Genomic DNA, 144,179 nt, shown 5'->3' with positions numbered 1-144,179 from the left:
GTTTCAGGAGCACAGGCTTCCTCTTTACCAGTGATTACATACTTGTGGTGGTTTAAAAGGAAATGCCCCCCAAAGGGAGTGACACAATTGGTAGGTGTGGCTTTGTTGGAGTAGGTGTACCCTTGTTGGAGGAAAAGGAGGGGGCAGGTTTTGAGGTCTCTTTTGCTCAGGCTTCCCTAAGTGTGACACTGAGATGATTTCCTGATGCCTAAAAGATGTAGGACTCTGAGCTACTTCGACAGCACCATGTCTGCCTGCATGCCGCCATGCTCCCAGTCATGATGATAATGGGCTGAACCTGTGAACTGTAAGCCAGGCCCAATTAAATGTTTTCTTTTATAAGAGTTGCTGTGGTCCTGGTGGTGTCTCTTCACAGCAATAGAAACCTCAACTAAGACAACCCTGAAATCATTGTCTCTCCCACCCGTCAGTGACCATTAGCTGCACAGAGAATATCATGGAGGGTTAACCTCATGAGCTCCTTCCACCTAGACACCATTATTTGCCTTGATGGAGGGTGAGGATTTGAGCTACTCTTCTATGACAAGATATTGACAGGCCCAATTTTCTACAGGTCTTGTACCAGTAATCACAACTGTGAGATTAAGAGCTCAACAACAATGTTGTGTTTTGAATACTGAGTTCTAACTTTATTCCAGGCTTTCTTTCAGCTCTTACATTCTTGCACTTTGTCTTCTGCACTGTTCCTTGAGCCTCTGAGAGAGTGATAAAGAAGTTCCATTTATGGCTGAACATTCAATACTTCCATACTGCTGTTCACTGCCCAAGCAGCCTTTTCTGGCCAAAACTGATAGTAGCATTAATTTATGGGTATAAGCATAATTAGTTAAATGGAAATTTGATTGACACATCATGTCTACTTAGCAAAACAATCATGGCCGGTTTCCTACTAGGGACTATGAGTGTCCCAGCCACAGGCTTTGGACCAGATTTACAGTATCAGACATGGTAAGAGTAGTTGGCTACCTCCACTACTGACTGACTGACCAAGGGCCACTTCCTCACTGGCCAGACAGTAGAATAGCATGCAGGGTATAAAACTGAGTAAATATTGACAATAATTCTCCCCCTGCAGTCTGCATAGTATCTTCTAGCACTACAAGAGCTAGCCAGCAAGTAAAGGGTTTCTGTGTCAGTTCCAGCTGATTTCATTAAGTTTTGTTACCACAGCATGTAGTGTCTTCAGCAATAGAGTCTTATCATTTAGTTCTAGTGGACAACAGCCCTTGCAATTACCTTCTTGTTTAGAGGGGTGTGGTTTGAATGAGAATGGCCCCTGTAGGATCAAATATTTGAATACTCTGTCCCCATTTGGTAAAACTGTTTGGGAAGGATTAGGAAGTGTGGCTTTGTTGGAATAGCTGTGTCATTAGAAACAGGCTTTGACATTTCAAAAAGGCACACCATTTCCAGTCAGCTCACACTGGTAGATCAAGATGTAAGCTCTCAGCCATTACTTCAGCACCATGCCTGCCTGCCTGCTTCTGTACTCCCTACCACAATGGGTCATAGACCCTAGCCCTCTGGAACTATAAGCCTAAAATTAAATGCTTTCTTTTATAAATTGCCTTGTCCATCTTATCACTACAGTAGAAACCCTAATTAAGTGGCTCCCCCCCCCAACCAACAACTTATAGGAAGGAAGCCTACTCCATCCCCTGCAAATCCATTAGGGTTTTTACTTAACAGCCCCTAATCTTCACAATTCTTTATGGCTAGTACTAAAATGTGATTTGTTTGTTTGTTTGTTTTATGGATGTTCTATAATTTATTGATCAATCTTCTGGTTTGAATTTTGTTGATTTTTCCCCCTTTTGTGTTGCCATTGTCTTGTTTTGAAACAAGATTTTGCTCAAACTGTCCAGGTACTTACTGTGTAGTCAACGCTGCTCTCAAATTGGATTATGCTCCTACCTCAGCCTCCCAAATACTGGAATTTCAAATGTATGCCACCATACCAACTGATCAATCTCCTGTTGATTAACACTTAAGTTATTTCCAATTTTTACAATGAATATTCTTTACACTGAATATTATATTTACAATGAATATTTTTACATCTGGTACATTATTACTTAATAAATTGAATTGTTATGTACTATTCTAGAGGATGTCTGTAGCCTCAGCCATGGACTAGGATTGTGCACACCTGTAATCCTAGTGCTCAGAAGGCTGAAGCAAGAGGATCAGGAATTCAAGACTGTCCTGGACCACACAGAAAAACTATGTTTCATAACACCAAAGGGGGGGAGGTCGGGAGGGATGGAGGAAAGGAGGGAGGAAGGGAGAGAGGAAGGGAGGGAGGGAGGAAGAGAAAAAAAGGATAAGGATAGATAGGGAAAAGAGTAGGAGGGGAAAGAAACAGAAATGCTACTTCTGTTTTAAAATTAAAATATGTATTATTTCCAGAGTATTATAAAAAAAAATCATAGGACCAGTGAAATGACTTAACAGTCATGTTAAAGGTCCCTACCACCAAGCTTTGAGACCTGAGTTTGGTGGAAGAAGAGGACCAATTCCCAAAAGTTGTCTTCACTCTCCACACACATGCCATGGCACACATACACCCATTGCACCCTTGCCTTAACATGCACGGTAATATAAATAAACGTAACACAATTTTTGAAGATGATAGTAATTTTACTCTCAATTATTTCCTATATAATTGGTAATATATTTTAAAATTCTTTTAAATTCTAAATGAGAAATGATATTTCATTTACTTTTAATTTCTAGAAGTTTATTACTAATGAAGTTTACCAAGTCTTCATATTAAGACCCACCATGGCTTTCTACATTTGGGAAGTAGCTCTTCTATCTTACTCTACTGATTCCTTTGGAGTATATATTTTGTTATTAGCCTCTAGGCATTCCTTAAAAGGGAAAAAAAGTCAATTTTATTTGTGACATGTACCTTCCAGAATGTCTTTAGCTTTTATTACTTGATATGCCTGTTTTGTCATACAAAGTCTTTAACGTAATCAAAATTATGAGGTTTCTATGTTCAATGTCCTTTATACCATCTTCAGAAAAGCATTTCTAAAGGAAGGTTGGTCAGAAAAAGATTATTTATTTTAAATATATTTATGCTGTCACATTTTCATTATACCTTTAATCTGTTTAGATTTCTCTTTTAAAGTATAAGTTAGAGATTCAACCATATTCCTCCTTCCCCCAATTTGCTAGTTAATATTCCCGAGCCATTTCTGAACACTCCCTATTTTTTCTGCTACCTTCTTGGCTACTCAAGCTTCCTGGTTTTTATTTCCTGTCTCACATCTTTTTAGCCATGTGACCCTGGCGCTTTATTCAAGTCTCACTTCAGTGATAATGCTAAACAAAAACTACCAAGATTGGATCAGCTCACAGCAGCAAACGTTTATTCCTGTGGTATGGTCAACTGAGAGACTTCAGTGTTCAGGTAGAAAAATGGAACTTCCCTTTCAGCTCCAGGACAGTGTTAGGACTACTTCTCCTCTTTTCTCAGGCTGACAGCCACTTCTATATCTTCTGTTGGATATCAGAATAGAAGGATGGGCGAGACTAGATGACTCTCCCCATACCTCTCCCTCCCCTTCCCTCCCTCCTTCCCCTCCTCCTCTTTCCATCCCTCTTTCTCTTCTTTTAGTTTTTTGATGCATGATCTCACATTGTAGCCTAGGCTAGTTAGGAACTCATGGCAATCTTCCTACTGCCCCCAATACAAAGTATTTTCATCACCCTTCCTCCCCACCTCCAATTTGGTGCACTTCTTAAGCCTCAACTGAACACATACCCCTTGTTTCCACATTATATTGGTTTGAGAAAATCATGTGCCCAACCCTAAATTAATGAGAATGGAAAATTCATTTATACCGCATGTACAGGCTGGGTTTTTTTGTTTTGGTTTTGGTTTTTGTTGTTGTTTTGTTGTTGTTTTTTTGGTTTTGGTTTTGGTTTTTTTGTTTTTGTTTTTGTTTTTTGTCAACTTGACATAAGCTAGAGTTATCTCAAAGGAGGGAACCTTAATTGAGAAACTGCCTCCATAACTGTAAGTAACGCATAACTGCTATAAGGCATTGTTTAAATTAGTTATTGGTGGGGGGAGGGCCCATCCCATTGTGGGTGGGGCCAACCCTGGGCTGGTGGTCCTGGGTTGAATATGAAAGCAAGCTGAGCAAGCCATGGAAAGCAAATCAGTAAGCAGCACCTCTCAATGGCCTCTGCATCAGCTCCTGCCTCCAGGTTCCAGCCCTGCTTGAGTTGCTATCCTGGCTTCTTCCAGTGCTCAACTATGATCTGGAATTGTAAGCTAAATTAGTCCTTTCCTCCCCAACTTTATTTTTGGTCATGGTGCTTCATTGCAGAAATTGAAACCCTAACTAAAACACACACACACACACACACACACACACACACACACACACACACACACACACACACACAGCACAGAAGACATGTCAAGGACTTAGAACAGAAAACTAAATAGATAATCCTATCTACCACACTGAACTGGTTATGTTTCCCAAACCTCAGGATCCTATGTGTCAAGATGATATGACTGTGGAATTTCAGTACCATAGATAACAAATGCCAAATGCATTGCACTTGGCCTTTAGTAATTTAGAAATGTATTTCTGCTTCCTAACGAAGCCACATTACTATAGTTTGCAATATATTGCTATGTGAAAAGGCAGATTCACTCCTACCCCCTTCCTGTGTAAACAGCTTTCCTATTCGATACCATTTTTCTGCAGATGACTTTTGAATATTTAACAAATCTGGTTTTATTATGTAACATGTATGCACCTCTTTATTAACTGAGGAAAATACCATCTAGTCATATTTTCAGACAGATGAGTAACTTGATCCACATCCTTCTGTGAGGAGGCCGAGAAATGACTCTTAGAAACCATAATAAATAATCAACGTGTATTCTGTAAGCTATACTATCTTAATTTTCAAATTTTATAAATGTAGTTGAAGTGGTTAATATCCTAGAAATAGACTAATATTACATAAAAACAATGCTTGCCAGGGTGGAAGTGACATGTGAAGTTACCCAGTGCAATACAGATGTTCCCCAGCTCATAGTGGCTTCACCTGTATTTTTTATTTACACATTCAGTAGAAACTACTTTGAATTTTGAATTTTAATGCTTTTTCTGTCTAGCAATAAGTAGCATGATTGCTGCTTACAGTGTTGGGCAGCAGCTGCCAGCTGTAGCTCTTGTTAGTTTCATGATCATGAAGAAAGAGAACTGAAGTTCTAGTGTGCTGTGTGGGTAAGCTGTGTCTGGTAGGCTAGACGCATGGGTGCACTTTCAGCTTACTGTATCATTATCTCACAGTGGGTAAACTGAGACATAACTCTATTGTAAGCTGAGAAACATCATGTGGGATGCACAATACGGAAGCAAAAAGATCAGAAGAAAATGGCTTGAGGGATCAACTTGAGGCTGGGTGGGCATAGTGGCCATGCCTTTAATCCCAGTACTGGGGAGGCAGATGCAGGGTGGATCTCTGCATCTTACATAAGGACAGAGAGGGCTACACAGAAAAACCCTGTCTTGAAAAACAAGAAAAAACAACAACAACAGAAATGGCTTGAGGAAGATAGGCAGAATAGCATGTGCCTGTATTCTCAGTGCTAGAGGTGATGAAACAGGGATATGAGTTCAAGTCCACAAAGACCTAGAAGGAGGAGAGGAACAGGGGGCAGGGGCATTTGAGGGTCTATCAAGCAGTCATTGTATTCTTAAAATGAATAATTTTTTATTAATTTGTAAGTAACCTTAAGTAGGAAAGGGGTGATTTCTTTTTTCATTTATTATTTACATATTCATTTGAAAATTATTTCTTGTAAACATTTTTAAAGGATGGGAAAAATCTGTGATAGTTAAAAGAATAAAAAAGTAACTAAAATACCTAGACCCCTGAAGCAAGTTAATCAAATTCTGTATTATTCGATTTTAAAAGCTAAAATGTGCGTCATGGGGGCAGGGGTTTAAAAGATAATGTCTATTTTCAAAGACATAACACCATGCGTCAACAAAACTGACTAATTTGTACTGTTCTGGTAGAAATAAAGAATGATGTAATGTGGCTTTGTTCTTATTCAATCACTTGCCTCTGGTTCAGTAAAATGTTTGTATATATGTGGCAAGTTTACCAAAATTAACCTTTTCCAAACTCCTAGTCTACCAGGTAACTTCTGTGTAAGAAAGTGGTGTGTGTATCTGCTGCATCAGTCCACAGTCCTGCCAGCAGTAAGTGCTTCCCTTTAGATGCATCTCCACTAGTATGTGCCACCATTTGTATATTGATTTTGGCCATTCTGACCGGGGCAAGATGAAACCTCAAAGTAGTTTTGGTTTGCATTTCCCTGATGGCTAAGGATGCTGAAGATTTGTTGAAGTGTTTCTCCGTCATTAGTATTGCATCATTTGAGAACTTCATGTTTAGTTCTCTACCTCATTTTAAAGGAATTATTTGTTTTCATGATGTTCTGTTTTTTAACCTTCTTTGTGTGCTCAAGATACTAGGCCTCTATTATATGCAAAACTGGTACAGATGGTTCCCCCACTCCGTAGGCTGCCACTTTGCTGGGATGATGATGTACATTGCTGTAAGAAGCTTTAATGCGTTATGAAATCCAGGTTATTAATCGTTGGTTTTGAGGCTTGTGCTATTTGTGTCCTGTTCAGAAAACCTTTTCTCGTGTCTATGAGTTCAAACTATCCCCTACTTTCTCTCTAGCATATTTAGAATACTTGTTCTTACATAAGGTTTTGGATCCATTTGAAGTTGTTTTCTGTAGGGTGGTAGATGTGTATCTATTTTCATTCTTCTACATGTAGGTATCCAGTTTGATTAGGACTCTATGTTGAAGATGCTCTCTTTTCTCTAGTATGTATTTCTGGCTTCCTTGTCAAAACTCAAGTAGATGTAAGTATGTGGAATTATGCCAGGGTCTTCAATTCTAATCATTGGTCAATGTCTCTGTTTCTATTCTAATACCATGTTTTTTATTACTATACTTCTATAATACAACTTGAAATTTGTGTTTGTAATAACTCCTACATACTTTCTTTTTTATTTAGGGTTTTAGCTATCCTGCGGTATATTTTTGCTTGTTGCCATATGAAGTTGAATTTTGCCCATTTCTATGAACATGTGTGTTGGAATTTTCCTGGGGGGTATACATTGAATCTATAGCTAACTTTTAGCAAGATAACGATTTTCACACTATTGATCCTAACTACCCAGGTTCATGAGAGATCATTTTCTCTTCTGATGTCTTTGTTGATTGCTTTCTTTGATATTTTTAAGTTTTATTATAAAAGTATTTCACTTATTCCCTTAAAGAGTTATCCCCTTAAAGTTTTTGAGGCTCTTGTGAAAAGTGCAGCTTTTCTGAATACTTTCTCAGTATGCTCGTCATTTTTATATTGGGAAGTTTCTGCCGTTAATTTTGTATTGCCGAACGTGTTTCTCAGCTGCAGGCATTTCCTTGTGGAGTCTTTAGAGTCTTTTTACATATAATAGCATATCATCTGGAAATAAATATGTTTTGGCTTCTTCCATTTCTATTTGTTTTCTCTTAATGTCCTTCAGTTGTATCATTTCTCTCGCTAAGATTTCAAGTACTAAACTGAATAGGTATGGAATAAGGGGAAAGCCTTGTCTTGTTCTTGGTTTTAGCAGAAATCTTTTGAGTTTCTCTCCATTTGGAATAGTATTGGCTGAAATCTTGCTGTAAATTGTCTTTATTCTGTTGAGATATGTTTTTGTATCTGTAGAATCTATGGGAATTTTATAATGGAGGGGTTTCATAGTTCATCTAAGGCTTTTCTCTATCTAATGAGATAATTGTGGGTTTTTTTAATCTTCCAGTGTGTTATGTAGTGGGCTACATTTACTGCTTATTTATGCTGAACTATTTATCTGGGGGATGAAGTCACTTAATCATGGTTTATAATCTTTTTGATGTGTTCTTGAATTCAGTTCTAAAGTATTTTATTGAGAAATTTTTTCATATATGCTCATGAAGGATATTGGTCCTCTATAATTTTCTTTCTCTTTCTTTGTTGGATCTCTGTGTGGTTTTGGTATCAAGATAATGGTAGTAGCATCATAATAAAAAGAATCAGGAAATGTTTACACTTTGAGGAGTATTGGGGCTAACTCTTCTTTGAAGGTCTGATAGAATTCTATGCTGATTCCATCAGACTCTGACTTCTTTGTTTGTTTGATTGTTTGTTGAGGGGTTTTCAATTAAAATTTCTATTTCACTAGGGGAAAAAAAGCAAGTGGTATATTTGTAGATTAGTAACAGATCAATTCATCCTGTCAGGGTTTTTTAAAGTGACCTTCCTGAACTGCATGTGCTATTTGCTCTGGTTCTGCATCTGATCAAGGAAAAGCCAGCTGCAAAACCAGCTTTACTCATCTCTACCTGAGTAAGTGGCTTTCTCAGCTTTAAAGACTTCCAGTAGATTCCTCGTTTGAATTTTTATTGTGTTATTGTGACGACTGGCAATTGCATTGTCACAAGAATATAATAATTACTAAGCTTCCAGATATATCAGACCATTTCTGCCAAAAAGGATAAGCTAGAATAGCTCTCAGGTAGGTGGTGGTGGTGCTTGCTTTTAATCCTAACACTGGTAGGCAGAGGCAGGTGGATCTCTTGAGTTCAAGGCCTGCCTGGTCCACAAAGCGAGTTCCAGGACATCCAGGACTACCGAGAGAAACCTTGTGTCAAAACAACAACAACCATAACAAAAAAGTAGTTCTCAAATGCTTTCAAACTGATAGATGCATCTCATGTTAGCATTTTGTCTAACTGTTTTATGCTGAAAACTATATGGCTGAGTTAATATTTTTCTTTATGTGCATACAAATCTCAGGAGATATTAATAAATGTAGGCTCAGACTCCTCTTCTACTTGTCCTCCTCCTCCTCCTCCTCCTCTTCCTCCCTCAATGTTCCAGATCATATCTCGGGCCTCATGCTTGCTGGGTGATCACTCTATCATTAAACTAGACACTTAGCCCTATTACAACCCCTCCAGAGAATCACCATGAAGATCCAGCTGATCTGAAACTCAGTATGTAATCCAGATTGGCTTTGAACTCAGAGATCCGCCTGCTTCTGCCTCCTAATTGCTGGGATAAAAGGAAGCACCACCATATACCTGGCCCTGTTTCTCATTTGGTATCTGCTTACTTCACTGAGACTAAATCTCGTTCATATTTTTAATTCTAGTATGAGAACTACAAGTGACATTGCTAGCATCTTCCCATGCTCTGCTTTCATGTATACTTGTCTACAGAGTACAATTTAGCTATATTATTTCTTACCTGTATTTTATTGTGGGAAATACTTTAAATTATGAAGGAGAAATAACAGTATGTCAAGAGAAATTGCCTTCCAAACAAAGAAAACCATCACAGTGTTGTACCGGCTTAAACTTGCTTGTTCCTCATAAACCCTCATTGTATTTCAGATACTGTTTTGATCATTCTGAAAACCTAAGATAAAGTCCACTATGATTTTCTCTGAAGCTCAGCCTACTCTTAACAGAGATCTTCCTTTGAAGAGAATGCTACTCTGTTCTTGTTAAGTATTTTGTATGACTGAGTAATTCAAGGCTGGTTCAAAAGATTTGGGGAAAGGGAGGACAGCTTGACAGTTGGGGATCACCAGTTGGGGACCAGATAGAGCCATGGGTGGTGTCAATTGGCGTATACCGAGTACAAGTATAAAGTAACATACTTTCTGTCCAAATAATGTATACTGTTCAAGGCCAACAAAATGGCTCAAAGAGTAGGAATGCTTACTGCCAAACATAAGGACCTGCGGAAGCTGTATCAGGGAAAGAGGGAGCTGACTCCCTCCCACAAGTCATCCTCACAAAACAGTACTTGTGTCCTGACTCTCGAATGCATGGGCAGACCCCACCCAACACACACACACACACACACACACACACACACACACACACACACACACACACACACACACACACACACACACACAGACACACACACACACAGGTATGTGTGTGTGTGTGTACATATATATATATATATATACATATATATATGTATGTACATACATATATATATGTGTACATACATATATATGTACACACATATATATATATGTACACACACACACACATATATATATAACTACTAGTATATATTTTAAAGACCATTTTAAGCAGACTTCTATTTTTTGTTTTGTTTTGTTTTGTTTTGGGGTGGTCTGAGGATGGAACCCAGGGCACTGAGCTTCAACCCTTCTGTTGAGTTAAATATCCAACTCACTTAGCTGACTTCTAATGAAGACTACAAAGAAGAAAAGCTAGGCATTGCTTGTACTGTATTGCTGCCACTCAAACTGAAGTTCTCAACAGAAGAAGTGCAATTAATCAATTCATAAAGCAAATATCTATGTTCTAAATGAAAAAAGTAACTAGTAATGTAGAATAACACCTAATGATAGCTCTGATTATTCAAACTCAGAGATAGCCATTCATTTCCCCCACAGAGAAGTTTTCTGGGGATGGAGAAATGGTTCTGTGATTGAGAGTACTTTTTTGTTTGTTTGTTTGTTTGTGTTTTTCAAGACAGGGTTTCTCTGTGTAGCTTTGGAGCCTATCCTGGCACTTGCTCTGGAGACCAGGCTGGTCTCGAACTCACAGAGATCCGCCTGCCTCTGCCTCCCGAGTGCTGGGATTAAAGACATGCGCCACCAATGCCTGGCTGAGAGTACTTCTTGATAGTACAGTAGACACAAGTTCAGGTCCCACCACCAGCATTAGGTGGCTTACAACTGCCTATAACTCATGACATCCTTATCTGGTCTTCCCAGGCACTGTTCTCCTCTCCTTTGTCTTTTCTCTTCCGCTCTCCCCTCCCCTCTTCTTTCCTCTCCCTGATCTCAAAGGCTCTCTCTACATAGCCCTGGCTGTCCTAAAACTCACTCTGTAAACCAGGCTGGTCTCAAACTCACAGAGATCTGCCTGACACTGTCTCCTGAGTGCTGGGATTAAAGGTGTGCACCACCACTCCACCATGTCAGTCTCAACTATTTTCTCTCTCTCTCTCTCTCTCTCTCTCTCTCTCTCTCTCTCTCTCTCTCTCTGTGTGTGTGTGTGTGTGTGTGTGTGTGTGTGTGTGTGTGTGTGTGTGTGTGTACGAAAAGAAAGCATTGAATCCCCTGGAGATGGAGGCAGAAGCACTTGTGAGCTGCTGCTGGCAGGTACTGGGAAAGGAACTCAGATTCTCTGCAAGAGCAGCTAGGCCTACTAACCGCTGAGCTATCTCTCAAGACCAAATCTTCTTTATAAGACATTTTGGGGCCTTGGAGAAATAGCTCAGTAGCTAAGAGCCCTGGCTACTCCTACAGAGGACCTGGGTTTGAGTTGAGACACTCACTTGGTAGTTCACAACCATCCTTTAATTCCAGTCCCAAGGGATCTGCCACCCTCTTCTGGTCTCCTCAAGCAATTCACACACATGATACACAGACACACATGCAGGCAAAACACCCATACACAGACCTTGTATATCTTTTTATTTAAAAAGATATCTTATAATAAAACACATAGAAAATAAGACCAGATTTCACTCATTTACGTATAAAAACTTCCAAGGAAAATACTAGGTAGATAAAAATCTTAAAGCAGAAAAACACCAGAATCGAGTGAGGAGTTTTAAAAAAATGTTTAAATTTAATTTTATGCATGTAAGTGTTTGCCTGCATGTATGTATATGCACAATGTTCATGCTTGATGCTGGCAGAGGTCTGAAGACCAGGATCCAATGCAACTGCAGATAGTGATGTTTGTGAGGTATCATTTGGGAAAGATAACGAGCAGCAAGTGATCTTTTTTAATTTAAAAAAATATTAATTTTCACTTTATATACCAACCCCAGCTCCCCCTCCCTCCCTTTCTTCCACCCCCTCATCTCCCCCCTTCCCATCCCCCATTCACTCCTCAAAGGGGGTAAGGCCTTCCTTGGGGAGTCAACAAAGTCTGGCATACCAAGTTGAGGCAGGACCAAGCCCCTCCCCGCTGTATCAAAGTCGAAAGGTATCTAATCATCGGGAATGGGCTCCAAAAAGCCAGTTCAGCAGCCAGTGATCTTAACTGCTGAGTCATCTCTCCAGCCCCAGGTTGCTTTGTTTTTACTCATTCATGTTATTTTTTTATTCTTTAAACTTAATTCCCTTTTTATTCTTAAAGAAAAAAGTTACATTTCAGTAATCAGTGGAAAACAGAGATACTGTTACAGACCAAATAGTTAAAAATTTCAGCATATGAAAGTTGAAAATTCTGACTTAGGTCTTAACATTCCTTTGGAACATCATCCTCTCCTTATTTTTTTTTTTTTCTTTGTCATCTCTCACCACCTCCATGTTGTCAGGCTGCCATCTTTATCAAGTACCAACAAGGAAAGTGATGTTGTCAGAACTACAACTTTCATTTAAATGTAATTAAGAATTCTAAACATAGCTTTGAAATGACCTCACTTAAACTAATATGGATTATTTGGTTACCTTAGTATTTATTTGTATGTTTTCCTCAATGTATGGATGGATATGTATCTATTATATTAGAACCTAAGAATATGTATACATGATTGGGAGGAATTTGTCAGCTGTTGAATATAACTTGTTAAGCAGAGATGGCTAATCAGAGGAAGTATATGGCTGGAAATTCCATAGTTATAGATAGCTCTAGGATTAGAACCGACTAAAAGGCCCCCTGAACTTTTTAGAACACATGGACTTCATGAAATCTCAGTGTTGTCACAAGAGGCATGGGTACTCTCCATGAGACAAATACAGTAAATGTATCCATTTCTGACACCTCCATTTGTCTTTCTAAAGTTTAAAAAATAGTATACCTTTTCAAAAACTAACTGAATAAAAACTATATTTACTTGCACTTACCTGGATGGAGATCTGAGACTATGAAGTCAATTATCTGTATTTGATAGCAGTCCTTTGTTCTTGCAGGAATTGGTCCCCATTAAATCTGTACCAATGATTCAATTCTTGTGTTTGGTAGATAGGTTGTGGCACCATTTCTGACACTGTTTCCACTAAAGATGCTCCCCACTCTGCTTCAAAATTCAAGTTACATCCCTTGAAGACTTCATCTAGCACAACTTGGTTAAGGATACATTATGTACCTGTGACTAAATGATGCAGATTATCATTTTTTAAACAGACAAGGAGAAAACATATTCTGTGTTCCATTTGAACCTTGGCCTGCGTTTCTTTCTTTGGGGTATGATAGTTTTATAGAACAAGCCACCAAAGTGGGTTTCCCTCAAGATGAGACACCCTTTAAAGACTGTGGGTTATTTTATTCACGACTTTTTATTATGACCAACTCATGGTTATATTCTAAACTAGTAAGCTACATGTCTTTTATCATCTGATTTTTCAGGTTGCGAGGGCAGATGCTTCTGCCTCATTCCAAGAAGGCAAATCTCTTATGTAGTCCTCCTAATTATTTAAGATGGATCTTCATTTCTTTAAAATAGCTGTTATTCAAGTTTGAAAAGCAGCTACTGTGTAAGCAGCCTGACTTAAACTGACAAAAGCAAGGAAATTCTGGATCCATAATTCACCTTCCACCCCTTGACCTCACAAACCGCCATATTAGCGTGATCACACCAAAATACCAGCTTGTGTTTACAGTTGCAATCCTCCTGATGGCGGACGGGCGCGTGTACACGAGCACTCGCTGTGTGTGCACTCAATAGGATCACGATCCGGAGAGCTGAAAATGTAAACACAAGCTGGTATTATGGTGTGACTGGCGGTTTGTGGTTCTTTGTTTGAATACTTAAAAAATGGGCACCCTGGCAAGAACAAAAGAGACAGAAAGCAGAACTGCTCTTAAATGGCTTCTTTCATCTTTGTCCCTACTCAGGTAGACCCAAAGTAACATATCTATTTCACGGGGTCCCGGGAACCATGTGTTTTAGACTAGTTGGCTACACTTCAATGCAACAGTTTTGTTTTCAAATGCAGGCCGTTAGTACTGTTCGGTTGGTAGCTTTAAGTGATGCTCTGAGTACCCTCCAGCATTGTACCTCTCTGATTATTATTTACATCAGAATCTTCCATGCTCTGAATTCATTCCGATGTTTGATGTTTAATCAAGAACTCAAACACCTCATTTGTTTTTTAAAAAATTTCTTGCTAGTTACTAGCGGTTGGTTCTTTTGCCCTCAAAGAGTGTTGACACCAACATAACCACATATCTACCCATCATAGTTCTTGCTTAGTCTATTTCAGTGTTGATTTTGAAGTGTTGAAGTTGACCACAAAAGAAATACAAAGAATTAAAAAACCAAACCATAAGCTTTATTTTACCACAGTATGTGGTTGCCTAGTTGGCCCATCTGTTTCTTAAGTAGTTTTTGCTATTTCTTAACCTTAACACTAAATAAGCTTGATCGTTGGCCTCACCACGGTGGACTTTGATTCTGAAACTGATTTATGCTATGTTGAAGTGATGACCAAATCATTTCAGGGAAAAATTAAGACATAAAGAAAGAAGTTTAAAGAAATATTTTCTGAAAAATGTCAACAAAACACAATATGTTTGACTTGGTGGTAAATGACATTGTCGTGCTTTTTTAAGAACAAAAATTTCCCTTTGGAATTAAGTATACCATTGGTTCCAAAAGTCAGTAACTAAAGGAACAGTGGGTAGTTTGGCAGATCTCTTTTCTTAAATAAAAGTTACAAATTGATTTTACACCTATTGAAACAACCATTCGCCACTGTAAACCTATTTCTGACAACTGTTCCTCTTAGAATTGAATAAGTAATTGAAAAATAAAAGTGATTTTCTCAATACAATTGAAAAGTAGTTAATGTAAAGACATAAATACAATCAAGCTGTGGTCATGGTCATAGACAGTTTTTATGGAAACTTAATAAAAGAATAAGAGATCTTAGCTTGGGATGTTTTAATGAAATGCCACTCAACCTGAAACAAGTGATTCAGAAGTGTTGTCAGTCACTTTAGACTGAAAAGAAATAACCAGAAATAGCTTTTAAGATATCAAATAATTTGCACTAAAATGCTACATTTGAACACCTCACCTTTGAACAGGCTGACAATTTCCTTTGTTTGTTTAAAATGGACTATACTTGATCACTTTACTAACCCACACAACCTGGCCATCTTGTATCTTGGTTCTCTCTTCCCATGTGAGATCTCTTGCCAAGACAGCTTATGAGCACTTCACAAACTATAATAAAGGAGCCACCTCCATGTACATCAATACTGACAGATTCTGATCTTCTCATTTTCACCTGAGATATGCTCAGGCCCAATTGGAAAGTAAATTAAAGAATGAATCGATTTCCTGAAAGAAAAGTTTGGCTTTATTTTACACATATGTTATGAGAACAGACATATGAAAGCTGTTTCAGAAACTCAATATCTATGGTAATGTTTGGCTACACAAATAATTAACATACAAAGAATTGACATTTTCACAAGTTTCAGCCCCTAGTATCATCTAAACTCATCTCCATGTTCTATTTCACTTTCTTCAGCACAGTTTTGAGGTTGCAGGAATTCATAGCTGTAAGCACTGGCTTTTAGTTTTAAAGGTTGTTTTAGAGGTACTTTTTTGTCAGTACACAACTGTAACTTTACAAATGCTGTGGAATATCCATGAGTCTACACACATCCTATGCAACCTTAGAATTTTCTTTGCTTAACTGTTTTCTAATTTCATCACTTTTCTTAACTACATCTTCCTATGTTTTTTTGTTGGTAGCAGATAGATATAAAGTTGGCCTTTTAAAACTCAAAGGCCTTTGACATTTTTTTTTTCCTGGAAAGCACCTAAGAAAAGCAGAGTGGAAATAGTATTTTTTTATTTTATGTTACATATTTTTTTAGACAGGGACTTACGATGTAGTCCTGGCTATCCTGGAACTTGCTATGTGGATCAGGATGGCCTTGAACTCACCAGAGATCAGCCTGCTTGTGCCTCCTGAGTACCAACGCTAAAGGTGTGTGGAAGTTTTAAAAGTTGCAGCAATGGCCCAATTCTACATATCTAAAAGTAAGGGGGTGTTTGAAAAGTCTACATTTGGTTGGTTATAGAGAATGGACAATACTAAAAATAGATAAAATAATAAATCTTGTAAGCAATGTATATTTTACCACAATAAATATAAAGATTCGTTTAAATAAGAAATCTGGGACCTGATTTGAGACACTACCTAACCCCACAATGAAAGCATGCTTAGCACAGAAAGGGTGCAAGTATGTATGGTTGAGCAAGCAGGAAAACCAAGCAAGCTTCCAAATTCCTTGAAGCAAATGCTTAGGTGTTAACTTGCTGCTGGTATTTATTCAAGCACCAATTATCAAAGGAAGTCACCAAAGACAATAGTAAAGTTAGATATAATCAACTTTATAGCTGTTCCTTCCCATCCCACCACAGCTTTCTTCCTCTCTCTTTCTTTCTTTCTTTCTTTCTTTCTTTCTTTCTTTCTTCCTTCCTTCCTTCCTTCCTTCCTTTCCTCCTTTCTTTCTTTCTTTCTTTCTTTCTTCCTTCCTTCCTTTCTTTCTTCCTTTCTTTCTTTCTTTCTTTCTTTCTTTCTTTCTTTCTTTCTTTCCTCTAATCAAGCTCTGTTTCTCCAGGTTGCATTTTTTAAGTACATATGCATGAGCATGTGATTTATCTGTATGAGTATTGGTAAAAATGGGAATGAAAAAGAAGTGAAAACAACAGTGACTTGAACAGTAATGAATTTTAAGCAGTTGGATTTTAAAAAGTAAACTCTAAGTCATACTTTGGGGCCTACTTTCCCACTTTTTAATAGCTTTCTAAAAAAACTCCAACCTTGAAATGCATGCAATTAGAAACATGCAACAGTGAGGCTAGGCTTAGTCACAGAACTATTTCAATGCAAGCTGCTTCTATTTTTGGTGTCCTACAGAGAAATAGAATCAGAATGTTCTAACCTCTGCTCATTCTGTAGGTGAGAATATTAAACTAACTGTTTGAAAAAAACCTGGGAAAGTCAGCTCTTTAGCGTGTTTTAGTTACTAGGTGATTATTCTACTATGATGCAGACATTGTGGAACAGTAAGGATGTACAATTAATTTTACACTCATAATTGCATCCACATCTCCCTCTACAGAGTGACATGGAGGTGGCCCACCTGTATTGTCAGGACATGGCTTCCACACATTGTCACCTCTGCTTATGTACTGGCTTTGTGACCCATTTTTCTGAGTCTTAAGGCTCTCCATTATCTGCTACAGCAGTGTTGGACAAAGTGAAGAAATATCAGAACTAAGTGAGTTTTGAGTTCAAACACCCATCTGATGCCTGAATTCTTTTAAGAACAAATGCATCCTCAATGTCAATCATCATTGTGGTTATTGCTAGAGCATAGGTAGTTAGGAATAAGCAAACTAATAAGCCAGGAATAAATTACTACTTCTTTATCTGTGAAAGACTCATAGAAGTAGAGATTAAATAAATTAGCCTATAGAAACATGCCTAGGAAGGTGCTAGAAAAAGAAAGAGCACTCAAAATTGTTATATTCAAATCATTTGCATCACACTCTCAAGTATCTGGTCCTATTTTCTGTCACAGGATTTTTGGTTCTTCATTGTCATTAGGTTAAAGATGGGGTTGCTGAAGTGCTATTGGTATATATTATCATGTAGAACTTCTTAAATGAAGGAAAAATGGTGCTACTTCTTTCATATACTAGATTACTATGATGATAGGGTTTTGGCTATATCAAGATGAATTTGCATAAATATTCACCTGATCTTTTCATTCCCACTCACTCTGTTGCTCAATACTCAGTCCCAATCTACAAACATAACAAGAAATTCTAGGTAGGCGGTGGTGGCGCACGCCTTTAATCCCAGCACTTGGGAGGCAGAGGCAGGCGGATCTCTGTGAGCTCAAGACCAGCCTGGTCTACAAGAGCTAGTTCCAGGACAGGTTCCAAAGCTACAAAGAAACCGTGTCTTGAAAAAAAATAAAAAAACAAACAAAAAAGAAATTCTAGAAATTACCTTTACAAATTCGAGTTTCTTTAATTGCACTCATGCATTTTGACTGACTAGACACTGAGGAGAAGGAAACACTGTAAACATTGACATCTAAATTATCCCACGTGTCTATTTCATAATTTCATATGTAGATAGAAAAACTCCACTTTTCTCTGGTAAAGTTTCATTCTATTAGATACTGCAACCTTTGGGGCTATGATTGTAAAAGTTCTTAAAAATTCCTCATTCTATGGTTATGATTATCATTAAAGAAATCTGGCTATAGGCAGTCTTGTTGAAGATAAATTAATTCAGTTTACGAATACGTGACCTAAAAATTTTAAAAGTAATTAGCAGCTCTGGTTTACCTGAAAGATACAGTTATCGGGAGTGGGTAACTTAATATCAGCACATTTCTAATATCGATGTTATTTAAAGCCATATATTAAGAGTCATAAGCATCTGTAGTGACAGAAGAGGCATGCAGCAAAGTACTGAAAAACTGGAATAGAATTAATTGGTTTTGGTCTACCCACTTCAAATTAGAAATAGCAACAGAAAAAAAAATCAAACACTAAATGTATTCGTTAGGCAGGATCAGCAATCATGCTGCCCACACATGATCTGCAAGTAATTTGTAAATAAGAAAATTCATCACCTGGAGAATAATAAACTCTAGTTTTATGGCCCCAAAGACTAGACAAGTAAAAACCACTAATGAATGCACTGCATAAACACGGGGGCAAAAATGTGCATTGGTGAGCAAGTGAGGATAACAAGGAGGCTCTTTTTTGTTATTATTAAAGTAGACTAAAAGATGCATAGCATGCATCTGCAGATTTTCCTGACTTGTTATCACTGCTCAAAAAAGGGCACCTAAAAGGCAAGGCAAAATGTTACTACCAGGCATGGAGGGCAAAAGTCAATATTTAGAAAGAGCATTTTACCAAAGGAATGATGAAAAAAAAAAGCTGCCTTCAATAACCTCCTTGATTTTAATAAATTTTTGTAGTTGTATATTAGAAAACCTTCTAATAAATGGTAATCTGAAGCAATTTTAGTTTATCACCCTCAAAAGATAGGATTTGGTCTATGAAGAGATTGCCCAACACATTATTTTTTGAGAAAGTAAATTTTAAATGGTACTTTAAGTATTGCTCTACTTTGGAAAGATCTTTGATGTGGAAGACTACATTTTCTCTTGTAAACTGTGGTTATGTAACACACTTTAATTCTGAACTCAAGTTAATGCACTCAATTCTACTCCACTCAATTGAGAATTTCTTTTATAGTGCCAGCTAAGAGTTCAGAAGTAAAAGGTTAAATTCTGTTGGTCTGTTTATTTAAAATACAGAGGTTCATTTGCCTAGTTTAAGAAGGGGAAATTATATAGCCCATTTACAAAGAGTTTAAAGAACTAATAACTCTTTAAGTTTTTATATTTGACTGTGCATATGGGGTGCACTTGTGAGTGTAGTTGCCTGAGGAGTTCAGAAGACAGCATTAGAGCCTCTGGAGCTGGAGGTACAGGTAATGAGCTGCCAGGCTTGGGCTCTGGAGACAAATCCCAGTCCTCTGAAAAAGGGGAGTGCACTTTTAGCTCTTGAGCCATCTGATCTGCCTGCCTCTGCCTCTTGAGTGCTGGGATTAAAGGAGTGTGTCACCATAGCCAAGCAAAACATCTTAAAAATTTATAGAATACTCATATTTCTGCAATTGGCAAATATTTATTCAATTTCTGACACTGCTGACTCAAATGCAAATACATTCTTTCCAGAGTTAAATAGGAAGTCTTCTTGCATCAGACATCATTGTAGATGTACATGAGTCAGGTGAGCTTTGGGTTGAAGCCCAGTTTTGCCAACTTTTAGTTTTGAGAGTGTCTGAAAACTCTCTGACCCACAACCTTATACACTATAAAGAACACATGATGTCAGCTGTGTGAAACCACACAGTGCACTGTATGGCTGTAGTAGGTGTTTTCTTAGCTTTAGTTCCTTCGTCTTTAGACCCCTTCACCAGCTCAAAAAAAAAGCTAGTTTTTAAAAAAAATCACCACTTGAGGCAAATATCTTAGATGGAATATGATTAGACAAGGGAGGATTTAAAATGTTTTGAACAAGATCGAAGAGGAGAGTGACAGATATAAAATGACAAAGAGAAAGCAAGGAGGCATACTAGCTAGGAGCATGAAACTGGAATTAGCATGCAATATTGATGTAGAAGTCAAGGTAGAGAGAAAGAAAAAAAATAACATGAGAATGGCATTAAGGTTATGTAAGAAATCATCTCTAAAAGGTGTATTTTATCCGATAGACAATAGGGAACCACAGAATTTTCTTGAGGAAAAAAAAGAACTACCCAGGAAAGTTAGTTTCCTACCTAGTTTTGTCATTAAACTGACTTTTAAATGCAGTGACATGAATCTTTCCAGGGAAGAAAATAAAAAGTTAAAGGCTTAAGTTCTTTGTGTATATGACCAGAGAACCTGAAGGAGAAACTAAAGGTTTTTTTTTTTTTTTTTTCTCTAGACACATGGCTCAATATATGTTCACAGTGTTTTTCTTCTTTCCATTCATTCCTTCTAATTAAAATTTCTATATAAAATGATACACATCTCCAAATTCATTTATCATTTTACCTGAATATGGCACTAACATAGAGAAATAACAAAACAGAAGAGAAAAACCTAATTTTTTTTTTTTTTAGAAAACCCTATTTTTGAATAAGATTTTTGTAACTTGAAGGCTTCCTGTTAGCAGGGAGTGTTTCTTACCTTGTTGAATTGCCTTAAGTTTTCCCACACATCTTAACAAAGTCCTCATTAAATTGTCTTCTAATGGTATCTTTTGAATATGTGTGTTTCCTGCTAGGATTCTAACTGATACAAGGCCCTTAGTCAGAGTTCTAGGAAGAATTTTATAAAAAAGGAAGCTATCCTAAATAAATGAGAGTAAGTATATTAATAATGCAAAATTATATGTTATATATTTTACTTTTCACAACTTTGAAATGTTCAAATTTCTGTATTTGAAATGAAAATAAATTTATTTATAGCTATTATTTTCTTGAAACAAGATTTCCCCATGTTGATCAAGATGGCCTCAAACACCTATACTCAAATGATCCTGTTGTCTCAACTTCCTCATAACTGGGACTCTAGGCCTGTTTATAGCTACTTTTATTATAGTTTCTTATAAAATTGTTCTGCTGATGACATACTATTGAAGTGAATAAAAATCTTCCTTTCCCTTTGCCTCTCTCCTCACCTATAATGTAAAATTATAAAAGTTTCTAATTAAAAATTAGATTGAATGCAAAGCTATGCTTGAAGAGGAAGGTGGAAAAAAATCTTGAGATGTTAGAAGAGGGAATTTGCAGCCATAGCGGTAAGACTGTAAGGTCAAGGTCTTCCTCCCTTCCAGAAGGAGTCCATGCCCTAATCCCAAGAATCTGAACAAATTACTTCTTATTGCAAATGGGACTTTTCAGCCATGATTGAGTCTGGGTTCTTGAGATGATAATATCCTGGATTATGTGGAAGGAAGGAGACTGGAGAGAATGCAATGTGACAAAGAAGCATACAGGAGTGATATAGCCATAGCCAAAGTTTCTGCCTACCTCGGGGGATAAAGCAGTTAAAGAATAGTCCGTCTCTGGGGGCATCCAGGGAGAATTAATTCTTCAAATATCTTGATTTTAATCAAAAGAACTCATTTTTGATGTTTTTGATCTGATTAAGAGAATAAACGTTTGAGGCTTTTAGTCACTGTTTGTGGAAATTTATTAAAACAGCAATGAGAAACTAATACAGATGCCAAGGCAAGAATGTAAACCAAATCAGACAGGAAATAGAGTTCTAACTCCCCTGTGGAAATAAGAGACCTGAACCAAACTCTTCCAAAGACAGGAGCAGAAACTGAAGCCGTGCCTTAAGACAGTGAATCTGAAATGCATGCATATTTATACAATATGAATTTTCACAAGTAAAATGGAGCAGACACCATGAAGAAAAAGAACTTGCAGAAATGTAAGATTAGAATCCAAAGAGAGAATTGGTGAACCAAACATAGTTATGATAAAATTAAAAATTTTAGGGTCTGGAGAGATGGCTCAGTGATTAACCATACTAGCTGCTCTTCCAGAGGACCTGGGTTTAGTTCCCACCACTCACATGATAGTTTACAACTATCTGTAATTTCAGCTCCAGAAGATCCACCACTCTCTTCAGGCACTGCAAGTAAACATCCATATACATAAAAATAAATAAAATACTTTAAAAGATTTTAAAGAATTTAAAATTTAGAATTAGAAGGATGAAACATGGAAATCCAAAAAGGAGATTAAGAAGTTGCTACAGAGCCTTCATGAGTCTGCAGGGGGTCCTGGAGCTGAAAGGAGAAGTGGACACATGGCCCCATCCCTAACACAGATGCCAGCTCCAGGTGGTAACCACTTGCAAATGAAAATTTAGTTTCCTCCAAAGACTCACTGGGAAACAAACTATTCTTAAGGGTGGGCTACATGCCCACCAGTAGATGGCCAAAGTAAATAACCTCAATGACATCTTTGGACATTCCTTGTCTCATAATGTGTCAGGGCTTTTTGTTTGTTTTGTTTTGGATTTTTTGTCTAATTTTATTTATTTTTTATTTATATACTTTAGCACAATGTATTGATTCCATATAAATTCCAAAGTATCTTTTCATATGAGAGAAAAGTAATTTCACAGTATATATTGTTACTAACACACACACACACACACACACACACACACACACACACACCATGATTAGCATTAAAATGCCAGCAAGACCTCTGTATTCTCATTTCATAAGCTTATTTCATAGCCAGGCATGGTGGCGTACACCTTTAATTCCAGCATTCAGGAAACAGAGACAGGTATTTTCATGCATTGGAAGCTAGCCTAGTCTATAAAGTGAGTTCTAGGACAGCCAGGTCTAAAAAGACAAATCCTAACAAAAAAAAAATTCATGCAAATATGCATGTTTCATTTTGAGTTGTATATTAGCACTATTTTTAAAAATTTAGTTAGAATGATAAACAGCATAATTGATCTTGTTAAGCTTTAATGACTCAATTGCTTTAAAACATAAAATAAAAAGTTATCTGTAAGAAAAAGTGATCTTTCCTTCATTAAGTTCTTTGTTGATTGTTTTTGTAGTCTCAGAATTACTACTTTCAAACCATTTCAGTGAATTGCTGACATTTAAGAGTTACCATCAATCTGTAATAGATTTTTGTCATTTCTGTGAGCAAAAATTAACTTCTCTTCAGAAATGAGCCCACGTTCACCAAACTCTTAGGACATCTATATGTAACACTAATATTTTAAAATGCTAAGTGTTGCAAAATATTGGTACACAGGGTTAAGATTTGTAGCTATAATTGGTGTAATAAAAAGTTGAATGGCCAATAACTAGGCAGGAGAGATAGGTGGAACTTCCAGGCAGAGGGAGGAAAAAGAGGAGGACTCTAGGCAGGCAAATTACATCATCAAGACGCCGATGAGCCACAGAGGCAGCCAGACATGAAGACAAAGGAAAGGTAAAAAGGTAATCATGATGAAATGTAGATTAATAGAAACAGGTTAATTTAAATTATGAGAGTTAGTGGGACAAGCCTACGCTAAGGCTGCGCTTCCATTATTAATAAGTCTCCGTGTCATTATTTGGGATCTGGCTGGCAGGACAGATAAAGACTTGTTACAGTTAAGGTTGCTGCTTTGTTTATTAAATTCATGACAATTTAAAAACACAAATAGAGGAAACTAATGTAAAGATTAGAAAAGATTTATGTTGAACTAGTCTAAATATCAAAGAAGTAGAAGCAACTGTACTCTCATTTTTAGACCCAATTAATATTACCTAACAGAGACAATTTTGTTTAAAATACCTCGTTAAAGGCTAAGAATGCCTTTGGAGTTTTGCTAGAGCACCGTTTTCAGACACTTAGCACATTGTTATGTAACTCTCATGCTGATAAGTTGTAATCAAATTCTCCTTTGTGGGACCACCAGCCTGCAAATAATGACGTGAAGACTTATTATTAATTATGAAAGGTTGGCCTTAGCTTAGACTCTTTCTCAATTAGCTCTTAAAACTTAAGTTAACCTGTTTTTATTAATCTACATTTTGCCATGTGGCTACCTCTCCCCCATACTGACTTCTTGGATGTCTCTCATGTGCCTATATTCATCCTGAGTTCCTCCCTCTGTCCTGAAGTCCTGCTTATTCTCTCCTGCCTAGCTATTGGCCATTCAGCTCTTTATTAAACCAATCACAGTGACACATTTTCACACAGTGTGAACAAATATTCTACACAATAAGTAGATCAAGGTTACCTTATAAAAGTTCTGAATCTTTATAGAAGTCCTGCCTAGTGGACCATTAATGGGTTTTACTATTTGGATAAGAACTGAATTTCAGTTTGAGGATTTTGTGAAATAAAGAAAAGGACATTCCTATTTCAATTGTTAAGAAGGTAAGGTTTATGTGAGCAGTTCTTTGCATATTGAGACAAAAAAAAGAAAGGGACAAGAAGGGGAAATGGGATTGAATAATATTAAAGTATGCTCTGCACATATATAAAAAGATCATATCAAACCCATTATTTCATACAAGTTACATATGGAAATAAAAATGAGAAGAAACAAAGAAAAAGATATATCAATACCATATTTTTTGAATTCTGGAGTAAAAATCAGTTCATGGTCAGCAAGATGAGTGATTCAGTGGATAAGAGCACCTGCCATGCAGGCCTGACAGCCTGAGTTCAGTCTTCTGAATATACAAGGTGGAGGAGGGGCAACTCCCAAAAATTGTCCTCTGACTTCCACATACATGCCATCGTGTACACACACACACACAATGATAATGAATTTTAAAAAGCAAGATATGGATATTATGGCACACATCTATAATCCTAGCACTTGTGAAGCAGAGCAGACAGATCTCTTTGAGTTCTACACAACAGTTCTGGGCAGTCAGATAGTAAATGATGAAAAACAACTCTCGTCAAGTAGTCCTCAGACACCCCCCCCCCAAACACACACACACACATGCACACACACACAACACAGAGCAAATACTTACGCCTTGAATTTTGGGTTATTAGGAGCAAACTTAATTTTTCTCACTATGTAGCCATGACTGTGCTTACAGAGATCTGCCTGCCTCTGCCTAGATCTACCTCTGGAGTATTGGGATTAAAGGCAAGCACAACTATGCCCCGCATTAAACTTTTAAGTTTTGAATCAGTTGGACCCACCACCTCCTCAGTTACTCACACTTTTCAAGCTGAATACACCTAATTCTACTGCTCTATAAAAAAATCCTTACAAACTGTTTATAAATAAATATGTACAGTGTTCTAGAGCCTAAGGCAAAAAGGCAGAGTATTTGGGGACAGAAGAGGAGGCACTCTGTACTAAAATATTGTGACCTGGGTTTACTGAACTCATTCCCATCATTTGAAATGTTTTTGACTTTTAGGTAATATTAGTGTTCCTTTGTTGTGTATGTAACTTATCTCCTGTTGGCTCTGCTTGAGGTAATGAAGCCTCAGCTTCCCTTTAAGGCCCAAGAATTTGATAACTGGGGCTGGGGTGAAGAACTGCTAAAACTGTTACTCCAGTTCTGGAAGATCCAATGCCCTCTTCTAGCCTCTGTGGGAACTGCACACACACTATGCACTTACATAGACACACACACACACACACACACACACACACACACACACACACACACACACGAAGCACTTAATATGCACATACAAACATGATGCACTTACATACTTATATAGGCACACATGCATGATGCTCTTATAAAGGTACATGCACATGATACACTTGCATAGGCACATACAATGCTTTTATATAGGCACATACATGGTGTACTTCCATGGGCTTACACACATTGCACTTACATAGGCACACACTCATACACATAAAACAAAATATGTTTTCTTTTACATCGTTAAAATTTGCTCATTGCCAGGTGTGGTGGCACATGCCTTTAGTTCCAGCACTTGGGAGGCAGAACTAGCACAGATCCCTGTGATTTCTAGTCTAGCCTGGTCTACAGAGTGAGTTTCAGGACTGCCAAGGCTACATAGAGAAACCCTACCTCAAAAACAAAAACAAAAACAAAAACAAATGTGATCATCATGAAAATGATGCATTCCCTAACTTTCAGAGCCTGTATTTAGTGAAGGATAAAATTTGATATTTATCTACCAGTGTCATGCTAAATGCTTCTTCCTACATGACTCTATATAGTCACATATACCTATGTTGCTAATTTTATTATTTCAATTTCAGACATAAAACAACATGTTTTTCCGTTTGTGGTAGTTTGAATGAGAATGGACCCCGTAGGCTCATATATTCAAACTTGGTGGAACTGTTTGAAAAGGATTAGGAGGTGTGGCCTTATTGGAGGAGGTGTGGTTCCAAAGCCCACTATGGGTGGGTTTTGAGGCTTCAAAAGCCTCCCACCATTTCCAATGTGCCCTCTCCACTTTGTGATTGTGGATCAGGAGCTCTCAGCTCATCTGCTGTGATGCCTTTGCCTGGTCATCATGTACTCTAACCCTCTGAAACCATAAGCCCAATTAAATGTTTTCTTCTATAAGTTACCTTGAGCATGGTATTTTGTCCAAAAATAGAGAAGTAACTAAGACAGGCCCCAAAGGTGACAGATTGGGATCTGATTCAGGAACTGTCCAGTACCATAGTTTTGATCATTGTTTTATGAAGTTTGAAGTCAGGCAGTATAAATGTATTTTTTTGGTTGATTTAGTTATTCTAAATACTTTGCATTTCCATTTGATTCAGCTTGCAGGGAACTGATATCCTAGCACTGAGGCTGGCTCAGCTTTTTGGAAACAAATCCTTTCATGTCTTTCTTCTTAACTTATTAAGCAGGACAGGATTGTGTTTAATCTAGTGCTAATTATTCCTCACTCTTGAAACATATACGCTCCTTGGTGTTCTACCTGATGCTACCCAGATAAGTCTTACTCCAAGCTTATGTAGGGGCATCCTCTCCTCCCCAAAGCCTTTCCTGGACATCTTTCCCCTTTAGCCACACCCTTGCACTATTGATCATTTATCTGTGTATTTGAGGGATCTCTCTGTGCATCCTAAAATACCTTCTGTGAGGCTCTCTCTTCTTTCTGTGCAATGCTCTGTATAATTCTGCCCTGCAGCCTTGCCTGCCCTGGGTTCCTACCATCACTTCAACTCAGGTAGAACTCTGATTTTTTCCTTCCCATGCTGAAGCATGGAAACTGTTCCTAGACAGTAATCTGGGACTAAATACTAGTGTTGAGGGCAACTGTGAACCTGATATCCAGTCACACTGTGAACCTGAGTTAGCATTTGTATTCATTAAATAAAATTAACCTTGGATCTGGAGGCTGAGTTAGCAACTGGTTAACAGAAAAGTAACCATAGACCATCACAGGGCATCTGGAAAAGATAGAGAGATGCACTGGAAGTAGTAGGGAGTGATTTTGAGTGGCATGGCTTTTGTTTTGTTTTGTTTTGTTTTGTTTTTGGAGCAAAAGAATGTATTTTGGGGGAGATGCCAGCAAGGAGAGAAAGTTAGCTAGTTGTTATTCAACCTCTCTGAGATAGCATGTTTTCAACTCGGCCTTTGAATCTCAAGTCTTGTTTATAAATAGAACAATAGAGATTTAGTTAAAGCTACACTTAGTGGCAGTGCCACCAGAACTGGTACCTGCAGGAACAGAATTCCCACCAGCCTGCAGCCTGAGTGGCCTGGCCACTTTCAGAGAAGCAGGTTAGTAACTGTGGAGTCCCAGTTGCTGGCTGAAAGAGCAGTAGATTAAGGTGCAGTCACAACATACAAGGAAAAGTAGGACTCTGGCAATTTGTTTTCTGCCTTGCAGGGACCTTTGTTGTTTGCTTGCTATCCAGTGTCTTCAATTCTTATTTTATTGCTTCCTATTAGAGAAATTCTCCTGCAATTAGCCACGAAAGTGCAAACAGAAATGACGGGTGTAAGCTCCAGACCATGCTTTAATACATCATCTTTTCCCCCTTTTCACATTCTATAGTGTTAGAAGATGAAAGAATTATGTCACCCTGGTCCTCATCACCTTGAACTTTAGATTTTTATATGTGAAAGGTAGAAATGTTGGTCTTTGCTAAAACAAAGTTTAATAAAGCAACTAATGTACAAAATAGTTCAGCTAAGCAAGTAACTTGCTCAAAATCACATGAATTGGCAGTGATGGAGTCAATTTATGAAATCTGATCTGTCTACACTCAAAATCATTAATCAGTATTTCCTAAATTTTGTTATGTGTGTACCATTACCACATTTTTAAAAACATCTTTAACTGTAAACAGGTGTTTTTGTGTCCTGCAGCTGCTCTCAAATAATCACTCAGAGGCTCAACATTGATTACAAATGCTCAATCGATAGCTCAGACCCATTACTAACTAGCTCTTACATTTAAGTTAACCCATATTCCTTATTTATGCTCTGCCACATGGTGGTACCTTTATTAGCATGACACACTCGTCTCCTGCTCCCTCTGCATCTGGCTGGCCACTCCTGACTCTGCTCTCCTTCTTCCCATCATTCTCAGTTTGGCTTGCACATCTAACTTCCTGCCCAACTACCGACCTGTTAGCACTTTATTAACCAATGAGAGTAATACATATTCATAGTGTAGAAAAGGATTATTCCACAACATTGAACTCCCTGTATCATTGCTTACTTTAAAATTGGATGCTTTTAAAACTAATCCAGCACTGCCTTTGATAATGGCCATGAAATCAAAGGTCTTATATGTTATTTATATATTTTCTAATATATACATAAATAAATAAACTCAGTATAAATTTGATATATCTACTAAAATATATATTATTATATATTATTAATATATAATGGTATACTGTCTTAGTTTGGCTTTCTATATCTTTGAAGAAAAGCTATGACCATGGCAGCTTTTTATAAAGGAAAACATTTAATTGGGGCTGGCGTACAGTTTCAGAGGTTTAGTTCATTATCATCATGGCAGGAAGCATGGAAGTATTCAGGCAGACATGCTACTGGAAAAGAAGCTGGGACTTCCACATTTTGATCTACAGGCAGCAGGAAGAGAAACTGAGCCAGCTTGAGCTTCTAAGACATCAAAAATAGCCTTCCAGTGACATACTTCCTCCAACAAGGCCACACCTGCCCCAACAATGTCACACCTCCTAATAGTGCCACTGCCTATGGGCCTATGGGAGCCATTTTTATTCAAACCACCCCAAATATATATTATAACATAATATACATAGCAATCTATCAGTTTTACTTGTAGGTGTATATTCATGAGATCTTTTGGTGAGATGCAACAGAGGACACTTAGAATATTCATAAAAATTCATAGTAGCAAGTAACAGTAAATTACTCAACATTCATCAACTGAAAAATAGATAGTGATTGAGCCATAAAGCAATGAAAATTCCTGGAGAATCTGTCTATCTATCTATATATCTATATCTATCTCCCCAAGGAAACTTTCCATAAAGCCCTATGGGATGAGAAGAGACAGGGAGAAAGGGTGATAGGGGAAGAAGGCCTATCAAGCTCCTTTTTGGAAAAAGCAGAGGAAATAAAGGCCTGGAGAATGTTTGTTTTAATGATTACCTAGTACCAGGTACCAAATACTGCTTCATGTAGGTTAAGTGCTATTTTCCTTGCCACCCATAATGCCTTTTTCATTAAAAGACCTTTTTTATAAATTGGAAAATTGTTTTGTAATATAATAATCACTTTAAAAAATAATCTTTAGACTATCCTGTGTTCCTCCATGTAAGGCAAGAAAATAGGAATCATTTGAGTTACTCTGTGCATTGTGTTCATTTTCTTATGACACAAGAAATAAAGTTCTAGAGGCTCTTGCAAGAAGTAACTTGTAACTTGAATATATATTGTGGATTCCAAATTGTCACCTAAAGAATGTCTTTTTTGTTTATAAGATGGGAAGACAATTCTTCGTTGAATTATTTGCTCAAATAGTTGAAGATAACTAAAAAAAAATTTCTTGGAAAGATTAAATTTAATTGACATCAAGAATACTTATACCACATCATCAAAAATCATGGCAATATCAGTAAGTGCCTTTTAAATTAAGTGACAAATTGGAAGTGTTTAACAACATATGGTCGCTTTTCCTTGACATATATGATTAAGAATATATCTTTTTATCAAAATGTAAAATACCATCTGGCAAAAGTAACAATTATTCTATTGGCTTTATACATTAAATTAATTCACTGTACTTTAAAATGTAAATATTTTCCTATTTTTTCCTTTTCCTTGTGCTGGATCTATATTTATTTATAATACAAACTGCATAATTCAAAAACTATAATTAGGTATAACAATTAAAACCAATTTTGAATTTTGAACAGAAAGTATTCCTTAAATTATTCCCAAACATTTCTTTAAAATTAAATGGCAACAGACCTTTTTTTAACATTCATAATTGTAAAGCTGGGTTAATGAAAATTTTACTAGTATAACTTATTAGGCATACCATCAGACCTTGCATTTGATAGCAGTTGTCTGTTGAGCTCTTTAGAAATAGGAAGGGATTTTTATTATGAAGGCAGTGTGTTGGTGCATTTTAAGGCTTTGAACATGCATATAGTGTGTTGTTAATATCCTAGGCATGCATTCATTCAATAGACAGGCTAAGTTCACAGAAAAGCATATAAGCAAAATACTCCCTCCCAAGAAAACACAGTGTACACCACACATTTAGTGATGTGAAGTTTTGGCAACTTATAAGTTTTAGGAAGCATATTAAATACAATTCTTTATGCAACAGCATTCTTAAACCCGAATCGGACATAACCTAAAAGATGAATGTGCTAATGTGAGTGTGTTAAATTCCTATCAGATACATAGCAATATAGGTTTTGTTGCTTGCTTTTAAGGAATTTATTTTTTCAAGAGGAATTTTGTCTTGATTTTAAGTGTTCTTAATCTTTTCAAGATTTCTTTGTAGTAGGACAGAGTATTCAGATAAATATATTCAGTGTTTGAAGTTAACTTTCAGTATCTACTATGGTCTGAGCAGCTTCTCTGCTTTTAAAAAACTTAAAGTTTAGGTGAAATGTAGATAAGTAAATCAAGCCTTATCAATAGGGCTATAGGATAGGATTACACAAGTTGGTATCGACTGACCACTCCCCATTCCAAAAGGTAGTATACAGTGTGGGGGTAGAAATGAAAGCCAGAACAAGAGATAAGAAGAGCTATACATTTCAAGATCCTAAAGGCATAAAAATCCCATGATTTAAATAAGCTGAACCCATTTTCAGTGTACAGTCTGATGAGTCTTGACAAACCACTGTCACAAGAAATGTATAGAACACTATTAACAACTCAAAAAAGTTCTGTTATGCTCCTGCACAGTGAATTCTACCTAAATTCACTCTGAACCACCAAGAAAACTGATCTTCTGTCAGTATAATGCATGTGTACAACTATGTGTGCATGTGTGGTTTGTTTCAGAATTTAAAATGGCGTTTTATGGTATGTACTCCTCACTATGATATTTTAGAAATTTATCCATTTTGCTGTATAAGATTTTCTTTTCATTGGCCTTGAACTCATGATCCTCTTTCCTCTGCCTCCTGAGCAGGATTATAGGTATCTTGCCACCCTGGCAAAATAATTGTATTTTCAGTTTTTTTTTTTTTTTTTTTTTTTTTTATGCTGGCACAAGCCAAATGTGGTAGCATGTACTTGTAATCTCAGTGCTCAGGAGCTGAAGCAGGAAAATTCTGGGCTTGAGGCCAGTCTGAACTACTCACCAAGTTCAAGGCCAGCTTAGACTACATGGTGAGACACTCTCTAAATAAGAAAAATAAAGAAAAAAAAAAGGGCTAAAAGAATCGTTGTGGCCGTTCATTGGTGGAGCACACCTTTAATGCCAGCAATCGGGAGGCAGAGGCAGGCGGATCTCTGTGAGTTCGAGGCCAGTCTGGTCTCCAGAGCCAGTGCCAGGATAGGCTCCAAAGCTACACAAAGAAACCCTGTCTCGAGGCAGTACATTGAGCTCCATAGAGACAGCGCCGGGGCAAGTGCAAGCAGGACGGGCACTGGGGGACTCTGTGCCTCGGGGACGAAAATCAACTAAACATGGGCAAAAGAGATCCTAAGAAGCCGAGAGGCAAAATGTCCTCATATGCATTCTTTCTGCAAACTTGCCGAGAGGAACACAAGAAGAAGCACCCGGATGCTTCTGTCAACTTCTCAGAGTTCTCGAAGAAGTGCTCAGAAACGTGGAAGACCATGTCTGCTAAAGCAAAGGGGAAATTTGAAGACATGGCAAAGGCTGACAAGGCTCGTTGTAAAGAGAAATGAAAACCTACATCCCCCCAAAGGGGAGACCAAAAAGAAATTCAAGGACCCCAATGCACCCAAGAGGCCTCCTTCAGCCTTCTTCTTGTTCTGTTCTGAGTATCGCCCAAAATTCAAAGGAGAACACCCAGGCTTGTCCATTGGTGATGTTGCAAAGAAACTGGGAGAGATGTGGAACAACACTGCTGCAGATGACAAGCAGCCCTACAAAAAGAAGGCTGCCAAGCTGAAGGAGAAGCACGAAAAGGATATTGCTGCTTACAGAGCTAAAGGAAAACCTGATGCAGCAAAAAATGGGGTGGTTAAGGCAGAAAAGATCAAGAAAAAGAAGGAAGAGGAAGATGAGGAGGAGGAGAATGAAGAGGATGAGGAAGAGGAGGAAGAAGAGGAAGACGAAGATGAAGAAGATGATGATGAATAAGTTGGTTCTAGCACAGTTATTTTTGTCTATAAAGCATTTAACCCCCCTGTACACGGCTCACTCCTTTTAAAGAAAAAAATTGAAATGTAAGGCTGTGTAAGATTTGTGTTTAAACTGTACAGTGTCTTTTTTTGTATAGTTAACACACTACTGATGAAAGACCCCTGCCCCTTAGCCCTTTCTTTCTCAAGTTTGTCTCCTCTTCTTCCTGTCGGCGGCTTCCCCGATCCCCCCCCCCCCCCCCCCCCGGCCTTCACTTCCCCCGCCACCCGCCGCACGCCCGGCCCGAGAACGAGCACCAGGTGGGCCGGCACGAGAACGAACACCAAGTGAGCCGGCCTGGAGCCCTGCCCCTGAGCCCCCGCCCGATGAGAAACACTCCGTCCCAAGGTCTCCGCCCCCAAGGTCAGCCATCTGGACGCGGAGGGGGGGAGGGGGAATTGAGTCTGTTGTACCAGACACCAGACCTTGAGAATATGCTGATCTGGAATGGCTCTGTGTCTCATTTGAACCATCCAATAGAAATGATTCTGTATTTTGCCTCATTTGAAAGACTCTGTGTTTCACCTCATTTGAATAACTCTGTACTTCGCCTCATTTGAATAACCCTGTATAGCGCCTCATTTACATTGACCAATGGGAATAGCTCTGTACAATGCCTCATTAGAATTATCCAATAGAATCCCTGCTTCTAGCTTGTGCCTTTTTCCCTATATAAGGACCCCTTTCCCTTGGCTCGGGGCGCTTGGCCTCACAGAAGCTAAGTCGTCTGGGTACCCGTATCTCCAATAAAGCCTCTTGCAGTTTGCATCCAAGTTCGTGGTCTTGCTGATTCCTGGGTGCGGGTCTCCCTCTACGAAAGTACCTCTTCGGGGGTCTTTCACTGAATGTGTCTTTAGATAGCCCTGTCCTGGTGGTATTTTCAATAGCCACTAACCTTTCCTGGTACAGTCTGGGGTTTGTAAATTGGCATGGAAATTTAAAGCAGGTTCTTTAACACAAATTAGTTATATATGGGAACGGTAGGTATTTTTTCTGTTTTGTTTGTTTGTTTGTTTGGGTTTTTTTTTCTTTTCCATCTTCAGTTGTCTTTGTGCAGCTTATACGAAGATAATTGTTCTGTTAACTGAATACCACTCTGTAATTGCAAAAAAAAAAAAAAATGCAGCTGTTTTGTTGACATTCTGAATGCTTCTAAGTAAATACCATTTTTTATTAAAAAAAGAATCTTTGTGCCTTTAAAAATACTGTTTGCCTGACATAATTTCAATCATTTTTGTTTTTCAATATAAAATTTAACTCTTACGGATGGAACTTGTTTGGAACATTTTAAAATGTCCATTTTGCCAATTTCTGCTTTATAACTGAATCTTTCTTTCATTTGCACTCATTTTACATTTAATGTAGGTACCAATAGGCAGAATTTACATTTGTTATTTTGCTATGTCCCTCTTTTCCCTCCCTCTCTCCCTTCACACCCCCATCCACTCCTCAGAAAGAGTAAGGCCTCCCATGAGGAGTCAATGAAGCCTGGCACATCAAGTTCAGGCAGGACCAAGCCCCTCCCCCTGCATCAATGTTGAGTAAAGAAGGTATCCCACCATAGGGAATAGACTCCAAAAAGCCAGTTCATGCACCAGGGATAGATCCTGGTCTCCAGGTGACAGAGATCTGCCTGTCTCTGCCTCCCTAGTGCTGGGATTAAAGGCTTGCACCACCACTGCCCCACTCTATCCCTTGTATTATTATTCTTAGCTTTGGTCTTTTCACAGTGTCCCTGATCTCCTGGAAGTTTTGTATTATGGCTTTATTGGATTTAACATTTTCTTTGACTGATGAATCTATTAACTCTCATATCTTCAATGCCTCTTCTGCCTTCCTAATTTTTAATAAGTCCTTAATACATATATTTTTGCCAACAGACAAGAAACTTTAAAGAGAGTCACTTTAAAATTTTAGAGTTTTTTTTATGTGTATAGTTGTTTGCCTGCATATATGTCTGTGGTCCACATGTGTGCCTAGTGCTCAAGGAGGCTAAAAGAGTGCATCAGACTCTCTGTGTAACTGGAGACACAGATGATTGGGAACCATCATATGGGTGTTGGGTCCTCTGAAACTTCAGTCAGTGCTCTTAATAATTGAGCCATTAAATAGAACATTTCAAAAAATATCCTCTTATGGTTTATGCAGCAAATCCAGTTAGGGAAGACAGGATCTCCATTTCAGCCTTGGTAGAGGTAAGAAAGAACTGCTGGCTGACTGCTTTGCTCATCTGATCTTCAGCTTGAACCCAAATATCTGTCTCTGGATTTTATTAATCATGTTACATCTAGTCAGAGGGAAAGGGATCTACTAAAGCTCTAAAACTGTCATGAAAGTGAATAAAGGAGGAAGAGTAACTATGTGAAGGCCATTACACAACCAGGGAAAGGGCAGATCCAAAGGGACTTGTAAAAGCCCAGATAGCAAAGATTCCATCCCCAGCATCCCCAAGGCAGCTACTTGTTTCATAGTAATCTTTGTTTTTCTATTACTTCATTACTGCTAGCTCTAGTGTTATCCCCCGCCTATGCTTTTCCCTCTCTAGTTTTGAAAAAAATGTCTTATACTGTAGCCCTGGCTGGTCTAGAGCTTTCTATGTAGACTAGGTCAATAACAAAATCATGGCACTCCTCCAGCCTCTGCTTCCACAGAGTTGGGAATACAGGTACGTGCCACAGTGCTGGTTAATCGTTATTGTGAACTTGGCTATATTTAAAATCACCATGGAAACACACCTCTGGAGACACCTAGAAGTTTAACTGGGCAGGGAAGGCCCATCCTAAATGTGGGGGCATCATTCTATAAGCTGTGATCTGAGATTGCATAAAAAGGAGAAAATTAGTGAACACCTCTCTCTCTCTCTCTCTCTCTCTCTCTCTCTCTCTCTCTCTCTCTCTGTGTGTGTGTGTGTGTGTGTGTGTGTGTGTGTGTCTGTGTCTCTCTCTGTGTCTCCCTCTCTCTGCTTCCTCATTATTAATTGAATTGTGGGAAATTTATGACAGTGTTAGGGTTTCTATTGCTGTGAAGAAACACCATAACCAAGCCAAGTCTTATAAAGGAAAACATTTAATTGGGCTGGCTTGCAGCTTTAGAGATTTAGTCCATTATCATTATGAAGAGACATGGAGGCATGCAGGCAGACATGGTGCTGGAGAAAGAGCTAAGAGTTCTACATCTTGATCTGCAGGCAACAGGAACTATGACACTGGGCATAGCTTGAACATAGGAGATCTCAAAGCCCACCTCTACAGTGACTCAGTTCCTTCAACAAGACCACACCTACCCCCAACAAAGCCACCCATTCTAATAGTGCCCTATGAGCTTAAGGGGGCCAATTACAGTAGACCTACCAGAGTGGGCTTGGGCAAAACAAACCCTTTCTTCAAAATGTTGATTCTTGTCAGGTATTTACTCACAGACATGAGAAAACCAATATTACATCAACTGCACCTTGCCTTAAGTATACATTAATTTAGCAATCTTGTCCTTTGATTATAAACACACATATATATTTGAGCATTTTATTTTTTTAAAATTTGATTTATTCATTTAATTATGTGTGTGTATCCATGTGCATGTGTAGACTTGCCTGTGTGTACACAGGAGCCAGAAGAGGGTGTCAGGTGTCCTCTTTGATCATTCTCCACCTGTTCCTCGAAGGCAGGGTCTCTTCTTGAACTTGGAGCTTTCATTTTAGCTAGGCCAAAAGTCTGTAAGCCTCAGCAACCTTCCAATACTCACTCTAATTGAAGCAGAGGTTGCAAGGGACTGTAAGGAATGTCTTCTGGCTTGTTAGGAGAGTGCTGGGGTGTCCAGTCCTCACAGTCACTGAGCAAACACTCTTAACTGCTGAACCACCATTCTAGATGCTTGCGTTTTGAGCAATTTCTCAGTGCTTGCTCTGGAAATTATAATTGAATTTTTCTAGTATGGATAAATTTACTTAAGTTGAATACTGTATGAAAGCCTTGTGTTACATAATTTCATTTCCTTCCTCTTCCTTTGTCATCATACAAACTCTATCTTTATATAAAATATTCCTATCCACTATGATTTGTAATAGTGACATGACAACATGAGCAAGATCTAAGCAAGCTCAAGCCACACAAAATCCAGCATAGAGGTGAGAAGGTGGGTACCAAATCCCACCCTTACCTTAGGAGCTTTTAATAGCTGCAGGGAGAGGGAGAGTCAGTTTTCTTTAATCATGTGACCCTTGTAGGTTCAACCACATCTAGAGACTAGTTGGGTAACACAAAATGGACTAGATGGGGAGGAGTGGTTCCAAGTTGGGTCAGAAGACAGGGAAGGTTTGAGAGAGGGATGAGTTGAAGGAGTGAATAAATAATAGTTTAAAATTTTTGTATGTATTTGTGTCTGAGAATGCCGTGTGCATAGTGCTCTTGGGAGGATAGAAGAGGTCATTGGATCCTCCGGAGGTGGAGTTACAAGCAGCTGTATGTGAGAGGCCCATTTTGGATGCTGGAAAATGAACTAGGATCCTCTGGAGGAGCAGTAAGAGTTCTCAGCTGCTGAGCCAATTCTCCAGCCCCTGAAGTGTCTTTATTAATTTTAGACAGGGTCTGTGTCAACCAGGTCTTAAATTTTGCTTTTAGATTTATTTTAAATTATGTGTAACTGTGTGTCTGCGTGTGGATATGTGTGGTGCACTCAAGGTCAGAGTAGTCAGATCCTTTGGAGCTGGGGTTTCAACCTGTCCTGGGTGCAGGGAAACGAACTTGGCCCCTCTCCAGGGGTAGCACAAACTCTTATTAACCCCTGAGCTATCACTCTAGGCCCAGGAACTCTTAACCATATTCTTAGTCTTCCTTGTGGGTTTTACTAAAGAAGGGGCACGATTCTGTAATCTGTTCTCTTCCTTCATCCAATAGATCCATCGAGATATTTGATTTAGGAATGCCTTGTTTTTTTGTTTTTTAAGTTTAGAAACGCTTTAAAGACGAATATTAGCATACTTGAGAAAGTGGGAGTAATCCGTAAACAGGGTGAATGACCTAAATGGAGACTGTATCCAGCCCCAGGGTGTGATAGAAACTTGTGAATATTAATTTCTTGGGTAACTGTTTTTTGAAGATCTAGCACAGAGCAAAGATAAAAAGGTAAAAAAGGTCGTCTATTGATAATTATGTAGAGAAATAAGTAATTTTTTTCAATACTGTAAACAGCTGAACTTAAGAGGCGGGAACAGTGGAAAAATGTCAGTTTTCCTTGAGATCTACAATTCTCTTTAAGCAGTGAAGGCAAGAAGAGGTAAACTGGGATATGGAAAAAGCTTGTTTATCTCTAACCCCCCCCCCCCCGACGTTTTTTTTCTTCCCATTTTCTTCTCAAGCGACCAAGATAAGTTTAATTCAAATTTTTACTTTTTGAGGAGGGCCACGCCGCCAACCTCAGCGAGGTCGGCTAGGCGCCCTGAGAAAAACAGGAGGGCGGATCCGTCCGCCTGACTTCCGCCTCCCGGGGACTGGGCGAGCGGCGGCCTGCGCGTGCGCCATGCGCTCCTCCCCCCAAGCCCGCTCCTCTCCCCAGCGGTCTCCAATTGGCGGTGCGGGAAAGGAAGCCGAAGGGGAGCCGGGAACCCGGAAGTACTTCTCGGCAGAGGCCTGGGCGACTCTTTTGAATGGAATCGGGCTGATTCATCGCCGGTTCTCGGAGCCAGGTCCTTGTTGAGTGTGAGGCGCTGCTCTCGCCGCCAGGTTGCCACAAGGCCAGGTAAGGTGCAGGCCGCGACCTCCCTCCCGGCGGCCTCAGCCGAACCCCGAGGCGGGCCCGGGCAGGTCCGGGAGCCAGCCGCACTAGGCCGCCGCAAGCCCCGGGCTTTCCTGAGTCACGTTGCCCAGCCAGGTTGCCGGTGGAGTCTGGGGCCTGAGGGAGAGCACCGGCCTCTTGGTCCTCTCTTCCTTTATCTCCGGGTTTCTGGCAGAGTCGGGTCTGGATGTCATCTCCTTCTGCTTCTCCCTAGCTTGGGGGCTTTTTCTCCAAAAACTGGCAGAACCTTGTTTATGGCCATGTGTGTTGGTCTTCAGTTCCTCCTGTGCTGAAAAACTTCCATACAGTCCGAGGAAGCAAAGAAGAGAGGATGGACTGAATTTCAGTAGAGTGCGAGTTTTCATCATCGATTGTTCTTTAGGCTTAAAAACTCCAGAGAGGCATTGCTTTTAATCCTGAATATTTTCTAAATAAAGTTTGGTTACTCTTGCTATGCCATTATTTGCTGTATTGCTCCTTTTTAGTGCTGGTCTGTGGATTGGTTACATTTCCTTATTGAGCAAAGTAGAAATCAATACCGCTGCTGTGAGTTATCGGAACTCAGTTTTCCTGTGAATGGAGCTCAGTGTCTGTCAAAAGAATAGCTTCAGCATTTCAGAGGAGTCTTAAATTTTGTGACGGTTTGTTCACTTATTAATTTATTTGAAGATAAGGTCTCTCTATTTATGGTTGGTCTAGAACTAATTATAATTATGTACACCATGCTGGCCTTAATCTTCCACAGCCCTGCCTCGGTTTCCCAAATGTTGTAATTTCAAGCACAGAGTGAAAAAAAAATGGGATTAAAATGGCAACAAAGTTCCACTTGATGGCGAACGCTTTTAATCCCAGCACTCTGGAGGCAGAGGTAGGCTTGTTTTTTAGTTCAAAGACATCCTGGTCTACAAAATGAGTTCCAGGTCAAGAGGGCTACACAGTGAGGTCCTGTCTCACGACAAAATAAATAAATAAATAAATAAATAAATAACCCAAACAATAATAGAGATTTCTATAAAAGGCTTTAAAATTAGCCAAGAAATACAGTTGTAGTGTGATCACTCCCAGCACTTGGGAGGAAAAAGGTTAGGGAATCGCCACAAGTTTGGGGCAGCCTAGTCTGTGTGAGCTGATTATAGGCCAGGCAAGGACAGAGGGAAAGACCTTGTTCTCTAACTTCAGGTAAAAGTATATGTGGGATTGTTTTTATTGTTGTTTGTTTGTTTTTGAGATAGTGTCTCCCCACACAACCCAGGCTAACTTCTAACTGGTGTGATTCCCCTTACCTCAGCCTCCCCAGTGCTGACATTATAGGAATGTTCCTCAACACCCAACCCAAAAGTTGGTTGTACTGCTGCAAACATAATGTAAGTAAAGCAATAAGACAAGTACCTAGCTATGTTGAAATTGGAAACTGTGATGGAGTGTCAGTGAAGATAGTCAATGTAATGGTGGTCTTCTTGCCATGTTAGCTCAATAAATGGTTTGTTTTAATGTTTGAATTGTATGATTTAGGGCCTAGAGAGATAGCTCCGTGGTTAAGAGTATGTACAGTGGTGTACATCTTAGATCCCAGCACTCAGGAGGCAGAGGCAGGCTGATCTCTGTGAGTTTGAGACCAGCCTGGTCTGCAGAATGTTCCAGGACAGCCAAGTCTACACAGAGAAACCCTGGTTTCTGTTCCCAGCACCCACATCCAGTGGCTCACAACGGATTGTAATTCCAGCTCTCCAGGCGTCTTCAGACAACTGTACAAATGTGCAGGTACCCACCCACCCACCCAGACAAAATTAAAAATAATACAGAGAGATTATTTGACTTAAATTGCTTAGTTGATTGGTTCTAGAGCTGTTCTTAACTGTATTACTGCCTTTTCCTATTGCATTCTTAAATCTTGAGTGTACAAGGTAGTACTTTGGAAATATTTTGCTTAAATGTTTTAATTAGTGACAGTGCAGTAGCTATATTTCTTCTAAGACTAAATTCTTAGTCTTCTAAGTGGGGGTTGGAGTGGAATCTTTTTTTTTTTTTTTTTGTTTTGTTTTTTTTTTCGAGACAGGGTTTCTCTGTGTAGCTTTGGAGCCTATCCTGGCACTTGCTCTGGAGACCAGGCTGGCTTCAAACTCATAGCGATCCACCTGCCTCTGCCTCCCGATGGAATCTTGTTTTTTTAAATACTGGTTGAGAGAGAGAGAGAGACAGATAGGGTTGGAGGAGGGAGAAAGAGTCTGGACAGCCTGCAGCAGTCAGGTCACCACTGTGGGTTCTGGGGTTCAAACTAAGACATCAGACTAGGCAGCAAGCTCTTTCCTGCTAAGCTATCTTGCTGGTTGCTCCCAATCTTGCTTTTAAATTTTTGTAATTCCAGTACTCAAGAGGCAGAGGTGGTAGGATTGCTGCAGGTGTGAGACCAGCTTGGTCTGTAGCAAGGTCCAGGCCAGCCTGGGCCATGTGGTGAGACCCTGTTTTAGAAAATCCAAAAGGTGGAAAAAATTCTAATTAAAGAATTAAATTTTCACCCTTTCTGGCTCTGATTCTACTGGATAAAAAGTAAGGAAAAAATTCCTACCTTCCACAAATCAGAGAATAGAGAATTGAAGATGTGGAACCTATAGTGAGATCACAAATATAGAGTAGCTTAAAAGGATTTACTATTAGTTTGAAATGATTAATATTTATACAGAGGAATAGGGAGTAAACCAGTGAAGTAGGAGACACAACGATAAGCCTGAATGACTAAACACTTTGTGATTTTGTATGAAGAGTTTTCTTTTTTTTTTTTTTTTTTTTGGTATGTTAGCCCTAGGAAAAGTTTGAAAGGTTGAAGAGTTCAAATTAATGCAACTTAGAAGGATCTGCTTTTTTAGGTAGCCATTGTTTCAAATCGTTCTTGTAAATAATTTGAGAAGTGATTTAAAGCTAATAGGCACATGTTCTAAATTTGCTTCGTTTTAGTCAAGATAAGGTTAAGTGGTGAGTCATCAACTTTCAAGTAGATGCTTGTTTAATACTCTCTGCTGTAAGGGTAAATGTTGCTGTGTGTGTGATGTTGTAGTGGGAATGTGAAAACACTTCATATTGTGGTAATAAATGTGTTAAGCAAAATTTTCATATGGGGTGGAGAGAGAGCTCAGTGCTTAACAGTACTTGTTCTTGGAGAAGACTCAGGTTCAGCCCCCAGCACGGATACGTTGGCTCAAAACCATTTGTAACTCTAGTTCCAGGGGATCTGACACCCTCTTCTGACCCCGCACATCCACACATGCAGGCAAAACACTCATACATATAAAAAATAAATTAATTAAAGAAAATATCAAAGCAAATCTATTATGACTGGGCTCTTAAATCCTCAGTTTTTTTGATAGGTGTAAGCTTAGTTTTAGATCTATAAACCTTGTACATTGCTTCTGTTTCTGAGAATTGAAGGTGTTCTCTTTTAGCCAAGTGGTGGTGATGGCTCACACCTTAATCCCAGCACTCAGGAGCAGAGACAGGCGGATCAGTGTCAGTTGGAGACCAGTGTGAGGGCTACACAGGGAAACTCCCATCTCAAAAAACAAACATAAAAGTGTTCTTTCGTGGTATAGTGCAGAGTTTAACTTTTGAACCCCTTTGCTGAATTCTGAAAATGTACGTCTCTGTCTCCAGTGTGATGAGTTTATTTCTGTGACATACCTGGGGTTGTGAGGTCCACTAAATGGCTTCAAAGTGAGAAAGAAGGGTAGCCCTTGTAAGATGGTGAGTGCTGTTGATACATAGCAGGTAGCATTCCTTGTATGCTTATTATATACCTATGATTGTGTTGAATGTTTTCCTGTGTGCATTGGCTTCTTTATTCTTCTAAGCAGCTATGTGAAGCATGCTCTCTTTTTTGTCATTTTGTGGATGAGGAAATTGAGGAGAGGTAACTGCTGCTAATGAGTATTAGAGCCAGTTTGCATTTTGGTTCTGTGGCTGCAAGATGATAGCACTTAACCCTCATATACTAAGAAGAGTAGTTGTCTTATTTATGTTATCCCAGTGGACTGTTTTTATTTCTTGCACTTTTAGATCATTTTGCTAATAACTTAAAGATAAGAAAAATAAAGGATGGTGAATATGATGTTTGAGATGGTAGTAAGGTGTGGTGTAGCATATGTTAGTGCTTATTCTGTAGTTCTGATTGTGAAAGTATAGGGAGCTCCGGTGGGCAACATGCTTTGAGTTAAATAGCTGCTCACTATTCACCATATATGAACCTGGAATATATGTCTCTTGTGAAGATGAGTTCAATAGAAGTGGAGCTATAGTCCAGTAATAGAATGCTTGCCTAGCATGGAAGAAGCTCTAGGTTCAATCCTCAGGGCTGCCAAAAAATCCTGAAAGTGTAAGTACAATTTTATAGGACTGTGTGAGTATGTGTGAATAAAATAGACACAGTAAATTTTATCATTTTAACTTTTTTTTTCTTTTTTTTTTTTTTTTTTTTGGTTTTTTGATACAGGGTTTCTCTGTGTAGCTTTGGAGCCTATCCTGGCACTCGCTCTGGAGACCAGGCTGGCCTCGAATTCACAGAGATCCACCTGCCTCTGCCTCCTGAGTGCTGGGATAAAAGGTGTGCGCCACCAACACCCGGCCATTTTAACTGTTTTTGATGTGTAGTTCTGCAACATTTAGTATATTCTCTTTGTTGAATCACTGACTACCAACCATTTCCACAGCTTTTCATTTTCCCACTTATAATATTTTTAAAAACATTGACAGCTCAGGATTTTGTTGAATGAAGGAGAGCCATCATATTTGCCTCAATTGTAAAACATCTTATTTTTAGAATTATAAATACCAATTAGAATTGACAAATGGGATTACATGAAATTAAAAAGCTTCTGTACAGCAAAAAAACTTATCTGCAGACTGAACAGACAGCCTGCAGAATGGGAGAAAATCTTTGCCAGCTATACTTAAGACGGGGTTAATATCTAGAATATATAAAGAACCACAAAAATTAAACACCAAAACAGCAATCCCTCACTACAGTGTACACACGCATAGACACACACATAAATAAAATGAATGTTTGTTAAGGAAAAAGCAGCCAGTCAATAAATGGGCTATTGAGTTGAACAGAGTTCTCAAAAGAGGAAACACAATGGTCAGTAGCTATTTTAAAAGGTTGTAAGCATTTTAGCTACCAGGGAAACAACAAAGTAAAACTACTTTAAAGATTCCATCTCATCTCAGGCTCAGTGACTTAGAATGACAACAAACACCCATGAGAATGCTGGGGAAAGGAAACTTATTCACTCTGTTGACAATAGCAAGGAAATAGAACTAGTCTCACTGTCCACCAACAAATGAATGGACAATGGAAATGTGACCCATACAGTGGAGTTTTTTTACATTGTAAAAACAAATGAAATTGTGAAATTTGCAAGAAAGTGGATGAAACTGGAAAATAGTACATTAAGTGAGGTCACCCAGGCTCCTAAAGACAGATACCATGTGTTCTTTCCATTATGCTTATCCTGTCTTTTAATTTTATAAATGTGATTTGCATGAGATTGAGTGTGGGTAAAGACCGGGAAGTAGATGGGGGTCTATTAGATGAGGAAACGGAGGTTAAGAAAGGATGTAATAGAACAACTATATCGTGAAAGTGGGAGGGAATACTGGGAATGGAATGGTGTTCATTGGGGAGGGCACGAGAGGGGGAACCAACCAAAGTCAAGTATGTGTGGAAATGCTGTGTGTTTATTTCATCTAGTAGACTTACTGTGTATTTCATATAAGTGGAAGCACATGTCCCACTGCTGTGATAAAAACACCCTGGCAAAAATCAGCTTAGGAAAGAAAGGAATTTTATCTTACAAATCCAGATTGGCCAGTCCATCATCATTTCAGAGAAGTCAGGTTAGTAATTTGAAATAGGCAGTCACTTTACATAAACAGATAATAACAGAAATGAGTGTATGCCTAGTACTCGGCTAGCTTTCTTTTCTTACGTGGGACCCCGGACCAGAGAATGGTATTGCCCAATATTTGGGTGTGTCTTTTCATATAAATCAAGGCAATCATGGCAGTCAAGACAATCCCCTACAGACCTGCCCATAGGCCAAACTAATCTAGATAAGCTTTTATTGAGACTGTGCTCAACTCCGTGTAATTCAAGGTTATATCAAGTTGGAAGTTAAAACCATCACATATGACGTACCACATTTTAGGCCTGGTTCACACCTCCCTTCCTTTCTCCCTTCCCTACCCTCCCTCCCTCCTTTTCTTCTTGTGCTAGGGATTGAACTCAGAGCTTTTTACACACTAAGGCAAACACTCAGTGGCTGGGCTACATTTCCAGCCCTTACATGTTTGTAGGTTCAGCCAAGTTGCAAAATGTGTCATTGCTTTGTTCCTTTTTATAGCCAAGTAATATTTCATGTATTCTACTGTATGTATATATGATAAAATTTGTTTATTCATTGTGTGATGGGCATTTGGACTATTGCCACATTTTGACTATCGTGAATACTAATGCTATACACATGAATAAAATAAAATAACATGTCTTATTTTAAAGACCTGTTTTAAATTTTTGTGGCATATATCTAGGAATAGTAATTTTGCATTTAAATTTTTGAACAACTGCCAAATTGTTTACAGAACTCCTTGGTTTTTAATTTGAAAATTTTTCCTTAGGATATTGTTATTTCAAGATGCTTAGCCTCAGATTTTGTATATAGCAATGTTTCTCAATTGAGAGTGATTGTGCCCTTCCAAGGGACATTTACTAATGCTTGAAGACATTTTTTTTTATTGTCACTGTTAGCCATTTCTGCTAACATATAGTGTGTAGAGGTCAAAGATAATTGTTTTTTCTTTTATTTTCTTTTTTTAAAGTTTAAATTGGAAACAAGCTTCTTTTATATGTCAGTCCCAATTCCCTCTCCCTCCCCTGCCCCCCTCCAACCCCCTATCCCATGCCCTTTAGGCTCCCCAGGGAGGGTGAGGCCTTCCTTGGGGGATCTTCAAAGTCTGTCATCATTTGGCACAGGGCATAGACCCTCCTCTGTATGTCTAGGCTAAGAAAGTATCCCTCTGAATGGAGTGGGCTCCCAAAGTCCATTAGTGTACTAGGGATAAATACTGATCCAGTACCACAGGCCCCATAGATTAACCAGACCTCCAACACTGTAATACATTGGACAGCTCCCACAGCATAATTCAAGGTTCTGGATGTCAGTAGTACCAAAGTTAATGCTGATTTTTGACCTGAACTTTACTGTCATCAGAGATGAGAGTGTCTGCTACTATGCATTCACTTGGGATTCTGTAATAAGAATGAAACTTTTTTCCTCTGTTTTTATCCCTTTTCGATTGTGGGTGGAAAATGTAAATTTCTAAAATTTTGAAGTGTGTTCAGAGAGGGAAAGAGGGAAGTAAAGATGTAGTAGTGTTTGTAGCCCATTATTGTCTTGTGATTTTTGACAAGGTTTTATTGTATAGCGTGGACTGCTTTGAAACTCAGGGTCTCCTGCATATTTTTGAAAGATAAATTAATGCTTTGAGCAACACAGTAGGAATTAAAGGATGATAGTGTTGCTGTGATTTATTTCTCTCTCGAATTTTATACAGTTCTTAGCACTTTATATTTTTTATTATTTTCATCATAGTTGTGAATAATTAAAGGATGCAAGGATCCTGGAAGTCAAGTTTTCAAGATAAAAGAAAAACAACACTGTAGGGTTCTGTACAAGTATGTACAAGTATAGAAATTTTTATTTGCTGATTATATAAGAAAGTGATTCTTATTCCTTTTAATAAATAAATATTCTTTGAGGCACCTCTAGGAACACTGAAAGCAGTCCTCAAGGTCAATGGCAAAAGTAAAATACATAAACACAATGTATCCTAGTAATCTCTATGCCCAGTAACTGTGTAGGTGGTAAGTCCATGCTCTCAAAAAAACAAGAGCTGACAATGTAAGAGTGTTTGCCTAGCATGGGTGAAGCCTCTGGTCCAGTCTCCAGCATTGGGAGAATGCTAACTTCTATTTCATTTGCAGAACTTTGTTTCTTTTAAAGGTTCTTTGGGGAAGGAGATATAAAATGTTCTCAACTCTCAATTAAGTACCTTTCTTTTTTAGGAGAGAGAGAGAAAAAAAAAACTACTTGTGAAAAATTATACCTTCCAGAATTAGCAAGAATTGGAGTTAATAAGGAATTTGTCAAATTCAACAAATTGAAGCCTAATACGAGTTATAGTTACTGAACAGGTAAGGTTTAAGACAGTATTTTACCTTTAACTGTTGTTTTAGGATCTGATAGATGCTGTGTAAATGTATTATTTTTAACAGGCATCAAATTATGAATATGTGTGATAACCAGATTTTAGGAAGTTGTGTGATTTAGAATATTTATCAATATATTTCTTTTCCAAATGTTAGTATTTTTATAAAATGTGTTCATCTTAAGTGTTTTAATTTGTTAAATATCTTTTCTTGTTTGCTGAGACATCTAATTTTGTGAAAAACACAAGTTTGACCTGCCAGATTTTCTTTCCCTCAGCTCCCCACATCCCTCATGTATATTCACAGCATCTGGAGTCTCTGTAATATCATTAGAAACAGCACAGGGAAAGTAGATAAACTAACACAGCTGGGAATCGATGACTTTGGCCTAGAGTGAATCTGTGTATATGTATTCTGAAGTGTATGTTGCTACCCCCATTGATTCTTTAGTTCTGTGAGCTTGAAATGGTCCATAAGAATTTTAGAGAAACTATCTTGAATATTTTAAAATATACAGGATTGTTTAAAAGTGATTGTACTGAATGACTATTTGAGTTGAGGAACTTGATGGAGATGTCATTTATAATTATAATTAGGCAGATAAGTATGGTTGTGAACATTAGATTTGGTCTAAAATACCAAATTTTCTTGCCTTTTCATTTCTACAGATGAATTTATCTGTTGTGACTCTCACAGACAAGTTGTATGAAAGAAAAAGTCAGACAAAAAATATCTGTAGTTCTGTTTTTACACAATTTGGAAGTAGCAGAGATATTCTGTTCCTTTAGAAGCCAGAATGCCACCTGTCTGGAGTGGTAGAAACTGGAAGAGGGCTTCAGAGTCATTTCTTTTTTAATATAGGCAATGGTGTCATCAAACGAAGTGCTCACTTTGTGAAGTGTCCCCTGTATTATCTTTTTATGAAGTTCTGATTGTTAAATATTAGTAGGATTAAATTGTTATCAACTGGTTCAGCAAACATAATTGGTCAGAATTGTAATGATTTAAGTACATTATTGAGGTTTAGTTTGCAGCAGTTCTAATTGGTAAAGCATGAACAAAAATTCCCAGTTTCATAACACTTAGTTTATATTATAATGTGATGATCTAAGTATACATTTAGTAAAAAGGTGAATTTTAAGGCACAGTAGTAGTTTTTAAGTAAAAAAATGTTACTTTGTTTTCATTTTTACATACTTTGCTTTACTGCTATTCTTGAATAATTTGATTCCTTGTTCTGTATCCGAGGCCATGTAAGTACAACTGTCATTCTTGTTTCTTTTGTGAGCTTCTCATACTTATGAGTATCCTCTTTAGTTATTCCAGATGCTGAAGACAAACTCATATCTCAAAGTTGTTATAATTAACCCTGAAATTGTGATTGAGAATAGCAGCCATGAAGGGATGTGTATCTCCACAACATCTGAAATAAGTGTATCTGCATTGGGTTCTAGAACATTATCTTAATGCATTTAATGTTTACTCTATAGTATTTTCTTTTAATATAATGAGTTCATTTTTAAAAAGCCTTTGATGCTAATTCAGAGATCCGTAATCTACTCACAATGTCTTTCACATGTAGTTTTGATGATAACTGACAAGCTGTAAGTTAATTAGCACAGCACTTACTAATGAGGATGTTAAAATTTAATTTAAAAGTGTAGATTTTTATTTGTACACTCTGCACAAATTGAAGGAAATTCAATCATACATATGATAAGCATTCCAGGCACTCCCCCCCAAATCCAGGTGCTTTATTAGATAACAATAAGAAAATATAATTAACTTAAGGATAGCAAAGTTTTGAAAGTATGCTAAGATTGCTTGTCTTTAAAACTGGGGATAACCCAAAACCAAAGCAGTGAAATAAGGTCTGTTAATTAGCATGGAAGACAGCTTCTTGAATTAATATGTGGTGTTAATTAACAGGAAGTCTGATGTTGTGTTGTAATTACCACCAATATTTTTGACATACTGAGTGACTGAAGGTGAATTATATAGATAGCAATTGAGTAAACACTTTTGTGCTTAGGAACATTTCCTTTGTTTCTGTTTTCTAGAAATATGGACAGACTTCTTAGACTTGGAGGAGGTATGCCTGGACTGGGCCAGGTTAGTATATAGACTGTTTCTTAGTGTGTAAGCAACAAGCTTTTATGTCCTTATCCAAAGAGAAAGAACCAACAGACCATCTTGTGGTAAGGAACCACATACCTTATTGGTGGTGTAACATGAAGTAACATTGGAGACATTTTTATCCTTTTCTCCTGGTAATAAAAATTTTTTGTTGTTTAGTTGTTTGGTTTAAAATGGTGGGATATGTGAGCTTATAAAGTTGCCTTTTCAAATAAAAAAACCCAAACTTAAAACATGTTATTTTTGAGTTATAAACTTTTTAATGTTATACATGATTAATATAACATGGCATACTTTTTAGTGGATCAGAAAATGAATTCATTGACTCAGTATGCAGTCCTAACTCTTCTGCCAGTAGTTATGATGCATGGGTGAATTGATAATAGCTTTTTTTCCTTTGAGTTTGATATTTTATGCTTTCTTTTATATTGATAATTAAAATTAAGTGATCTTGCAGTTTTAGTATTATTTATTTTGTTCAGTGCTACTGGGCAGTTGATTTCTGGATAGGTTTGTGTCAGAAGGTCTTCTCTTTGCCTCCAGGTAAATAGCTATTTCTCTTTTTTGTTGTGTTGAGGCTCAAAGCCAGGCCTCACATGTGCTAAGCTTTGCCACTGGTCACCACACCCAGTGGTTTGCCTCTTTAAGTTCTGATTATATTTCTGGCTATCCATTTCCTTAATGAATGAAAGATATTAGGTATCATTTTCTGCCTGCAACTTTGGTCTCTTAGCTTCTAGCTGTCCCTCATTTCTATATTACTGTAGTGTTTTGTCTTCTTTCATTCAAACTAAGCTGTATTTAGAGGAAGAAACATAGTTTTGAGACTTAATAAATAATTTTTTTGTGTGTTTTAAAATCACCTTACAAGAGTCTCGGTTAGGCCTGTCATGGCTTTTCATTGATAAATGCTTTTAGAAGGTGATTCTCTTTTATAGTATGCCAAAGCAGACTTAGTTTTCATTTATTTTTGTTAGTTTTGAGCATTTCTTATGCTTCTTTATCATTAGCCAGTTTCATCATGAGACTTAATTTTCTTTGTCTGTGTAAATTCACTTTCTGTCATGGAAATACCACAAATTTATGTGCAAATTATAAGGCATTGCCTTAGCAGAAATCTTAACTGAATTTGAGTCATATGTGAATACCAAAATAACTTTCCTTAATTATTAGATATAAGTTGTTATTTATTCATGTTACAGATCTTCTCTGAAAAATTGCTGTATATGAAATACTGGCCACAGATTGAGTTATATTTTTTCACAGTCATCTCTATACACCTTTATAGAATGTGGAAAACTCAGTGTTTGCTAAGTGATCTCTCCTTTGTTTCTGATTTTATTAGCTAGCCTCACGGCTTCATTTTGTGTGTTTGTTGTAACTTTAATATGTGTTACTAAAGAACTGACTTATTTCATGTATTTCCTCTCTCTGGTGAGATGGCAAGCTCTCAGAAGATAATGTGGAGGGGTTCTTTTTGTGGTCTCTCTCTCTCTCTCTCTCTCTTTCTCTCTCTCTCTCTCTTCAAATATAGGTGGTCAATTTGTTTGTTTCTGTCTTAAATTTCACTCTATTCTTGTTTACTTCCTGTTGGGAATGTTGCAGAACAGTTCAAAGTATAACCAGGAGTTGACATCAGACCATAAGGTATGGGCTTTGTCTTCAACAAAATTGCCTTGATTTTAGAGGCTAGCTGCACTGCAGATGTTTCCAGGTCACCCATAGTTTGGCCCACTAACTGTGTACTTGTAGTCCTCAGGACCCCTCAGTTTTGATAATTTTCTAGAAAAACTTACAGACCGGAGGGTACTATTCTTATAATTAGAGTTTTGTTATCAAGGGTAGAGATCAAGACAGCCATCTAAAAGGGACATTTGGCAGCAAAATGCAGTGCTTCTGTGTCTTCTGTAATCAGAATGTGTCGCTGTTTTGCAAGTCAGTGTGTTCACCAGCTAGGAAGCTCCACATGCTTTAGTGGGCCCTAAATAAAGAGTATGTATTGAAATCTCAGTACCTATGCTTGTTGATTAAGCCATTGGCCAAAACTGAGCCCAGTCATCCTCAAAGTCCCTAATTTAAATCACATAGTTGATCTTGTTTGATCTTTGAGTGGCTACCTGATGCCATGTGAGAGTCATTAAAGAATTAGTTACTACCACAGCCAACACTGTCTTTAGGAAGTCCCAAAGAGTTTTGAGGCTTTGTGCTGAGGACTCAAAGAGCAAATTATATAACCAGATTTGTTTTCAGTAGCAACCTGATTATTTATATGGAATTAATTCGGTATTTTGTCTGAATGTTTCTTATGCTCTTTATTGCTAGTTTGTTTGTTTTTTTGTGGTATTGGGGATTGAACCCGGGGCGTCTGGTATGACATGACAAGTGTGCTACCACTAAATTATATCCCCAGTTGTGGTGCTGATAGTTTTCATATTCCCTGCCCAGAAAAAACAATCCGGTTATCCATCACCTTTGGCTCTGTCTTAGTTAGAGTTTCCACTTCTGTGAAGAGACACCATGACCATGGTAATTCTTATAAAGGAAAACATTTACTTGTGGTGGTTCACTTACAGTTCAGAGGTTTAGTCCATTATCATGGTGGCATGCAGGCAGACATGGTGCTGGAGAAGGAGCTAAGAGTTCTCACATTTTGATCCCACAGGCAACAGGAAGTGATCTGTCTCACAGGGTATGGCTTGAACATATATGAGACCTCAAAGCCTTCTTCCCCAGTGACACAATTTTTCCATAAAGACCACACCTACTCTACAAGGCCACACCTCCTAAGAGTGCCACTGGGGGCCATTTTCTTTTAAACCAGCACAGGCTTTTACAGTCTTTCTGACTCTCCTTCCACATAGCTCCCTGATCATTGAGGGGAGGGGTTTGATGAAAATATCCCATTTAGGACTGAGTGCTCCAAAACCTCTCATTCTCTGTACATTGCCCAGTTGTAGGTTTTTGTGTTAATTCCCATCTACTGCAAGAAGCTTCTCTCATGTGGATTGAGTATTACATTGATTTATGCATGCATCAGCATGTTATTAGGAGTCGTTTTGTTGCTATGTTCCCTTTAGCAAAATAATAGTACTAGGTTTTCCCCTGGGTTTATGACCTCTATCTAGTCGCAGGTCTTGGCCACTTTAGCATTGTTAGGTGTGAATTGTGTCTCATGAGCTGGTCCTTAAGTCCAAGCAATAAGTGGTTGGTTACACCTGTAATGTTTATGCCACTATTTCACCAGTATATCTTGCAGGATGGTCATTGTTGTAGATGGCAGAGTTGGTACCTGGGAGATATTGATGATTACCTTTCTCATCCAGTAGCTTGCAGACTACCTTCTAGTACCATGAATGCTAGTTGGTGGTGGGGTGAAACTTTTAGTTAGGCACTGGGTTCTCTATCTTTAATGATGTATGTATTGTCTTCAGCAGTAGGTCCTTACCTTCAGGTTGTAGAAAGCAACCAATAGCCCTGACAATAGCTTGTGATGTTTGGGGGTTTTCATGGCCCCTTTGGCCAACATATCAAGATATAGTCCATTCCTTGCATTGGAGGTTTTACTTGATTACATAAGATGTCTAGGTGGGACATTATTGCCCCTATTATTATTTGGTGGCTCCATTTAGATTATTCTCATATATGTATATATTAGGAAGCTTCTACAGTAGTAGGTGTTTCAAATGGCCTTTAGTGTTAGTTATCCCTCCCAAACATCTCCTTTTCTCACATTCCCCTCCCTATTTAATCCTCCTATTCTAGTTTCCCCTTTGTCTTGCCATAATATATTATTCTGTTTCCCCTTCCTTGGGAGATGCTGTTCTATCCTCTAGTCCTTCATTCTATATTTAACCTCTGTGGTTATTAGGATTGTGATACAAATATTGAAAGCTAACATCCACATATAAGAGAAAACCTGCAATATTTGTCCTTTGAGGTCTGGGTTACCTTACTCAGAATGATTGTTTCTAGCTATAACCATTTACCTGAAAATTTCGTTTTCATTATCTATGCATTAGTTGCTGAATATCTATGCTGTTTCCAATTTCTGGCTATTATGAATAGAGTAGCAGTGAACATGCATGAACAAGTGTCTGTAATAGATATAGTGGGTTGTATACCCAAGAGTGGTATAGCTGGATCTTGAGGTAGATCTATTCTCAGCTTCCTGAGGAACCACTTCACTGATTTCCATATTAGCTGTACAAGTTAGCACTCCTACCAGCAATGAATAAGTGTCCCCCTTTCCCTGCATTCTTAACCATCATGAGCTGTCATTTATTTTCTTGATCTTGGCCATTCTGACTGGGGTTAGAAATCTCAAAGTAGTTTTAATTTGCATATCCCTGATGGCTAAGGATGTTGAACATTTTAAAAGTGTTTCTCAGCCATTTGTGTTTCATTGATTGAGAATTCTCTGTCCTGCACCCCATTTTTAATTGAGTAATTTTCTTTTTTTTTGGGGGGGGGAAGGTTTGAGACAGTACTTCTCTGTGGCTTTGGAGGCAGCCCTTGAACTAGCTCTTGTAGACCAGGCTGGTCTCGAACTCACGGACATCTACCTGCCTCTGGCTACCAAGTGCTGGGATTAAAGGTGTGTGCCACCATCGCCCAGCGAGTTATTTTCTTGATGTTCATTTTTCTTTTGATATTCTATATGCTAACCCTCTTTCAAATAGTGAATTGATAAAGATCTTTTCCCATTCTGTAGGCTGCTGCTTTGCCTCTGAGTGTTGCTGTCCTGCTGTAAACAAGCTTTTCACCTTCTTGCGGTCCCATTTATTAATTATTGTTCTTGGTGCCCATGCTAGTGTTCTTTTTCTTTTCCTGTGGCAATGAGTTCAATGCTATTCTTCACATTCTGTTCTAAAAATAATAAGTTTCAGAGAAACTGGTCTTATAATAAGGTCCTTGATCTATTTGGAGTTGAGTTTTCTGCTGAGTGAGAGATATGGATTATTTTCATTCTTCTGCATAAAGCCATCCAGTTTGACTAGTGCCATTTGTTGAAGATGCTGTCCAGAAATAGACCCATGTATGTTTGAGAACTTGGTTTATAATGTAGGTGGCATTACTGGTGAAGCAGAAGGCCTAGTCAGGAAATGCTGTTGAATTAAGTAGATTTCGGTATTTGGGATAATGAAAATTGGATCCCATCCTTATGTATTTAACAGGTAGGTTGAACCGTCTACATAGGAAATCAAACTTTATAGTTTTGGACAATATACCTGTTGGGTGGCTATTATCATCCCAAATCAATGTAGGCATTGTTAGGAATGGAGAAGCGGAACATTTGTACTTTGACAGAGAACATGCAGTGGTTTAGCTGTTATGAAAAATAGTACGGTAGGTTCTCAAAAGATTAACGGTAGAATTTCATTATGATACAGAAATCCCATTTCTGAGTATAGGACCTAAAAATTGACAGCAAGACTACAACATACTTAAATATCAGTAGTTAAGGCAAATTTATGTTGCAGCCAAAAGATGGAAACAACCCAAATGTCCTCCAGCAGTTGAATGGGTAAATGGGATCTGGCATGTATTTATTTGCACCATGGAATATTATTCATCCTGAAAGGAATGAACTTCTGGCATGTGCTGTAAGATGGGTATACTTAGAACTGTCCTGGAACTTGCTATGTAGACTAGGTCTCAGGTTTACATAAATCCACCTCTCTCTGCCTGCTGAGCACTGAGATCAAAGATGTGTGCCATCATGATGCAACACATATTTTAAATGAAACAAGACCAGACCAAAAAGGCCATTTTGTTTTTAAAGAAACTTATATCCTTACATCCTTAGGATAGGGCAAAGATTACAAGTTGACCTTGAGCTAACATTACCTTTTTTTTTTTTTTTTTTAGATAGGATTTCTCTATGTAGCCCTGACTGCCCTATAGACCAGGGCAACCTCAAACTCAGAGTTGCCTGCTTCTGCCTCCTGTGTGCTGTGATTAAAGGTGTGTGCCATTAGTACTACAGCCAGCCTTATTACTAATTCTTTTTGGGAAAGACAGCCGTAATGCTTAAAGACTAGCAGTAGAGGAAAAAGAAAAAAAAAAATTACTACACATTTAGCAGAATGACAAATTATTAAGACAAAAAAATGAGAAAAAGAACACATTTTGTATTTGTAAGGTTAAGAATGGCCAACAAGAATATGCAAAAATACTTAGCATCACTAAATCAGATAAATGGCAAAAACCATTAGTCTTGTGGTGGCTCAGGTTGGTCTGGGAACTTACTGTCCTCCTGCTTCTATGTGTTTTGTCTTGGGATTTCAATCGTGTCGTCATCTGTGGTGGTTTGAATGAAAATAGCCCCTATAGGCTCATGAGTTTGAATGCTTGGTCCCCAGTTCATGGAATTTCTTGGGGACTATTAGGAGTTGTGTCACTGAGAAGGTTTCAAAAGCCCATGCCATTTTCAGTTCGTTCTCTGATAAAAGCTGTTTTGCCTTATTTGGGGAGTAGGAGGAGTTAAGGGTTGTGGCTCAGTGCTAAGACATTAACTAGCAAATATCTATTAAATGAACACATTGTATATGCACTAAAAATGGCTAAAGTCACTTTGGAGAGCGTTTTGAAAGTATCTAGTAAAGCAGAAAACACCCAAACTTATGTGATTCAGCAATTACAATTTTTTCACTGTAGAGATTCTTACACATTTATATCAAGAAACACTTGGAATTTTGACAAACTGACAAATGTCTGTCTGGGGAGATGTTATGAGGCACTATTATACAGCAGTGGAATGAACTAAAATCTGTATATATACACAGTAGACCTTATAGCACAAAAAATTAAGGCTGTCTAAAAACAATACTGCTTTTCAAAGGCATAGAAAGTACTATGGTGCTTTACAATATCCTGCAGTAATGGAAATGTTGCTGTATCTGCACTGTCAATTAAGCACTTGAAATGTGATGGGATGAGCCTAGGAACTCACTTAAAATTTTATATGCCTTTTGAGACCATGATATACACATATCTAGTATGACTTACGAACTCTGTTTGAATTTATTTTATTTAACTTTATTCATATGTAGCTAGTGGTTATAGTGTTGTATACTCACTTAGATACCCTATGTGAGTCATGAGAAACAAGGCAAAAGATACTTGGGCTTTCTATATTAAGTTATTTTAAAAATATATACAAACAGTGCTGGAGAGATATCTCAGAGGTTAAGAGTACTGGCTGTTCTTCCAGAGGTCCTGAGTTCAATTCCCAGCAACCACATGGTGGCTCACAACCATCTGTAATTAGATCTGGTGCCCTCTTCTGATGTGCAGGCAGAACACTGTATATATAATAAATAAATAAATCTTTAAAAAATATATATACATATACAAACAAAGCTAGGTGTGGTAGTGCACACTTTCAATTCCAGAACTCTGGGAGGCAAAGGCAGAGGCAGACAGGTTTCTGAGTTCCATGCTAGCCTGCTATAGAGTGAATTCCAGGACAGCCAATATTAAAACATTAAATAACTTCTTTTATTATTACTTTTTTTTTTTAAAGGCAGGAGCTCACCATGTGACTCTGGCTGGCCTGTTACTTGTTATGTAGACCAGAGTGGCCTCAAATTCAGAGATGCACCTGCCCCTGCCTTTGCCTCCCCATGTAACTACAGTGCCTGGCTAGAGTTAGTGTTTTGAAAAAACTCTGAAGTATATAGGTAAGTCAGAATGGAAGTAGAGAAAGCAGATCCTGCAGTGATGCTTTATAGTAACTATAGATGAGATTATCATCTTTTGTTTTCACCTTCATCTGCTAGAAAAGTTATACCATGGCATGAGCCAGCATAGTTTAATGTGTAAGGTTGGTAGTGTTTATAGCTGCCACATTTGATAAAAGTTTTAATTCTGCTATCAGCACTGGTGTGGCATGAAATGAAGAGATTTTAAAAAGCTTTTAGATGAGTTTCCTTTGTTTATGTTATCTCTGTTAAATGATAGGTTTTCATCCATCTAAGTGCCTGTTTACCTTTTTGAACTTTTTCTTTTAGTATCTGATGTTATCCCCATGCACTTACAAAGGGCTTTATCAGATTACATATATTCAGTATTTTATGGCCATAGACTAAAAAGAACCTTACTAAACACTGTTAGATTAACTTGGCCTTTTCCTTCCTGTAGAAGTAGAAGAAAAGTCAGGTTATTTTAGTAGTTTTATTTCTTCTCTTAACTACAAATAATTAGTGATTTTACTACAGAAATAGCAAAAATACATGATGTTTTTCAAACCTAGTTGCTATAGTTTCTAATCATTTTGTTAATGTGCTTGATCTGATGTAGTGTTGAGGGAGAAGCAAGGTCGGGTCAAAGATAAACCAATGAGACCATTGTCTTTCTAGTTATTGTAGTGTGATTTTTGAAAAGACACCACACTGAAAATGTGGTGCTCTTGAGGGTACTCTTCTAAAAATAAGTAGAAGCAATTTGTGTTGGAGGCATTGCAGTTAATCTTTGATATTTCATATGAACATTCTAGATGTGAGGTTTTTGAAGGGAAGCTTGTGGATATAAGATTTCAGTTTTGATCTGAAATTATATAACAGTTTATTTGTTTTAGTTCTTTGGAATGTAAGAGAAGTGGTAATGTATTTTTACTTATACTGAAAGTGTTCTGAAGTGCCATCAGATTCTGATTAGATAAAATCATATTATAAGAAAGAGTGAAATGATGGATCTGTATATCTGGTTATCTTTTTATGACATAGAACACAAAAAAGATACATATGTTTAACACAGGAATCTCAGATATTGTGGTATAATGCTAATAGTCCACATTTTTGAGGGGTGTTATGATCTTAAAAATACAAGTTGTGTTTTCTTCCTTATCTTCTACATCATGTATGTTTGTTTTTTGTTTGAGGTAGAGTCTCATTGTATAGCCTAGGCTGGTTTCTGGCACACTTTGGGCTTCCTATCTTAAATTTGCATATTGAATTTATAAATTTTCATTTCATGTTATCATTCATGTTCATCATACCCACCTAAAACTTGGGCATGCAGAACTGGAGTTGTCCTTCACCTCACACCTTCATGGTTCTTTGTGGGATTTTGTCTAGGTTGAGTGCTCCAAAAGCATGGTGTTGAGCAGAGCCGTGGTCTTTACAAGGCTGCCTTTCAGTATAACATTTTTAACTTCTACCAGTGATTTCACAAGCCTTTCCTTCTACAAGAGAGAATGCTTGTGGAAAGAGTGACCTGAGCAACTAAGGGCTCTAAAGAGGAAATGAATGGTTAGGATAACCTTACTTGCCCAGGGTGGCTCCTGGTTAAATTAGTTCTTTATCTGTTTGTATTGTAAACATTAGAGCTTGAATAGTTGATAGGAAAACGCTTATAAAAAAAATTCTGTCAGGAAGCTTGGAGAGAGCATTTGGTGGTAAGAGTTCTTCCTGCTTCCAGAGGACCCCAGTTTTACCAGCACTCATACCAGATATGAGCAACGCTAGTTCCAAGGAACCCGACACTCTTCTGGCCTTCATGCTCATTTCATGTTTACTTCTGCACAGTGCACACACACACACACACACACACACACACACACACACACACACACACACACACACACTTGTTCACTCTCTCTGTCTTTCTTGATCCCAGTGTCGCCCCCACCTCACTTCCCCCTCTCTCTTGCTGGCCCCTCTCCTCTCCCCCACCTACAGGAAAAGAAACATATATGTTAGGGTTGGGTGTAGCTCAGTGTTGGAGCACTTACCAGATAGCACAGTTCCCTGGGTTTGATTACAAAATCCAGTTGTTGATAAGTGCTTCTTTCTATTTGTAGAAAAGCAAGTGTCTTATTTCTGTTCCCATTATATAACTGTCCCTCTGGGGAGTTGGCCTTACTTTAGTCTACACCTCTTCCCCGTTTCTGATTGCCATTGCTTTCCTGCTTGCAAATTCTGTTTGCTGTACACACTTTATAGACTAAAAAGGACCTTTGAATATTTTATTACTGCTTTGCAGCAGTGCTCTAATTCAGTTTGATCTAATATAAAAACTGTAGTCACATAGAAAGACTATCAGGTACTCGGAATTATGAATCATTGCACATGGAATTTAGAGCAAGTGTGTGGGTCCTGAAAGAGAATCTACTTCAATATTGAATATTGTGTCAAGATTCCTATCTAGTGCTTAATAGAAATGGGTCAGGTGAGTACAGACTAGTAGAACATTAGGTGTTTTGATGTGAGATTTTTATGTGTTCGGTCTTCTCACTCATTTGTCATATGGCCTTGCAAAGGTAGGGGTAATTATTCCCACACTATGGTTTGAATCATATGCTAATAGGAAGTGTAGCTAGAAAGATGCCAAAGCCTGTGCTATATCCATAGTTAATGTTTCCTCGGGTAGAGAAATGATGTTATTACTGTCTATATGCTTCAAAAGTTAATAAAATTAAAGCACTCATAGTTTATACTGGAAAATGTAGATGAAGAGTAATATACTTTTTTTTTAAATTTTAGAAAATACAAAGAGTGTGAAAGGGTGTGGGAGCCCATGTTTGTGGGGCTTCAGTCGGAGCCAGCCAAATTGCCCAGTTCGTACCTGAGAGGGGGAGTGTGGATTGAGAAAGAGTAGGTAAAGAATTTAAGAGCAAGACAGAAACACAGGATAGAGTCAGGAGAGCAAGCCAGTGAATACTGGGCGCCTCAAGTTTATTCACCATTCTTAAATACCTTAATCAAAAAGGAGAACATGGTGTTATGTATACAGAACAGACTTTCTTCCTTAGTTCTCCAAGGATTTGGTAACCACATCTTGGATTCAATTTCTCATTATCTGGCCTTGAGGGTCAAGAGTAACGACACCTCATACCAAGTCTGTTGTTATTTAGGTAAGACACCCAAGACCAAGATCAAACACCCTACTGTAGCCATGTCTTAAACGTTTAGGTCTTATGATTTACTAAGGACAGTTTTGAACTTTCTGACTTATGAGTCCAGATGAAGCAGAGCCATCTCTGACTTATGAGTCCAGATGAAGCAGAGCCATCGTTATGGGCCCCCGACAAAAGGGTTATTCTTGGACTCAGTAGTTAAGATCACTTACTGTTCTTATAGCTGCGTTTAGTCCCCCATACCCACATCAGATTTCTCGATACTACCTGTAACTCCAGTTTAGGGGGGGTTCTGTTGCCTCCGGCCTCTATGGGCACCCTTATAGTACACATAACTAAAATAATGAAATAAGTCCTAAGAATAGAAAAGAGAGGGCTGTATTCTGGCATGAAATACTTGGTCCATGTGTTAGGGATATTTAAACAATGAGAATTTTTTTTTTTATTTCATTTCCTGTGATAATGTGTGTCTGGGCTTGTTGATGTAGGTTCAGGTTACAAATAGTACAACTTCTAAAAGAAGATTTGCATCTCTGACCCCTAAACAACCGTTCATCTCACTACTCACAAACCCTGAACTAATTGCATAATATGCTAGTTTAAGAAATAAAATTCTGGGAAAAAAGCTTTTCATGCTAATACAATGACCGTTAGGTTATACCTTGACTTGTACAGTGAAAAGAGGCACAGGGAGCTGGTTTATTTGAATAATAGACTTGCCAATTAGCCATCAAGTGCTTCCATCTGTGAAATTGTTGATCAGATGGGTTAGCTGGGATGTTTCCAGACTAGGGCATCATAAATGGCACTTGAAAACTGTCACTTTGATGACGAGGTTTCAAGTATTACACTGCTTGGTGCTGTGGAACCTTTTTTTTTTCCTTTTGCAGCACCATGTTTTTTTAGAACATACTGATCCCACTTATGAATTCTGTGGCATCCAGAGAACTTGGGAGACCTGCCACTGATGTAAAGTTCTGCTTAATCTGCTGCTCTGGCCTGTGCTGCTTTTAAACCACAGTGGTAACAGCTTCTTTCATGGCCTTCACAGTCATGGTGGTTGGTGATCTGACTGGCTCAGTCAGGCAGTGCTCATTGCCTGTTGGCTATGTAGCTGGCACACTGGCAAGTTTCTTTGTACTTTCCCATCAATAAAAGCTCATTTTCAAATGTCTCCTTTATAGAAGTGTATAATAGCCTAAGGCCACATAAGTGTTGAGATTTCTCATGTAGCACTTGTGTGAAATGACTTTGGCATCTGTTCTTTACATTTTATAAGGATTTAAATCACTTATTGGTAACTCACATTTTAAAATGTACTCAATAACTCAGAAATATAAATTTCTATAAATAAAAAAAAATCCTTTCTCACTGTTGTATATCTTTTTGGCTTGACCTTCTGTATTGTAGGACGCTGTCCTTGGGTTGATTCTTTAAATGCCTGTGGAATGTGTTTAGACACTTGAGTCTGAGTGACAGTCCCGAATGGAGGCTTGTGCTAGGCTTTTCTTCTCTTCTTAAGGCTACATCCCTGGACTTGGATAAGGTTCATGGTCTGTAGTTTGTGTAGGAAAGAAATCCACGGCCAACCTTTATGCTGGTGCAGGTGGCCAAAGTCATTGGTAGAGAGAGTGACCTCTGGAGTTAGGCAAGGTCTAAATAAGGACTGAAATCCATGGTAGAGGAAAGAGACGGAGAATGCAGTGTAAGCTTGTAGGTGATTTGGGTTTAATTTATTCTCCCCAAGTAGATTTTTCACATATTGCTATCATCTCCAGGCCTTTAACTCCCACATGTAGACAGTTTCAATGAGAGAAAATTATGAACTCTTGTAATTTGGAGTCTTGGGTTGCATTTCCTTTTTTTGAAAAGTTTGGGTGGTAATCCTTTATAAAAAAAGATGCCTAGTACTAAGTAGATAAATAACATTAACTAGTTAGTAGGTTTCCTTTAGTAGGTGAGGAAATTGAAGCATTGTGACAAGCAGCTTTAGTGTAACTTTGAAAAAATAGTACATTTGAAAAAATGGTTTTATAACATAACTGAAAGACTGTGTTGCTTTTCTGTGCACCTCTGTAGTGCTAAAAAAGTATTAAAAAAGGAGGCAAGAGATAGATGCAATAGTGTGACCTGTTATTTTCTTTGCTGGATAGGACATTTCCTTGTGCCTTTGAACACCGTCACTCTAATGCTTCCTAAGCATTTTTCTTCTGATGTGTTTGTTATTCTGTACCTCTCCTGAATTCCTCAGAAGTAGGAACTGTGTGGTAGTTTTCATCACATCCCAAGCACTATTTTTAATAAATGAATGTTTAATGATATTCAGTAATGGTCAACAGTATTTCTAGGAAGTACCAAGAAGGTAGTTTTTGTTCCTTAATTTCTATTATGCCTGAGAACACAGCCTTTTGCGTATCATGAATCAGAAAGTTTTTGTTGTAGTATGAGAAACAAACAAGGTGTTTTTATATAAGCAAATACTTTTAAATATGTGTTGCAGGATGCAGATGTTATATTTGTTGAAGCTGAATTTTCATGTCCCTACCATCCCTGATCCCTTATCTAGAAACAACTGTTACCTGTTTCTTTTAACTTTTCAAAGATACTGCCTATCACTTGTGTCTGGAATTTTCATCAGGTGTATGAAATGGAAAGGAAGGTAGGAATATATATGAATAATGAATTGTAGCTTTTAGTCACATGTGGCTATCAAGTCTTTGAAGTGTAACTGGTAATGATTGAAAACTAAATGTTTATTTAAATAGCTTCTTAAGAAAATTGGTTACTGTATTGGGCTGTATATTGTACATATTATTTATAGTCTACCATGAGGATTATTCCACTCCATATCTCTATATAAAGCTCCCTTACCTGAGTGCTGGCTTTGTGAATGCTGGCAAGTACTCTACCGTAGAGCTAGATCTTCAGTCCTAAAGCTCATTTGTTTATTATTTGGAGTGTGATGTATTTAGCCAGTCCTTATTGGTAAACACTTGTTTCTTACCCCATTTCATGTGTTTCTTATCCTTTGGTTTACAGATAATTTGTAATAAGCCCCTCTTGGAGGTACACATAAACATGTCCAGAAGCTTAAGTATCTAGAATGGATTAGTTTGGTGTGGTAGAAATACCACAGGCTTTGTTTGGGTCTGAGTTTAGGTAACACTGGCTAACCTTGAGTCTGAGCTTCTTTATTTATAACAGGTACTGTTAGTTGCTTTTCTGTTGCTGTGATAAAGCAGAATGACCAAGGTGATTAATAAAAAGAAGTTTTTGTTTGTGCCTATGAATCCAGAGGGATAAGAAGCTTGGGAGCAAGCAGTGCAGCAGACACAGTAGCTGGAGCTGAACGTCTCAAACAGCAAAATGGGGATGGCACCAGGCCTTGAAACTTCACCCCCAGTGACATACCTCCTCTAACACGGCCACACCTCTCAAGCTCCCAAATACCACCACCAACTGGATACTAAATATTCACGTGCTTTGCAGTTATTAATGTATGGAATGGATCTGTCAAATGGTGTTAGAGGTTCAAGTGAGAGGTGGTAATGATAGCATTGTTGTTACTTATTGCTAATAGGAACATAAAACAAGCCCAGAGGCATGTGGGAATGTTGAATATCATGGAACCTTTGGAATGGCTTTAGCTAACTTACCAGATTGTAAATATGGTTGGCTTCTCTACCCGTTACTTATTTGACCTTCTTGAATTTTGAGTAGCTGTTTGTAAACTATGTTCGTGTTTGTGTATCAGCTAGCAAAACTGTACATTTCCTGTTGTTAGTGGTGCTTTGTCAGCCAGCAGTTAAATTTAGGAGGAGTCACTGTCTGAATACAGAATTGAATGTATTTGAATAGTGTTTGGCTTATCAGTAGAACACAAGAAAATAAAAAAAGTTGCTGGTCAGTGCTGGACCACCCCTTTAATCCCAGCACTCTCGGAGGCAGAGGCAGGCCATTCTATGAGTTCAAGGGCAGCCAGGGCTACATAGTGAGCCCTGTTTTGGGGTGGAGGAAAGGAAAGGAAAGGCGCAGGATATTTAGACTAAGCAGTTTAGGTTTTAAAATTTCTATGAGTTTGGATATAGTTTGTCTCTTTAGTATTTACAATGATTTTGCTTATTTGAAACAAAACAGAATTATATTTGAAAAGTTAAAATTTATAACTTGGTTCCTTGGTCACAGGTGAGCTTATATTAAAAGCTCCATGCCAACATTTAGCACTGTCATTTGAATGTTTAACTTTAGATAAAGGCATTTGCTGCCAAGTCTGTTGACCCAAGTTTGGTCACTGAGATTCATGATAGGAGAGAGCCAATTCCCACATGTTGTCCTCTGACCTCTACATGTATGTCATGACTTGTGCATATAAGCATGAAGAAATAAAGAGATATAATGTATTCCAATTACATTTTTTAATGAAGTGTTTGTTTGAAGTCAGTAACCTAAAGTTTTCCAAGGATTCACATTAAGAATCAGTTTCAGACATGCTCTGTATTTGTATGAGCAAGAGGAAAATGTGTTCTGTTTGTTTTCCTATCTTTTTTAGTCTCTACCTAAAAAGCATATTTGTGTATTAAACACAATTCAGGGGAAAACAAAGTATCGAACTTTTATATCTGAATATATCTGAATTTAGTACATAGTTCTTAAGTGTACATGTTATATTGAAAGTAGATTTGCTGTTTTTTGGTAGGCGCCAGAAATCTTAAGTATTAAAGGTTTATTGTTAGAAGTAGTAGGAGGCATCACACTTATGTGCCAGGCTCTATACCAAATGTATTCCATATGTTATCTCATTTAATCCTTACATTAGCCAGTACCATGTGGTATGATTAGCACCATTCACAAAAAAAAAAAAAAAAAAAAAAAAAAAAATCGAGTCTTCATTTCAATGCAGCCTCAGATGTAGGCTTTTGGATCCTAAAATACTTACACACCACTAATATCCTCATTGATACTTTAGTTTGGGAAGGGATTAATCAGATTGTTGCCAGGCTCTGTCATCTTAAATACTATACCTGAGTGTTAGGTAGGTTAGCAGTGTAAATTGTCATTCACAGCTGCCACTACGGTTGACTTTCAACCATAGTAATATGTTTTTCAGAGTGAATAAATAATGGTGCATTTGCTGGGCATTGTGGGGTGCATACAGTTAGACCTAGCACTTGGGAGGCAGAAGCAGGAAGATCTCCGAGTTTGAGGCCAACCTGGTCTGCATAGTATCAGACTTTTAGCTTGTCCAGTTATTCATTTACCTATATTTCCTTATATTTGCATTTGACCTAGTTAAAAGGCCAAGAAATAATATTTCCTATGTTTAAAACAAAGGGTAATCAGTACTCTTCAGGACTTGTGTCGGTCTCTGGAGCATAAACTAAGTCTCATGAGATTGGATTAGTTAACCACCAAACTGAGTTGTTTTAAAGCCAGCCTCATACTTCCTCTGAGAGTCTTTTTTTTTTTTCCCCCCAAGCCAAACTATATCCAGCTTTATTAAAGATACTTTCCATAAACAATCATAGTATTTCAGGCAGAACATGGCAGACAATCAGTAACTGTTTACAAGAACTTCCAAATTTCCTTCTTGTATGAACTACCAAAATCAGAAAGCCACTATAAAACCCAGTGAAGTCTTCATTCAATGCTTTGAAAAGTGGAAGAGCTTAGAGTGAGGGTTGGCATTTCACATTAAGGATGTTGTTTAACAACTTTCCACAAGCCGACCCTGACTTTCAGGGAACGAAATGAAATTATCAGAATTATCAGTCCACAATTGTGAAGATCCACAATCTTGTATATAAAAGGAACTGCTGTTCTTTTGAGGATATTATTTTTACTGTAAAGTCCAGATTGCCCAGTAGACCAGCAAAACCAATTTTAGGGGGTCAGGTTCCAACAGGTCTCTGGTTTTAAGGTAGTTAAGTCTATGTTGATGGTACAGGGGGAAGAGGATATAAAAATGAATTTAGAGTTTTCCCACACAAGGCATTCTGTGCCATGGTGGCCACATATATCAACACTAGGATGTCTCTCCTGAGCCAAGAGGAGACTTTCTAAATTGTCAAGGAAAGATGTTTTCCATCAACCATCATCAATCAATCCAGCTTAGGAGACATTTTGTTACTACACATGTTCCTTCCCCATCCCAAAACAATGAAGTGTTCTGTGTGCTAACAACATAGCTTAAAAAAAAAAAGTAAAACGAAATTCTGCATTTTTGTACAACTTGATAAAAAATAGTATTTCAAACTGTACAGTCACCAGTACATAGTTATCAAAAATGCACACATTTCACTTGGCATCTCCAGCACTTTCAGCTTTTGGTTCCTGGTCTGTTTTGGCATCTCCATTTACTACAGGGTTATTTGCATCCTTGCCAGCAACCGCTTTCCCCTTTTTCCCCTTGGGTACCTTCTCTCCCTTCTTTGTAGGGGCCTTTTTAGGCTTGGGCTCTGGCTTTGGAGGAGCAGGTTTAGCAGACAACCTTGCAGATCTTCCCTGAAGCTCGTCTTTCACCTTAGCTTTATCTCCTTTAGTGTCCCCTTCAGCCTTTCTTTTGGGCATGGCAGTGGCGGGGGGTGGGGTGGGGTGGGGGACAGCGGCGGGGGGGGACGACGACGACGACACATCAGCGCTGAACCTGAGGATGCAGCTGTTTGAGGGTTTGATCTGTCCGGGGGTCGTTCTCGATGCTTCTTCACACTGCTCCCCTCTGAGAGTCTTTAATGCTTGTATTCTCCCACACATTAGCTTGTTGGCTGCTCTTGCACACCCTGTCATCGTGTAAATGCCATTTACTATAAGGTCTTCACCAAACCAGAATAGATACTCATGTTTTGTGCTTAGAGCTCTACAGTTAAGCTAAAAGCATGTTTTCTTTATGAACCTCCCAACTTGAAAAAGTTGATCTCATAAAAGTAGAGAATAGTGGTTCCTAGAATCTGGGAAGTGGAAAGGGCAGGGGTCAGAGAATGATCAATATGTGAAATGTTATAGTTCTGGAAGATTAAGTTCTGGTGTTCCCTTGACTATAATTAATAAGGTAGTATATGATATACCTAGAAAGGAGGGTGTGCTCAACACACACACACACAGCTACATGTTATCACAGTCTGATCATTATACATCCATATATCTCATAAGTATGTTTAATTATTATTTTGATAAAAAAGAAAAACATATTTAACATATCAGCCTGCCAATCATCAGAGCTTAGTAACAGAGTACAATATAGATTACTCACTGTTTGTCTTTCTGGTTATAATCATGATGAGGTTGGCTGAGAGATTTATCTCACTGTCACTGACCAGCATCTGAAGACTGTTACCATAGCTAACCTAGGAAAACCAAAATTCAAAGGGTAAAGTGTAGTTTCTTCTGACTACCCATTATTGTAAATACATATAGTAGGGTTGAGAACATACCAACGGGAACTGTCTTTAAAGTGATAAAAGCCAAATAAAGGGTATGTGCAATATAATTCCATTATTAACACCAGAGGAAAAGAAAACTAATTTGTAATGACAGCACAGCAGAAAGTTGTCTGTCAGTAAAAGGAACACACGAATAGGTTGCCAAGGAGCATAATAAGTACATTGAATGATGGATGTTCAGTATCTTGATTGTAGCAATGTTTTCACAAGTGTGTTCCTAGATATCCATGGGATATAAGTTTTAGAATCCCCTGTAGGTAAAATCTTTGGTGCACAAGTACTTTAGCAAAGGTCACAGTATTTTCATTAGCACTTATGCATAGACTCCTATATAATTTAGGTCATTTCTAGATTACTTGTGACATCTGCTGCAATGAAAGTGCTATGAAAGTAGTCATCATACTATATTGTCTAGGGAAGAAAAGGTCAGTATAGATGCACCTCCCCCAACTAATGGCTCTGGCTTGTGTCAAGTTGAATAAAACTAACCAGTTCAGTCAAATTGCTTTACAACTGTCTCCACAGAGCATCCCTGAACCTTTTTTATCTTCTAAAATTGTAACTCTGTACCCATTAAACAAGAATTGCCTCTTTTCCTACATTAGTTATTTTGCTGGGGAAAAAGTACCTGAGCAGAAGCAACTTGGGGAGGAGGATTTATTTTAGCTCACAGTTTCCTGCTTAGGAAGGCAGATAATGATGGTGGCTCCTACCTTGGTGGCAGATGGAAGAACAGAGCTTGTTTCATCTAATATGATCAGGAAACTGAGTATTCAGGCCAGAATAAGGACTACCTATCATCTTCTACTCCTGTCATATGGCCCTTCTCTTGACAGCTTGGCCCCATGTCCAAAAGGGTCCACAGCTTTCCAAATAGAATGACTAGCTGGGGACCAAATGTTCATATCCATGTGGGAGACATTTTACATTTTAACTATATATAAAACACTCTTCCTCTGCTCTGTCAGTTTCCATTGTACTTCCTAGTTTTGAATGTGACTACTTTAAGTACTTTGGTGACTGAGGCATATTTCATGTATGTGTTGTAGGTTTCAGAATTTTCAATATCTTTTAGGGCTGAATAATACTTATTATACATTGTCACCACTCTAGAGGTGGTGGGGACCTAGGAGAATTGAGCTGATAAATGAGGCAGACTAAAGTCTCATGCAATGGTCAATTTTATTCAGAGCCTCAGACAATTTATACTCTGAGGGTTAAGAAAGGTCACCTGAGTAAAGTTCTCGTGAGTTAAGCTGTATACAATCACAAGGACAAGCTGCATGTGGCAAAACATGTTTTTCCATAGAGGCATATAAAGGATAGTGTAAACATTTAATTGAGTAGCACCAGCAAGCAATACACCTGCTACGAAAGTACATCTCAGGAACAATTCTGTGTCTTGAAGAAATGCTAGTATCACAAAACTCTTTTCTTGGAGTGTTCTCTCAAGCACTCAGAATTCTCCTCATTTGGCTCCATTCCAGGACCGTGTTCTGACAGTATGTGTGTACTATGTTCTGTTTATCCATTCATCTACTATGTAAACATGGGCTGTCTCCTCCTCTTGGTTACTGGGAATAATGCTGCTATGAACCCAACCCTGAAGACATACCTATTTGAGTATAATTCAGGGTTTTTTGTTTTTGTTTTTAAATCAAAAGTGAGTGGCTGGTTTTTAAAAAACTACTGTGCTGTTTTTTTGTCGTCCCTACCTCCCCCCAGCAGTCCATTACCTTATGTAAAGATTTAAGGAAGGGGAAAAAAAAATCTGTCCATGTAGTTTTTTCAATTCTAGTTGCTCTTTCCTTTGTGAAGATCTGCATTTCTCTTGAGCATCATTTTCCTTCCGCCTAAAGGACATAAAATTTTGTGATGCACATATGTTGCCCATCTTGACAATTGGGCAGTCCTTCCACCCTTTCTAACAGCCAAGCTTTTGTTTTTACTTTCTGAAAATCTTTTACTATTTTTTTAAAAGATTTTTTAAAAAATAAAACTGTTAAATTTAGGGGTTTTTATTGTAGGCACAACCACCTTACATAATTTCAAGTATTTTCTCCCAATCTGTGACTCTTCTCCATCTTGGAAGAACAAAAGCTTTAATTGTGATGAAGTTCAATATTATCAACTTTCTTGATTTCTGTTTTGGATATTGTGTTAGTTATTTTTCTGTTGCGGGGGGGGGGGGAGCGCATTGGGAATCACAGAGACTTTCTGAAACTTCAAAGTCCACCCACATTGACACATCTCTAATAAAGCCATGTCTCCTGTGAGGGCCATTCTCATATAAAACAGCCACTAATGTTAACCCTTTAAAAAACATAATTTAAACCATGTTCATATTTACTTGTTGGTGTACTGTGCCCCCAGTTCTGGGCATTGATCCTAGGACCTCACATATACTGGACAAGTATTTGATTTCCAAACCACATGCCAAGCTCCAAACTTTTGGCTTTAATATTTAGTTCTATGAACTATTTTTGCTTAAAGCAAGGTGGGAGTCCAAATGTACACATTTTCATGCAAATATATTTGGTTATCAGCACAGTTTATAGCAAAGACAATTCTTTCCACCATTGAATTGAGCTATTTTGTCAAATAGCTGTGTTAGGATTTGTCACTGAACTTTCTGTTCTATTCATGAATATACTTTGTGAATTTAAGTATTTTCCCCTGGTACATTAGTGAAATTGTTTCTAGTGCATTGGGAGTTTGGCTTTTCCCTCTAATCCTTTTGGGTGATTCTCTAGACGGTGCCTCTTCATACACATGTACTGATTGGTGCATAGCTGAATTCTCAAAATCTCATGACCCCCTAGAATTTTAAGATGATTCAAGCTGTTTCTGTCTCCCAGTAATCTTGACTGTCTCACTTCATCTCACAGAGTCCACCAAATTGCCTGGATTTTCTATCCTGTACTTCCACCCTGGAAAATGTCTCAGACTGTAAACTAGAATGGCTGTTGAGGGGGCTCATCCCATTTGTTACCTTGTCTCGGCTGTTACGTTGTTACAAACTATTGTTTGACTTGGTTTTGTCCTTTGCAGGGGAGGATAGAAATCTAAATTCAGTTCTTGATAGTCTTTTTTTTTTTTTTTTTTGGTCTTCTGTTAGAACATGTTGCCACTGGACATTTAAGTAGTTAGGCTGGCCTTGAGTAGTTGGTTCTCTTGTCTCAACTTGAGTAGTGGGATGACTGACAAGTACCACCACCCCTCTCATTTACTTTTTAACAGGAAAAATTGATGTTGGAATAGGTGTTCTAGGGCAGTATTTCTCAACCTACCTAATGCTGTGACCCTTTAATACAGTCCCTCATGTTGTGGTGACCCCAACCATAAAATTATTTTGTTGCTACTTCATAACTGTAATTTTGCTATTGTTATGAAATGTAATCTTGTGTTATCTGATCCAAAGGGATCGTGACACACAGGTTGAGAATTGCTGTTCTATAAGGAGTCTTCTATTTGAACTTTAGAGAAATAGGTGTTAAAATACTATTTAGATTATAAGAGAATGCACTTAAACTGAACAATTAATTGAATCCAATTTAACGGAATGCTGGTTTTTTTCCTTAAAGGTAGTGAATAAACAAAGTGTTTATTACGTGTTAATGTGTGTAATTAAAATGTGATGTACAGGGTGAGATTTTTATGTGTGGTAGTACTAATAGTAGAGACAAATCCATCCATTTACATTGACATTTGAAACCTATTTTCCTCTAAATAACATTTACAGTTTCCTTTAGTTAGGGTTTGTGGAACACCTAATATAAGTTTAAGGCATTCTTGTAAGTATTATGATTATTAAGTCATTGAAATGTTTGCAACTCAGTAGTTGTGCTTGTGTCATAATCTTAATTTTTCACATGCATAGCGGAGATCCTAGATTAATCAATCCCCAGTATGTTTTAAAAAAAATAGAAAGTTTGGGCTGGAGAGATGGCTCAGAGGTTAAGAGCATTGGCTGTTCTTCCAGAGGTCCTGAGTTCAATTCCCAGCAACCACATGGTGGCTCACAACCATCCGTTATGAGATCTAGTGCCCTCTTCTGGTATGCAGATATACATGGAAGCAGAATGTTGTATACATAATAAATAAATAAAATATTTAAAAAAGAAATAGAAAGTTCAGGAACTGGCCCAGGTGGCACACACCTGTGATCCTTGTACTCTAGAGAACAAAATAGGATCGAAGCATACCTGAATTGAACAATGACCCGGGGTGGAGAAGGGGAGAAAAGGAAAATAAAATCAAATAGTTGGTTTGTCTCACAGGTTGTAGTTTTCTGAGCTATTGTTAATCATGGTAAACAAGCTCATAAACAACAATCTAATTGTCTTAGCAGCTGAAGAAGGTACACATAGTTATGTTTAACAGTAGAACTATTGTAAAGTAGTAAAAATGCATGAATGATCATCACATATTAGAATCATTAATTTATGCTGATACAATAAAGGAAAAGCAAGTTGAGAAATTATATGTTCTAAATGAATGCCTTAGTAAACAATTTACAACACTAAATAATACTGTATCAATTATATACAATAAAAAAGCACACGATAAAGTCAGATAAATTGGTGCATGCCTATAATTCCAGTACTTGTGAGGTTGAGGCAGAAGGATAAAGAGTTTGAGGCCAGCCTGGGCATGTAGCTGATGGCCAAACAAAACAAAACAGGAACCACCGCTCCATTTTTTTTTTAAAAGCTTGTTAATCATTAAATTAGAATAATTGCCACATCTGGGTGTAGAGTGGGGCTGCAGATGGTCAAGGGAGAAGGATACAGCTGCTTTAGTGATTTAATTTTTAAGACTGTGGTTTATTATAGAAGTAATATTTTTACATTCTTACATATTTTATAATAAATTTTACAAGAAACAAAGGATAGGAATTGGTTAAAACTGTGTATGCATTTGTTGTTCATAGTGTGGGTGTTGTCACTTAGCTCCTTTTTTCTTTACTGCTATATGCCTACTCAACTCATTGCTGCTTTCTTAGAGGCAGCTTTCTACTTGACTGACTCAGAGATCTGCCTGCCTCTGCCTACTCCTCTCTCCTAAGTGCTGGGATTAAAGGCATATACCATTATTCTTCATCTAACATTTGTAATATGGATGTGTTCCAATTGCTGCATATACTTAATAAAAGTATCTGAAATTAATGAATTTGTTTTTTGCATTTTAATATGGTCATTCTATTATGAGTAGATGCTATGGTTTTAATTTTCAGGAAACATAGATTGCTTTTATATTTTTCAATAGTCTTACATTATTCCTTTTTGGTCAGGGTCTAGGCAGCCACTTGAAGATACCATGTTACTATTAATTTTAATTCAGCTTTGGGTTTTATGTTGGATTTTAGAGCAATCGGAGGATCTTAGGTAATTTCCAGTAATAGTGAACAAAAATTCATTAGAATGAGATAAAAATGGGCTTCGTGTCTACAGAAATATGTTTGTAATAAATCCCTGGTATATTTTGTTGCAGGTTTGGTAAGAGTCAGATTTTTGAATTTTGAGATCCAGTCTATAGGTATTTCATACCTTCCATAATAGACTTGCTATTTACCTAACTGGCCAAGCCCCCCACCTACAACTATAGTGTACCTCTCCATTTTCTTGTCCCCACATAAGTAGTCCTCCAGTGTCCTCAAACTGTTTTTACTGAGCTTCTTCCTATTGCTGCCATTGGTAATTCTGAGGGTTATCTGTTGTCTGTGTGCAGCTGACTTCCCTCCTGTGTGTAAACATTAGCTATGTTTAAACCTTATTATCTTTGCTCTTGTCAGCTGTCTTCAATGTTGGATAAAAGTTATACTACTCTGGCCAAGATGTAGTGATTCTCGTGCATGCAGAAAGGTCAAAGAGAGCCATCTTTCTTCAGAGGAATGTGAACAGAGTAGTTCTGGGGTCTTTTATAAATTGATGTGCAATGGAAAACCACTGTGAAGCCGAGGAGTCTTTTCACGTAACTAGGTATGCTAGGATGGAAAAGACTGTTTACTTACCTACTTACTTGACTAATGAGCTTTTCTTTACACTTTGAGCTCCTGTTGCAGGTGCCTTATATTTTAAAGTAGTCATTGTATCCTACACTATTTTAATTACTTTAGTGTCCCATGCTATTTTGATCATCCTTTATAGGACTATGAGATATTCTCTAAGTTCTTTTTTTGCGTTCTTTCATTATTAGTATTTGCTACTAATTTTCCTTCTACTCTTTTTTAAACAGCTGCCTTTCTCTTTCCCCAGAAGTTATTTCATTGTGTCAGGTCATGATTTAGAAACAACTTAGTGGCTCAACATGACAAAGTTTTCTTTTCAGCCACACTGTGTGTGATGGTTCACCTGGGTTCTCTGTTCTGATGTCATCCTTATTCTAGGATGCCAGGTAACAACATTATCATTCTTTGAAAGTTTTCATTGGACACAATACAGGTCAGGGCATTTCTGTTTCTCTTGGTTAAAGCCAGTTGGTTAAAGCCAGTTGCTTGTTCATATAAGAGGTCAAGGGAGTCTGATGCTTTTAGATACCCAAGAGAACTCAGGAGTGTTTTATACATAGCAAGAATTGTCACATGTCATGTCTCCACACCTGACTGATCTCATCCTTCTTTGTACTTCCGTGATATTTTGTAAACTGTGCCTCACTGGATTAAAATTATAATAAATCTGCAATGATATAGAATTTGGTATTTTCTAAGCTTCTGAAATTTTAAGACAACTACCTGGGCAAACTTGTCCCAGTGATTTTATTAATCTGAGAGTAGTGTAGTCCTTTGCTTTATAAGTTTAGGTCACTGGTCTTTTACCAGGAATCATTTGGGATCCTAAAAAAAAAAAATATTTGCTAAGTATCTCTGTGGTGGTACAAGCCTTTAATCTCAGCACTTGCATTTAATCTCAGCACTTGAAAAACAGAGGCAGATGAGTCTCTGTGAATTCTATGTTGGTCTGGTCTACTTAGTAAGTTCCAGACCAGCCAGGGCTACATTGTTGTACCCTGTCTCAGAAAAAGGGGGGAAAAAGTTGCCTGAACCTCACCCCAGAGAAGTCATATCAGAATCTCAGGCTGATCTAGCTATCAGAATTATTTTAAATGGCATGCAATTTTGAAATGTAAACAGGCCTAAGAACCATTGATATGTTCATTGCTCATTTTCTGCAGAGGCTCTTTGAATGCCAGGCCTTGCTTTGCTTTTATTATTCCTAAAGCTCACCATGTTTCATGTCATTTTGGCCCCAAACCTGTGTTATATATTCATTTTTATATTTGTGTATAAATATAATATGTAGTTTTGGAGACACTACATTTTAAGAATTAGCACTACATCTAATTAGTTTATCATATACATATCTAGTGCTTGTCATACTGTCTGTCACACAGGTTTTCTAAGTTTATATACACATACACATATATATCCTGATACCCCTGCCCACATTCACATGTTTCTCAGGTTGTTCTTTTGTCTTTTCTTTCATTAGATAAGATGAATAACATTTGGGAAAGAAAGAAACATGAGGATAACATTTTTAAAATACAAAGCAAAAACTGCACACAGACAGGCAAGATTATCAGTATTCGTTTAAACACTTTCAGGGCCTGGCGCTTGTGGCTGCTGTTTCTAACAGCTGATCACAGTAGCATCCACTTAACCTTCAGCTCCTTTGATCAGTGATGCAACTAATCCAGTCTTGAACTCTGCCTCCTCCTCCCATTGCTTGGATGTTTGATAATCAGCTTCTTACAGTATGTACTGAAAGAGTATTGCATTCTGGGGATAGCATGTTAAAAGGAGACTCAGATTTAAGGCAAGACAGATACAATGTTGTTTTTTTCTTTCTTCTTCTTTTTTTTTTTTTGCAAGGTATCTGCCTTCAATTTTTTTTGGAAGGCTATATTTTTATTTTACTTATTATATTTTAATGTTCCCTTCTCCCTCCCCTCCTCTCCTACCACCCCCCCCCAACAAAAACCCTACCTATCACATATCCTTTCTTCTATTCTTCCCCTAGCTCAACCTTTCTGCTCCCTCATGACCTCTGCATCCTTCCTCTTCTTCCCTTCTCATTCTCCTAGCTCCCTCCCCCCTCTTCCCAAGCTCTCAATTTGCTCAGAGGATCATGACCCTTTCCCCTTCTACAGGGGACAAAGTTTGTCTCTTTTAGGGTCCTCCTTGTTTACTAGTTTCTCTGGAAGTGTGGATTGTAGGATGGTAATCCCTTACTCTATGTTTAAAATCCACGTAGGACTGAGTACATATCATGTTTGTCTTTTTGTGATTGGGTTACCTCGCTCAGAATGGTTTGTTCAAGTTCCATCTATTTTCCTGCAAATTTCAAGATTCCATTGTTTTTTTCCACTGAGTAGTACTCCATTGTGTAAATGTACCACATTTTCTCTGTCCATTCTTCAGTTGAGGGGCATCTAGTCTGCTTCCAGTTTCTGGCTATTACAAATAGTGCTGCTATGAACATCGTTAACAGATGTCTTTGTTGTATGAATGTGCTTCTTTTGGGTATATGCCTAGGAGTGGAATTGCTGGATCTTGTGGTAGACTGATTCCCATTTTCTTGAAGAGTCACCATAATGATTTCCAAAGTGGCTGTACAAGTTGGCACTCCCACCAGCAGTGGAGAAGTGTTCCCCTTTCTCCACATCCTCTCCAGCATAAACTGTCATTGGTGTTTTTGATTTTAGCCATTCTGACAGGAGTAAGATGGTATCTCAGAGTTGTTTTGATTTGCATTTTCCTGATGGCTAAGGATGTTGAACACTTTCTTATGTGTCTTTCAGCCATTTTAGATTCTTCTATTGAGAATTGTTTATTTAGTTCTGTACCCCACTTTTTAATTGGATTGTTTGGTGTTTTGGAGACTAGTTTCTTGAGTTCTTTGTATATTTTGGAGATCAGCCCTCTGTCAGATGTGGGGTTGGTGAATATCTTTTCCCAGTCTGTGGACTGCTGTTTTGTCTTGCTGACTGTGTCCTTTGCCTTGCAGAAGCTTCTCAGTTTCAGGAGGTCCTGAAATTAATTGTTGATCTCAATGTCTGTGCTTCTGGTGTTGTGTTCAGGAATTGGTCTCCTGTACCAATTAATTCAAGGGTATTTCCCACTTTATCTTCTAATAGCTTCGGTGTGGGTTTATGTTGAGGTGTTTGATCCATTTTGACTTAAGTTTTGTACAGGGTGAAAGGCTTGGGTCTATCTGTAGTCTTCTACATGTTTGCATCCAGTTATGCCAGCACCATTTGTTGAAGATGTTCTCTTTGTTCCAGTGTATATATTTGGATTGTTTGTAAAAAATCAAGTGTTCATAAGTGTGTGGGTTAATTTCAGGGTTTTCAACTCTCTTCCTTTGGTCTACCTGTCTATTTTTGTGCCAATACCAAGCTGTTTTCAGGACTATAGTTCTATAATAGAGCTTGAAGTCAGGGATGGTGATGCCTCCAGAAGTTCCTCTATTGTACAGGGTTGTTTTGGCTATCCTGGGACTTTTGTTTCTTCATATAAAGTTGAGAATTGTTCTTTCAAGGTCAGTGAAGAATTGTGTTTGGATTTTGATGGGGATTGCATTGAATCTGTAGATTGCTTTTGGCAAGATTGCCATTTTTACTGTGTTGATCCTGCCTATCCAAGAACATGAGAGATCTTTCCATTTTCTGGCATCTTCTTTTATTTCTTTCTTTAGAGACTCAAAATTCTTATGGTACAGGTCTTTCTCTTTTTTGGTATAGTGTTACTCCAAGGTATTTTATGTTGTTTGTGGCAATTTTAAAATGTTTCTTTGATTTCCTTCTCCACCAATGTGTCATCCGTATATAGTAGGACTACAGATTTTTTTGAGTTAATCTTGTATCCTGCCACTTGCTGAAGATGTTTATCAGCTGTAGGAGTTCCCTGGTAGAGTTTTTTGGGTCACTTATGTAGACTATCATATCATCTGCAAATAGTGAGAGTTTGACTTCTTCTTTTCTGATTTGTATTCCCTTGATCTCCTTTTGTTGTCTTATTGCTGTAGCTAGAACTTCAAGGACAATATTGAAGAGGTATGGAGAGAGTGGACAGCCTTGTCTTGTTCCTGATTTTAGAGGAATTGCATTGAGCTTCTCTCCATTTAACTTGATGTTGGCTGTTGGCTTGCTGTATATTGCTTTTATTATGTTCAGATATGTTCCTGTTATCCCTAATTTCTCCAAGACCTTTATCATGAAGGGGTGTTGGATTTTGTCAAAGGCTTTTTCGGCATCCAGTGAGATGATCATGTGGTTTTTTTTTTCCTCAGTCTGTTTATATGGTGGATTACATTGATGGATTTTTGTATGTTGAACCATCCTAGCATCCCTGGGATGAAGCCTACTTGATCGTGATGGATGATTTCTCTGATGTTTTCTTGGCTTTGATTTGCCAGTGTTTTATTGAGAATTTTTGCATCAATGTTCATGAGGGATATTGGTCTGTAATTCTCTTTCTTAGTTGTGTCTTTGTGTGGTTTAGGTATCAAGGTTATTGAAGCCTCATAAAAAGAGTTTGGTAATGACCCTTCTGCTTCTATTGTGTGGAATACTTTGAGGAGAATTAGTATTAGCTGTACTTTGAATTTCTGGTAGAATTCTGCACTGAAGCCATCTGGCCCTGGGCTTTTTTGGTTGGGAGACTTCTGATGACTGCTTCAATTTCATTAGGGGTTATAGGTCTATTTAAGTTGCTTATCTGTTCTTGATTTAATTTTGGTAAGCGAAATCTGCACAGAAAATTGCCCATTTCCTTTAGATTTTCGAATTTTGAGGAATATAGGTTTTCAAAGTATGACCCGATGATTCTCTGGATTTCCTCTGTGTCTGTGGTTATGTCCCCCTTTTCATTCCTGATTTTATTAATTTGCATGTTCAGTCTTTGTTGTTTCTTAAGATTAGCTAAAGGTTTGTCTATCTTGTTGATTTTCTCAAAGAAGCAACTCTTTGTTATATTGATTCTTTGTATTGTTCTCCTTGTTTCCATTTTATTGATTTCAGCCCTCAATTTGATTATTTCCTGTCCTCTGCTCCTTGGGGTGTATTGGCTTCTTTGTTTTCTAAAGCTTTCAATTGTGCTGTTAATTCTCTAGTGTGATTATTCTCCTGTTTCTTCATGTGAGCATGCAGCGCTATGAACTTTTGTTTTCTCCATCTATATTGATTGAAAGCTTTTTTGGGTATAGTAGTCTGGGCTGGCATCCATGTTCTCTTAGTGTAGGTAGAATATCCATCCAGGACCTTCTGGCTTTCAGAGTTTCCATTGAAAAGTAAGGTGTGATTCTCCTAGGTTTGTCTTTATAGGTTACTTGACCCTTTTCCTTTGCTGCTCTTAATATTTTCTCTTTGTTCTGTATGTTTGGTGTTTTGATTATTATGTGGCAAGGAGACTTTTTTTTTTTTTTTTTGGCCCAGTCTATTTGTTGTTCTGCAGGCTTCTTGTATTTTCATTGGCATGTCTTTCTTAAGTTTGGGAAAGTTTTCTTCTATGATTTTGTTGAACTTGTTTTCTGTGCCTTTGAGTTGGATTTCTTCCCCTTCTTTTATGCCTATTATTCTTAGGTTTGGTCTTTTCACGGTATCCCATATTTCCTGCACATTTTGTGTTAGAGATTTGTTGGACTTAGGATTTTCTTTGGTCGATGAGTCTATTTCCGCTAGTATGTCTTCAACTCCTGAGATTCTCTCTTCTATCTCTTGTATTCTGCTGGTTATGCTTACATCTGTAGTTCCTGATCGTTTTTCCAGCTTTTCTATTTCCAGCATTCCCTCAGATTGTGCTTTCTTTATTGTCTGTATTTCAGTTTTCAGGTCTTGAACTGTTTTCTTGAGAGATTTGTTGGTATCTTGTATATTTTGGTTTGTTTTTTCTTCCATTTCTTTAAGGGATTTTCTCATGTCCTCTTTGAGGTCCTGTATCATTTTCATGAATATGTTTTTAAGGTCATTCTCTTCTGGTTCATCAGCATTGTGATGTTCAGGTCTTGCTGGTTCCTAGTCTCTGGTGGTGTCATATTGAGTTTTCTGTTGTTGAATGTGCTTTTACCTTACTCTCTTCTCATCCTTTCTTCTGGTGGGTGCAGGAGTTTCTTGCTCTTTGGTGGGTATGGGATCAAGGTTCTCTTCTGATAGATGCAAACAGATCTAATACTCTGATGTCTGTCCTCTTCTCTTCGTTGGAGGTGTCACTGTTATGGGGGCCTTGGCAATGCTTGGGTGTGTTGGGTCCGGCTGGGCTGATGGATGGAGACAGAACTGCCACCAGGCCTCAGCATGTTGGATCCCGCCGCCAAACTCAGATCCAAGGCACAGATAGCTATTGTCAGATGTCTCTGAACAGTGACGACGAAAGGATCGGGAAACAGCACCTGGCCTACCTGGGCCAGAAGATGGACGCAGAACTGCCACTGGGTCTCTACGTGTGGGATCCCGCCGCCGAACTCGGGTCCGACACACAGATCACACACAGATCGCTGTTGTCAGATGACTCTCTTGTTGTTGTTTTTTGAGACAGCATTTCTTTGTGGCTTTGGAGACTGTCCTGGAACTAGTTCTTGTAGACCAGGCTGGTCTCGAACTCACAGAGATCCTCCTGTCTCTGCCTCCTGGTGCTGGGATTAAAGGCATCCACTACCACGGCCTGGCTCAGATCTAATCTTTATACACATTCCAAATAATGAAATCCCACACTATTCTAAGACATAGTTTCTTTCTGTATGGGAAAACATGGTTATCTTATCCTTTGAGTAAGAAATTCCTGTTTCTTTCATGTGTGTCAGCCAATTCTACATTATTTGATTTATATTAAGAGGTAAACTTTTCTTATAAGTGCAAAGTACAAGTAAGTTTACCTTAATGCCCACGTGTGTGTGTGTGTGTGTGTGTGTGTGTGTGTGTGTGTGTGTGTGTGTGTGTGTGTGTGTCTGTGTATACATGTACTCCTGTACAGTGGCACATTTGTGGAGATCAAAGGACAATTTGCAGGAGTCTGTTCTTTTTCTTCCATGTGGGTTCCAGGAACTAAGCTCATGTACTTAGCCATCTCTCCAGCCCAGAGATCTACCTGTCTGTATGCCTGTATGAGTGAAGGCAAGGGGGTAACCTTGGGTGTTATTTTCAGAAATGCCATCCACCTTCTGTGAAATAGTGTTGTTATTGCATGGAACTCACCAGTTAGGCTAGATGACTGGCCAATGAGCCCCAGGGATTTTCTATCTCTGCCTCATGGGTACTGGGATTACAAGCACTCTCCACCATACCCTACATGGTGCTGGGGGTCAAATTCAGGTTCACTTTATTGACTGAGCCATACTGCCAGTCCCAGAGGGTCTACCCTTTTTAAAAGTCCTTTAGAAAAACATCCATTCTGATTGAAGCAAAATTAAATAATGTTTGACATTGAAGTTTCTGCAATTTAGTCAGCTCATATTGTTGTTTGGAAATCTCTGAACTGGAATGCATAGGACAATCACTGCCATGTGTTTGTGCCTGTTAGTGTATTGCTTTCTTTTGCTTTGCTCCCTTCTGTTCCTTCCCCACTTGGGAAAGGGCTGCGTATTCTTCAGTTTTTAGCACAAGGGAACAAATTGGCTGTTAGGATTTACGTGCTCTCTTTTATTTTTGTTCTTGTTCTAATGTGTTGCAGTTTTTATTTTATTGTTTCTTGGATGCCTTCTACTTTGTAAACTTTTTAAAGGCAGAGAATTGCCTACTTTTTCATAGCCACATGACAGAAGGCCTCCTAAGCTTGTGATTATTGAATGAATAAATAAAAGTGTGTATCCTATATATCCATGTATATTTGTATATATAAGTGTTAGAGTAACTAGGGAATGAACTAATGAGTTTTAAATGCTTCACAAAATGATCATTTATAACTGAATTTTTTTTTACATTTTGTAATTTAAACATTTAAAATAAGCAATATTAGTTGAATGGTATTTTTTAAATGGGGCCGAGCCAGCAAAATGGCTTAGCTAATAAAAGTGAATAAGCTTGACAATGTGAATTTGATCCCTAGGGCCTGTGGTGGAAAGGGAGAACTGAGTACTGAAAGTTGTTCTCTGAGTTCTGTGTATGCAGGCTTGCTCATGTTATGTAAGAAAAGTTTAAGTGTGTGTGTGTGTGTGTGTGTGTGTGTGTGTGTGTGTGTGTGTGTGTGTGTTCTGATGCCTCAGTATTCTCTTGTAGGGAATTCAAGATTCTGCCTTTCCTGGTCCCCTATGTGATTTACAAATGACAGCATAATTTGCTGCTCTCAAATGTTTATAGTTATCTTTTGGGTTCTAACATGTGAACTCAAAAAAGTCAAGCTTGATCCTTTTCTATCATGTGGATGATAGTAGAAGTCACACAGAATGTGGGGGCATTGAATCTGTTCTGGTAAGACATCTATTGTGACTGATATTCATGACATATTTTACACACACACACACACACACACACACACACACACACACACACACATTTTTAAGGAGGTGAAAATGGTTTCAAAGTGACTGTCAAAGGGTGGTCTTAAAGGGAAAGAAATGTCCAAGTTGTGTACCAGACCCTGGGCTACCAGTTCTTAAGTTACTTTTATCAGATCTCTTTATGACTAGGTAATGGTGTCCTCTCCCTGTCTCTCCTGTTAGCATAATACTTTCACCCTACTGCCTGTTCCCCACTGACATTTTTGTTTTTTAATTATTGGCTTTTATGGTGCCACTTAGTTTGTTGTGTTGGAAAAGCTCAGTAGGCTTAGGGTGGGAAAGTTTTCAAAAAGGAACTGAATTTGTCAGATAATTAGAGGGCTTAACAGGAGGTGCAAAGGATAAAAATATTGTATAGGAATATTCTGGATTCCCCAGTTTTTAATCCTCCATTGCATTTTCTGTCATTTTAAACTTCTAATGAATAAGCAAAATTTTTAGTTATAGTTTAGTTACTTAGAAGTTCAGAGGTATTTTAACAGTGAGTAAAATTATATCTCTGTCATTATATTGGTAATTATTTATCAATTTACCCCAAATATGTAGTGTCAGATATAAGGTGTAAGTTTTCAGATGTTTACTTCTCAGTCTGATAATGTTTTCATTAAAGTCAGTGCTTTCAAGATTGTCCAGGTTCAAGATACAGCATGTGTATGTACATTAATCTTCAATTTTAGTATTTAGCCTCTTGTCCATGTAGTTTTTTAATTCTTAAAATAAAATATAAGTAATATTAGTATTTATAAATGTGGCATTTAAAAAGCAATGCATCATTATTTTGACATTTCCATTCTTATTTTCTCCTTTTTTTTTTGTCTCTCTCTCTCTTTTTAAAGAATTAATGTGCCATCTGGAAACCTGAGATCATGCCATAAAAGGAATTTTGGCTTTTTTTGGCAACCAGTCATCAGGATATGCTGTGACTGCACCTTATCAGAATAATGAAACATAATTAGAAAGGTGTATTAACTCCTATGCTTCAAAGCAGTTTTATATGAGAATTTTATATGCACATTGAAAATTTTAAAAATTGCTGGCAATTTATCTCAATGTTAGTATGATCAATTATATAGTTGTTGGATTCTCAAGCCTGAATGTAAATGAAATTTCTTATGACTAAAATGGTTCTGAGCTATTTCTAAACACTGTATGCTAGATTTTTGTTCTGGTGTTATAATAAGCAAATACAATTAGTTTATATGTTTATATGAGAGAGAGTTGCAGCATTACATTGCAATTAACTTGCTGTGTTCTTTTCTGAATAATGCAGTCACTGGAACTGTCAGCCAAGGGACTCCTCCCCCCTCTTTTGGAACAATTTTAACTCTAAAAAGTAACAAGTTTTTAAAAAATTAATTGAGAGAAAACAGCTGAAATCATGTAGTGAAAGGGTTAAGTCCACATGAAAGAATTCATTTCCACTTTAATGACCTAGCCTTGCTGGGTTAGGACGGTGGGGAGCACGCTTCTGACTTGCTCTCCTATTGCCAATTAACACCTCCTAGAACAGGTTGCCTCAGCTAGTCATTGAAGCTCAGGCTGTAGAGAGAGTTTACATGCAGCTTGTTTCTCACACTAGTTGTTTAATACTCAGAAATTAAAGTATTAAAAGGTTCTTTCTTACCTTGCTGGGTAAGAGATAAACAATACAGTGGTAGTTAGTTGTATATGTTTTTGTTTTTTAAGGAAGTTTTAATTGATAAAACTGATGGTTTTATAAAACTAAATTTATGAATTTTATAATATAATTCAGGCCTATAAAATTTAAAAGTATTTTCTGTCAGCTGTTTAGCACACTGTACATCTAGGTTTTGTTTCATACTAAAAATATCTCATTTATTGATAACATCTTTCTCTTTTTTAAAAAATACATATTTTAACAGACTTTTAAAGATAATTCTAAAATTCATTCCAAGTATACACCTAAAACAGTTGTAATAAAAAATAAGTCTGTGTAATATTTTAATGCCAAAATAACAATTTTGAAATGTTTCGTGTATTTCCCAAGGTAAATTTATATTCTTAGGTATTTGGGGTATGTTTCAATTCAATGATACTATTTATTTTACATTTCTTGACACTTTGGCTCATGATTAATCAGCAGGTATTTTAATAACATAATAAAATTGGCTAAATAATTGATACCAGTTCACACTAAGAGAAAGGCGGAATAATATAACTAATAGTGTTAACAAATTTGTTAAAAGGCCTGAGTAGATAACACTTTGAGGCTGTGGTTTTTATGCTGCTGCTATAATGGCAAATGCCCTTATTTATTTATTTATTTACTTACTTACTTATTTGACAAGGGCTGCCCAAGTAAAAGTCACAGTTTTTTTTTTTTTTTTAATGCTAGATAAGATTTTTAACCTTCTAAATGAGGAGAAAACAAGACAAAATAGAAAACTCATGTTTCATTTATCTTAGCTATATTTAATATTTGTAGACATGTGTGGCAATTTCTGTTTTACTCATTGTACAGAGGTAAGCTTTGTGCTGCTGTAGAGTGCATTGTTTTACATCATTGGTGGGTAGATGTTAATCTGAATAAAGGCTAGTTACATTGCCTGTGGGTTAATTATATACCCAACAATTGTTTAGGCAGTTGACTCCTATAATCCTTCAGCTTACAGATGTAGATCCCTTGCCCCCACTTTTGAAATAAACTTGAAACAGTCAGATTTAAGTAATTTCAAAGTGGCCAGTTGGAATTGAGTACTGCAGATTCAGTAACAAAAGCCTGTCAGTTTCTGATCTTTGTGAGGGATATGTACATTTAGTGGATTTACATAATTATATAACTGTAAATCATTCTCATTTGTATGTTTGTTTGTTTTAAGACATGGTCTTGCTATGTATCCCATGCTGGCTGTGCCCTCACTGTAGCCAGGTTTGCCTCAAACTCGCCCCAGTCCTCCTGCCTCAGCTTCCTGAGTTCTGGGATTACAGGTGTGTGCCACCATGCTTGGCAGATCCTGGTTTTTAGATGGGAGCACTCCTTTAAGTTTTAACATTTAGCCTTAGAAAACATTCATATGGTCCATACTTTATGGGTCTGCTAGATATGTGTGTGTTGATTTTGAGTGGAATTGTATGAAATACAGATAGGCTTTCTTAGCTCAGGATTTTTTTTTTTTTTTTCCTTGCTTAGATTACCTCTTTATTAAATTCTGGTGCTTTCGGTTCTTGCAGACATTGTTTAAAAAAAAAAAAAAAAAGAAAAAAAAAACCAAACTCAACATTTAACCTAAATGTGCTTTGCATTCTTAATGTGCTGGTAAATGGTTGTCATAAGGTCAATAGAGTGCACATGAAAAGTTGGAACAGTGTGGAAGCTGGCAATTTTATATCTGTGTTCTTGACTAAGAAAGAAAATACTTTGTTTTCATTACTGTGTGTTGCTGAGTATACATTTATCCTAATTATAGTTAGGGAACTTATTGTATTGTTTGATCTAGTCAGCCATCAAATGTTTAATCTGAACAGTCATACTTGACTAACTCTAGTTACAGGAAATTCATTTTAATTTTCTGTGCATTTTAGGCTAGCACAAGATTTTTCTCATAGTGAACCCCAGTATACTAGCTTGGATGGTTTTTCCCATTGGCTTATAGTTCTATACACGATGTAGTCTAAAGTCAATGGGCCTCAGGTTTCATCAGGACTTAGAGTCACTAGCGGGCCGGCCTCTTTAGAACTCTGAGTTCTGGGTTGTGTCCATAACTTCTGATTCAGTAAGAATGTGTGTTGCTGACAAGTTTCCAAGTGATACATGTGAGGCTACTTCAGAGTCAGTACTTTCAGTATTAGTCTAACTGTTGTGTTCTGTCGGTTTTTTTTTTTTTTTGTGGGGGGCATTAAAGAGTTTTCTTTACCAAACATTCTCAGTTTTCTTAATATTTCATGTGTGTCATGATTTTTCTCATGCTCCTGTCCTGTGTAGCTCTAGATTTTGAGAGTAAATGATTCTTTAAAAGTGGAATTTCACCACTTTAAGTGGCACACACTTTTAATCCCAGCACTTGAGAGGCAGAAGCAGGCAGATCTCTGTGAGTTTGAGGCCAGCCTGATCTACAGAGTTAGTTCTAGAACAGCTAGGGCTGTTACACAGAGAAACCCTGTCTCAAAAAAAAAAAAAAAAAAAAAAAAAAAAATGGAATCTCTTACTTAAAAGTCAAGAACTGGCTAAAAATCTGCATCTTTGAGTGCTTAAAAATACTAAGCACTAGTAAACACTTAAGCCTACATGTTTGCTTTGTTGTGGATTAATGACTAGTTAACTTTCCCTTCCATCAAAGCCCTGGAGAGTCTGCGTTCATGCCAGTGTATTTGGTGGCTACACTCCTTGTAGCTTTCATTTTTGTTACCTCAGCTTTATTGAACTATAGTTGACAAAATTTTATTGTCTTAAGTTATACATACATGTGATGATTTGATATGCATATATTTTGTGGAGTGATTTTCACAGTCATAGTAGTTTCATATGCATTACCCTTTTCCCCTGTGGGCTAGCCCGCCCGCCCTCCCTTCCTCTCTCCCTCCCCTCCCTCCCTCCTTCCCTCCTTTCCTTTCTCCCTCCACTTTAAGGGAGGCTTCTTTCAAGATTCTAAATTAAAGATATCTCCTATAGCTGGATTCGGTGGTGTACTCTCTTTTAAGCCCCCTGCACTCAGGAGGCAGAGGCAGGTGGATGTCTGTGAGTTTGAGGCTATCCTGGTCTATGTAGTGAGTTCCAAGACAGGTAGAGCTACATAGAGAAACCCTGTTCCTATAACAGCAGATTAAGATACTTGCTTTAAGTTTATGCTTATTGCTGTTTAAGATAACTAAAACCATCAGAGGAAGAGGCTTTCAACTATGTTATTTAATTGTAGGTTAAGTTCTTGGGTTTATTTGTATTATTTAAAGACAGTTATGAGCATTCTAGTTCCTGCAAACATCTTTGTTTATTTACTCAAATAATTTTTAGGAGTGCCAAAATAGGTCACTAAGTTTGTACAACCCTAATGCTATTGCTATACATTGTTCAGCTGCTTTTGATGGATTATACCAGTTCATATCACCACCAGTGCTGATGAGTGTTTCCTTTATTACCCTTTCCAAAAGTGGACACTGTAAAACTTGTCTTGTTGGGGGAAAAGTCTTAATGTGTTAATTGGTATTTCTTTAATTAAAGAAGGTCAGCTAGGGAGGTTGGACACTTTTCATGTTTATATCATTTTGTATTTCTTATATAATTAGCTTCTATATTCTTTGCCTGTGTTTCTACTGAGGGCTTAGTAACTTTTAAAATTTGTGTAATGACTTTTTTGTATATAACTAATATGAGGCAACTAATTTTCAGACTTTTCCTTTTTAATTTTTTAATATTCAGAAATTATAGATTATTTTAGTTTTCAAGACAGGGTTTCTTAGATTATGTTTTTAATTGTATATTCTTTTATTGGTGGTTTTGTACCTGTCAAATGTATTCCGGCTCACATAGACATTCATTATTAGGAAAGTTTTTGCCATGCATTGATTTTCTTTTTTAATGTTTGTCTTCAATCCTCTTGGTTAATACTATAGCATGATATAAAAAAGAAATTTAGTTTTAAGTACTCCCACTATTAAGCAAGATAAAAAGAAAAGATAGAGTATGTTCGGTTCTATGGTGGCAACTTGAAAAGCTAATGAAGTGAAATGACAAAGATAGCATAGAAGTCTAGTTAGGTTCAAAATGGAGATAACCCGAGTTTATCAATACACTGATTGAAAAAGTTACAGCAGCCAGCTCTAAAAGTTGCTATAGAGCCAAAAGTTTTAATAGTGAATTCTTTGAATTTTAAATGCTAGGTAATTTTAATGTGTGCATAGGATATAAAAGTGGAAAACTTTGTAAATGGAAATCTTGTAAAAGTTTCCAGATTATTTTATAAATTCTCCATGTTGATACCAAAACCTACTAAGAAGAATGGGCCAATGTCTGAAAAACAAGATGTAAGTACAAACTACTTAGTTTTAGAAGTACATAGATGATATACTATACAGCATTATTGTGTTTCAGTGAAGAAGCACAAGCCAAGTGAACGATAGTAGCCGCTGTGGCTTTTACAGAAACGTGCGGGCCTAAGGTGTACATTCCAGACCCAACATTCAAAATGTTTTGAAGTCACAAATAGTAAAACATTACAAACAAACCAAAAATGAGATTTGTAGCAGTTTTGGATTTTTGGATTCTGGGTACTTAACTGGCTTAGACTGAAGATGTTCTGAAATCTGAACATGTCTGCTCTTAAATCGTTCAGTTAAAGTCAGTTTTTTGTTGACTAATTTTCTTTGCACCATTACTTTAAAGCAGTATATACATGAATTTCTACTTTAAATGAACCTGGAGACACGTGTACCTTTTTAACAGGACATTGTTCAACATTATATTTGTTTATAAACAATTTATTTCATCTTACCTTTTGTCATTTAGTATTTTTTAATTTTTCTTGTTTTTGAGTTTTGTTTTGTTTTTCATATGTGTGTGTGTGTGTGTGTTTTAAAGACTTGAAATTGGGTAGCTGTAGGAGAAACATTTTTACTGACTCTTGTAGTTCACTAAACAAACCTATTTCTAAAAACAGAGAAAGCAGGTCTCCCCATGGTGTACCAGATATCCTTAACCCACAAGCTTCCCATGGCAGCCTTCAGTAAAGCTGGAATGACCCTCAGCACCTGGGTTCTTCCAGTGCTTTAGGGAAGGCTCATGTTTACTTCCTTTTCCCCCACTGACTTGGTAAGATGTACGTTCATTGTGCTTTAAATTTTAAGCAGTTAAAAAGGTCAAGCATCCTTTAAATCTGTACATCTAGAATACCACTGAGCTCTATCCTTCTCCATTTGTAAGAGGAATATCTTATTCTATGTCACTCTATGGAACCTATGATAATGTTATTTTGTCCCTGTTTCTTGTGTAACTTCAGTTCTTTTTAAATCTTGTCTTTCTTATAAATAATGTTTGTTATTCCAATTTGTAGATGACTTTTTGAATTATGAGTATACTGGTCTACAGAATTATTTTATCAAAAGACACTAGTTGTAGATTGTCTATAATTTCATATTTTCCCTCTTGAGGGCTAAGTCTTTGTTGTTCAGCTGTTTTTTTTACATTCTTCTCTTAACAGGGTCTTTAATGAGATCTCTTCTTTATTGTCTCATTGAGTCTTATTCAGAATAGGTGTGTTTGTGAAGAAACATTGTAGCTTAGATGAGATGCCCACTGCTCTCCTGGTCTTCATATTTATCTCATTTTCTCCTCCCTCTCCTTTTTTCTGTCTCACTGTGCATTAACTGCTACTAACTCTTTACTTTTTGCCAGTACACCCCCCCTCCCCACGTTGAGTAATTTTATTCTCTGGCTAACATGATTAAGAGATAAAATAGGTGGCCCACACACCTGAGAGGACAGGAAGCTGAAGGCTTTGAAACTAGCCTGGATCAATTAGCAAGATTTGGGAGGGAAGGGGGGAAGGGAAGGCAGGCAGAAACCCAGTTGGGGGTGGAGAGAGGAGAGAGCAAAATAGTAAATGTCATTGACTGTTGTCCTACAGACAACACTCATACCAAAGTGGGGCGAGGTTTTTCCTAACACGGGGTTTTCGTTAGTGTGATTGTGAACCCTAAGCATAGATTGTAAGAGAAACTAAGCTCTCTCTCCATTTGCATGCGCTTGCCTCCTCGAATAACTAGTGGAAATTCTCCTTTTCAGTTCTATTAGCTTTCTGTACCATCTTTTTTGATTCATTTATTTTTCAGCAAGTACTACTGAGTTCTTGCTATGTGCCAGATACTTTGCTAAGTAATGATTTTATATATAACACACAACAAAGGCAGTTTTCTTTCATTGATGACTGAAATAGTTTCTGGATTCTATTGGTGATATATATTGGTAAAAATGTGGTCTCTTTTTCTTTTTTAAAAAATAATTATTTTCTGGCAATTTGAAAAAAGCTATTTTAATATCTATAGAGAACACACACAGTTCTTAAAGTTGTTCTGTTTCCAAGAAATAACTTGAATATGGTTCTCATCATCTTAAGGCTAAAGTATAACTTCCACAAATGTATCATCACATCTGATTTGATGCAGCCTTCAACTTTTTCTATCTTTAAAATTTTTATTAAATATTTATTTGTTTATGTTTTTTATAGAGAGATGTTTTACCTACACATATGAGTGTGTATTACATATGTACAGGGCCTGTGGAGGCCAGAGGGGATGTGACATAACAAATAGTTATGAGCCATCATGGGTGCTGGAATTCAAGCCTGGGTCCTCTGAAAGATCAGCCAGTGTTCTTAACCACTGAGCCATCTCTCCACCCCCATTTCTTACTCTTTCTTAAGTTTCTTAGCTAAGTGAATGAAATTAGATTATTAAAACTTTTATAACTTCAACAAAAAGTACTTTTGTTTACCAATTAGTTTTCATTTTGAAAGAAACAGCAAAGCTGTATCCACTGGCGATAATTGAGAAGTTTGCATTTGGCAACCATCTATGTTTAATGCTTCCAGTAAATGCCCTCAAATGTTACAGAATTTAGTGTACATGTAAACTGTTAGGGAGTGTGAGTAAAGCAGTTATTTAATTTCAACAAGTAAAAGCATAAAAACAAGAGAGAATGAGTGGTTAGCATATTTGACATGTATAGAAAAGTAAAAAGGGTCACAGCAGTTAGAAACTGTTCTACACATCCCAGTATTAGAGAAAGACAGACAAACTTTTTTTTTTTTTTTTAAATTTTATGTATTGCTTGTCATGGAGTTGTATTTACTGGCTGCTGGGGTGAAGGTACCTTGAGGATAAAGACTACAGGTTGCTCTGTGAGGCCCATTATGACAACCAATAGAGATTTGTTTCTTTTTGTGAAAAAGTAGGATCTTTTGGGAGAAACTTAGTTGGTTCATTAGCCAACTAAGTTATAGTATGAAAGGCAGTGGTCAGTTATTGGAAGTATTTTATGCCACCTACCTGATCTTATATAGTTTGTTCTCACCTGAGGTGGTTGTTTTAAATTTGTTGTTTGAGGGGAAGGGAACAATTTCATTAGGCAAGTGCAGAGTATGTTGTTCATTCACAGCTCTTTCACCTAGGGATTAGAAGTCTTCTACTGCCTAAGCTTTCACTGTCTGAGTCTGCAAAGGGATCTTTATCCTAGTCTGCATGCTGTCTGTAGCTATAACTGAAGGAGCTCAGAGGATTTGCTGTTTTTGTTGATCCTTCCATTTATCAAGCTAGCCCAATAGGTTTTGGAATTCAGATTATATTATGTTGTAACATAGTGGTAACAAATGTTACAGTAATTTACAACAATTATTTTGTAGCCAAGGTAGATGAATATTTTGGGAGTAAACTTTAAGCCCATTGGAAAGTTGTCAGGGAACTGAGTTTTGACTGTTGTCTTTATTCTTTATGAAGACATTTGCAATTATAATAATTTATTATTTGTGTTGTAATTGGATAAAAAGATTGATTTTTTCCTAGAATGTTTTTAAAATAATCAAGTTGATTTCAGATGTAACTTTAATTCTAACTCCTATATTCTGTGTGTTATAGTAATTGATGAACTTGTTTCTAGGGTCCACCTACAGATGCTCCTGCCGTGGACACAGCAGAGCAAGTCTATATCTCTTCCTTGGCATTGCTAAAGGTAAGTAAGGAATAAAGTTACTTGCCTTAGAGCCTCCTTTGCACTCACTCTTTTACTTCAGCATATTTATCACCTTAATTCCGTCAGGTGTAAGTATTATTTAGGGTACAACTATAAATTAGTCTTTCATTTCCACAGAAGCAAAAGCAAAATAGGTTATTTGGCAGCATACGTGTGTGTGTGTGTGTGTGTGTGTGTGTGTGTGTGTGTGTGTGTGTGTGTGTGTGTGTTGGGAAGATTTCAAATAAATGCGCTTTATGTCTATATCTTCATCTTTACAGATGTTAAAACATGGCCGGGCTGGAGTTCCTATGGAAGTTATGGGTCTAATGCTTGGCGAATTTGTTGATGATTACACCGTCAGAGTGATTGATGTGTTTGCTATGCCACAGTCAGGAACTGTGAGTAGTACTTTTTTTGTTGGCTGCTTCTTGTCTTATTTTTCTTTTCTTTTTTAACTCAAAATAACTTTCATCTCTTTATGCTTTTTCTTTGCTGTAGGAAGCAGCAATCATAAGACTATGAATTTTATCTTGCACTGAATTAAATCAGTCTTTTTTTTTTTTTCAGTCTTTTAACTGCACCATGGACTCATAAACTGAATGATACTAGTACTAAATTCTTTATTCTTTCCTTCAGTGAGCCAAACAAGCTGGACTTAAAAGTTATTTGCTATAAAAGTAGGGTGTTACATTAATTTCTCTGAATATTTGATCAAAGTTTTTTGAAACTGTATAAAATTTGAATGCATGTAAATTAATCCTCCTGTGAGGTTTCCATTGTTTTGAAGTCTCTGCTTTTTTTAATGTGCTATATACATGGAGGTGAATGACTTTCACCTGTTAAGTAGTAAAATGTAGATTTTTGAAAGTAATATATACTGTTTAAAATAATGCTTTCATTTTAGAGGTAATTTTGCTTTGCCTTTTATTTGCTGAAGGAGTTTTTTGTTTTTTAAATAGGAAGTAGTACATTTAGGCCTTATTTGTTTGTTTGAGATGGGGGTTTCACTGCTGGCCTGGAATTCTCTATGTAGTGAAGGCCACACTTGAACTGATAGAGATCTTCCTGCCTCTCCATTGGAGTGCTGAGATTAAAGGTGTGTGTCAGTGTGCCCTGCTGGATTTAAAGAAAATGTGAAGAAAGAAAGAAAGAAAGAAAGAAAGAAAGAAAGAAAGAAAGAAAGAAAGAAAGAAAGAAAACAGTAATAAAAGGCAATGCAGTGGCTTATGCTTGAATCCCAGCACTGGAGAACTGGAGGAAGAAGATAAGGAATTCAAGATTATCCTTGTCTTGAGTATTCATTTTGAAGCCATTTAGTCTCACAAAAAATGTCTATTAATTCTACCTACTTCAAAACATGGTACAGACTACCATTCTCACTTCTGTGTGTCATGGATGGAGGTTTCCCTCTGCTGTGGCAGTGTCCTTGTTAAGGCTAGCGAGGCTTATAAGTGTAGTTGCTTGCTCTCTTTGAGGGTCCTTACATACTAAAGAACAGATTATACACATTAAACAATGCCATGCATACATACACGTATGAAACAAATATTTTCTGTAGACTAGTTGCTATAGTACGCAACAGATTTGAAAATAATATAAAACAATAGGAAAATCTATAATACATCTTGGGTTTTTGTTGTTTTGGGGTTTATTTGTTTTGCTTTCTGGGGTAAGTTGATTTGGAATTCTTTTGTCTTCCTGTGGGTATCCATTATACTTTTTGTACAGGTGGATATAGAAGCACTATATTATCTATAATTTATATTTAGATTTAAATCTTGGTCTGCTATTCTACCATCTTTTTCTATCAAAATATATAAAACATATAAAATGAACTTCTGTTATAGGTAGATAACCGGATAATATGTAGATAATCAGGATAATAAATGATTCTGATGCATTATTATCATACTTTCATGTAACTGTTCATGTGTCAGTATGAGGTAGGATATTTTGATCATTATATTCACTGTGTAGTAAAAGAGTCAGATTCTTCTGTAGAGGCTTGTGTCTGCATATTCATCCCCCTCTCTTCTTCCTTTGCTCCCTTCCTTCTCCTGGACCCTACCCTTCCTCTACTTCTCTTCATTCTCTCTTCATCTTCTCCTCTTTAAAATAATGAAAACAAAACTCCAAAAAGATCTTAGCCCAGTATCAGAGTACATATTCTTGTTTTCCAAGGATGCCTTCTTTATTGGAATTCATTGTGCTGTTTGCTTTGATTGGAGGAAGTGCTTATGTTAAATTTGTTTGTTTAGCTCCATTAGACTTATATTTCTGATGCTGCAATGGTATTAAGTGTGTTCGCCATAGTTTGTCACTTATTTGGTACTTGTGATGATATATATGTAATATATATATATATCATCAGCTATAAACTTTTAATGACTGAGAATGTTGTCTCAGTCATTGTCTAGCAGTATTTGGTACTTGGAAGTTTTAGAAATTTTGTTGGTATAAGTCTTAAAGTTCAGTGATTTCAGTAGCTATCAAATATGTGTATGAAAACCTATAAAATTTTGATACAAAATTGGGGGTAGGTTTTTGTTGTTGTTCATTTACAATATGTTTCTTTCCCCCAAGGTTTCCCAGACAAAGTCTTGTTTTTTTTTTTTTTTTTTTTCTTTTTTCCCTAATCTAGGGTGTCAGTGTAGAAGCAGTTGATCCAGTGTTCCAAGCCAAAATGTTGGATATGCTGAAACAAACAGGAAGGTAGGTTATACACTAGCATTTCTTATAAATGAGAACTGCTTTTGGAAATGTACCTTACAGTTAAGGGGTATTTATGAGTATCATTCCAAAGGGGTGGAATCATTGTAGTTGATCTGCCTGTATGGTGTCTCTTGACATCCTGAATGAAAATCTACCACTCAGAAAACTGCCTTGTATTAAGATTCTCAGCTGTCATGTCATAGTCTTGTACTATAATGTTCCTCTGTTTAGCATCTAGAGTTACTTTCTCTTCATTTGTAATCGAAAGACGTGGTGGCATCATGTGCATATTTGAGAATTGCAGCGGAGTGCAGTTCTGAATAAGTGTTTGTAGACATGAGTTTTAAAGACAGTATAATCCAAGTGTTTCCCCCCTCAGACTAAGTCTCCCAATAGTTGTCGTTCTCTTGCTCAGATTCTTCTACTGTGGAGAAAACTCCAAGATTAGTGTTAGCAAAAGGCTCAGCAGCTGAGCAGAGCAGTGCAAATTGGTTTTTGACTGAGTTCCTAGTTCTACTGCTGCTTTAATTGATATTTAATCCTTTCACAACAGTGGATCCTGGTGTCCATTGTTAAAAAATGTACTGTGTGCCTGGAAAATCAAGCTCCCAGAGCTAAGGAGTTAAAGAGTAGATATTTACTTGAATGCTGAAAGGCTAAAAACTGGCTCTGAGAAAGTGTGGTAACAAGGTGAAAAACTGAAAGCCTTATCTACCACTGCTAATGTGCATCTCTTAATGATAGCACTCCTTTGTCACACTTACTCATTTCCATGTTTTCTGGATAATACGGTGTCCGATTTCAGAGTTTCTAATGGTGCTTTTTCACACCTGTGTGTTTTTCATCTTTTCTTAATTTATACCCTGTTAGTGTGTTGTTTCTTTCATATCATCAGTGTATTACTTGTTGTGTTCTGAGTGTCTGAATGCCCTCTTTGTTTCAGGCCTGAGATGGTTGTTGGTTGGTATCACAGTCACCCTGGCTTTGGCTGTTGGCTTTCTGGTGTGGATATCAACACTCAGCAGAGCTTTGAAGCCTTGTCGGAGAGAGCTGTGGCAGTGGTTGTGGATCCCATTCAGAGTGTAAAAGGAAAGGTAGAGTCAATTCTAACTTTATTGCCATCTACTGCCACTTGTTATACACATACATGTAAAAAAATCCTTTTTATTTGAAAGTGTTCTTAATTAAACACATGTACACAAATGCTTTTTATTTAAATTCTACAAGTCCATAAGTATATGGCATGGTATTAACAACTTAACAAATTACGTAGGGATTTTATTTTTAGTTTACTATTATCATGAATGAATATTTTTCCTTAATTTTTGAAAAAAATCATAAATTTTAATGTTAAGACATGCTAAAAGCTTTATACATCCCATTTCCATGTTTTATCATCCTATATATATCATAAATATATAGGATGTATAAAGTCCTATGTATACATTTTATATATATATATGTATATATATATATAGGATTGTTATTTATATAAAACAATGTTTGCTGATTTATACATTCTATTAATATTTCAATATCAGCACATTTTAAAAATATTTATTTAAAGGGCTCTGTTTTTTAGACATTATGCAAGATATATTCTGGAGTTGTATTTTCCAAATATTTTAGACAATGAAAACTTGCCCAAAGACTTGGTAATCAACCATTCATGTATCTGTAGTGAGGACACAGATGAATGATTAAATATGCTGACTGATTCTGAAAAGAGGTTAGCTTGCAAAAACACATTGGGTTATATTGTTCTTTGTTGAAATCTCTTTTGTTCTTGTTTAATTCTCTCTCTCTTTTTTTGTTCGTTCTTTCGTTCTTTCTTTCCCCTTATTTCTTTCTTTCTAGCCCCATATGCCATTTTCCTATTTCCTGCCTCATGACAGCAGGGTGCAGCTCTATTATCACCTTCACAGAGCTGTCTGCAAATGTGAGAGGCAATTCGATTTTGCTCAACCACAGGGAGAGTGGATTAGAAAAACTACAGAACATACAGAAATTGGCTAGGTGGTTACTGCTTTAAAATACTGCTGAGGTGTCTTGTTTGAGCATGTACTTCCATTGTAGTGCAGAATAATTGTTAAAGTCAAATCACAATACACTCACGGAATCCTTTTTTTGCAGGTTTTACGAATAATTTTTAAAGTACTTAGAAATAAATATTAGCTTGATATCTATTAGACCTAGAGTTTGATAGTGGTGTGGATTACATTTACATCTACTCAGCAGCTGAAACAAACTAAGTGGGATTGTTAAAACACAGATTCTTTGTGTTACAAATTTGAAATTGAATGTTTTTTGATACCATATTATTATGATGTATAAAAATTGAGGTCTTCTTTAAAGCATGATCCTATGAGATGTAATGTAGGTTTTCAAAAGCAAAAACTGTCCCCTCAAACAATAATAATACTACCAACTGATGGACTAGCAATTTAAGATAACGTCTAGTGTTAGCTGTATCCCTGAATTTAAATTTATTTGCCTTCTTTTTTTACTAGGTTTGTTGTGACTTAATACCGATGAAGGAATTGAAAATCCTTATTGCTTACTAGCTTTATGGTTTAGAGTACAGTATAACTTTCTGGTGTTTAAGGTGCCTTTTCAGTAACATAATTTAATAATAATTATTCTAGAAATACAGAATTAAAGCTTGTGAAGCTCCCTTCACAGTAGTTTATAAGCAATAATTAAGGCTTATCTCTCAAGTGTAATTGTAAATAGCAGTTTTAGCTTAAAAACTTATATTCAAGTGTTGTACAATAATGAATTCTCACTAGTTCTATTTAGTTGCAATTCATATTCAGTGAAAATTACAGTTAAAACTATACTTTTTTGTATAGGTTTTGTCAATGTAATTTTTAAAAAAATATGTAAAATTACTTTATGTTAATTGAAATGATCAGTTTGTTTTCAGTATATAGTCCCATCTCTGTGACATCTGAGTTTGGTTGTATCTTATTCCTCTTAACTGTCAGAGCTTTTGACAGTACAAATCAAACAAAATGCTATTAAATCTATGATGGAATATTTTAGTTAAATCATGAAACTTAAGAATACAAATTTATAAAAATGAAAAATAGCATTGTACTTTCCCTTCCTGGTATGTGATTTATCAACACTGTCAAAATATTTAGTAAAACAGTGATTAGATCAAGAGTTAAAAATGACAGTTTTAGTTCCAACAAAAGTTGGAACTCTTCGTACTTTTATTAAAACCTCTTTTCTATATATTTTCATTTTTATAAATTCCAATATTACCTATGTTTTTGAGCAATTTAGATAATTGTGGATTCTTTCTCTGTCATCTTAATTCCTTCCTAGTAAGCTCAGCTTTTGTTTAGGGTGACTTGAGTAGACTATAGTTTATTGAATAATATCTGTATTAGAGTAGTAACCATTTGGACTTAATCCACTACTTCTGTTACTGTTGCTATTACTGTTACTAGTAAAAATAAACATAGAAATCCAACTCTTATAAAATTATATAGCCCTTAAGCTTTTTATTTGCTCTTTAATATTACAATTTATGGGTTATTCATAACCAGAGTAACTCGGGAGTGGAAAATGAGCACCAGAGGTCATTGCACAGACTTTTAAGTTAGTGTGACAAGGTTATCACTCCCTTCAGCTTCCTGTAGCCTAAGTCACGGGTGAGAACTTACGTTTCTCTCTAAATTATCGAAACAGTAGTTCATACAGTTTATAGTAGGTACTATATATATGAATTGATTTTTCGTCCATGTGGTGGGTGTTCTATTAATTTTATGTTTAGATAGGTTTATTCCCTTGGACCTTTGGAGACATCCCTAGGAACAAATGGCAAGACTACCATGAATAATAAAATGCACTGTATGATGAATCCATACCATTCAGTGCTTTATACAGTTCAAATGTTTTAAATGATACAAGAGAAAGTCTTTGCTGTTGGAATTCATAAAATAAGTGGAGAGTAAGCTCATAGAGATTTCCATTGAGCTCTTGAGTTAGTGAAATAGTTTTGAGATTGTCTTTTTTAGTTTTCAGTTTATTTGTAAAGTGCACATATCCAGATATTTTATGCTCAGATCTTCCAATGGCACAGTGGTAGCCTCTTGCCTAGTTTGCTGTGTAGTCAGACTGTAGTGGGGCATGATCCATCCAGCACAGAGTCTAGAAGTTGATTCAATGTGTCACACTGCTACACTTCTTTCATGTGTTTATTGCAGGGGTACTTTGAGCAACATCTGAAAACTACTATGCAACTCATTTATACACTTAGGTGTTAATTCTTTAAAATGTTATTGATTTAAAGCATTAACTTTTCTTAACTAGGTTACTGTTAGTATGTAGATGCTGCGTTCCTTCATAGTGCCTGTTTTCTGCTGAAAACTTAAGAGTAACGAATGACCATTTAATCTAAGCCACGGCTGGGTTTTCTTCAAACTTGTTTACTTAATCTAATGAGAAATAGTAAACTTTTGAAGATGTATTTATCTAATTACAGATCAGAATCCCATATTTACCAAAATATAAAAGTACACTTTGATAGCATAAGTAAGTGCAGAGTAACATAGAAAGCAGTATGCTTTGAGCAGAGCAAGTTAAGCTGTGGCTAAGCCTGGGAGGCTGGATGAGCAAGACACTGCTCAGAGAAGAAGCACTGTGCCATGTGGGAAGACAGAAGAAGGAGAACTGTACTAGGTGGTCTGTTTTCATTCGTTCACAGAAACTAGAACTTAAAACAAGGTATCTTTTACTAAACATGGAGCTCTAGAAAATAAATACAAACAGGAAAAATGAATTAGAGAATGAATATTCCAAGGGCTTACGCCCCCCCCCCCCACACACACATGTTTAGGGATTGGGAAAATGTAGTTTTCACATTTCATATTAAATTTAAGATGGTGATAGTTTTGAATTACTTAAATAATAGGTCTACTTTTTTCCCATTAAAAAACAAGTATGTAAAGAGATAAAAATCTATAGTATTTATACAGATGATATAAATTTCCAACAAGATTTTAATGGCATGTAAGGGATGTTATATAAAGGTAGCATTTGTTTTAAGCTAAAACTTCTGTGTTAATAATACAATCAGTGACCTAATTGAGTTTGCTTTAGTACTTGCTATTCATTTCTAGTGTGTGATTATGTGTAAAATTAATTTGAATGTAGCTGTATTAGTTTAGGAAAAATAGAGTTTAGGACAATGAATGTCCCATTACCTATAAGAATATTATTGACTTTTGGCTGATTGAATGCTTTCACTTCCCTAACAATCTAATCATCTCCAGCTATTCACACTGTGCTGGCTATGTACTGGAGATACAGAAAAGACTAAGCTTTGTCTCTTACTCTTAGTGTAAGTTTTGTGTGGGTAACAGTGACTTTAAATAAGAAATCTTTCCTGCAATATCACATGTTCATTTTAAAGATGATTTTGTATGTGATTTGACATGAGCTCAATTGTCAGTTTTAGAGAGGCTTTTCTGAACTTAGACCTTAGTTTTGAGATGTTTAATGTGTTACTGTAATTTCCTAAGAAGAATTGATATAATGGGTAAATTTTCTTCAAAGACAGAGGGGATTCCTCAGTTATTATTAGGCTATTAGTTAGCAGAGTAATAGATGTTTATTGCCACATTTTACATCCTAAATAGACTTATTGTCTAGTTTTTATTCTAAAAGAAACAGTGTTTGGTGAGACTGAGAGGTGAGTCTGCTTCTCCAAGTGCTACATGCACTAAACTAAGAAGTAGTAAGAAAATGAGAGTATATATTGTCAAACCTAATGATAAGGCTTTTTAAATAGACAATTGATAGCTTTTTTCACACATAAAATAGTACACAAAAATACTTGCTTGGAGTTTTTCATTTTGTTATTTATTTTATGCCATTTTGGTGGTCTTTATTGTTATCCCGTAACTACTCTTAAGGAGTAGATACCCAGTATTAAATCCTTAAACCCTACTTTTGTATGACTGAAATTTAGTCTTTTTTAGTTTTTGTGTTAGTGTAGTTACTACATCAGATAGCTTGCTAATAACTAGTTAACTGGCTTTAGTGTCCATATAGGTACAAATCATAGTTCTATCTCTTATATGTGTAACATTTCATTTAATTTACTTGAGTTGTATAAACCTTAGTTTCCTTATTTATAAACTGATGTTATCTGGTTATTATCCATTACAGTTTACTTCTTAATTATTGAGATGGTTTGGAAAGACAATTACTACCTATTAATTAGCAAAATTTAAAATAGTTAAATTATATGTAGGAATTTAGTTGATGTTTTTCATGCTAAATACATTTATCTTTTGAGAAATGCTAATTTCAATGGCATAATTTGGTTGTATAGCACAAGATACTATACCTGCCTATTGCCATGCTAACACTTTGAAACCTTAGTCCTTTACTACCTAGGGGCTTTTCATCCTTTGCTTTATATGGATTCATCAACAGGAACATCAGTTTTGTTACCACAGTTTGTATACTAGAACAGGATCTGAAATCACTTGTTCATTTTGTGTAGGCTGACTGTAGCTACTAAGACAACTGACACTCTAGTTGGTAACAGACAGCAACCTCTTGAAGCTCATTAGAAGTCCCCTAAGGAGCTCAGTATTAAGTGTGCTATTTGTGACCTGTGAGTTGAAAAAGATCTATCATGCTTGAGTAAAGGTTCTAGACATTTTTCATTATACGTGTGTGTGTGTGTGTGTGTGTGTGTGTGTGTGTGTGTGTGTGTGTGTGTGTGTGTGTGTAAAGAAAAGGCCATGCATTTGATTTGAAAAGGGGGGGGTGTTCATGGGACGGTTTGGTGGGAGGAAAGGGAAGGAGTGACAATGTTTTGTTAACTGTGTCATGTTAGATGCTGCAGGGATCATGTACCAAAATGAAATTAGACAACTGACAGATTTATTTGGAGAAAACAATCATGATGGATAAAGGCATGAACTTTCAGACATATTAAATTTGACCATGCCATGGGACAAAAGGAAATTGGCCTGACCATAGGTTGGGTGGTGGGGCATTGTTGATTCATAGTTACTTTTCAAAGATGTCTTTGTTTTGGCAGAGATGATTAGATTCTTGTGCCATGGTTGTGTTTAGGGATGTGTTTAGTCATTGGCTGGGAGCAGCCCAGGGGATGTCTTGCCTGGTGTGACTGCCCAGTGTATTAAAAGGTGTAGCAGCTGGAGTTTAGAAGTCAGCTGTGCTGTCCACAGCAGGTTCTGTTAAACCGAGAGAGATCTGAGGGGAACAGCTCTGTGAGTACCACAGTTAACCAGAACTATAGTGACAAGTACACATGTATTATTTAATCTTATCCCCAACTCTGTGAGTAAACAAGGCGATTGAGACAGTAAGTAACTTGTCTTAAGTCACTTGGCTAGCAGGTAATAGGCATAAAATTTGAGAGGACTCATGTGTCTGGCATGAGTCTGACTCATGTGTAGGCACTCAAAACTCTTAACACTAGGCTGACTATATATATCCACTAAAAAATTGTGCTAAACTTCCTTCTATGACTTAAGTATATTCTTCTCGTGATGTTTCATGGATCTAGAAAATGTCTAATTACCTTTGCCATACTAGTTTCTAAAAATTGATTTGTTTTCATTAAGGGGTGTATGTTCAAAACTTGTGGGTTTAACTCTTTGAGCTTTGGTGCATGTCTTCACTTGTCAGAAAACTACATTATGCTAGTTCTGCCCCATCCCTATTCTTCCCTAGTATATTGAAATTGTAGTACAGATCTGTAACTACAGTAAGCAATTCTCTGAGGATGAAGAAAGAAACTGTACATTCACATAGGAATTTCTTTTCCAGAGCTAAAATTGACATTTTATAAATAATTTCCATGTTGCAAACTTGAGACCAAGAAATCACAACAATTCAGTGATATGCATTTGGCATGAGTCAGTTTTAGTTCTTAGTGCTTTTCATTGGAAATGGCATAAAAAGTAAGATATCTCTGAATTTTTTATGCTATGGGCTTACAAGAGGCAGAAAATGTTTTTATCTTATAGACGCATGGCAGTGCATAGCAGCAGAAGTAACGAAATGGTCACAAACCACCACAGTATTTCCCAGGTCACATTCATTCTTAATTTTTAAACAATCTAAAAACAAACCAAGCAGTTGATAACAGGCCATTTCTTGGCAACAGTGTTTGGTGTGGTGTTGCCATTCTTCTCATTTTCATAGTGATTTAGAGATGGGTTCTGTTTGTCACTAGGTTTTCATGCTTTTAACTATGTAACCTAGCTGGTCACTGTGTTGTCTTCCCTCCTTTCTCTTTTGTAAGTATTTAGCATTGGTTTTGGTCTTATTTATTTATTTATTTATTTCTAACTATAGGTCTTAGGCTGACTTGTAGTCATATAAGATTCTGATTATTTACATCTTTCTAACCCTTTAAGCTCAAGAAAGTGAATGCATTATAAATATTTTAACATTAGTTCTTCTTTTGTTGTGTTTTTGAAACACTTGCATTGGTCATTAGCTTCAGTGTAAGTGCTGTTGAAAATGCCCCTGGACGCTACAGTGAGGAGGAGAGGCATTAACAATAACCACTGCTGGAACTACATATGTAATAAAATACTACCTATCTTTAAGTATGTTGAGTGTTGCTTAAAGGAAATGTAGCTTCCTTTGAATGTAAAAATCAGGATTGCAGTTTGATGCTTTAGAAATTTAGTTTGGTCTTTTAGTGACCTAGGGAAACATGGGTTAAAAAAATAGCATATTGATTGAACTATGGTATACTCATAGAAGTAAAAAATATGGATTAAATGAATTTGAAAATAATTAGACCTTAAATCCTAAGCCAGATTCATCATTAAAATGAAATGATAGGTCTTTGACCCTTGGGTGTGCTTGGAATAAACATGGAACTCAGTATTGTTTTCCAAACTATTTTGCTTTTGTAAGCTAAGACAGATGTACAAGAAAGATGCAGTTTTTATTTTGTATTGGCAGCTTCCAAATATTTAGTATCTATTTCCAAGAGTTGCAATTAGTAAAGCAACCATGGTACTGAAGTCTGCACATCCCTCAGCTAATTATATTTGCAAGGTCAGAGTGAATACATATTTTCAGAAAAATAAAGGGTTATATAAATATGTGTCTTCTACTTGGCTGTTATATCACAGTTTGTTGATCTGGAGTATAATGTGTACAATTCACAAATTTGTCTGATAACAGAAAGTGGTGTGTGATTGTGTTTATTTTACTAACCAGTATATTCACAGCAATCACTTCCAAATATCTCTCCAGTAAAGATGTGTTAATTACAAAACAGACAAGGTCTTCTATTATATTAAAGCTACTAACAAGAAGACAGCAGGAATCACACATGTAAATAGCATCATCAACCCCTATTTTAGTCCTCTGTTTTGATCTGTGAGTTGCGCATAGACCAAAGGTGCTATTAAAGACTGAGTGTATGAAATAGGCAGCATTATATGAACAAAATTTATTCAACAAGAAAACAGACCTTTAACATGAATTTAACAAGCCTGAGAAATTATAAACTATCATATGCTGCAGATTCATGCAGTGATAATAAACAAAAAAAGGAAAGTAAGAGGTTTCCCTAAGCTAGCCAAACTGCTAATGGTTTTGTTATAAGCTGTCTACTGTTGCGGTGACCTCTGAAAAGTCTCAAGGCACTTGTACCAGAAAAAAAATTAACTGGTCAGGCTAGGAAATAGAGATTCAGTGGGTTTGCAGGGCTTCAGCATGGACAGCAATTTTTTTATTTTTCATTCTTCAGTGTGGAGGTTATTGTTTCTGTGGGGAGGTGATTTTGATGCAGTTTTTCTTTTTTAAAATTTTGAGACATACAAGACAAACTAGTTTCATGTACACATATTTCAACATGAGCCTTAAAAAAAGCAGAATGCTTTAAGAATGGATTATTCTTTCTTCCCTTGCTCACCTCAGTGCCTTAAATTCTTGGAGGCTCTTTGTTTAGTACTTTGCATCTTGGATTTATTTTCCTAACTATGAAGTGACCACTTTGCTGTCATTCTGTTGCATCATTCTGTAAATACACAAACATGGAGAAACGCCCTGAGCCTAAACACACCTCCAAGTTCTCACTAGGGCTTTTTCTTGAATCTTACTGTGGCATAATTAACACCTTCTTCACCCATTGCTCATTAGTGTACTGGACATTAATGAGTCTATTTTGATAGGTTGTTCTAAAGGAAAAATCCCCTTGTTCTCACAGCAGAAAAGGCAATTATAAAATTGTACAGAAATTAAAATGTAGAATATATTGCCGTATTTATTTTTTTATTGCATGCTAAATCTAATTTTGGTCTGCAGGTTTTTGAACATGTTAGTTTCCTTAAGACAGTTGCTATAGCAATGGCAGAAAATTCCTTTAATCTTAGTGTAATCATTTCTATTGTTGCTCAGGAACTATCAATCTGAACATGTCATTTCATATGGGTCATAATTTACTAGTTGAACAACATATGAAATTCTTAAAGCGTTGTAAAGTACTCAATTTTTTTAAAAGAAAATTTAGTGTTAAAAATAGGTCATGTTATCTAACTAAGACTTAACTGGCATTTTCATTTACTTTTATGTTTAATACCTGCTAATAATATTCCATAGAAATGATACATTTTTGCACGAAAATTGCCATCTGATGTTTTAGTTTGAAAGCAATGGTATAAAAATGTACGTAAGCATTTCATTGGGATATAAGATGAAATTTCCATAGTTTGTGACATTTTTCCCTAGAAATTATTTTTACTGGACTCTAAGAATGGAATCATAAAGCAGTTGAAACAAAACTGATGATTTGCTGTCTTATATTTACCATTAATAGTTAAAAACAATTGTGTAGGGTTATGATTAAATACTTGGCTTTGAGCAAAAGAAATTTTGGGAAAAATCCAGACCACAAGAATTAAAAGCAACATTTAAACTTACCGTTATCATTATTAGGACAACTGAAGTATACAGACAGCTTAGATTGTATTGTCATAATGTTTTGGTTTGATTTTATGATTGCTGTAACTATAACCTTTAGATTCTTCATAGTGTATAGAAACACTTCTTTGTGTGAAACAGGGCGTCACCATGTAACTCTGGCTGGCCTCAACCTCACAGAGATCTGCCTGCCTCTGTCTCCTCCAGAATGCTGGGGTTAAAGGTATGCACTACCAGGCTTGGCTAAGAAGCCCTTAAGGTAGATTTTTGGACTTGATTATATTTCAGTTGGCTTAACTTGTAAATAGTAGTTTTTAACATTTCAGTGTACTTTCACAAGTTGTATAACCGAAAGCAAATCTGGATAACAGTGACTGTCTCACTTGTTAATACATTTTTTTTTTTTTTTGGTTTTTTCGAGACAGGGTTTCTCTGTGGCTTTGGAGCCTGTCCTGGAACTAGCTCTTGTAGACCAGGCTGGTCTCGAACTCACAGAGATCCGCCTGCCTCTGCCTCCCGAGTGATGGGATTAAAGGCGTGCGCCACCATTGCCCGGCTTCACTTGTTAATACTTTTAAAGGTAAATCAAGAAATGCTATATTTTCAATATCTAAAACTTCACATTTTTAAAAGCTTTAAGTTCTTTCAAATTCCAATGATGACTATAAAAGTGTCAGCCATATAATAGTGGGAAATAGCTGATTCTTGTTAATCCCTTGATATGTAAGAGCTAATTAACATGATACTGGGTTATGAAGGAATTTGAATCTTTAGTCGACAAAAAGATGTATATATAGTTGTAATTATGAGCTTGTAACCATATTATATTGTTTCTGTCTGAAAGCATGGGTGACCTTGGCTTTCTTATGTTGTGCCTCCTAGCTTAGCAGTGGCTTGGATGTTTAAAGCCATCAGACAAGGCATAAAGTATTTCAGAGTCAGAAGAAGTAAAGGCTATCTGACTAGTAGAGAATACATGGGCAAGTGACGTGCTACCTGCAATTTTGTTGTCATTTCAAGTACTGTGATGGCGTAATTGATGTGACAGGGCTGGGTCTTAGATGTAGTCCCTTAGCTTGTGCTCACTTTCAGTTTTAGTTTCCCTGTCATTCTTTTTGACTAGGAAATTTTTAGGTAACAAATAAGCACAACAATGAAGGTTATTTGATGTATGCTTAGTAATGACATATTTTTAATAATAAAAATGCTAAGTTAATATTTTGCTGCTTCATGGAAATCGCAATAATTGGTGTCACCTTACATTACAAGATAGAGGGTGGTATACTGATGGCACTATCAGCAGGAGGTTCTTTTTATTAATGTTATAATTAAATGATTTTCTGGAAGTAGGCCAGAAACAGATGCAAGTTGATCTTGCCTTGTCCACTGTTGCTTGGCACTAACACTTGTTTTTAAAAAGAATTGACTTGACACCTTGTTTTACAGGTTGTTATTGATGCCTTCAGATTGATCAATGCTAATATGATGGTCTTAGGACATGAACCAAGACAAACAACTTCAAATCTGGGTCACTTAAACAAGCCATCTATCCAGGTAATGACTGTAATTGAAAATGTGTTAAAACTCTGTTTTATAATGTTTAAATATGCTGTCATAATTTTAAGATCTAGTTCTTAATCATTTTAATTTTCTTATTAAAAAGTCTTTTATTATTATTGTTTTAAAAGAGAATCCCATCTTTTGAGGCTTTAAGTTTGAACTCAGCATGTGCAACAGAACAAAACTTATATATGTATATATAATTCTTTTCTTGATATCAAGAAAATGATATCAAGATGAGCCTGGTGATGGTGGCATGTACCTATAATCCCAGCACTCAGGAGGTAGAGGCAGGCAGATCTCTGTGAATTCGAGGTCAGCCTGGTCTACACTTCTGTCTAGTTAGTATCTAAGAGGAGGACCAATCAAAGTTTCAGGTGGGAGCAGTTAGCTAACCTATGTTGATTTCTAAACAGTCTTTAAAGGAAAAAAAAAAAGAGTAAGGTTACAAGAAACAGTTCTTAGGTAGTACTTAACTCTCCCTTTTTTGTTTTATACCTCCCTTTGATTAAAATCCTATATGACACATATAAACATTACTTTTGGTAAGTTTATATTTTGTTCTTCTAGTGATATCAACTACTGTTACAGTAGTTGGGAGTTCAAACACTTAATACCCTTTAAGTGATTAGTGCTTTCTTTGTTTCATTCACGTGGCTCATTGTTTAAACAAAAGTCTTTATGTCTGTAAGAAATTATGTTAAATATGTTTATAAGTGCACAATCTGTGTCTGTGTAGGTAATTATTTCTCTAAAGATTAATTAGTAAGACAAAAATACCATGTTTGATTACATAGGACACTCAAGACAAAGACATATAGTAGCTACTGCTATTCCCCCTCCAAAACCTTGTTTTGCCTCAGTGTTGTCTTTGGGGAGTTGTGGCATTAGCAGTTTACCATGGTCCTGCTTGCTTATACTTGATAATTGTGTGTTTTTAAATACTTTTGCTGTTGTCATTCATTCTAGCTCTTCATCATAGTGAAAGGTTTTGTCTCAAAGAACTGAGTATGTTGCTTTTTGAAAAAAAATTTTTTAACAAGTTGGGGGAACTACAGAATATAATGAGTATGAAATAAGCTACCAGTGATTTTGATTGGGCACAGACAAGCCCATACTTGCATGTTCCAAGAGAATATATTATTGGGTCTGTTTAGGCCATGATAATGACCTTTCTTGTACACCCCCATAGCATCATCCTGCTTCATTATTTTCTACAAAAGGTTAAATAGCATCTCACAATCTAGAATCATTGTGATTACTACATGGTATATTTCTCCTAGAAGTTTTCACTAATTGCAAGTCACCAGCTACCTGTTGCATATTTCCTTTTTTTTTAAAAAAAAATATTAAAATGCTGTCTTTTAATTTAAAAGACAGAATTGATATTGAAATCTGATTCTTCTTTATTAATCCACTTGGTAGTTTTTAATCCTGCCTTCTATCTGGAATTAAAAATGGGCCTTTTGAAACAGTTTTCAAGCGTAAGTTAAAAAGTGGCATTATTTTCCCATCATTTTAAATTCGTTTTTCCTCCCAATTAGAAACTGTAAATATATTTATTTCACAGTTTATGTAATGCCCATCAGAATGGCATCTGTTTGGGTGCTTTACAGTTTTAAGACAATTTCAACACTAAGGCACACAAATAGGATCAAGCCAAAAAGGGGCACACCTTAAAATACTTTTATTTTGTAAGACAAACTATATAGAAAGTCCATAATTGAATCTGAATGTCCCTATGTCACATTTCTAAGTTGGTGATAGGAACCTTTCAGAAATAGCATGCCTTTTGTCTTGAGGGGAAAGTTAGCTGTGTTAAGAGGAAACTTGTTCCCAAGACAACTTAGAAGTAAGTTGTAGAAGCGTGACAGCAGTCACTAATGTACACTCTGGAAGTCATTGATGACTCTCTAGCACTTGTGTCTCTGTTGTACTTAAAGATGTAAGAGAATATTGTGATCACATTCTAAACTGTTTAGCAGTTACAGGACAATTTAAATTACAAGTTCTCCATTTAGTAAGTACATGTTTTAGAACTTGTACCTCTGTATTTACTAGCAGAATGTTGAATTCAATTATTTCTAGGTAGTAGACTAATGGGATTAGATCCTTTATTTTCTTATCCATATTTTTAAAACAATATCTTTACAAAAATATTTTATGTGTGCTTTATGTATTTTATGTGCCAGTGTTTTGCCTGCATTATGTTTGTGTACCACATGTATGCTTGATGCCCATAGAGGTAGGAAGAGGGCATCAGAGCCTTTGGAACTGGAGTTCTGTGTGGTTGTGAACCACCATATGTGCTGGGAATTGAACCTGGTCCTCTGGAAAACCAAATGCCCTTAACCTCAGAGCCATCTTTTCAGCCCCAAGAAAATACTGTTTTTTTTTTTTTTGTTTTTGTTTTTGTTTTTTTTTTTTGTTTTTTTTTTTTTTCAGTGCTCATGGCAATATTGAAGTAATTGACGATAATGTTTATTTTATAAGTAACCATGCTATTGGCTTCTATGTTAATACTAAAAGCTATATTATTTTGAACTTGGATCATTTGACTATTATTGTCAATGTTGAGAAATGGTAGTACTTTTTTTTTTAATGATTAAATCTTTTAAGTATCCATTAAAAACTTGTTGGGCTTTTGGTGTTTTAGATCCTTAAATGCCACAATAAATTTTGGAGTTGTCATCTTTTTGGACATTTAGTAAACACTGGTGCCCCAGTGTATGCACTGGGCTTTGAATCTCCAAGTATGGCCCTGAGCATGCATACGTTGTGCGATAGAGTTAAAGTATTTGAAAACATTATTTTTAATAATTATAAAACACAGAGTTATAAAACAACAACAGTGAAACTGTTATAACAGCCCTAAGACATTCTAGATGAAGCAGCTGAGGCCCAGAAAACAACTTCTTGAGTTACTGTTAATTTATGCAAGAACTGCTAGATCTTCTCATTCTTTTATATAATACTTAGTAATTTAATTAAATAAATTTTTGGGATAATTCATATGTTGCTTGTGTGATGCTTTTGTTTTGTTTTGAGACAGAGTCTCACTGTTTATCCAAGCTGACCTGGCTCTGTGTACTCCAGGGTAGCCTCAAATCCAGAATTCTGCTTTAACCTCTTGAGTGCTAGGATTACAAGTATGTGCTATAATGCCCAGCAAGCTGACTTATAAAACACCTGCTGTATCTACATCGGATAATGTATGGAGGTTAACTATAAAAATACACTGTATTTATACCTGTGGTTCTCAACCCGTGGGTTGCCACCCCTTTGGGGGTTAAAAGACCCATTCACAGGGGTTGCCTAAGACTATCCCAAAACACAGATATTTATATTATGGTTCATAACAGTAACAAAATCACAGTTATGAAGTAGCAAAGAAAGTAAATTATGGTTGGGGGTCACCACTACATGAGGAATGATATTAAAGGGCCACAGCATTGGGAAGGTTGAGAACCACTGTTCTATACAGTCCTCCTTCTGCATGAGTTTATGATCTGGGATGAATACCCTAGAGGTATGTAGTGAGCAAGTAAAGTTGGAAGACTGTTGGCTATATTTGTTATATCATGCACTTGCTAGTCTTTCATGGTGCTTGTGTTAAGTTTACTACATTTATCTGAGTCATAGAATTGAAAAACAAATAATGCCACCAAACACCAGGTTGCTTGTTTCATTGACACTGGTGATTAATCTTTAAAATTAGGACTGTCTGAATTCAGTGATTGGCCTCTGGGTTTATTAGTCAGAACCATTGTTGATTTTGCCACCATGTAGATTTTGTAGTGCAGTTAGTGAGTGTATTGTGCAAAGATCCTTGGATGATGAGCAGTTAAACCCAAGCCCCACTCCCCAGTCAGGCCTTGTCTGCTTAGAGGAATGTTCATATTTACACAAATCTTGACCCAGAAGATACAAGATGTGTGCACAGGTAGTAAGTTCAGGGTTAGAGAATCCCTGATTAGATCTGTACGGTACATTTTTATTCAGTGAAAGGTGATCTACTACTTCTAGTAATTATTGAAAGAGGATAAGGATTTAATAGGTTCTCTTAGTGGCTAAATTTCATGTACCAGTTATTTGAAATCTACTACTGCTTCCTATTGGCTTTATAGATTAGTTTTATAGAAGATATTAGTAGTATGAAGATTGGTTACCTCAGGAAATGTCAAATGTTTTAATATCTAATCTTATATTTAAGACTTAAAGTTTAATTTTGATGGAGTGTTTTTTTGTTTTTTGTTTTTTTTTTTTTTTTAGTCAGTAAATCTTTAAAATAAGACTGTTCTTAAAATGTATAGACTTAATCTTACCACAGATCGAATTGTAGCACTACTGTACATCAGCATGGACATGGATTGTAGAGTCAGTGATATGGCTTCAAATCCTCAGTGCTACATATTATATATTAATGTATATCCTCATATTAGCTACTAATTAGGATAAATTAAGAGTTAATGCCCCTTGTTTTTTACTCATCTGTCAGGTACACATAGTCTGAGCCTACTAGATTGTTGCATTAGAATGTGTGGAATATAAAAGCACATGCTAGGAAATCATTAGATGTTCACTTCCCGGCCCTTCTCCTCTGTCTTAGCACTTTTAAGACTTAGACAGTAAAAACCCTAATTAGGAAGCAGTGGTTATTTGGTTAGCTCTGTCTTTATTTCCCGACAGTTAACCCCAAATCCTTTTGATTTTTTACAATTGTTAAAAAATTATAAATTGTAATTCTATGCCTTTGTATCTTAGGAGGCTAATTTTTTTTTTTTGTTTTTTTTGGTTTTTTTTTAATAGGTTTCTTGAATACTGTTAGGAACCACAGTAGAACTTACATTGCTAGAGAGAGAGTTAGATATTTATTCAGTATATAACATAGTTATTTTCACTTTCTTTCAATTGAAAATAATTCTTTTTTCCTTCAGTATATTCTAATCACTGTGATTAGATGGAATCCTCTTCCATCTGCTTCTAGATCTTCCCCACCCACCCAACTCCAAGCTTGGTTAATAAACAGGCAATCAGTCAATAAATAGATAAATAAGAGAAAAAAGCCTACACATTCACACAAACAAAACACATAATTGGAAACCATAATATTCAAGCAAAAAACCTGTAAGCTTAAAAAAATTGCCAAATAAATTTGAGACCAAAACAATCTACAAAAATACCATTGAGTTAATTTTGTGTTGGTTATCTCCTGCTGGGCATGGGGCCTCCCCTTAAATGTGTAGTTTGTATGCCCAGTGAGCCTTTATTGGAGAAAACTTAAGTTTTCCTTTGCGAGTGGTTTTCAGTTGGTTAGGATGGGAGCCTGTGTGCATTTCCCTCTCAGAGCTGGGACCCTATTAGTCTTGGATCTGTGCAGGCCTGGTGTGTGCTGCCACAGTCTGTGAGTTAATATGTGTGTCAGTCCTGTTGTGTCATCCATCCCCTCTGGCTCTTCCAATCCTTCTGCCTTCTCGTACATATTGTTCCCTGAGCCCCGAGGAGTGGCACTTGATGAAGACAGCTCATTAGGACTGATTGTTCCAAAGTCTCTCACTCTCTGAATGCTGTCCATTTGTCCAGCTGTGGCTATTAGTTCTCATCCTGTGCAAGCTTCTCTGTTGATAGCTGAGAGAGACACTGATCCTTGGGTGTAGCAGAATGTTGTTAGGATCATTTTGTTGTACATTGCTTGAGCAGAGCAATAATATTTGGTTTCCCCCTATAGTTACTTTTATTTTTTAAATAGCTTAAGTTTTTATTGTGACTGGCCTATTTATCTTGGAGATTGAGTACAATGAAAATAAATTCTGATAAGTGAGATTTCGATTTCTTGTTACTGAATTAAGAGTGTGCTTGAGGGGGCATGTTAAAGAACAAGCTTCTGGGTCTCAGCAGGTGGCTCAGTTGGTGAGTGCGTGCTGCAGACACCTGACAGACAGGAGGTCAAGTAAAAAGCCAGACAGTATGCATCTGTATCCCTAGAACTGAGCTAGGGCAGGCAGACCCCAGAAGCCCATTTGCCAGGCAGCAGAGTGCAGTCAGTAAGCTCCAAGTTCAGTAAATAGACCCTGCCTTAAAAATTAAGGTGGAAAGCAATCAAGGAAGACTCCGAAAGTTGACCTTAGGTCTATATATGCAAAGACACACAAAGGCATGGGCACATGTGAATTAGTACACACACACACACACACACACACACACACACACACACACACCTCCCTACCTTCCTCATTCCTAATTTGGAGCTTGCCTGGACACAATGCCTATGAATTAGTGAAAATTGAGTCAACAAAAAAGGAAACCCCAGATTAATGTGGATGGAGAAAGAATATGTACTATTACAGAGTTTTAGATTTTTCTTTTGAAATAGCTAATTCCTTCCTAAACACCATAAAAATCAGTTAATAAATTGTGGGTAGTTGGTTTGTAAAAGGTTATGATGTGTTGAGACTTTTTGCTCTGGCCTCTGTGCAAAGTTGTGGAAAATTTTGAATTGTGAAGTACTTATAATGCTCTGCATAATTTGTCACTAGTCCTGTAAACTTTTATCGTTAAACTTGTAGGTGAGGAAAATATTTTAATTTACTCTGTATTTATAATACAATGATAAATTTTATTTAAAATTTTATTACATTTTATTTATTTTGTGTTATGTGGAGCGTACTTGCGGGTACCAGTTCTTTCCTTCTGCCATGTGGGTTCCAGAGATTGAACTCAGATTGTTAGGTTTGGTAGCAAGGGCTTTTTCCAGCTCTGCTAGGCATGATGGACTCTTAGGCCCTAATCCCAGGTCTCAGAGGCAGAGGCAGGTACATCTCTATGAATTCAAGGTCAGCCCAGTGCACATAGTGAGTTTCAGGCCAGACAGAGGTACATAGTGAGACTTTGTCTTAAAAATAAATAAATAAAGATGATGTGGAAGTATCATGCATTAGATGTCTCAACAGTTCCAAACATTTGTATTTGATTAAGTGAAAGATTGATTTATCATTTAAAAATTGTTTCTATAGGCATTAATACATGGATTAAACAGACATTATTACTCCATCACTATTAATTATCGAAAAAATGAACTGGAACAGAAGGTAAGTTAATGAAACTTTTTTCATTTTAAAGAAATGTCTTTTTCTTTTTAAAGAAAAATTAGTGTTTTAATTATGTCTATGAGTATTTTACCTACACATATATCTGTGTGCCACTTGCATGCCCAGTGCCCTCGGAGGTCAGAAGAGGCTGTTGAATGCCCCAGAACTGGAGTCACCTATGGTTGTAAGGCTCCAGATGTGTGTGCTGGGAACTGAACTTGAATCCTCAGCAAGAGTAGCATGTGCTCTTAACTATAGAACCTCTCTCCAACCCCTTATATTTATATTATTAATTGTTTAGTTCATCTGATGTCTCAGGACAAAAGCCTCACTGTTACCCTTATCCATCTAACCTGGATATTGAACCTCAAGCCTTTTCTGAGGATTCCAGTGGAATCCTTGTCCAGGCATGGTAGGGATGACTATGTTGGTAAAATCCTATTGTCAGCATTCGGTTATGGGCAATGTAGAGCATGGGTGAGTACAACCTTTGGTGCCATCAGCTAGGACATAGAAAAGATGGAAAGTAAGGAAAGAAATGGAATTACCTGGGCATAATATTCTCTGGTTGGCTTTGTTTTGTTTTGTTCTGTTTAGCATATGCTGTCCTTGCCCCTCAAACCAAAGACAGGGGACAAGGGAACTTTTATCTTAAAAAGCCTCATAGTGATTTTGACATGTGACTTATTTTTCAGCAGAAAATAGACTTTGCACACCTATCAAAGTATATGCAAACTTCTAAGCAGGATAATTAAAAAGCAAATGAGCAAACCCAAATATTTGCAGAAGTTGTATGTTGAATGTTTTGTGATTGAACAATTTTACAGTACACTGTGGGGTTTTTGTTTATGTATGTTGAAGTGTCAGTTCGTCTGATGTTAGGGATCAAACACAGGGTCTTGTGTGTACAAGCTAAGTCCTCTGTCACTGAACTATAACCCTGACCCCCTAACATGAACTACTGTGGTTGTAGTGGCACAGCAGCATCAAACAGTCTGTTGCTGTGATTTTTTTTTCACATTGCATAATGTATTCAGTTATCATAAGAAAAAATAACTTTAATTCAGTGGTAGTACTTAACTGAATGCAAATTCTCTAGTATGACTTTGAAGAAAATTATCTTAAAACTGTAAGAATGGCTCAGTGACGCTGCTCTTAGGACCTGAGTTTGGTTTCCAGCAGCCACATGAAGCTGCTCACAGCTGCTCGTAACTCTAGCTCCAGGGGATCCGATGCCCTCTTCTGGTCTCTCCAGACACATGCACATATTTACACATGAGGAGTAAGTCTTATGAAAAATTTAGGAGGATAGTCCAGGAAACAGAGGGATAGGGAAAGAAAACTGAACTTCATTCAGCAGTTGAGATGTTCCAGCAGACATAGGTGCTTCATTCCAAACATGATGTCCAGAGTTCAATACCTGAGACTCATATGGTAGAGGGGCAGGACTGACTCCCTCAAGTTTTTCTCTGACCTTCACATGCATGGTGTGGCATGTGTGCTCACCCCTCCCCCAAATAAATGTAGTAAAAGAAAATTGTAAATTTGTAAGGTAGGTGAGGGGTCATGGCCTTTGAGGAGGCTGAATCAAGTCAGGAAGTTTACAGCTAGCCTGGGCTACATAGTGTGACTCTTGCCCCCCTCCCCCCAAAAATATGCATGCGCACACAAATACAGTAAAGATGCAGTCTTTGAACTTGAGTCTAATTTGGGACACTAAGTTGTTTAGATTCTTAACGTGTAGCTGGTCCCAGTTTATTGGTGTTTGAAAATTGAACGTTTCTGTGATATTTTTCCTAGTTTTGTTTTTTCAATCCTGTCAACAAGTAAATATTAAGTTTTTATAGCAAATGTGTATAATATAAGAGTTCAATGCAGCCTTTGATTCATTTTTTTTTCTTTTTTTTTACTGCTGTGGTTAGATATTTTAGAATTAGCTAGACCCTAAGGAATCTTAAAAATAACTGGATAAAGTAGAGAAAAAAATGTTCATAGACACCATAAAAGTAACAGCAGGAAAGGGAAGAAAAATCTTTGTTAAAACAATCTGTGATGGTTGTTTTCAGTAAGTGTGGTTAGGAAGGGTGTTTGTCTCTAATAGGAGAGGACAAATGACTGAAGGCGTGCAAAGATGAGAACAACCAGAGGCAAAGGCCATGGAGCACCTGAGTATAGTAATATCAATTTAGGATATTTCCAACTGGCACTTACTTGAATGAATAAAATTAAAGTCATTAAGTTTTGTAAAGTTTTTTTTTTTTTTCTCAAGACAGGGAAAGGAAATATTTTAAGGTAACAAAATAATTTCCTTTTCCTCATGTTTAGATGCTGTTAAATTTGCATAAGAAGAGTTGGATGGAAGGATTGACACTTCAAGACTACAGTGAACATTGTAAACACAATGAATCAGTGGTAAAAGAGATGTTGGAATTAGCCAAGAATTATAATAAGGTAAAAATCACTTGTTTTCTTCATAACTGTTAAAGTGTGTATAATTAGGTATCAAGTGGTTTTACAAAATAAATAATTAAATATAGGCCTGTTTAGGTTTGAAAATAAATACTTGAAGTATAGGCAGTCTAGTCTTTTCCTAAAACCTACCACCATTATGTAAATGCAGCCATAGTAAAGATGTGAACAAGGCAACTGGGTTCTTTTACAGCGGGGTTCTTTTAGGTATCTGGGGAGCTAGAGAGATGTCTTAGTGATTACGAGCGCCTTGATGCTCTTAGGACCTGAGTGGTTCCAGCACCCATGCTAGGCCGTTGACAACTACCTGTACCTCCAGCTCCAGAGGATTTGGCACATGGCATATGCATGTAAATACACATACATATAAATAAAAATAAACTGGATGTGGTGGTGTACACCTTTAATCTCAGCACTCTGTAGGCAGAGGCAGGCAGATCTCTTGAGTGCAAGGCCAGCCTGGTCTACAAAGTGAGTTCCAGGACAGAGAAACCTTGTCTCCAATTTTTTTTTTTTTTTTTTTTTTTTTTTTTTTTTTTTTTTTTTTTTTTGCTACATACAATTTATTTAATGAACTTTTTGGGTTTGGGGAGGGATTTGAGACAAGGTTTCCTTTGTGTAGCCTTGGCTGTCCTGGAACTAGCTCTATAGTCCAGGCTGGCCTTGAACTCACAGAGATCCACCTGCCTCTGTCTCCTGAGTGCTGGAATTAAAGGTGTGCACTACCACCTCCCAGCTTATTTAATGAATTAAAAAAAATTTTCTTTGCTACATATAATTTATTTTATGAACTTTTACATATTTCATTTAATTAGTACTTACTGAAAACCTATGTGCCAGAAACTGGGACATGCTAAAAAATAAAGCATTCAAAGTCCGTATTACCCAGAGAGCTTACTTTCTGTAAGAGAACATAAACAGAGGCAGCATAGTACATTATAGTTAATGCTGTGGGAAAAGAGCAGGGACTAGGGGGAGACTGACTATATGGGGCCATTAAAAATCATATTGTAAAAAAAAGTTATGCATAATCCCCTGAAAAAATGTATATGTAAAATGTATGTGCTTTTGGGTTGGGGAGTTGGCTCTGTCGAAGTCTAAGTTGCAACTGCAGCCCATGAAAAGGAGCCTGGTGTGATGCCAGTGCTGCCTAGGTAGAGACAGGCTTGCTCACCAATATGCAGAATTGCCAAGACAGAGTCATCTAGTGTTCAGCATGATCTGTTTCCCCTTTGTCTCTGTTTCTGTCTCTCTGTCTCTCTCTGTCTGTCTCTCTCTATCTCTCTCTCTCTCTCTGTGTGTGTGTGTGTGTGTGTGTGTGTGTGTGTGTGTGTGTGTGTGTGTGTTCACAATACGATACTGTTCAGTTATTAAAAATAAAGAAATTTTGTCATTGTAACATGGCGAGCTTGGAAGTCATAGTTAAATGAAATAACTAAACTAGACTTGTGAGTTCCTCACAAGTATGTGAAGTCTAAAAAGTCCAAACTTGGGAGTAGAGAGTATGAAATCACAGCTTTCCAAGTCTTAAGCTGGTGGTAGGAGATGCTGGGAAAATGAAAAGGCATAGGATATATTTGAAAAGGCATGGGCTATATTTAGGAAACATTATGTGTGGCTAGAGTGTCTCTGAAGGGAGAGGGTTAAAGTTAGTTTTGATCAGGGGCATGACATACCTGGAGCCTGCTTTAGAAACAGTAAGAGGAGATTTGAATGGGAGTCTCCCTAAATGGCTGTGTTGTACAGTGGCAGTGGGAATGGAGGCATCACTGGTTGGATTCTATGAAAAGAGGAGAACTGAATATGAATTTAACATTTCCTGCCTACATGACTGAAAGTATGTTGGTAGCAATAACCTTTTCAATGTAGGTAGAAAAAGGAATGAAGAAAGGTGTTTTTTAAAAACTGGACATTCAAAGGAACAGATCTCCTTGTGGTATTTTTATACTCTGTTTTGGTTGATTCTCCCTGTTCTCCTGTGCCCCACCACTTCCATATTCCCTCTTTCCACTTTGATGATACATGTGTTCTATCTGCCCTCCTGGCCGCACTTCCTGTTGTTTTTCCCTCTCACAGCTCCCTTTCTAGTTCCATGACCTGTACCCAAAACGTTCTCAGAAACATGCACATATGTAAAAATCCAAAGCTACATTCTTTTAAAAGTTTGAAATGTGGGATTGAAAAGTAATAATGCTGGGCATGTGGATCTATGAGTTCCAGGACAGCCAGGCTACACACACAGGGAAACCCTGTCTTGAAAAACAAAACAAAGAAAGAAAGGAAAAACAAAATAAGTAAAAGTAAAAGTCTGGAATTCAAGATTTAGGAGTCATAGTTAAGACTGATTATTGTAAGCCACACTGTGGTGGTGCACAACTTTAACCTCAGCACTCGGGAGGCGGTGGATCTCTCTGAGTTCCAGGATAGCCAAGGCTACACAGCGAAATCCTGCCTCAAAAAAACAAAAGACTGATTATTGTAACACCTGGCAATAATATTTCTGTTTTAAGTACTATAGCATATAAAAAATACTATTCAGGAAAACAGTATATAAGATTTACCAAATGTAACAGCGAGTCATTTGAAAGAATTAAGCTTTAAAATTAAAGGTAACATGGTCTTCACAACCAAATTCCAGAAGTTGAGTTAGGTTTTGATAAACATATCCTAGAGTATAATATTTCAGCTGGAACTCTCTCGTAAGTGATTTTTTTTTTCTAGTGTTGTTTTCATGCTGTGGGGATGATACATATAGAGAGAAGTAGTTTACCATTTAATATAGTTAACCCTTTTATTGTAAAAATAAATTAGAACAAGTTGTTTTTCAGCTGACTGTCGGAATGGTTTTTATTTCTCTGTGACACTACATTTAAGTAAATTCATATTTTCTTCTGCCAGGAAATAACCTATTTATGGTTACTGCTGCCCATCCATAGACATTTTTTTCCTATATTACATTTTTAAAACTTCTGTAGCACTAAAAATCTTGTAAGGTTTAGTTAAAAAATGAAAACAGTGTGTAAGCTGTGATATGAGGAGTCCAAATTTGGGAATGTAATTCCCTCTATGATTGAAAGAAATACGGTGAAGTTTTTATAGTAACACTTAAAATATACAAGGAAAGGCCCATACTACCACAGTTCTTCGTGGCATTCTTTTTAATTGGTTGGTTTTTTTAAACTAAGGTAATTATTGTTAGATGCCACTCAGGTCCTAAAGTAAAAGGAGTTTGAATTCCACACACGAGTTCTGCTTTATTATTACTCATTTGGTTTTTTTTAATTACTGGGCTGTAACACCTGAAGCACCGTACTCCAAACCCCGGGTCTATGCCAACTAAAGTGCTGCTGCTAGATTTTAAAACCGCTAATGTATTTGTAAATGAATGTTTAGGTGAAAATGTATATTAAAAGATCTTTTTACAAATAACACAAAGCGAGACGTAATGGTGCACACCTTTAACCCAAGCAGAGGCAGGTTGATCTCTGTGAGTTTGAGGACAGCCTGGTCTACAGATGGAGTTCCAGGACTCCTAGGACAGGACAGCTAGGGCTGTTACACAGAGAAACCCTGTCTTGAGAAAACAAAACAAAACAAAACAAAAAACCATAGAAACAAAAATCTTGCCTTTTTAAGCTCATAACTCCATAAATTCTAAGACCTGACAACTTATTTTTAGATGTGATATTTTATATTGTTTCATAAAAACTAAATATATTTGGTTTGTCACAGTATATATATTAGGTAGAAAATGTTTTTGCTTATGTAATTAGATAAGAAAAGCAAGAAGATGCCGGGCGTTGGTGGCGCACACCTTTATTCCCAGCACTCGGGAGGAAGAGGCAGGAGGATCTCTGTGAGTTCGAGACCAGCCTGGTCTACAGAGTGAGTTCCAGGACTGGCTCCAAAACAATACAGAGAAACCCTGTCTCGAAAAACAAAAAACAAACAAACAAACAAAAAACAAAAGCAAGAAGATGTAAATATTGAGGAAAATGGGTCAAATCATCATCATTTGAATATAATGTGATAGATTGTAATCAAATAGAAATGCAAGAGAATAAAGAGATAACTTTCAGAACTGTTAAGAATGTTGTAAGTGGTTGAAATGCTTTTTAAAGCAAATAGTCAAAAGAATTAGAAAAAAATTGGTATTTAGCATGAAAAATTTTCCACTTTATTAAAGAGAAAGGACCTAACAAGTAAGACATAACTTTGAACATTAAAAGTTTATGAAATGTACTGCCAGTGGTCTAATATTTTACAGGTCGTATTTTATTTTATTTGTATGAGTATGTATGTGCACAACGTGCATTACATGCATGTATGTTTACCATGTGCATGCCTGTCGCCCAGGGAGGCCAGAAGAGGACATTAGATGTCCTGAACAGGAGTTACAGAAGGTTGTGAACCTGAACCGCTATATGGGTGCTAGGAACTGAATGAGTTCTCTGGAAGAATAGTGTGGGCATTTAACAGCTGAGCCATCTTTGCAGTTCCTTGAAAGTGATATTTATTTAAAATATATGTCATATGTCAACATTTGTTTAGAAACATTGTCATCTTTGAGATAGGAGATAGGAAATTCTATACTTACTATAACTACTGATTTTTTTAACTACTAATGTGGTAACTCAAAATGGCAATTGCTTAAATAAAATTGAAGTTCAGTCTCTTACACTTTAAGGCCAGTTTGAAACTTACAGTCAGATTCTGATTCCTTCTGTCTTTCTGCTCTACTTTCATTGTATTAACATCCATCTTTTAAGTCATCTTAAGGCACAGTGCATTGCTAAACCTAATTTGATACAACTGGAGAAAAGGAAAACCAAGGGTTGAATCCTTTTTAGGAGCCTTTGTATAGTCCAGCCAGCAAGTCTGATTATCTCTCATTGGCAGAACATGGCCCAGTGAGTACATCTGGCAGCAAGAAAGTCTACATAATGTAGTCTTGTAGCTGAGAGCATTGATGCCTTTAGGAAAATTACAGTTATGTGTAAAAGAAAAGAAGATGGACATTGTCAACTAGCAGATACTACCAGATAAGATACTCTTTTTTTTTTTTTTTTTTTTATGGCAGTTTCTCACAGAGCTCCAGCTGGTACCTACTATCTAGGCCAGGCTGGCATTGAGGTCTCATAGATCCTCCTGATTCTGCCCAGTGCTGGGATCAAAGGCGTGCGCCACCTTGCTGGGCTCACTAGAGCCCCTTTTATTTTTCAGCTGAATTACAAATTTCTGTTTCACATGCAAATGTTTACTTACTCATGTGATCTTTATTTCGTATCCCTTATTTGATCTCGATATGCTTTGAAATTGGATTTTCTGCTAAGATTTTTGCAAAGGATCTGTTTGGGTTTGTCTGGTCAATCATATCTGGTAAATCATGTATTCGTCTTTATTACTATTCATGATGTGCCATATAAAGAAATGAGTTTCCCTAGTTACAAATGTTGCTATGAGGCTAAGCAGTGGTGGCTCACACCTTTAATCCCAGCAGTTGGGGCAGAGGCAGGCGGATCTCTATGAATTTGAGGCAAGCCTGGTCTACAGAGTGAGTTTCAGGACAGGCTCCAAAGCTACATACATACATACATACACACACACACACACACACACACACACACACACACACACACACACACACACACAGCAATTTAGTGGTGAGAGTAGTAAAGTTTCATTGTCCTTTATATTCAAGTCTTTTCTATCTTAGAAATTGCATCATGTTTGTTCATTTTGCTTTCCAAAATTTATTTTGTAAAAACCATTTATTTAGATTTCCTGCGTCTGTAATCCATAGTGTTGTTTTTGTTATAATCACTGTGAAAATAAATTTAAAAAGTCACAATAGAAGTACACACTTGGCTGTTACACAGAGGTTGTTTACTGGTGAAACAGTATATGCCATTCTAGTGGCTTTTTTCTTCTTTTGTTACATTAAAAATAAATTGCTCTATTGATATTTGAAAGCATGTACTTAAATGGAAGTTTAACATGTTGTAGAATAAAGAACGGTTATTCAAAGGTATATATGGAATAAGATATGTAAAAAACAGTGGTTAAGGGATGAGAGAGAAAACAGGTGTTGGAGCAATTATTTGTACAGGTGTTCAGAAAATTGTAGTTGCTCTGTGGATATCTGTCAAAGAATGCTATCAATATGCCATGGGTCCAGTCTACATTAAAAGATAAATAATGGTGAAATTTGAGATATTGTTCATTTGGAGATTTTGTTCATTAGTAGAAAAAAGAGTATGCTATTAATGGGTTTAGTAAAAGTCTCTTTAAGATAGAGGGTACATTTGAGGGGATTACGATCACATAACAGACCAAATTCCAAGAATTTCTTAGAACTGTGCAGACCGTGCATGATGGGATAGCCATCTGGGGGTCTTTGTTGATAAACTGTTAAAAACGTTTCTAGTGTGAATAGCCACAAACATTTTTAGTGCTTTTTTGTTGGTTGAGTAAACCGAAGAGCACAAATGCAAAAGCAAATTTTGAAGCCAAATCACAGAAGTTGCCATAAACACAGAAGTTCCCTAGTGAGGACACTGCCTGTGCCTGAATTTCATTTGTTTCTGCTGCTACCATTTCTTAATTTTTCCTGGGGACTAGCCAGATTAGAACTGTGAGTGAAGACAGACTAGTCTTGCCCAGATGGTAGATGAGATCTAGGTAACTTAGGTAGTGAGACAATACTGGGGACCTGGATGGCATGACCTGGTCTGTCTTATACTGGAAAGGATGTGCTTCTATCTCCTGTCGTGGGGGTTTGCAACCTTAGTGTATGCCGGGAATCTGCAGCTGCTCCTCCTCTCCCAGATGGCACCCATGGCTGGGAGTACTTTTTACCATCTGCACTTCTCAAAGAGTTTGTGAACTCTCTTTAATTATTGGGGATAGAAAAACTAATTGGTAAAGTGGTTAAATGTTGTACAAGATTTTAAAATTTTATTAGTGCTTTTTATATCGCATTTGTCCTTTCAAGTAATATTGAAAAGCTTTAAGTGCTTTTGACTTTCATCTTTGTATGTTTGCATCTTTGAAACTTGCATTAATCCAAAATATTCTCTAATGGCTATTTATATGCAGATTGGTATTTTGAGCCAAATTCCAAAAGTATTGACTCCTTCCAGTACTGTAGTAAGCACTGTTGTTGCCATGTGTGTAGAACAGCTAACACTGAATGTGTATGGAGTACACACTTAGGAGACTTGTTCCATTCATCTAACATGTTTTCAAGTCAGCAAAGGACAGTGTCACAATTGTGAAAGTAATTTAGAAAGATAAACTATATTGCCTTTCAATGCTTCTATTTTTGTAAGGCATTGAAAAGTAGGAAAAGCAATTTCCTAGTTAGAAATACTTTCATAGCTAGCAGAGACTAATAGAGTGACATCTGACTTGGAAAATGAACATATTCTCTGTCTGGGGAATTCTAGTTGGAGTGTTTGTGACTTTTATTTTTCCTGCTTTCAGGTTTGAATGTAATTCCTAATATGTTATAAATAAGCACCATCCAGTAATCAGCAGACACAGGAGAGATTCACCAACTTTTCTCTTTAGGCAGGTTCTACTGGCGAAAATTCTCTAGATAGTTTGTCCATTTATAAAATTAGACACTTGCCATCTTTGCTCATTTTCAAGTTCTCTGTTTACAAAACTATTAAGAAGGTGTGAAATACAGCCAAACTTCCCAGTTTATGGGAAATGTCTGATGATTGCATTTCCTACATGTTCATTGTTCACACATGAAGAAATTTGGCAGCTGTGAGATTATTAAGTTTAGAGTGTCCAAATCTAATCCTCCCTGGGATTTCGGTTTTCTGCTTTCTGACACTACTATTTTACCCCCTTTCGTAACCATCTTTGAGGTAAATGCTGTGGTAGCATTTTTGGAGGTAAGTGATCATTAAGTTTCTTCATCTTATGTTTATCAGATGCCATGAATAAATTAAAGATCACAAGTTCACCAAATACCAGTTCTATCTTTAGGCTTTAATACCCACACTATCCAAATGCAGACTTCTTCAGGTTGGAATGCTCTGTGAAGAGGTTTGTGGGATGTGGTCATTGAGATGGCAATGCTGCAATTCTCGCCTAAATGTTCTAATGTGAGGTTTTCTACTAGAAAGCTTATGCTAAGTCACAAAGAATTTGTAATTAACTCTAATGTAGTAGAAAATGGTTTTCATGTACTGTTAATTTGGTTTTTAATTTCAAGACAGGGTTTCTCTGTAGCTTTGGAGCCTGTCCTGGAACTCACTCTGTACATCAGGCTGGCCTCGAACTCACAGAGATCCATCTGCCTCTGCCTCTTGAGTTCATGAGCCACCACCACCCGGCTTTAATTTCTGTAATTTGGTGCTAAAAATTTGAAGTTATTTCTTCGTAGTTACTTCATGTGGAATTGTGAGTTTTTTTTTCTCTAATGTATATTGTAGAGATTTAAAGATGTGTAGAGATTAACTTATGATGGCATGAGTTAAGTCAAAACCCAGCAGATCTTTTGATCCTTAATAATATTAAATAGGTACAAGATATACACTGGCTAGATTGGCAAAAGAAATAGAGAAATGGGAACGTGAAGGGGGAAGCTATTGGGGTGAGGGGGGATTTAGTAACAAAGAGGCTAACCCAAAGTTTCATCTCCCTATCTCTTCAATGTCATCTAGTGATCCAGCGCAATATTTTCTGGTATTATTTATATATTTCTCAAGTGTTTCTAAATGATGGTGCTAATAATTTTCATTACCCCAAATATTTTTCTGGATTAACATAATTTCTTTTTTCAACAAATTGTTTGAATAAAAGATGCTCTGTATGAAAATTATGATCACCTTTGCTTTGGTGGTTATTCTTCAGTGGGAAAAGTAAATACAGAACTTGAAACTCTGTCCTTTGTGTTTATTCACAGGCTGTAGAAGAAGAAGATAAGATGACACCTGAACAGCTGGCAATAAAGAATGTTGGCAAGCAGGTAAGAAGACTGTAATAGGTCATACAGTTGCATGCTAGCATGCTCTTGTAGTGCTAAAACTATTTTAGGGACTGTAATTTTTTTCTGGTCTGTTTATACTACATCTTTCTTCTGTCATTTAAACACAGTAAATTTTAAAGGCTACTGTATTTACTAGATATCAAATTCTCTTTGCTATCTGCAGAGAAGAAATCATAAATCTCTATCTTAGTGAAAATAGTATACTAAAAATAAAGGACACTTGAGTCCTGAGACTATTTTACTGTAGATGAGGTAAAATAAAGAGAATGATAGATTATTTAACTCTTCTTAATGATACATTTATCAATATGTAGGCAATATTCCTGCAGATGTACTTCATATGTAACCATTTTTAAAGGTACATTTTGTTACTATATATATTTTGACACCCTGAGAAAGTTTAGAATTCTATTGACTGCACTGTGAGAAAGGGTTTAAATGGTGATTCTTTTGCTCTTCTAATATGAAATATATATTTAAGCCTAGTTATCAGAGGATGGGGGAACATACCCAGCAATTAAAAGAATCTACAGATTAATTAGACTTGTTTTTCTAAAGAATGTTGATTACATTTTTCCCCATTTCATGGAACATGGTTATCATATTGCTGATGTTGGCAGAATCGTGATATTTCAGATGCAAGACACTAAGCTGTCTTTGCTTTCAGCCATCCTACCATATGCTCTGATCCCATCACATCTCACAAGCTATGTAGGTTTGGGCCAGGACCATTCTTGGATGGGAAATCTCTAAGAATCACCCAGCTGCCACAAGTAATGTGGATAACTGATAAATGAGTTACTGATTCACTGTAAAACCAATTAATCCAGCAGAGTAGTAAGGCCAGAGGTCTGAGTTTATCATAAATTATAAAGGAAGAACTCAAATATGAGTATGTTATAATTATAGTTTATTATATAAATTACAAAGAAAGAACTCAAAAATGAGTATGTTATAATTATTACTCACTAAATTACTTTCTGAGGCTGTGGTTTCTTAAGATAACATATTTTCCTTCAATGGCCCACAGGAAAATGAAAGGACTAAATTAAAATCGAAACTGGGATATATGTAATTGATGAGGTTTAGAAATCATCAGGATCATCAGGCAGTGATGGTGCACACCTTTAATCCCAGCACTCAGGAGGCAAGGGCAGGGGATCTGTCTCTGTTAGTTTGAGGCCAGCCTGGTCTATGCAGAGTTCCAGGATAGCCAGAGCTATTCAGAGAAACCCTGTCTCAAAAAAGAAAGAAAAAAGGAAGGAAGTCATTAGAATCGTGGTGTTTATGTTTGTTTGTTTGTTTTTTTAAGGTAGGGTCTTACTGTGTACTCCTTGCTGACCTGGTACTCACTATGTAGATCAGGCTGGTATCAAAGTTGAAGAGATCCTGCTGCCTCTGCTTCCCCAGATGCTGGGATTACAGGCCTGAACAAGGTGCCCATGTTTTAAATGTGGTAACTAGGTCACACTGGCCTGCACTTCTCTTGTGGTCTTTCTTAGTGCCTTCACAGTACTGTAGTCCAGTTATTTGGGTTACTTGTAGCATGTGTTGTCTCAGTTTTAAGTTGAAATTATAGCTAAGATACAAGCCAGGGAAGAGACTTGTGTAAAGTAATGAATCTTAGGTATTTTAAAACACATGTAAGAAAATAATGCTTTAAAATCATTTCTTATTGCATGTAATATTTACCTTCTTTTAAATTTTCAAATTAAGCTGAAATAACTTCTTTGTCCTTAAACATGAGTAACCTTTAATTTTTTATAGTGCAATTTTAAGGTTCATCTTTAATTTGACATTTTTAAAAATGGATCTGATCAGGTCTAAGAGTCATGTCTGTATAAGTTACAGTGATACAGTTTCCCATAATATCTGGATGAAACATTCTTAACATTTTATAATTAGTCCAAATTATATTTAAATTTTTCAGTTACAGTGGCTTTTGATCCAAGAATATTTCTGAATCACTTTCTTGAAATATTAAGATTTTACAGAATTCATATTTTCACAAAGATAAAACAATTGCCAATTGCATGCTTACCCACTCCTTAAGTAGAGCATCATCAGACATTAAAAATTTGTTAACGACAGAATGTACATACTACTCGAGCATGTACACATGCATAAGTATACTTTTTTAAATTGGGTGATTTTGAGTTTTGCCTGTTACCCTTTATGAAAATCTGTGGTACATATCTACAACTAGCATTGACTGCACAAATCAGTCTTTCATTGGGTACTTTTTAAGCTTTTTTGAAAACAAATTTAGAAACCTCAAGAATGTAACAATGTGTAGGAAAGCTAAATGCTAAAATATGTGTAAATTTAGGCTTTATTACTAATTTAATCTGCTCTTGAAAAAAAGCAGTTTACCAGTAATACAGTTATCTATTTCTTCTTTCTTTTTTTTTCTTTTAGGATCCCAAACGTCATTTGGAAGAACATGTGGATGTGCTTATGACTTCAAATATTGTCCAGTGTTTGGCAGCAATGTTGGATACTGTTGTATTTAAATAAAGCAATGTAGAGAGCTGTCAGCGACACTCTCAGTGTATTTTCCTTCATTGTTCCTATTGCTCACAGGCAAGGGAGCTCTGCAGGTGATGTGGTGGCATGTAAGTCACCTGTGCCAACTTCCATCTCAGTTGTGCAGTTGCTTCTGTTTATTTAGTCAGGGTTTTGCAGATTCCAAAGTTGTTCAAGAATACATCAAAGTGGACAAATTTTGTTAAGATCCCATTTACTATTTGAAAAAATCAGTAGCACAAATATATTTTGATTGTTGCTTACAAAATAAAATACATTTACAACCCATGTCTCCCGAGGTCTTTTTGGCACTGGGTGGAAGTGACAAATAACATTTGACAGTGCTTTGGAAATCTCTCACAAAGCTATGTTTCTCTTTGCGTTTTGAAATCTTATAACACATGAAACATCACTGTGGTGACAAAACTTCACAAATTAGTGATTGCCATTAGTGAGTGACTTTCTCATTAGTGAGGAACCCAGATAAAACACTGAGTTCTTTTAAAGCCTTTTTCTCAAGCCAACATTATATATTCATATCTTAACATATTACACTTTCAGGATTTCAGAAAAGTTCATTTAAAAGGTGGGGCAATTTTATTTTAAACTCACAATTTGAATAGTATATTCTACGAACAATTTTGAAACTGTCTAGAAGTTGGCTGCTGGAAACACTATTAGATTTTCATGTAACCTAGTCGTGGTTAGGTTTAAAGAAAAAAATCTAGTGTGAATTGAGTAAAAACAATAGTTTTGTTTTCTTTCCTGAATTAACTTCAAAGTACTCAGTGATTGATACAATAGTATTGATTATTGGCAGGTCTCATAGCTGCTTACCTAAAGAAAATAGTCAGTATCCTCCTTGCTAATAAATACTTACTGAAAAACAATTTAATAAATACCCTAAGTGGTCTTTAACAATATGGAGACAAAGATTCAATTCTAGGTTGTACCCTTGTGAAAATATGGTGACAGTATTTCTAAGTCTTTGTGAAAGGGGGGTTATACTGCATATAACTTTAGACTTCACCTACTGGGGATATCATGAATGTCATGGTATACCCAAATACTGTTCTAATTCAACAATTCTATCTATGCACTTTCCATTTGATGAAATTATCAGAAACTGAAGGTAGAATTGTCTTAAATGTCCAGTATGTTTCAGTGTCTTTTTTTCTTTCCTTTTTTTTTTTTTTTTAAATGGAATGATGTGTTCGGGGTGCTTCTTGCTTGTTCCATAATTTCTTCCTTTAATAGTATATTGTTAACTGCAACATTAAGTTACTGAGATTGCATCTAATCATTTAAAATTAAAATAAAAATTTCCCCCCCTTTGACTAATTCACACTTATGGGCATGTTTTCCGGGTTTTGTTTTGTTTTTGTTTTTGATACAGGGTTTTCACTCTTTATAATTAAGTTCAATGACAATTTTCACAGATATCTGAGAACTAGGTAGGTGTGTATGGTCTCGTGTGTGTGTGTGTGTGTGTGTGTGTGTGTGTGTGTGTGTGTTTCAAATAGAGTATGCCAGAGAGGGGGGTGTTGCTTCAGTATTTCTAGGGCTGGACTAAGCATTCAAGTTGAGTTTTTAAATTTTCACTTAGTTTCCTAAATGTCATACCCTGAGTTAAATGCTGAGACTAGGAAGGCCTATGTTCTATGTTGTCTTGCTCTTATTTCACCTTGTGGACTTTCTATTTCGAATAGCTACATACCACTCCTTTTTCCTGCTTCACGTTGGAAACAGTATCAGTTTCTAAACCTTCACACAATCAATTCCTCTTACCAAAAATCTTTTTTTTTAAATTTTAAGTTGATCAAAATCGGGTCATTTTAATAGACACTCATGGAATACCTTTGTCTAGTAATATATAACCATATGAGCAGCCTAATACCCTAGGCACAGTTAGGCATTGAACTACTTTGTTAAACACAAGCTAGATACCCCCTACGCCCCCACCCACCCACCCCAGCTGCCCAACACACAGGTGGTGAGGAGCTAACCCTGGTCCAGTAACAAACTCCCTTGTTATTAGTGCAAAGATGTAACTCCACACTACTGAAACTGATTTGCCTGGACCACTCTTAAGGAAACTTATATACAGTCCAAGTCTCACCCTAGACTTCTGTTGAGAATCCTCATTTTCTTTGTGAATATACACAAATTTCAGGGCAAACCCTATACGAGAGAAACCACTTGATTTGGGGCTGATTACTGAAAGTGGGTCACAGTGCCTGTTCACTTCCAAATTCAATTCCTTAAAAACTAGGGAATGCACTTACCTTTTCTATCCTCTTCACACTTTGGCTTTGCTTATGTTAAGAGCCAGCTTTTTAAAGAGGTTCAGGATGGTATGAAGCTTCCAAAAGCTTAAGTGACCACCCCCACCCTCTTTCATATGTACTCAAGGCTCTGTGTCATGTTCAGGGGGCAACAAGAGGTGAGAATCAGGAGGGAGAGGAGAGGCACTTGGTGACAGAAGCTAATGATGCAAAGAGGAGAACCCACAAGCAGCTCAAATGGGGCAAAAGTAGCTGCAAAGATTAAGGTAGGAAAACATCTAATAGCATCACAGATATTCGTCGCCACCACCAAACCGGTACTCCAGTGCCTGAATAGCTAAAATCTTGCCTGTTTATGAAGCTTCCTGCCCAGGAGCTGAGGTTTGCTTTCAAAGGGAGAATGGGTCTGGTGTTATTTTTCTCCCAGAAAATTGCTTGTACTTGAATCTGAGACATCTGATCATCAACCTGTTCGACCTATGGCCACCAGTGCCGGACCTTGCTCCTGCGCCCTTCGGAGGCCGAAGCTGGTACCCTCTTGCAGCCACAGTGCCAGCCTCAGGGAAGTGGTGTAGCACAGGCTCAGCCCTGGCTGCGCTACAAGCTAAACTCCACCACATTCCGAATCCGTTAACCCTTTTCTGACCATATCTGAATCCCACCCCTCTTTCCCAGCATTGAACTCTGCTGCTCTGGCCCGGGGTACTCAGGCGGCTGGATTGAAGGCAGAGGCCCCACTTGCGTGCCGCACGGGTGGTGTGTGAGCCTCTAGGGTCGGAGCCTGACGCGGTTGCCTGACGCTCTCTCTTATTCTCCGGAACCCGCTGCCTCTTGACCCTCTTGCTGGCCCCAGCTGAGCTAAACCTGGGGTTGGCTCCGCATTTCTGCGCCTACCGCCTTCAGGAAAGAAAGCTGCAAAGCAGGTTGGCTATGCCTGGCCACACGCAGCAGCTCTGGGTTTGTAGATCTCACGTGCTCTGGGCTTGAGGCCGGCGGCTGGCCTCCCGTGGAGCAGGTACTGGGAGATCTTTTTCCCCTACACCTCGGAGTTGCTTGGGGCCTCGTGTTATTTGTGCCAAAATCTCTTTAAACTGGTTCTTTTCTCTAATCCTTTCAAAATTACTGGCATGGATTCTTTTTCTCTCCCTCTGGATTATGTAAACATTACACACATACACACACAAGCGCGCGCGCGCGCGCGCACACACACACACACACACACACACACACACACACACACACACACACACACACGAGTTCAGTAAGATTGCTTTGACACCACTTCCACTCTGTCTCCCCAGATCAACGCTTCTAGCGAACCCATTTGCACGGGGGATTCAGCCCTCTTTCCTGGCGAGGCTTATGAACCTGTCACCAAGCCAGTGCCTCCGAAAGGAGGAAGTGCGGTGGGACTCGAAGGATACATGGCGCCCGCCCCCAGCTAGCTGCTCTTCAGATGATCTGCAACCAAGTTGGCTGATAAAATATTTAGTAACGACCCAGTAAACATGACTGCAAATACATTAAAGCACTTCAGCGCGAGGCTTATGATTATTTCAAAACTTAAAAAGGAGATCATAGATTGTCACTGTTTCTGTACCCCAGCCGGAAACCGAACCTTCCCGAGGTGGGTTGATGGGTGGGTGAGCTGCTTCGCCTCCTCTTCTCCTCTCTCCAGCATAACGCCGAGGCTTTCGGCGGCGGTTTGTTTATTTATTTATTTTAGTCGTGTAGTTTAAAGGTGGGGGAGGGGGCGTCAAGGACACGCAGTACCTACTCACAAAGCAGGCTCAGGTGTGTGAGCTATTGTGTATTAACTGGAAAAGACAGACTCTGGAAGTTTTACAGGGAGAGAAGAGGCCACCGGCTCGCGCTTTGTATACTTTGCACTTGAAATCGTTACATTCAACTGAATATTTGGCTCATTCAGATCCGAAAAGTCTCCTAGCATCATCGAATTCCCTCCTCCGCCCCTCCTCTCTAAAGAGAGAAGGGGGGTAAAAATGTTTAGTAAATTGCACATCTTTGAATCTTCCTAAAGCAGTGGTCACAAAGCTTAAAGGTGACATAACAGAGCTCACGTAAACCAACACACTTTCCCCACCCCCCAAGCCAACAATAAAATCATCCCCTTCAATTTGCCATGATCGTCGCGACCAGGAGCCAGGTGATTATCCTAATTAATGTCTATCTAATTAAATTACTGTCAGCAGCTAACCAATGGCAGGAGCCGTTTCATCGGCTGCATAAGCAGCAAGATCAAAAGTGAGCCTTTTCTGATTGCTGCATAGTGTCAATTGGCCAATCTCTTCTCCCAGGGAAAAAAAAAAAGTAAATCAAACCTTTGAGAAGCATTTGCTGGTTGAAGTGCTTTCTGTCTAGTGAGGGGTCTGTGGATTCCTAGTTTATGATAAACAGGACTTTAAAAACCAGGGACGGGAGGGCGAGCGTTCAGGTTCTAGAGCTATGCAGCTGGAGCACTGCCTCTCTCCTTCTATCATGCTCTCCAAGAAATTTCTCAATGTGAGCAGCAGCTACCCACATTCGGGCGGATCTGAGCTTGTCTTGCACGATCATCCCATTATCTCGACCACTGACAACCTGGAGAGAAGTTCACCTTTGAAAAAAATTACCAGGGGGATGACGAATCAGTCAGATACAGACAATTTTCCTGACTCCAAGGACTCACCAGGGGACGTCCAGAGAAGTAAACTCTCTCCTGTCTTGGACGGGGTCTCTGAGCTTCGTCACAGTTTCGATGGCTCTGCTGCAGATCGTTACCTCCTCTCTCAGTCCAGCCAGCCACAGTCTGCGGCCACTGCTCCCAGTGCCATGTTCCCGTACCCCGGCCAGCACGGACCGGCGCATCCCGCCTTCTCCATCGGCAGCCCCAGTCGCTACATGGCCCACCACCCGGTTATCACCAACGGAGCTTACAACAGCCTGCTGTCCAACTCCTCGCCGCAGGGCTACCCCACGGCCGGCTACCCCTACCCGCAGCAGTACGGCCACTCCTACCAAGGAGCTCCGTTCTACCAGTTCTCCTCCACACAGCCCGGGTTGGTGCCCGGCAAGGCGCAGGTATACCTGTGCAACAGGCCACTTTGGCTGAAATTTCATCGGCATCAAACGGAGATGATCATCACTAAACAGGGAAGGTAATGCTACTTTCTTGGCTGCCGCCGTTTCAGGCGTGACCCTGAGCGAGCGCACCCAAGTTGTGACCGCCAGGCAGCGACGATGTGGGGTCGGGGAGTGAAAAGGCGCTCGGGTGTGCCCTGGAGTTGGCTGGTTTTGGAAAAGGGGAAAGTGGAAGGGATAATAACCACCGTGGTGATGTTGGTGGCGGGGAGTCTGCTGTACCACTGCGGTCGGTCGGAGAGTCAGTCAGTGACTGGAGCAAGATGAAGAGCCGTGGCCGGCCGCTGCCAGGCGTTAGAACAACTCATCAAAGCTGGCCTGTGCCGACAGGTGGAGAAGCAGGTCGCCAACCCCGCTCTTCACCCTCGCACTGATACCTGCCAGCCCCCTACTGCAGAGCACTCGCTGCTGCCTCCCCGACTTTGGCCTTATGTCTTCCCCTCTCCCACTACCCTTTTCCAGATCAGCGAATATTCGTTCAGGCACACTGTGAGGACAAGTTTTGCTTGGCTATCTGGCGCCCCGCTTCTAGCATTTAATTTCTAACATTTATTTTCTTTATTCCTTGTTTTCTCTTCCTTCTTAATTTAAACAGGCGCATGTTTCCCTTTTTGAGTTTTAACATTTCTGGGCTCGATCCCACCGCTCATTACAATATTTTTGTGGATGTGATTTTGGCGGATCCCAATCACTGGAGGTTTCAAGGAGGCAAATGGGTTCCTTGTGGCAAAGCGGACACCAATGTGCAAGGCAAGTCCTTCCAATTAACACGTTTTCTTGACACTTATTTAGGTGAGAATGATTAATTAAAGCCTTTGTGGACTGGCTCGAGCGACTTTAAAAACGATCGGCCAATGACTTCCTAAAGAAGAGAGGGACAGGGGGACAGACTGAGCGGCAAGAAAGGGGAGGATTATGCAAAAGCTATTTTAATCATTCCCAGTTAATGGGAAGAAATCGCGGCTTAAAAAAATAGCCCAGCTAATAGGCCACACTGTGAAGGGGTATGTGTGTGTGTGTGTGTGTGTGTGTGTGTGTGTGTGTGTGTGTGTGTGTGATGTAGTACAGAGTACAGAGTTAGGGCTGGACAGTAAACCTATTTTAATAATCCCCAGTTAATAGAAGAAAGTATGTCCCCCCCCAAAAAAAAACAGCTAATGGACTTCACTGTGTAGTAAGGTGTGTGTGTGTGTGTGTGTGTGTGTGTGTGTGTGTGTGTGTGTGTGTGTGTGTTTCATGTGCTAAGGAGTTGGGACTGGGCAGTGCCCAGAACATATGTAAACAAGCTATTTCTTTATCAAGGAAACCGGGTCTACATGCATCCGGATTCCCCCAACACTGGGGCTCACTGGATGCGGCAAGAAATCTCTTTTGGAAAATTAAAACTAACCAACAACAAGGGAGCATCAAACAACAATGGGCAGGTCAGTCTCTCTCTCTCTCTCTCTCTCTCTCTCTCTCTCTCTCTCTCTCTCTCTCTCTCTCTCTCTCTCTCACACCCTTCTTTAGTTTACAGCAGCACGAAAAACTGGGTAGGATTTGTTTCCATCAGTGAGGACTTCGAAAATAATTTCTACCTCCCAAAATTGTATTTAATCCATTAAGTTTCTTTCTTTGCCTTCCACCCAACCTCATTCTGGAATTCACCTTCCCAAACACAAATACTGATTCATTTTAAAAATAAACGCACGAGATTTGAGATTTGTAGGTTGTGAAAAATCTTTGTTCCTCTTCTAAGGAGGACTAGGGGAAAGGGATTGATGATTGGCATTCCGGCTTCGTTTTCCCCAGTGCCCAGAGGATTCTGGTTCCCAGAGGTCTGGGCCAGTGTGTCCTGGCCACCCTGTCATCGGGAGGCGAGTCCCTTAGCCAGTATGAGGCAGCGGGCTCCAGTTGGCCCACCCTGGCCTGGAGCGAGCCCGGGAGGCTGGTGCAAACAGGCACGCGTTAAAAGGCGCTCTCCTTTCTCTTCGCCGGACAGATGGTGGTTTTACAGTCCCTGCACAAGTACCAGCCCCGTCTGCACGTGGTAGAAGTGAACGAGGATGGCACAGAGGACACCAGCCAGCCTGGCCGCGTCCAGACGTTCACTTTTCCGGAGACTCAGTTCATCGCTGTCACCGCCTATCAGAACACCGATGTAAGGAGGCTCGGGGCTGGGCGCGGGCAAGTGGCACTCCCTTATCCGCTGGTCTTTCGTTACTCTGTGCAGACTAGCCTTGGTTAAGAGCTGGCCCTGCAGCACAGCTTGGGATAGGGCTAGGGGCCTGCCAGGCCCTTCCCCCAAATACCTAGCGGGTAGGGAAGCTCAGCCTGTGTGCTTCCAGCCCTGCTAAGTGCCCCCCTTCCCAGCTGTGTGGTGGCTAGGACCATCCTTTTCGAGATTTAGTTTGGTCCTTAAACTAGAACACGTCAAAACGTGCGTTTTCTACCTTCCAAAAATCTCTTTCGGTAAACAAGCAGATCTGCTCCATGCATTTTATTAGCAAGCTATGAAATCTAAAATAAAAATGTTTCCAAAATCTCAGAACTGGTGGCTAAAATGAACGGGTATTACTATTTTGAGAGTTCAAAACAGGACAGTATGTACACATTCGTAGATATGCAATGCCGAAAACGCCAGTAAAACCAAGCTACAGGGAGTTTGCTAGCACTAAAACTTTCGAAATATTTGTATGTTTGCAAAAACTGATTTTAGAAGCTGATGTGACTCTAGAACAATAGAAGTTCTGTGTTTGGTCATGTAAGTAAAAATGTCAGAAATGAAATAATTATTTCAAATCAAGCCAATTTTAAGATGCAGTTTACAGTTTGTTTGTTTGTTTGTTTATTGAGAATCAGAATTGGCCCATAAAAAACATACCCGTGGTTAAACTCTTGAAAACAGTAAAGAGAGAAAGATATTAAAGATTTTTGTCTTAGTATATTGCATGTAATCAGGATTTTTTGAAATGACGATTTGAATCAACTTACAGCCACAGGAGAGCTAACTGAAATGCTTTCAGGTATTATTAATTTAAAGCCAGTTCTCATAACTTTCCCAATGCTTACTGCTTTTCCTCTCCTGCTAGTCTCTAGAAGTTTTGCTAGAGAACCTTTGCTATTTAATGACTCAGTAGGCCCAAGCCCCTGTCAATGGCAGATGATATATTCTCAAACATGCAACCTTTCCATGGCAGCAGGGGAGACCATAATCACCCTTTTCTCTCTTTTTTCAGATTACACAACTAAAAATAGATCACAACCCCTTTGCAAAAGGATTTCGAGATAATTATGACACGTAAGTAATTTTATATGTTCCTTCTCAAGTAGCTGTTGAACTGGCCAGTAGCTTAAGTAAGGGTGGATTGTTGCATTTAAGGAGTTAGAGTCAAATGTGTGAGGAAATTGAATGGGATTTTCCCTTCCTTATCTTGTTGGTTCACTCTCTGGACCTTGTGGCTTGGTATTTGTGTGATTTTGGTTAAAAGTTTTCTCTACTTATTTTTAGCTTTCTTTCAATTTCCAAAGTTATTGCCCCCGCCCCCCGGAGGGGGGGCATTGGCTGGCTGGCTAAGGAAGCTGCCTTGGTTCCCCCCAGTATGCTATATGTGTGGCTGCAGATGCTCAACTCAGGTTGTCTGTGTCTGAAACGGGGCAATTCTGCCTGAAAGTGCATGTGGCTCTGGCAGTTGTTACAGTCTCCTTGGCATATGTGACTTTTATTTACTCATTTCCAAGTTTTGTGTGCTAGCATTTCCTTTGAAGTTTACTATGGACCGAATAAAAATGTACACTCACCAGGAGAGTTTGTGAACAGAACTTAACTAATAGTCATTACAGGCTCTGGGCAGCACTGAGATGTGGTTGCATCTTCTTTGTAAGCTTCCGAAGAAAAATGCCTCCTCTTACTTTTTGCATCTATGGCTTAATTAAATGTGTTGGTTCCCTTTCTTCAGGCCCCTCTTACCTATCTTGAGCAAGGCTATCGTCTGGGTACAAACTGAATTCTTTCTAGATTTGTTCTGGGACTCTCACTCAGGAACCTGAGATTTTTCAGATAATGTTATATAGCAAAATGTAAAGTGGGATTGTGTCATTACCCTACTTTTTTCTGACCATAAAAGATAATGGGAAATATGCACTTTAATTTCCTGACTTTGGGATAGAGCTAAAGTGGTGACATCTTTGATTAGGATCAGATTAAATGTGTGGAGGAAGAAACAGGGAGCTCATTTGCCCTAGTCTCCAGACACCATCTCCCCTCTCCATGTTTTTTTTAATAACAAGTGGGAAAGTCATTGATATCTACTGGCTGCAACTTTCTTATGTGCCCCCCCCAAAGCAGTGCAAGGCAGTGTCCCAAAATTATGAATATGATTCTCTAGAATAAAACTTTGCTGCTTCAAGTCTCAAAATATGAGAAAAGATGGGCCCCATACAGTGGAAAGAATGTGGCCCAGGAGACTAGGGATGCTGGAAGAGAGTTGTATAGATTTTAATTCTGTTAACATCTGCTCAGAAAGCATCTATTTTGCACAAATCAATTCAGTAATCCCAAGTGTTTTGAGACCTGATGGGCTCTAAACTATCTTTTCAGACTGCTTTTTTTTTCTTTTAAAGAATATTGTGGTGGCAAACAGAAAAGATATTTGTACCTTGCTAATTATGTTTCCTCCCTGCCGACCTCCACTTAAGGAAAAAACAAAACAAAACAAAAAACAAACTGAAGCTGGGATTAAATTTCAGGAGGGGATTTACTTTTTATTTTTTTGTAAATAAAATACACCTGAGCAGCCATAGTAACTCTCATCTGCCCCTTGTCCTCTGGCTGCCTTCTGCTGAAGAAGCTCCTCCCTTTCTCAAATCACTGCATCTTATCTATACAAAAGTAATCCCTGGGTTTAGGGGGATGAGAGGGAGTTGAGTAGATCTAACGCACTCTCCTCTTCAAGGTTAGCAGTCTTGGCCTTGTTTGATTAGAGAGCATTGTGGTGTGGATGGGCATGAGAGTTCAAGGGATCCTAGAAGGGTGCTTGGCCACACCCAGGGCTTTCTCCCCACAGGATTAAGATCTGACAATAATGAGGCACTCCTTTTAAAAGGGTGTTGACTCAAGATGCAAACACTGACATGTGAGCTAAATAAAAAGTGAGGTATGTTTGTATGTGTATGAGGAAACACAACACCGTCCAACTTCAATTCTAATGGGATCCACTAGGCCCAGGGCCTAAAGTTAGTCTTTATTTAAGGAAATTCCCCCCAGCACAATCTCTCTTGACTATTGGGCAAGTTCTCAGTTTCCTCATCAGGAAAGTGGAGTAATAGTACCTAAGAGAATTGTTGTGAGCTAAAGAAATCTATCTTGTGTATGTAAATAATTTCCATGTGTCCAGCTAAGCTCTGCAATGAAGCCTTAGTTATTAGTGGTTGGTTGCTTGGATGGAGGTACTAACTGTAAATTCTCCCCACCCCCAAAGGGTCTTTGTCCACTTTTTGTTTCAGTAATGGATCAAAAGCTGGGTAGAGAAGAGTAGAGTACTTTTTTTTCCTGAAGAATTTTATTGATCAATGAGTTGCTTCCAAATAGTAGTTTGTTTCCATCGGTAGAGATGGGAGTTAAAGGGCATACATAGGGGGAGACAGCAGACAAAAGTACCTTAGAGGATTCCAGCAGCAATCCTCTGGGGCTCTGAAGGCCGGTGGAAAGTCAGGCTCTGACATTATTACCTGGATATGTCCATCCCCACTCTCCACGCAGTTCCCCCCACCCACCCCCTGGGGATTTCTTAAACTACTTAGAAAAAGAAAAGGAATGCTCTGAACAACTCAATGGTCACAGGAGGTCTCAATAGATACAGGGTGGATAGTGGGCCACATGTTTAGAAATTTCACCCAGAAATTCGCCAGAGAGGAAAGGCCCAGCGGGCAAATAGCACCTTGGTGTCTGGATAACTCTGCCACAATGTGAGCTTAATGCTGGATCAATGGATTGAGGACTCATCTTGGTCCTGGTGCATTTAAGAGGGAACAGGGGAAGATGGGAGACCTCCATTCTTCGCTTTGTGTCCGGCTCAGGTTCCAGCAGATAAACTGGTATCACTCCAGTTTGGGCTATGGAGGATGCGGGTCTGTGATCTTCTGCATCCGGTATGGCAAGCGCAATTTAAGGATGGACGGATGTGCGGGTGGGCAAAACTAGAGGTGGCTTTCCCTCCATGACCCCTAAAGGGACCTCCGCGCCACCCCTCGGTTCTCTCTTTCTCCCTCCCCCTCAGGATCTACACGGGCTGCGACATGGACCGTCTGACCCCCTCGCCCAACGACTCTCCGCGCTCACAGATCGTGCCAGGAGCGCGCTACGCCATGGCCGGCTCTTTCCTGCAGGACCAGTTCGTGAGCAACTACGCCAAGGCCCGCTTCCACCCGGGCGCCGGCGCGGGCCCCGGCCCGGGGACGGACCGCAGCGTGCCGCACACCAACGGGCTGCTGTCCCCGCAGCAGGCCGAGGACCCGGGCGCGCCTTCGCCGCAGCGCTGGTTCGTGACGCCGGCCAACAACCGGCTGGACTTCGCAGCCTCGGCCTACGACACGGCCACGGACTTCGCGGGCAACGCGGCCACGCTGCTGTCGTACGCGGCCGCCGGCGTGAAGGCGCTGCCGCTGCAGGCCGCGGGCTGCACGGGCCGCCCGCTCGGCTACTACGCCGACCCCTCGGGCTGGGGCGCGCGCAGCCCCCCGCAGTACTGCGGCGCCAAGTCGGGCTCCGTGCTGCCCTGCTGGCCCAACAGCGCCGCGGCCGCCGCGCGCATGGCGGGAGCCAACCCCTATCTGGGCGAGGAGGCCGAGGGCCTGGCGGCGGAGCGTTCGCCCCTGGCGCCCGCCGCCGCCGCCGACGACGCCAAGCCCAAGGACCTGTCCGACTCCAGCTGGATCGAGACGCCCTCCTCCATCAAGTCCATCGACTCGAGCGACTCGGGCATTTACGAGCAGGCCAAGCGAAGGCGGATCTCGCCCGCCGACACGCCGGTGTCCGAGAGCTCGTCCCCGCTCAAGAGCGAGGTGCTGGCCCAGCGGGACTGCGAGAAGAACTGCGCCAAGGACATAGGAGGCTACTACGGCTTCTACTCGCACAGCTAGGCCGTCCGGGCTGCCCGCCCGCCCGCGCCCTCCCCGGCCCCTCTGCTCTGCCCCACGTCCTCCTCCCCAGGCCCGCTCTTGCGCACTCGCTCTTTCACTTGACCCTCGATGACCGTCTGCGGGGGATAAGTGCAGGTCTCCCATTATGATTTTTAAAACTCTTTTTTCTTTTTTTCTGCACAGCCATCTCGCAGTTAGCGCACCGACCTTGAACCTGGCTGTGAACCTTGTGGTTTTCCAACTTTCTTCTGTGAAGTTATGATCCTCCCTGTCTTTTTGTTTTGTTTTGTTTTGTTTTCCCCTCTCACAACCTTCTTCTTTCTCTTGGAATGGAACTCTTCAACTTTAGGAGACCTGGGCAGTCCTGTCAGGCAGCAGCGATCCCGACCCGCCTTGTCTTGGCCTCCCTATTAACCACATAGGATGTTGACTCTAGAACCTGCACCCACCCAGCGCGTCCTTTCTTATACCCGAGTGGATGGATGGATGGATGGATGGATGGATGGATGGATGGTAGGGATGTTCATAATTTTAGTGGAACAAAGCCTGTGAAATGATTGTATATAGTGTTAATTTATTGTAATGAATGGCTAGTTTTTATTCTTATTGTCAAGGCACAAAACCAGTTCATGCTTAACTTTTTATTCCCCTCCTCCTTCCTTTTCTTTTTCTCCTTTCATTCCTTCTTTCTCTCCCCACCTCCTCTTCGTTTTCTTGTGAGAAATTAAAGATATTCTAAGGCTCTGGAAACATGAAACACTCCAGAATGATGGCGCTCTCACTTCTCAATTCATTGCATGATATATAACCACTCTGTGCCCCCAGTGCACACCAAATAGCTAAGGAGAATCCACCCGAACACCTGTAAAAGCTAGTTGTCCGTTCCTAGGCAAGTCGATTAAGTGGCATGATGCCTGCAAAGCAGAGTTAACTGGAGTTGTCTGTTTTCCCCCTTTCCTTCTGAATGGAATAGCTCCACATCAGCAATATTATTTTGCCTTATTTGTTTTTCCCCAAAGTGCCAAATCCATTACTGGTCTGTGCAGGTGCCAAATATGCTGACAAACTGTTTCTGAATATCTTTTCAGTCCCCACTCCACCTTTATATGCTGTAAATCTTTGTAATGAATAATCTAATGATATAGATGATGACTTGTTGGTAACTATAGTGTAGTCTAGTGAAGATGAATTGTGTGAGTTGTATATTTTACTGCATTTTAGTTTTGAAAACTATTTCCCCCACCACTTAGAGACAGCTGAAATTTGACTTTCTTGGGAAAACACTAGCATTATTGCAAGTAAGACTGATCCCCCCACCCCAGTCTTGTTATATTTGATAAGGAGCATTAATCCCCCTGGAAATAGATTAGTAGGATTTCTAATGTTGTGTAGCAAACTTATACTTTTTTGTACTTTAAAATCAATGTGAAATATGCATCATACACAATACTCAATCTAGATTCCAGTCCATGCGGGGATTTTTTTCCTAATAGGAATTCAGGGTCTAAACGTGTGTATACATTGGCTCTTCTGTAAATCAAATGTTGTGATTTTTATATTTGTTTTGTTTTGTCTGTGAACTGAATAATTTATACAAGTACACACTCCACTGAGACTCGTTTTGTTTTCTGCTCGTTTGTATCGTCTGTGTACAACAAGTAAAATAAACCTGGTAAAAACGCTAACTATGGTGTTTGAGAGCAGTTTACAGTTTGAAAATAATTATTATAGGTTATGGCTTTGAAGTTTTAAGCAAGACTGGCCCCTTCCCTCTGTTCTGGGAGTCTAATAGTAGACACCTCCTATATCCCCTGAATTTTGTCTTGTAACACTGCAAGGATTATTTTTTCTTCTTTACAATTATTTAATTCTCTATGGGTGTAGTTCTCTTTACTGCTGTATTTTTTCTAGGAAAATAGACGCACCTTCTGTCTCTTAACTCTGATTCTCTCCGGAAGTTGAAGTGACTGGAAAGGGAGGGTCTTTAGATGAGTTTAGAATCCCTTTAAATTTCACACAGCAATCTGTGAGGCCTTAGGTGAGAGCAGGGTGCAATTTAAAGCCAGTCAAGACAAACTGTTGACTGCAGGTGCTGAGAAATTTGGTTTTCCAAAGAGACCTTGGAGGTGATTGGCCAATCTTTATAAATGCAAATGCCCGAAGGGCCTACATCTCTAGTGAGGTCGGTTTTAGGTATTGTTCCGGGTGGGGTGGAGCACGACCCAAGGAAACTAGGTGTGGAAGAGTGGTTTTTAAGGACTGAGTTAAAAACTTGCTTTGGAGAGGGGCTGAGGAGTGAGGAGTGGTGCCTGGGGGCGTCTACACTGTCTCTTCTATAATGGAAACCTTGCTGTAGTTTTGCCCAGGCCAGGTCTCCACCTTTGTGAACAAATGGCAATGAGGAATTTCATGTGCAAGTTTGCAATTACGTTTTACCTCATACAGGCGACTTCTGTAATTTTGTCTCCAAAGACAGGGTGACTCTGGAAAGGGGCAGGAAATGGTTCAACCTTCTCCTTTAGTCTGAGTTGGCCTCGGGTGACAGAACTAAATTTATCAGCACCGGAACACAGTTTGTCCTGTGTCCCCTTTGTGGTGTGACAGATGTAAAGAGGCTTCAAAATTCCAATTAAAACGAAAAGTCGAGGGGGAAATTGCACTGATTTGCCTTCCCTGGATAATCCCGCCGCTAGACGGCGTTCCGTTGAGTCTTGTGTGCCACAGAGAGAGAGAAAGAGAGAGAGAGAAAAAAAAAAAGATGACTGATTTTCCTTTGTTTTTCCTTTCCCCACTCGTCACCTACGAAGTAAAGACGACGACAAAAAGTACAAACACGGTGTGTGTGTTGGGCGAGGAGTGGAGCAGTGTGTTCCTGTGATCATGCACCCACCCAGGGGCTGCGCTCTGAGCTCGCCCGCCTGCCCGGGCCCAGCAGCAGCACGTGCAGCCTCAGGGCCGCGTGGAGCGCGCTCGCGCTCGCGCGGGGCCAGGGCTCTGGGGGCGCGTGGCCGCGGGCTGTCGGATCGTGTGCGCTCGGACCCGAGGCCGGCTCGCGGGAGCGCGCCGCCCGCCGCCCGCCAACTCCCAGGCCGGGTCCCAGGGAGCCCGGGAGTGGTGTCAAGTGCGTAAGCGAAGCCCTTAGAATCCGAGGAGAGATTTCACAGGAACGAAGTGCCTCGTGCGGAAAGACGCGCTTTAGCTGCTCTTAGCAAGCTTCAAAAAACATTGGGGAGGTCGTTTCCCTCGCAGCTCCGCCATCTGCTGTGTGGACTGAGTCAGCGTGAGGTAAATTTGCAGCCACGCGCTCCTCTCAGAGGCTGTGTGCTTTCTGGTCCCCTGACAGCACGATCACTTCTCCTCGGTAGGAGAAGCCTGGGTGTCGAGGGAGCGGACCGGAGCTGCCGCTGGGCGGAGGAGTTGGTCCCGGGGGCATCCAAGTTCACGTCCCATCCGTGAGGACTCAGAGGGATGGCGAACTGTAAACTCAGTCCCCTCAGTTTTTGAAGGCGTGTTTCCACAGACAGGAAGGGAGAAAAAAGGAGAGCGTGCCACCCGTGGCTTCCTTCGCCCACTTCGTGGCCACTCGCGCCATCTTGCTGGTCTCCAGGCCCTTTGCCGCGCACAGGCCGTCGAGTGCTGCTGCTGGGCCCTAACGAGCGAGCGCCAGCGGTGCCGCCTTGCCTCGGTGAGGCCTAACGCGCCTGGTGCAGCAGCAGGGCCCAGGGAGCCCA

At 38.1% G+C, this 144,179-nt stretch overlaps 3 protein-coding genes and 1 pseudogene across 4 annotated transcripts; 3 read left to right on the top strand and 1 right to left on the bottom strand.

The window, feature by feature from the left end:
• Nucleotides 1–32,253: 32,253 nt before the first annotated feature.
• LOC100764688 lies at nt 32,254–33,076 on the top strand (annotated as a pseudogene).
• Nucleotides 33,077–38,537: 5,461 nt separating this feature from the next.
• Nucleotides 38,538–128,191, top strand: Psmd14 (proteasome 26S subunit, non-ATPase 14). Its single transcript, XM_027420326.2, has 12 exons — nt 38,538–38,703; nt 46,853–46,981; nt 49,057–49,108; nt 91,523–91,594; nt 91,876–91,995; nt 94,239–94,309; nt 95,253–95,403; nt 106,700–106,807; nt 113,827–113,901; nt 116,227–116,352; nt 125,294–125,356; nt 127,796–128,191. The coding sequence occupies exons 3-12, from the start codon at nt 49,061–49,063 to the stop codon at nt 127,892–127,894; spliced, it is 933 nt and encodes a 310-aa protein (XP_027276127.1). The 5' UTR covers nt 38,538–38,703; nt 46,853–46,981; nt 49,057–49,060; the 3' UTR covers nt 127,895–128,191.
• On the bottom strand, nt 66,285–66,557 carry LOC103164218 (non-histone chromosomal protein HMG-17-like). The gene has a single exon (XM_035446252.1). The coding sequence runs from the start codon at nt 66,555–66,557 to the stop codon at nt 66,285–66,287; it is 273 nt and encodes a 90-aa protein (XP_035302143.1).
• Nucleotides 128,192–128,334: 143 nt separating the features above from the next.
• Tbr1 (T-box brain transcription factor 1) lies at nt 128,335–142,133 on the top strand. 2 transcript variants are annotated; one of them, XM_035446251.1, is made up of 7 exons: nt 128,335–133,346; nt 133,925–134,079; nt 134,632–134,753; nt 135,311–135,469; nt 136,548–136,609; nt 139,587–140,087; nt 140,172–142,133. In XM_035446251.1, the coding sequence occupies exons 1-7, from the start codon at nt 132,655–132,657 to the stop codon at nt 140,446–140,448; spliced, it is 1,968 nt and encodes a 655-aa protein (XP_035302142.1). In that variant the 5' UTR covers nt 128,335–132,654; the 3' UTR covers nt 140,449–142,133. The 2 variants fall into 2 exon arrangements, with proteins under 2 accessions (XP_035302142.1, XP_027276126.1); XM_027420325.2 differs by having other exon boundaries at nt 139,587–142,133.
• The last annotated feature ends 2,046 nt before the right edge of the window (nt 142,134–144,179 follow it).

The sequence above is a fragment of the Cricetulus griseus genome, chromosome 6 (genome assembly GCF_003668045.3).
Source record: "Cricetulus griseus strain 17A/GY chromosome 6, alternate assembly CriGri-PICRH-1.0, whole genome shotgun sequence".
Taxonomy (NCBI): Eukaryota; Metazoa; Chordata; class Mammalia; order Rodentia; family Cricetidae; genus Cricetulus; species Cricetulus griseus.
The sequence above is the reverse complement of the archived record's forward strand: the minus strand, read 5'-3'. Positions and strand labels throughout refer to the sequence as shown.

Bases quoted from the DNA above. Each gene is read 5' to 3' on its own strand.
- Psmd14 (XM_027420326.2), top strand. From the start codon at position 49,061: ATGGACAGACTTCTTAGACTTGGAGGAGGTATGCCTGGACTGGGCCAG. The intron at 49,109-91,522 runs GTTAGTATATAG...ACTTGTTTCTAG, and splicing joins GTATGCCTGGACTGGGCCAG to GGTCCACCTACAGATGCTCC. The intron at 94,310-95,252 runs GTAGGTTATACA...TCTTTGTTTCAG, and splicing joins ATGCTGAAACAAACAGGAAG to GCCTGAGATGGTTGTTGGTT.
- LOC103164218 (XM_035446252.1), bottom strand. From the start codon at position 66,557: ATGCCCAAAAGAAAGGCTGAAGGGGACACTAAAGGAGATAAAGCTAAG.
- Tbr1 (XM_027420325.2), top strand. From the start codon at position 132,655: ATGCAGCTGGAGCACTGCCTCTCTCCTTCTATCATGCTCTCCAAGAAA. The intron at 134,754-135,310 runs GTCAGTCTCTCT...TTCGCCGGACAG, and splicing joins CATCAAACAACAATGGGCAG to ATGGTGGTTTTACAGTCCCT. The intron at 135,470-136,547 runs GTAAGGAGGCTC...CTCTTTTTTCAG, and splicing joins CCGCCTATCAGAACACCGAT to ATTACACAACTAAAAATAGA.